The sequence below is a fragment of the Taudactylus pleione genome, unplaced genomic scaffold, assembly GCF_031769625.1.
Source record: "Taudactylus pleione unplaced genomic scaffold, aTauple2 ptg000178l, whole genome shotgun sequence".
NCBI classification, from domain to species: Eukaryota; Metazoa; Chordata; class Amphibia; order Anura; family Myobatrachidae; genus Taudactylus; species Taudactylus pleione.
Window position 1 is genome coordinate 443,354 of NW_028284580.1, and position 144,179 is coordinate 587,532.

The window sequence follows — 144,179 nt, forward strand, 5'->3', positions numbered from 1 at the left end:
TCCGGCTGGTATTATTACCAGGGCAAGAAAAAATCCAACAGAAGGAGTCACTCCAGATGTGGAGGTCAGGACATACAAAAAAACAAATAAAAAAGAAGAATTGATTTACAACTTGTCCTCACGAGAACTACCACCTTTAGCATGTCAAGTTCTTTTTAAAGGTTTATCATTTGTCCCTACCACTTCTTTTGATCTACTTTCTAGTGAATTAGATTTATACAGATTGACCAGACAATTAAAAATCAAAGAACATTTTGGTTCCAACCTCGCTAACAACATAAGCGGAGATTATGCATGTCCCATTAAAACCGAATCTGATTTTGACCCTATTTCATACAATGCATCGATCAAGAGTTTCAATAGAATGTTGGATCACGAACTTGAATCTTCCATCAAAAACAGGAAATCCCCGTAGCAACAATGTAACAAGACAAGAACGCCAAGCTTTGAAAAACATCAGTGGCAATTCTGAAATAATTATTAGAAATACCGATAAGGGAAGAGCGATTGTCGTCATGAATTTGGTTGAAAACAAATCGGAAATTTACCGACAATTAAATGATGAGAACGTTTATCGTTGGCTAGATGATAATCCTTAGAAAATGAACGGGTTTTGTGTTAATTTGATGTATATAAAATTGCTATTCAATTTTTGTTTGTTTATTCAATACTATTACCAAATATGGCAGAACCAAATAAGATCAAGACACCAAAATAGTTTTAAATATATTTATATTAAATAATCTAATTCATAAAAAACATAAACAGCATACATATTCAGGTGTACTATACACTGTAACATGCTAAAAATCTGCACAATTATATGTAGAGGTGGGTACGTTCAATATCCGGTTCTTTCCCTCAATATAGTGTTAATGGAGCAAAGTATGTCACTTTAAGATCTCACCACATTAGACTGTAAAGGTAAGGTAATTTGATTGTCTGCTCCTCCGTTTAATTATCTCCGGTTCGGGTGTATTTGGAGCCCCGTTAAGCAAGGTGTGCAAGTGGTTCTCATGGGCAATAATTTTGTCAGCCTGTGATAGCCCTTCACCACACTGCAGAGATAGCAATCTCCTGGCTTGCAGAATAGGCGAGTCTATGTCTCCGTCTTCTCTCCTCTTTAAGGTGAGTGCTGGAGATATAGGGAATGGCCGCACAAAGTCCCACCAAGTAGCAGATCTAATAAGAACAGTCCTCTGACCAGTTTCGCTCCCTCCAATGGAAGCTTTTGATAAAAATATAGACAATCTGTTTCTAATCTGGACTGGCACAGAATAGAGTTTAATGAGACAATGAGGGATATCAACTTAAAAGATGAGAACATCAAATTTACGTACCATTCCAGCAAAACGTCCATTCATTTTCTTGATGTCAAAATATCTGTTCAAGAGGGATCTATTTCAACAATGATCTATCAAAAATCGACAGATCGCAACACCTTTTTACATGCTGACAGTTGTCATCATAAACCGTTGAAGAGAGGTTTACCTTTCTCTCAGCTGTGACGGATACATCGGATCTCCAGTGATCTAGGTGAAACTAACATCCAAATGGATAAAATGATAAGGAGTTTCAATGCTCGAGGAAATGACCCTAAAGAGCTATTAAGAACAAAGCAGAAAGTTCTCTCTATACCACGGAATGACACCTTGAAACCAACTAAAATGAAAGATTCATCAAAAAATTTAATATGCGTAAATGATCTAAATTCTGAGACACTATCTGTGATCAAGACGGCTAAGTCTCTCTGGCCATTATTGAGCACCAATAAGGAGTTACCCGCCCTTAAAGATTCCAAGATAGTACCAAGCTTTAGACGTGGGAGGAATATTGGGGACTTAGTTGTCAAGAAGGATATCTCCAATCTAAAGTAGAAGGAGGATGGACATTTTCTTTCATGGAAAAATAGTTGCTATAGGTGCTTTGGTTGCACCACATGTGGGTATCTAGAGTTAGGGGATACGTTTACACATCCCCACTCTTCAAAAAAGTTTAAGATTAATCATGTTTTGAGTTGCTCCAGCAACTATGTTGTCTATTTCATTAAGTGCCCCTGCGGGTATCCGTATGTTGGAATGACATTCCGTAAATGTAAAGAAAGAATGGTGCTCCACCGTTTGGCGATCTGCCAAGCACTTGATGGCAGAGTCTGCAACCAACCAGTGGCACGCCATTTTAAAGAGAATAGGCATTAATTGCCATCCTTTAGATATAAAATCATTGATTTTGTGGTCCCCCCCCAAATATTAGGGGGGTTGATAGTGAAAAAAAGTTGCTCAAACTGGAATCCCGCTGAATTTTCAGAATGAACATGGTGCAATCCTTTGGGTTAAATGAATCCCTGCCATTGAATTGTTTTCTGTGAACAACATTATCCACATACCATTATATTGCGGTAATTGGATATTTAGGGCATCTATTGTGCTACAGAGTTTGGATGTGGCTTCGCATCTTTTCTAGTTTTTGTATTGCAGCTAATATAGTACTTAAATTTGGAAGATATTTGGATGTTGGCTTTGATCTGTTTTTAATCACTGTATTTGTATATGTGTTGGTGATGGTTTGCGCCGCTTGTTGCACAGCGTCAGGGATCCCGATGGTAACCTTCCCAGCCAGCTAGGACACATGATGTGTACCGGCACTTGATTGCAGACGCACACCATTGACATCACTGGTGGAAAACTGAATGACCCAGGGGGAGACACGAGGATGCACTGGGTGTCTCAGCTATAGCGATACTTTTTTGTCCCTGATGAAAATTCCGCTTTGAGAACTGAAACGTTGGATTAAGCAGCAGCTTGTATAGTGTAATTATTATCTGCAAGACCCCTGAGTGCTGCCAAAGATAAAGTTTTTATATATATATATATATATATATATATAAAAACATATGTCCTGACTGACTGACTGACTGGCTCACTGACTTATCAACACTCTGCCCAAACACCTTAACCTAGAAACATTCGGGTAGTATATTCCTTCCATGAAGTAGGCACCCACTAAGCAGGGATTTTTCGAAATTTACATAATAATGTTTGCTGAATTTGTCATTTAGAGACTTTTGAACTAGGGGTGCCATGAAAGAAATACTGATTCTATAGGGTGCCAAGATTTAAGAATGTTTGGGAACCACTGCTATAGAAGAAGGGAACTGGCTCTCCTTGCTTCATGTGATGACTAAAGGTAAAAACATGTTACTGGAGGGGGGTTGTTCTATCAGGCACCTATTCAACTCCACTCTGCCTACAGAGTTACCAAAGTACTGTACATCAATCACTTCTCTTATTACATTGCAATATCATCTAATTTACAAGTTGTTCATATTGCATATATATTTGGTTTAGCATGATGCCAAGTAGTCATCCATAAAGACATATGGAGAATATTTTTCTCATTAACCCCTTCCCAATCCAATAGATATATGTATATCTATCTATCTATCTATCTATCTATCTATCTATCTATCTATCTATCTATACCTATATCTATGTATATGTATGTATATCTATGGATATGTATAGTCCTACGGACACACTGTTAATTCTGCAACGTTTTCAAAATTTATGCCGTCATCAGGATGCATCCTGATGATGGAATATATTTCCGAAACTTTGATGAATTAAAAGTGTGTCCGTATGCCTTTATAAGCCCGTTTTGGAGTGCCGCTGTATTACCTGTTTACATTTATCAGAGCTGTGCAGTTATCTGTGACTTATAGTGCCTGCTATTTCTGGATTTATATATATATTGTCAAAGCTGGATGGTTGGCTGAGACCTAAATTGTAAAATCAAAATCTGCACGACGCCATTTTGCGAATGGCACCACAGCGCTATTTTGCGTTCCCCACACAGTATCAGTAATATACGGCGCTATGCTGTTATTTAGCGTTGTGCGTTTCCCATACAATAGAACATTCTTAAAAGTTCTGACAAAAACAATATGTACATTTATTACTACATATAATATGAACAGCCCCGCAAAGAACGTACCATGGTGTACTCCACAAACACGTAGACGCACAACGCATACTAGCGTCTTTTCTTAATATCCCCACACCGACACACTGCATACTTACACATAAAGGTTCCCTAGCATTAAGGTTAATATTAGAGGTTTTACTTATTATCAATTATGTTGTGAAATGCAAGTATTTGATATCTAGGGTTTAGTACATGATAAGCAGACCGTGTTTGGTGCTCTTCTAAACCACTGTTTATTTGCAGATCTCTGGTTCAATCGGCAAGGAGATTGCAACGAATTATGGATCATAGAGAGATAGGCAATGAAATGTATTCTGTAATGTAATGTTTATTAGCCAGTTTAGACTTGTTCTTTGGCGGGAAAACATACACAAAGAGCTGTTGGAGGGCTGAACCATTACTGTACAAACTGACCTATGAACTGTATCGTAACAGAAGAACCAGGAGGAAGAACCAATGGGATTATGCCAACCCGTTCTATTGTACTGCCTATCTCTGTAAGGGTATATATGCAGGCACTCTAGATCTGGTAGTTAGTCATCTCTTTCTCTCTGTTGGGGGAGGTTTCATAGTTGATGCCGGGAAATCTGGATCCAGAGCACATGTGTATGTATCGACTGTACCTTGTATATGTATAACCTTTTGGGCTAAATTGTGTTTAGATCAATGCGTGTAACTGAATGCTTTTTATATAATAATATCTTTTTGTGCTTTGCAACCACAAACAAAGTCTCAAAAGCAATTATCTCTTGTGAAACTTACAACGCTAAATAGTGACATTTGGGTACATAGATTAATAGGAATTCATAATATATATATATATATATATATTTAAATATAGACACACACACAGTAGTTTAAAGGACTTGGCATATACTAGGTCACCTCAGTCTCCACTCCTCCCTGTGCTTAGCTCCACCCCCTTTCTGGAAATCCCTTCCTACAAATCCTGCGTTTGCCCCTGTGAGTACGCCATTTAGCTGTCTTCGCTGCGGTCCTGCTCGGCAGCCCAGCTCAGCTCAGCAGCTGCCTTGGAGCTTCATTACAGTCACAGTCTTCGTGAGTATATGAAATAAAATCTTGCGAGACTGTGACTGGTCAGACCAGAGCCCAGAGTCATTTTACTCTCAGACAGTTACTTGACCTCCAGTTTCCCCAGTCCATGGTGGTGTGGTAATGTGGCCGTCAGCAGTGAGCCTCATTTTATTGATAGGGGCCCCCACACATTTGTTGCCCTGGGGCCCTCACATACCTTAATCTGGCCCTGCACATACAGAAATCTTTGGTTGCATGTTCATTGTATTTAAAATACTGAAACATTGCAGTAGAGAGGTACTGTAGGGGATATCTGACATCCAGTTCTCAGTGCTGAGTAAGGTACACATATGTCCGTAAAGTGTCAGAAATTATTCTCACAGAGCTCTACTGACTCATTGTATGAAAGAAGATAAGAACATGTCACGCTGGAAAGTTTTCCCTTCCTCTGCCCAGTTAGCAATTCACTTCGAAGTTAAAAGTGAAGTTGATGTCAATGTGCAGGGTACACATTAATAATAAGAGGTACATTTCTACCATGTATTTATACTGTAACAGTTGCCTTCTAAGGGATACAGTCAATATCCCGGCAAATGGGATGCCGGCGCTTAGAACACCGCCACTTTTAGAATCCCGGCACCGGCATCCCGCCCGCTGGCATCCCGAAGGTAAGCAGGGGGGAAAGGGAGAGGGCTAGCGTTAGGGTTAGGGGTTAGGTACTAGGGGGAAGGTTAGGGTTAAGCACAAAAGGGGGAGGGTTAGAGTGCGGTGAGGGGGAGATTAGGTTTAGGCACCAGGGAATGAGGTTTAGGGGTAGGGTGAGGGAGAGGGGAGGGTTAGGATACCTACCAACAGGTGTCGGTATCTTAACCCTGTCGGGATGCCAGTGTCTGGATATTGACCGCCAGGATCCCGAGCGCCAGCATCCTGTACCCAACCAACTTGTAAATGTTAAGTTTTAAGATGAAGAGCTTGACAATAATGGGTTAGTTGACCAATGTACAGTACCTTGTATACCTGATATGATGACTTTTACTCAATTTGTACAAATTGAAGGCTACATTAAGAATCACAAGGAAAGGGATTACGACACTAAGGAGCCTATGTATTTAGCTTTTTTTACATAAAATAATGTAGAAAGTGCAATTTCTGCATAATTTTATGTATTGTAGCTATACACCAATGGTACAATTCCAGAGATTTCACAGAAATCTCAGGCAAAGTGATAACTAGGGCTGTATATCGCAGTCACCATTATTTTCAATGTGGACTACGATCTGATCCCTGTGAACCAAACTCCAAAAAACAAAGCTTTTCAAAAGCATCTTCAGATGGTGTAAACTACTTTAAGCCTATGGAGGCTTGCGAGCAGGAGAGATCTCCCTCCCGCAACCTCTGGCCGTTGGCGGTAACTGACACTGTGCGCATTTGTAGTGTCATCTTCCCCCAAAGAAGTTTTTTACTTCTTCTTTACCTCAACCACTGTACCTGTCAGTGCCCCTTTGCCAAAAATGAAAATATCCCCTGCGATATGGATCCTTATTAATCGCAGTAATGCCGCAATTAATAATACATAGGCCCTAAGAAACAAAAGGTACAGTTATGACTTTAATAATAAACATGAGGTAAAGTGATCACTACTATACTAATATACACAGGTGAAGTGACCACTACTATACTAATATACATGAGGTACAAAACATGAAGTAAAGTGTTGACTAAGCTGAGAAAGATGCTGCAAAGTGATTACCATACTAAGAGGCATATGTATCAATGCTTGATGTGAGATAAAATTGTGATATATATATCACCAACCAATCAGCTTCTAACTTACATTTTGCAGGCTGTGTTTAAGAAATGATAGTTTGGAGCTGATTGGTTGGTGATATATATTTCACAATTTTATCTCACATCAAGCTTTGATACATATGCCCCTAAGATATATGAGGTAAAGTAATATATACACTAGACTAAGAAGAAACATGAGGTTAAGAAGTGATGACTATACTAAGAAATATTAGGTCATGTATATTCACTACACTACACATGAGGTAAAACGATAACTATACTTAGAAACCTTGGGTAAAGTGATGGCTATACTAAGAAATATGACATAAAGTAATGACTATAATAAGAACCATGCGGTAAAGGTTTAACTATAGTAAGAAATATGAATGATAACTAGAGATGTGCTGACTCTGTTTTCTGAAAACCAAACCCACCAAAACTTCCCTGATCCGATGGGAATCAGAGCGGCGGCTCGGATGTTCCACCTTTGCTCGGATTCCAAATCGAGGTAAAACGTCATCATCCCAGAGTTATTTCTTGTGGGTTTTGGATTCTATACAAGTACCTCCTGTGGTGATTCGGGCGCCATTTCATACTGACTCCAGTCTAGGCTGATGTGTCCAGTGGCTGCTGTGCTGTGTTAATCCTCTCCTCCAATGGCTGCTGCTGTGCTGTGCACACTCCATTCCTTGTGTCCAGTGGCTGCTGGTGTATTCATATACTCCTAACGATACTGAATTAGAACTAGGGGTGTGCACTGGCCACTTTTCGTGTTTTGTGTTTTGGTTTTGGATCTGGATCTTTCTTCGTGTTTTGGATCTGGATTGGTTTTGCCAAAACCACCCTTCGGTGTTTTGGGTTCTGGGTTTTGTGCTTTGGATCTGTATTTTTTTTTTAAAAAGCATAAAAACAGCTAAAATCACAGAATTTGTTGGTTTTTCTGCTCCTATGCTATTATTAACCTCAATAACCTTAATTTCCACTCATTTCCAGTCTATTCTGAACACCTCACACCTCACAATAGTGTTTTTATGTCCAAAAGGTTGCACCGAGGTAGCTGGATGACTATGCTAAGCGACACGAGTGGGCGGCAGAAACACGTGGTCCATCTAAGAGTGACACTGCAGTGGCAGACAGGATGGCAGTTTGAAAAACTAGGCCCCAAAAGGTACATAATGCAAAGACAAAAAAGAGGTGCAAGATGGAATTGTCCTTGGGCCCTCCCACCTACCCTTATGTTGTATAAACAGGACATGCACACTTTAAAAAACCAATCATTTCAGCGCCATGGTCTGCCACACGACTGTGGCTGAAATGATTGGTTCGTTTGGGCCACCACAATACAAGCTGGCAATTAATCTGTCCCTGCACAAACTGGCTCTACGGAGGCAAGATGTCATCCTCATCATCCTCATCCACCGATTCCTCACCCTCATCAGTGTTGTGTACATCCTCATCCTCACAGAGTATTACTTCGTCCCCGTTGGTATCCACAACCACAGGTCCCTCTGTACGTTCTGGAGGCTGGTCTCCCTGGAAGAGTTGATAATTCATTTTTATGAACATCATCTTCTCCACATTTTGTGGAAGCAACCTCCTACGCCTTTCGCTGACAAGGTTCCCGGCTGCACTAAACACTCTTTCGGAGTACACACTGGAGGGGGGGCAACTCCAGTAAAATAGAGCCAGTTTGTACAGGGGCTTACAAATTGCCTCTTTTTCCTGCCAGTACAGGTACGGACTGTCTGACATGCCTACTTGGATGCTGTCACCGATGTAATCCTTTAACAGACAGATGCATGCTTGTCGCTGCTGCTTTGAGGATGCAGGTGCGGCTACAGCCCACACAATTCACAAAGACAGAAAAAAAAAGAAGAATTTTTTTTTTTTGTGTAGCGCACTTTGAGGGTTACATCACCCTTTAACAGACAGACGCATGCTTGTCACTGCTGCTTTGAGGATGCAGGTGCAGCTACGGTGCATACATTTCACACACAAAGACAGAAAAAAATATTATTTTATTTTGGTTGGAGCGCACTTTGGGGGTTACACCACCCTTTAACAGACAGACGCACGCTTGTCGCTGCTGCTTTGAGGATGCAGGTGCGGCTACTGCGCATACATTTCACACACAAACACAGAAAAAAAGAAGATTATTTTATTTTGGTTGGAGCGCAATTTGGGGGTTACACCACCCTTTAACAGACAGACGCACACTTGGCACTGCTGCTTTGAGGACAGTATCATATGCAGTGACAGTAGACTTGTCAGAAATTGTTGGCACGTCCTTCAGACCAAACCGGCCCTTGACTTATGACACAGGTGCACGCTTGGCGCTGCTACTGTGTTGATACACGTACGGCTACATCGCACACAAGTCACAAACACAGAAAAAAAATTGTTTTTTATTTTTTGGAGCACTTTGGGGGCAACACCACCCTTTAACAGACTTATGGGACACAGGCGCATGCTTGGTGCTGCTCCTTTTTTGATGCATGTGCAGCTATAGTGCACACAATTCACAAAGACAGAAAAAAAATAATTTTTTATTTTTTGTGGAGCGCACTTTGAGGGTTACACCACCCTTTAACAGACAGACGCACGCTTGTCGCTGCTGCTTTGAGGATGCAGGTGCAGCTACAGCCCACACAATTCACAAAGATAGAAAAAAAAGGAAGAATTTTTTTATTGTTTGTGGAGCGCACTTTGAGGGTTACACCACCCTTTAACAGACAGACGCACGCTTGTCGCTGCTGCTTTGAGGATGCAAGTGCGGCTACAGCCCACACAATTCACAAAGACAGAAAAAAAAAGAATTTTTTATTTTGTTTGGAGTGCACTTTGGGGGTTACAGCACCCTTTAACGGACAAGCCAGCCGGCCCTTTACTTATGACAGAGGTGCATGCAGTCGCTGAATGGCAAAAGTGGCCAGAAATTTTTCGGGCCACCCAATGCGTCTCCTGCACGCCCCTGTCACTTTTCAGAAAATTCTGCACCACCAAGTTTATTGTGTGAGCAAAACATGGGACGTGCTGGAATTTGCCCAGATGTAATGCCCGCACAATATTGGTGGCGTTGTCAGATATCACAAATCCCCAGGAGAGTCTAAGTGGGGTAAGCCACTGGGCGATGATTTCCCTCAGTTTCTCTAAGAGGTTGTCGGCGGTGTGCCTCTTACTGAAACCGGTGATACACAGTGTAGCCTGCCTTGGAACGAGCTGGCATTTCTGAGATGCTGCTGCTGGTGATGCTGCTGTTGTTGCTGTGTAAGGTGATACATTTACCTAGTTGGCTGTCACAGTCATATAGGGCCTGATTCAGACCCACTCGCGAGCGGCTGTCCGCTCGCAAGTGGGTTGATGTTATGGACTGAGCATGCGCACGACGCGACGAGCGAAGGAAAGTCCTTCGCTCGTTGTGTCCGATCAAAGGGGGCGTGCTGTCAATGTTGATTGACAGCACGCCCCCTTTGGTGGGCGTGCCGGGGGCATGCCTCCCTGACGGGGGCGTTCCCACGGGAACGCCTCCCGTCAGAAGCCGGCCCACTGACATCACTAGTGATGTCAGTGGGAGTGATTTTGGCTCTGATAGAGCCAAAATCACTCCGGAGCTTGCGGTTGAAAACCTCAACCGCAGGCTCCGGCTCGCAAATTCGATGGTCGCATGGTCTCAACCATCGCGACCATCACAATGCACGCTCGTATAGCCTGTGGGTGGTGACCCACAGCTATACGAGCGTCCAGGAGGACGCTCCATGAAAATGGAGCCTGGCCCTCATTCAGAGCGTGCGCTCTGCTCAGAGCGTACGGCTCTGAATGAGGGCCATAGTCCTTAGTCTGCCCTGTTCCACTTGTCCACATGTCCGTGGTTAAGTGGACATTGGGTACAACCGCATTTTTCAGGACACTGAGGACACTTTTTCTGACGTTTCTGTACAGTCTCGGGATCGCCTGCCTAGTGAAGTGGAATCTAGACGGGATTTGGAACCGGGGACACACTACCTCCATCAATTGTCTAAATCCTACTGCACTAATGGCGGATACCGGACGCACGTCTAACACCAACATAGCAGTCAAGGCCTCAGTTATACGTTTTGCTTCAGGATGACTGCTGTCGTACTTCATCCTCCTCACTAAGGACTGTTGGAGGGTCAATTGTTTAGTAAAAGTGGTGTTCCTACTTCCTCTCTGGGATGATGAACAACTCCCAGCAGCAGCAACAGCACTAGGAGGAAGCGGTTCTTGATCTTTCCCTATTTTATTTTTATCGGAGAAAGTTTGGTCCTCCATTTATGTTATATTGATATATACGTGCGGCTAAGGCGCACACAAACACAGAAAATATTTTTTTATTTTTGTTGGAGACTAGTGCACTTTGTGGGTTACACCACCCTTTAAGAAATAAGCCAGCCGGTCCTTTACTTATGGGACACAGGCGCACGCTTGGCGCTGCTCCTTTGTTGATGCACGTGCAGCCACAGTGCACACAATTCACAAACACAGAAAATATTTTTTTATTTGGTTTAGAGTGCACTTTGGGAGTTACAGCACCCTTTAACGGTCAAGCCAGCCGGCCCTTTACTTATGACACAGGCGCACGCTTGGCGCTACTTTGTTGATGCACGTGCGGCTACTGCGCACACAATTCACAAACACAAAAATATATATATATTTTTTTTTTGGAGTGCAATTTGGGGGTTACAGCACACTTTAATGGACAAGCCAGCTGGTCCTTTACTTATGGGACACAGGCGCACACTTGGCGCTGCTCCTTTGTTGATGCACGTGCAGCCACAGTGCACAAAATTCACAAACACAGAAAATATTTTTTTATTTTCTGCTTTGTAGTGCGCTTTGGGGGTTACAGCACCCTTTAACGGTCAAGCCAGCCGGCCCTTTACTTATGACACAGGCGCACGCTTGGCACTACTTTATTGATGCACGTGCGGCTACTGCGCACACAATTCACAAACACAGAAAAAATATTTTTTTTTTTTGCACTTGGGGGGAGCACCCCTGATGGACAGAGCACCCCCTGGACAACACTACAGCACCCCTTTAGGACTGGGACACTACACAGAACTTTGGAGTGGACACAGCCCCTATGGACAACTAACTGCACAACACAGTCCAGCCAGCCCCTATGGACTTTGGAGGAGTAGACACAGCCCCTATGGACAATAGCAGCACAGCACAACACAGCCAGCCCCTATGGACTTTGGAGGAGTGGACACAGACCCTATGGACAACAGCAGCACAGCACAACACAGCAGCCCCTATGGACTTTGGAGGAGTGGACACAGCCCCTATGGACAACAGCAGCACAGCGCAGCACAGCACAGCACAACACTGCACTACACTACACTATACTGCACAGCCCAGCCAGCCCTAACTCCTACCCTCCCTCTTCACTGTCCACAGCCGAGTGAGAAAATGGCACCGACGCGGGTACCTTACATAGAATCCAAAACCCGCGAGACCTGGAAGGCGGGATGATGACGTTTTGCCATGATTTCAGATCTGAGTCAGGCGGGAAAAGTCGAGCCTGACTCGGATTGGCCTCGGATCGGGGGGGCTCGGGGGGGTTCGGATTTCAGAAATCCGAACACGCTCACCCCTAATTAGAACCTCTATACACTCCTTCCTATACCTTCTAATATCCTGCCTATACCTTCTAATATCCTGCCTATACCTTCTAAGGATGACGCTAATTTGCTTATGCAGTCATACAGTAAATAAAGACTTCAGACCTGGAATCTGTGGTTCCAAAGCACAAAGTATTATTCAAGTAAAAGTACAGTCAGTTACACGCTATTGATCCAGACACAATTCGGCGCAAAGGAATTATACAGACCCATGTACAGTATACATACGCAGCGCTTCCGGACCAGATGTTAGGCATCAGCAAGAAACCCCTCGTCAATCAGCATTCAGCACGAAGACCAAAACCCAGTGTTGGAGCACACATTTTTATACCCCCCAGAAATAGACAACACAATAGAGAAGTTTGTTGCTGATGCCATTGGTTCCCAAGGGGGATGCATCTGTTACAGAGCATTTAACAGGCTGATTCAAATAGACCCAACCCAGCCTCCAACAACTGGGGGTCTCTGGTTTCCCGCCTCATGCAACATCCTAACAGTTGTTCATATAATATACATTTTGTTGCTTGAAGTCTCTGCGGTCCATAAGTTGAGAATGCATGATGCGATCTCCACACCGATAATACCGGAATTCTGTTGAGAGAGTACGCATCAGTACAAAACCAAACACGGCTTACTTATCATGTATAAAACCTTAGTTACCAAATAATCTTTATACTAAATGAACAAACTTAAATCTTATACCTTAAAGCTTATGGAGCCTTGTATGTGGATATGTAATGTGTGAGTAGCGCTAGTTAACTTGGAGCAGATGCGTGCGCAAAAAGCTAATAAACAGCGTTTTCATATAGGATCTTATGCATTCGCTAATATGCGACTAGTTAACAGCGCAATTGTGCGTATTAATGTGTATATGAGGAATGGTGAAAGATGCAATCGCATGGTGCTAATAGTAATATCGCCTTATGTACTTAATTGTGAGTTTATCTAAAATGGGGCTTGGATGACCATTTGCAAAATGGCGTCTTGCGATCTCATTTCCAAGATGGCATCGCTATGATTCAATTTTAAACTGATCTTGTCTCAGCCAATAATCCAGCTTCGACACTCCCTGTGTCCAGTGGCTACTGTGTCCATTTTCTCCACCTACACTGGCTGCTGCTGTGCTGTGTCCACTCCTGTCCTTGTGTCCAGAGGATGCTGCTGTGTTCATCCACTCCCTCTGTCCAGTGTCAACTGTGTCCATTCTCTCCACCTACAGTGGCTGCTTCTGTGCTGTGTCCACTCCAGTCCCTGTGTCCAGTGGCTGCTGGTGTGTTCATACACACCCTGTGTCCAGTGGCTGCTGTGTCCATCCTCTCCACCTACAGTGGCTGCTGCTGTGCTGTGTCCACTCCTGTCTTTGTGTCCAGAGGCTGCTGCTGTGTTCATCCACTCCCTGTGTCCAGTGTCAGCTGTGTCCATCCTCTCCACCTACAGTGGCTGCTGCTGTGGTGTGTCCCATCCTGCCTTTGTGACCAGAGACTGCTGCTGTGTTCATCCAGTCCCTGTGTCCAGTGTCTACTGTGCTGCTGTGTCCATCCTCTCCACCTACAGTGGCTGCTGTTTTGCTGTGTCCACTTCTGCCCCATATGCAGAGGCTGCTGCTGTGTCCAGTGGCTGCTGTGTCCAGCCTCCCCACCTCCAGTGGCTGCTGCTGTGTTGTGTCCAGTCCAGTCCCCTTAGTGCTAAACACTTACTGTAATGTTAATATTGGCCGAGCTAGATTTACAGTACAGGCAGATAGCAAATCATTGTTTGTTATTTTTATAGTGCAGGAATTATTATAGTAGTCACACAGTGGTGCTGCACTGTGACTCCGTAGTCCATACCCCAGTGCGATATAAGCAGTTGTCATTTGTGGAAAAAGTAAAAAAACAATAAGTTAAAAAAATGCTTTTTTTTGTTTATACAACCTGTGTACGCTATCTCCCAGTGCGTTTTTCTTCATGTACATGTAAGCGCTGTTAGTGCACGCTGTGTCAGCTGAGCTGCATATTTAAAAAACTGGAAAAATATAATTATTTCTATTGTTGTTTGTACTACATCTGTGCGCTGTCCCCCAGTGTGTTTTGTTCATGTACATATAAGCGATGTGAATGCACGCAGTGTCAACTGAGCTGCGCATTTAAAAAGTGTAAAAAAATATATTATTTCTATTGTTGTTTGTACTGTCTGTGCACTGTCCCCCAGTGCATTTTGTTCACGTACATATAAATTATATAATTGCTGTCACTGCACACAGTGTCAACTGAGTTGCACATTTAAAAAAGTGTTATTGTTTGTAGTTGTACTACATCTGTGTTGTTTTTGATAACTTAGTAATATGGATAATGATCAAATGAGAGAAGAGCAGAAGTAGCAAGCAAATGCTAGTGCTGCAGCTGCTTCCACCAGTCATCATGAAGAACCCAATACTAGTCCTTCAATGTCATCTACTAAAGTGTCAGGGCATCTGAAATCCAAAAATCAATATGTTACAGTGGTAAAGAAAAAAACACCTCTAATAAAGAGAAAGTTTATTTCAGAAAAATATATAATTGCCAACATGCCATTCACCACATGAAGTGGCAAGGAAAGGCTCAGGCCTTCTGTCTCATAATGATGAATTAAGCCCTTCTCACTCAGAGTGTAGAAGAGGTGTAAAAAAAATGAAGACCAGGAACTTAGTGCAAGAGAAAAGTCAAACCAGTAAGCCAGTAGAACAAACTGTGTGTTCAGAAACATCACAAATTCCTGAGGAGAGTCTAAGTGTGTCCATAAGTGCAATGTGTAAGCCTGACCTTTCTGAAGTCATAGAGAAGCCTCCTTCCTCCATTTCTGCACCCTCTGCCAATGTGGGGATGAGCAGCACAAGTCAAGAAGTTACTGATCTAGATACTCAGAATGCTATGGTAGCAGTGCAACAGGGTGAGGGGGATATTTGTGTAGCTGACGCAGGTGCTAATGAGAATATTGATGATGAGGATAATGATGATGAGGATAGTCTTTGTGTAAGTGAGGCCAAGACAAAAATATACATACATACCTCCCAACATTTGAGTGGATGAGTTCAGGCCAATGCAGGGATCTGCTGAAATTAGGGGGCATGACAGGGGGAGAAGGGGGCATGGCCTTGTGGAAAATTCCATAACCGTGAGCCACGGCCCTGATTTCATCATGCTGGGGGCCCAGCGCTCCAGGAGCTTCTGGACAGCACTCAGCTACTCCCAGAGCCTCATCAGTCAGAATGTTTCCCCAACCTCCTACCCACCCAAGGGACACTGCGCCCATGGTTGGTACAGCGGGACGGTGTTTAAAAAGCTGGAGAAATAGGGACTGTTGTGAGGTATGTGTGTATATATATATATATATATATATATCAGAACATGTAAAAAGAAAATGGAGGGTGTACAGATTAATTAATTGCAAAAAGTCTTTACTATATTTTAATGCTCACGTACATAATAGTAAGGATCAGCGGGTATATTACAAACTCCTGACTCGGCATGCAACTCTAATACCTCCGGATAGTACCAGTGGGCAGATACACCGCCTGGCAAGTTCTTAATAGCAACTTGCAATCACTCGACCAAGGCTCTGCCCACTGTGAATTGCATGTGACATCATACACACACATATATAAAGACAATAGACCACTAATATTACATTATTAATCCCCACATGGTTAGTCTTTATATGTTGTAACAAAACACCTTATAATATGTAAATAAGCAATGTTTTTGTGCTAATAGATGAGTTTTATTACGAGACGTAACAGTGGTTTAAATCTCATGTCCACAGTGGATATGTATTGCAGAACCTCCAGTAGTTCATGCTATAACAGGATCAGATTTTCTCTATGGGTCTTCTCTCTGTATTCTGCGTTATTTATCAGTCCTGTAAGCTACAAGTAGAAATGTTCACGACAAATACAGTATCTCTGAGTGAGTTCAGTAGATATTACAGGAACAACATTATTTCTTATATAATTCTCTTGGCATCAACAAAGTAATCCAATTTCTTCACTCACTGCATAGAAAGTGACTGAGAAACCTGCTCTGGAGAGAGAGCTTAGAACCTGTCTGAGGTAATATCACAATGACTAGCATCACAACTGGTAACCAGGCAGCTCATCTTCATATCACCTACTCTGTTGCTGACGGTCCTGCCCCCTTGGTGTGATGTCATGACTTCATCTGGTCAGGGGGTGTGGCGACACAAGAGGCAGTGCTGACTAGTTACAGCACTGAGTACATTCGCCCCAAAAATATATTATAATGTACAAATATGTAATGTACTAACAGTATATAACAGTATATAAATAAACACCCCTTAAAACATGAATGGAATAGTAATATACAGTACATCCTTGCAAAAACATATGCACATTCTTCAATTGGAATAATGATACCTCTTTTCCACCAAAAACCCGGGTCCGACCTGGGTTTTCAAACATTGTTCCAACCCAGGTCAGACACCGTTTACACAGCACCATCAATCTGGGTTATTCTCAGGGTAGCCCTGTTCACACTGAACCCGGGTCTGCCCTGCTAAACCTGTGAGGTCATAAAAAGTGGGAGGTGACTGCTCCACAACCACCAATTAGCTCATTTTAGGCATGACCCATGTCGGATAACCTGGGTTGCGCCATTTACACTGCACCATTACCCAGGTCTATCCTGGGTCTGACCCTGGTAGCTACCTGGGATGGATTGCCAAGTCACTTGACCCGGGTTATTTTTCAGGGACCTTTTTACACTGAGCTGCGACACGTGTAGACCCAGCAAAACCCCAGGTTTTTGCTCTGGTGTAAAAGGGGTATAAGTCTAAACATAGCCAAGCCACCTCAGTCTCCCTCTTGGCACCCCTGTATCTGGTTTATCACCTTATGCACTAATGTTTGGCTATATTGGTAAGATCTTGTTATCCAGTGACCTAGCCAATTTACGTAACGAGGCCCAATTATTGCAACCATATGAAGTCCACAGGTAGCGATCATGGTAACCAGCTTGCTTAATTTTTCAGCAAAACCTAATATTTATTTATTTATTTATTTATTCACTTACACACATCATAAGTCACCCATAGTTTTATTATTCTACCATACTTAACTTAAACTTAATCAACTAAAATAACGACACTGACAATGGAATAGATTTGCAAAAAAGAGGTCGCAGCCAAATTTATTTAAATCGGATTGGAAATTGATCTGTATATTCGAGCATGGTGGCGAAAAAGCAGTGCTAACTCGGCTACAGCCCATATGAGAGTGTATTACTAAGAAGGGGGTGGAGAATCCACCACCAAATGTGAGCTGTCTTGAGTAGTACCATCCCCCCTTAATCTAGCACAGTGCTGATCCCTCCATAAGATGGAGACCTGGTCCTTCCCTAAGGCAGTAACCGACTCGCCTCTCTCAAAGGGGGGATGCTAGCTAAGTTCAGCTGCACTAAATTGAGCCGCCGAGGAGCACTGCTTTCCGCCAGCTGCGCCTCACCTGTTGGAAGAAAACATAGAAATAACACTCCAACGAACAACATCGGTCCAAGCCGATTCAATAATTGTAGGGTGGGTGGGTGGGATCACAACTGGAAAAGAGGAAGCTGACTCCTCCCAGTACGCTAATATTCTTAAACAGAGCCCGCCTAAACAGGTCCCTGATAGGCTGTCAGTTCTGAGTGATCCATTACAATAACCTATAACGAGACTGCAACCAAAGCCAGCTCTAACCAGTATTAGCACAATAAAAAACATGGTGCTTATGTCCTCTCATGCTTATGCTAGCTTTCGCGTGCTTTAACGTATTGGCAAATGTAGAATTGTCACTAAAATTGCACCACAAATAGGCAGTTTAAAGTTTTGTACATTAGCATCACAGGTTGATACTGCAGCCACTTATTGCTTTCTGCCACTGCATCACTTCCATGACTTCAATAGGGGCTGAAACTATACCAGAATGAAGGCATTATCAGACAGACAATTAAATTATAAGTGCATCAGTGATTAAGTTAAATAGTGACTCCTGTTCAAATAAATAAATAACACTGTGCACATGATTAATAAACATTTTAATTTGCCAGTGCATGGTTACATAGCCCTCAGAAAGAAGCTACCCCAACAGTGCCTGGTTCCATGCCCCGCTGAATCAGCCATGGGCCAGGCATGAGCATTTGAGCCAAATCTAGATATTTTTTACAATTTATCTATTTCGTTTTTTAGTATTGTTTAGTTTGTAGTGCTGGTCACAGTTTTTGTTATTTTTTTTGTGCTAGTCCCACATATATACAAATAGTCGCACTTCTACCCAATGTGCTCCCTATATGAGCCTGGTGTACAGTGCATCTGGAAAGTATTCACAGCGCTTCACTTTGTCCACATTTTTTTATGTTACAGCCTTATTCCAGAATGAAATAAATTAATTTTTGTCCTTAAAATTCTACACACAATACCCCATAATGACCACATGTAAAAGTTTTTTTTTAGATTATTGCAAATTTAATTTAAAAAAAAACCACTAAGAAATCACATGTACATAAGTATTCACAGCTTTTGCCATGAAGCTCAAAATTGAGCTCAGGTGCATCCTGTTTCCACTGATCATCCTTGAGATTTTCCTACAGCTTAATTGGAGTCCATCTGTGGTAAATTCAGTTGATTGGAATGATTTTGAAAGGCATACACCTGTCTATATAAGGGCCCACACCTGACAGCGCATGTCAGAGTATAAACTAAGCATGAAGTAAAAGGAATTGTATGTAGACCTCCGAGACAGGATTGTCTCGAGGCACAAATCTGGGGAAGGGTACAGAAAAATATCTGCTGCTTTGAAGGTCCCAATGAGCACAGTGGCCTCCATCATCTGTAAATGGAAGAAGTTTGGAACTACCAGGACTCTTCCTAGAGTTGTCCGGCCATCTAAACTGAGCGATTGGGGAGAAGGGCCCTAGTCAGGGAGGTGACCAAGAACCCGATGGTCACTCTGTCAGAGCTACAGCATTCCTCTGTGGAGAGAGGAGAACCTTCCAGAAGGACAACCATCTCTGCAACAATCCACTAATCAGGCCTGTATGGTAGAGTGATCACACGGAAGCCACTCCTTAGTAAAAAGCACCTGGCAGCCTGCCTGGAGTTTGCCAAAATGCACCTGAAGGACTCTCAGACCATGAGAAACAAAATTCTCTGGTCTGATGAGACAAAGATTGAACTCTTTGGCATGAATGCCAGGCGTTATGTTTGGAGGAAAACAGGCACCGCTCATCACCAGGCCAATACCATCCCTACAGTGAAGCATGGTGGTGGCAGCATCATGCTGTGGGGATGTTTTTCAGTGGCAGGAACTGGGAGACTAGTCAGGATAGAGGGAAAGATGAATGCAGCAATGTATAGAGACATCCTGGATGAAATCCTGCCCCAGAGCACTCTTGACCTCAGACTAGGGTGACGGTTCATCTTTCAGCAGGACAACGACCCTAAGCACACAGCCAAGATATCAAAGAAGTGGCTACAGGACAACTCTGTGAAAGTCCTTGAGTGGCCCAGCCAGAACCCAGACTTGAATCCAATTGAACATCTTTGGAGAGATCTGAAAATGGCTATACACCGACGCTTCCCATCCAACCTGATGGAGCTTGAGAGGTGCTGCAAAGAGGAATGGGCGAAACTGCCCAAAGATAGGTCTGCCAAGCTTGTGGCATCATATTCAAAAAGACTTGAGGCTGTAATTGCTGCCAATTGTGCATCAACAAAGTATTGAGCAAGGGCTGTGAATACTTATGTACACGTGATTTTTTAGTTTGTTTTTTTTATTAAATTTGCAAAAAAACTCAAAAAACTTTTTACAAGTAGTCATTATAGGGTATTATGTGTAGAATTTGAGGACAATAATGAATTTATTCAACTTTGGAATAAGGCTGTAACATAACAAAATGTGGAAAAAGTGAAGCGCTGTGAATACTCTCTGGATGCACTGTATATGCGAGCCTTGCCGACATGGACACATTTTGCCATGCTATTAGCTTTGCAAGCTAAGCAAAAAGCTTAGACATCGTCATCGATCGCATTATTGAAACTTGCACCAGCACTACGGCAGGTGCAGGTTCTCTGTCTGACTATGGCCTCCTATGCTTGCGACTCTGCGTCTGTGAACACAGCTACTTGTATTGACACCCCCGCAACACTCCCATAATACGCACACTGAATGGACCATTTTATTGCAGTACCAGTCACCGCCCAGGAACACTTTTCCACAACATTTCTGATACCGTCCCCCTGAATTGCAACTGCGTCTTTGTGTGTACACTCTGTTTAATGCAGGAGCCGTACCAGTCTATAAAAACATTTGCTTATGTGTAGTTGCAAATAATCACTCAAATACTTGAAGATCGCCCAGGGGCGTCTTAACACAGGAAGGGGCCCGTGGGCACTGCCAGTGCGGGGCGCCCTCCTCTCTCCCCGGTGGCCGGCAGCCGACTAACGTTGCTGTCCAGCCACCAGAGCATTAGTAGACTCCGGGCACTAGAGTGTGCCCAGAGTCTACTGCACATGCGCAGAACGCAGGAAACATGGCCGCAGCTGCCATTTCCCGTCATTCTGTAGACTCTGGGCACTAGAGTTTGCCCGGAGTCTACTGCGCTTGCGTAGAACACTGGAAAAATGGCCGCGGCGGCTATTTTCCCGTGTTCTGAGCAGCACCGACACCCGACGCGGGACCATGGACCGGTAAGTTAAAAAAAATATGGGTGCAAGGTGTGCTGTGCGGGGCCCCCCTGGACCCGGGGGCTCGTGTGCCCCGCACACACTGCCCCTATTATACAGTAGATAACCCACTGAGATCGCCATTGCGTGTGGCCCTGAATCAGGTCCATTGTGTGTAGATTACTATATCATAGTTTACCTAGGAAGCTGCAAAAGGTTGGGGTACTACCCTGGAATTTATCAGTGAACTTATCCCCCCCAAAATCAAAGGTTTTCAACACTACTCTAACAAAAACTTGTGCTGCTTATATTGGGTTTGATTAAGATGTGGACGCAGTGCCGATATGTATGCAGTTGACCAATGTTTTTTGTAGTGCGCATGCACATAAGTTGCACCATGCATGCATCCCGATTGTCTGCACACAGAGACGCATCTGTGAATACCTGTGGAGCCACATGTGATCAAGCCGTCCAGTGTTCTGGAAGCTCAGTGATTCTGCCACACCTACTCCCTGGATCTTGGCTCCACAGATATTCCCTCGGCAGCACTCTCATTGGTTCCATTGGTGTGCTGTCCTGCGCTGCAGTAGTAACAGGACAGACAGGTGTGGAGGTAGCCTAACAGCAGATGCTGATTCTATCTATTTTCTGAGAGCCATTATGCCTGCTCTCTCATTCACTGTTCATTACTTTGAATAACAGGGAACAGCAGAGACAGCAACTTATTAGTGTTCCACTCTTTTACCTATACCACTAATCTGACACAAAGCTAAACATATTATCTGCTAAGCACTATTACACTATTTAGGGGTCTATTTACTAAGCTTTGTAGGAGATAAAGTGAACAGTGATAAGGTACCAGCCAATCAGCTCCTAACTGCCATGTCACAGGCTGTGTTTGAAAAATGGCAGTTAGTAGCTGATTGGCTGGTATCTTATCACCGTTCACTTTATCTCCTTACAAAGCTTAGTAAATAGAGCCCTAAATGTGGTAAGTGTTCAATGTGTATTTTCAAATGGATGTGTATTTATTAAGCATCACAGTATATGAAATAGATCCAGATTATAGGCTATTCTCCTGGTGGGCTAAAACCTGGTAAATACAGAAAACATGCATTATCTGCTATAGATAGTGTGACACCACGAGGTGTAAATAAAGCATGAAGGCATTTGTGGTCCAGCACCCATTTCTGTGTACCCTAAATTGTCATTGTTTTGATACCTATCAGTGTAGAATTATTTATTGTTTCTATTTGTGCATGTTATGTTATAAGGTGCAGATTTATGTTAACCCCTTGAATGGCACGGTCGTATCAGATACGACCATACCAGATAGAGCTTTCCCTGACATGGTCATATCTGATACGACCAGTCAGAAATGCCCAGTGGGCGGCTTGCTGGAAGTTAACTTCCAGCAGCTGCCCATCTCAGAGGGATCTGCTGGTCCCTCTACACTTGTGGCTACCCCTCCTTTGTGTCCCGATCACCACTGGCCACAATACGTGGGGATCCGGCTCGCATTGCGGGAGTTCAGCGGCATCCATGGCAGGGTGCGGGGGTCCAGCAGGGGTGTGGGACAATCGATGGTTTGGGAACCGATGTTAAGGAAACATCGGTGGCTGTAGCCTCAAACAATCAATGGTTTCTATAGATAGTTGAACACATCGGCCACAATTGCAATTTTTATGGTATACAGTATTTTTTTTTGTAAATGTTAAAAAAATTGTGTTGAATACATCTTAAAAAAATGTTCTTGACCTAATTCAGTCATAAAAAAACCCGACAATTTCTGAATGGTTTTTGTAAAAAAAAAATCGTCAGTTAAGTGGTTAATTGTTCTACAAGTTAGAATAGATATCCTTAAATGTTGCCAGGTGGCGTGTTTTATTCAGATATGGGTTACAGCAAAGTCATTGTGTGCTGGTGCCTGGATTGGACTCCTGGGCACCTGCTCCACAGGGAGCCAACTGTCACCAACCACCATGAGGGAAGGACACACACAGACATCATTTTTCCCACCTATAACAATCTGGCTACTGCCCTTAATCTGTCCAACACTAGCTCCAACATGGTGGGAATATTTAAGGATATATAATCTATGTTTCCAACTGCATTGGTGTGTTCAGGGTTGGTGATTAGGAACTGCACTTCCATCACTTGTGTATGCTGTACCTGCAAATAAGCACATCTGTCTGGTGATTATATATCCACATGTCTGTATTGCCATCTATAGAATAAACTACTTTTTAATAACAACAATCTGCCTAGGTGATTTAAAAGAACTCACTAGGACGTGCAGTCCTCACACATAATCTTTTGTGAACTAAATGGCATGCCTATGGTACGCTGGATATATGATTGTAATTTACCCGTGACTCACAAATAAAATAGAGTATACACAAACCTGGGATATACTGAACAGATGGTTTATTTACATACACATGGCCCAATGTGGTTTACCAGCATCTAATAGGCACTCTATTTAGAATTAGACCCTCATTACAGTATATTCTTTGGTATGCTTAAACCTGGGAAGTAATGAATACATGCTCTACCTGCAACATCTGGTTTCCTGTAATTCTCTTATGATTCATAGAATGGATTATGCTATGCTTAAACCTGGGATTATTGATTTACCTATGATTCACAGGACAAAATATCATATGATCAAACATGGGTTATACTGACTACATGCTCTATTTGCAACTTATGGGGCCTGATTCAGACCCGTTCCCTATCTGCATACGCTCGCTGGATGCGTATGCAAAATTGTCAAAGTGACGCCACGGGAAGCGATCGCTCGCCAAGGCATAAGCACGCCCACCATGTCTTAGCGAGCGGCCACTTTGTGTATGCGTACGCCCAATCGCACAGGCAGAGCCGCCAACCAGCAACACGTCATCTGCAGGAAATGTATTAAAACATTGGTACATCGAGCACCATTGGATGTGAACGCAGTGCTTGAGGTAGCTTTACCCTAATGCAAGCATTGCGAGGAAATCAGTCTTAAAAAAAGGCAAGTGACGTGTACTATGACGCTGTCTGTTATTTTATGCACGCCTCTAAAACGGCGTTGAAACACTCAGGCATGCCTGCGTTCGCATCTCCAACCCCCCGTTATTAGTGTCCTGCCCCTGTTACCACCCACAAACGGCCTCTCCTGTTACTCATTACCCTGGGCTGCCTTTGCTGGGCGAGCGAGAGGGATGCGATTGCAGTGTGTAGTTCGCGCACATGCAGAACGAAATGTGTGCATGTGCGTACACAGAACATGGGGCCGCTTGCGAACACACAGTGCGAGCGAGCGGTTCTGAATAAGGCCCATGGTCCTATGTGGTTTACCTGTGATTATTGGTGACTCCACACTGCTGATTAATGTTCTTATGTATATTTATTGAACAACCTAAACTTTATAGACTCTAAGGCAGTGTTTAACTTAGATATTTTGGTTTTATTTGTGTCCATTTGATATCAAGTATCATTAGTTTATATTTTTATTGAACAAAGGCAGAATATTTGTTCATTTTGATATATAGGCCCGTATTCAATTAGCTTCGCGTACGCGATAAAGTTTTGCCTGCCGGACTTTTCACCTACATCTCGTATTTTAGACTCGGAAACTTATTGTGCGCGTACCCACGATTCGACCTACTCAATTCCAAAAGACGTGAAAACGGAGACATGCGAAGTCAGAACAGGTGAAAAGTGGTGCCAGAATCGGGGAAATCAGCATGAACCCCCCAAAAGATGCAGAAACATTGGGGATCAATGTAGTAGTGCCCGATTAGCCGTAATACAACTGTTTGGGGTACTTAAGTTCACACAAGTGCCTCTAATTAGTGTATTTGCACAAGTGGTGAAGAATGGCATAAAGCAGTATTTTTTGAAGAAAATAAGTAATCCTGTCAAATTTGGGGTACCTGAAAATGGGTGCTAGCATATTTTTGTGTCTCTAAAGTGCTGTTTTAATAATTTGCGAATTTCTACCCTCATAAAAGCACCTGCAATCCCAAAAACACTTGACCCCTTCTTAGAGCACCACCAGAACCTTATTTTGCTAGTTTGCGAACTTGTCCCCCCACTTTGTGCTTTTTTGCCCCCAAATTCAAAGTACTTTTTTGGGATGTTCCTCACTTTTTTTAGTTTTTTTTTAATGCAGTTAAACTTTGGGGGGCTGTCCCAAGGGTGCTGAGATATTTACCCACTTTGCACCCCAAAATAAAAATGTTGCACTTCTTTTCTCCTACTATTCAGAGGCAAATCTTTTTCGCCAATTACATTGCATCGACTTTCCGCGTACGCGAAAAGCGGATGGAATTGAATACAGAGATAAGTTTCCCACAGGCGTAAAGTCGCAATCGGCGATACTTTTTCGCGGATGTCGGCTTTTCGCTTCTAATTGAATATGGCCCTTAGTGTTCATTTATTGTGAGTAGGTGTTTTTCTTTTATTCTGAGTGTTCTTTCACTTCCTTTATCTTCTTATTTCCACCACATATATTTTCACTGTCTTTCACATCTCTCATATTGTCAAATTGCTCTGCATTTAGAGAATCGTTTTTATTTTACCAATAGGGCAGGGTTATAGTGAAATTGCTGTCAGTATCTGGATTACTTGAATTCCCTCAGTGTGATAACCCACTAAGGAGTTTGTTTATAATGTGTCGGGCTGTAAAACCTTACACTTCTGTTCGTGTTTCTGCCTGATAATTAATTAAAAGGGCAGTGCTTTTACTGGCCATGTCTGGCTAGTAAAAGCACTGCCCTTTTAATTATTGGGGCAGAAACACGAACAGAAGTGTCTGGTTTTACAATCTGACACTTCGTAAATAACCTACCCTCCAACATGACCCGTTCCATCAGGTACACAATGATCTGCTTCTGGACTTCCCACCTAATTATTGATTGCAGCTACCTGTGTTGAACTAGGTGATTGATGAGACAGGTGTTTCACCACAGGTGGCTGCAATCATCCAGGAGCAGAGCATTTTATACCTAATGGAATGGGTCATGTTGGAGGGTCTGAAATAAGCCAAGGTGGGAATCAACCCATGACCTCAGTGTTGTGAGGCAGTAATGCTAACCATTACACCATCTGTGCTTCATTATTACATACTAGTGACCATTAGAGAGAGTTGTAGATAGATGGAGTGGGTGGGAAGCATGTAAAGGACTGCAGGCATTTTTGTCACTGTGTATATGTCTTTATCAGTCACTAGCTAGTACCTGCAATCCAGTGCAAATAGGTTCTTGTGTATGTTTGTTAGAAGTGAACTTGAAGTGAGTTGTGTTAGAAATCAGTGTGCTCCTGCTCTGTTTCCTCACTGTGCATGCATGATGGGCTCTAAGACCCAGAGCCTCTAAGGAGGGCCATCCTCCAAACTGATGTGTTCTAGCACATATGACTGCAGCCATCTTAAGGCCCCCATACATCAGCAATCTGAAAACCACAATTGAACAATTTGAAGACTTATTGCCCGATCTCAGGATTTCCCAATCTAGCAATTTGCGCCCATACATTACAGATCTGTTTCAGTGATTTGCAAATCGATTGCAGCAAACACAGAGCTGCCAATCTTGAAAGGCCTATCCTTTTAATAGTGACGGTCTGCAAATCTGCTGATCATGTCCATACACTAGAAATCTACAGCCCCCATCATCCTCAAGGTAAGAAGACGGGTAAGTATGATACTTAGCCCAGGGATGGGAGGATTAGGTTTAGGCAGGGGCGCTGAGGGGGGGGGGGAGCGGGTACAGTTTACCCGGGCCCGGGCTTCCAGAGGGGCCCGGCGGGGGCCCGGGTCTGGCGCCGCCCCCCCTCACTTCTTCCCTCCCTCCCTCTGCAGCAGTCCAGCATGCAGCGGGAGATTGCTTGCGGCTGCTAAGTAGCAGCCACAGCAATCTCCTATGCCTGAAGGGGGGAGCGATCACACTGATCGCGCCCAACACTGGCTTTGCGCCGGGCTGAGGGGCTCACAGCGCCCCCTCCCCGGCGCGCAAACACTTTTTTTTTTCAAGGGGGCGTGGCCATGCCTTCTGAAATTAGGCCACGCCCCCTCTTTACCGGGGCCCCGCGTGGCTCTCTACGCCCCTGGGTTTAGGCACCCCTGGGGGGAGATTAGGGTTAGGCACCCCCCCAGGGAGGGTTAGAGTCAGGCTTCAGGGGGGGGTAGGGTTAGGCATCATTGGGGGGAGGTTAGGGTTAGGCACCCCCTGGGGAGGGTTAGGTGTAAGGTGCAGGATGGGGGGGTTAGGGCTAGGCACCACCGGGGAGAGGTTAGGGTAAGGCTTCCCCCGGGGAGGTTAGGGTTGGGCACCACCAAGGGAAGGTTAGGGCTAGGGGGGGAGATGGGGAGGGTTAAGGTACTTACCACCCCTGTCGGGATCCTGGATGATCGGGCTTCCACCGTCGGTATTTTAACCAGCGGCTATTCATCGCCGGGCTATCATACCGATTCCCCTGTTATCTATCAAAAAAAAAACAATACTACTGGTTAAGTAACTGTGTGTGCCTGTATAACTCTGTAGTATCAACATCTGCACATACATAATTTCCAACAAGCTGCACTTACAATTGTTTTTCATAGATGTGCTTATTCTTCTAAACTGCCATGTGTTTGTGTCGCTGCTCTTTCTCTTGGTTTAGTCAGCCAGGAACAAAAACAGATCCAAATTAGATGCTTTTAGCTGTTTTTATCCATTTTTTGAAAATCCATAACCAAAACCAAATCAAAACACGCCTATGATTTAGAAACAAAGTCAAAACATTGGGGTCTGCGCTCATCTCTGTTTTAATCAGGCCCGGTGACAAGGAGGTACAAGGGGGATACTTGTACCGAGTCATGAGATTCCAATTAGACCCTCTTGAATCCATGGAGTCCAGGTAATGTGCCTCCCTTGCCTGTGCTACTGCAGTACTCAGAAGGGAACATGCAGGAAGAGAGAGCCAGGCAATAAAGTTTTTTGGTTTTGGCGGCAAACCATGTGTGACATCATGACATTGTGCCGCTGGATGGCAGAGGAGTCGCCAAGAGGTACAGCAGGCAGCAGGAGGTACGTGTGGGCTGGAGATGGAGAGACATGTGGTGGGGGGCTGAATATGCAGAGACATAGGAGAGGTGGTTGCTGAAGATAGAGGACTGGGGAGACACGGGAAGATTTGCTGGAGAGAAACAGGAGGTGGGGCTAAGGCACACGCGGAAGGAGCTGATGCTGAGAGACACTAGAGGGGATGAAGCTTATAGAGACATAGGGGGGTGAGCCAATGGCTGACCGGCCTTTACCTTTACCTAGCCCCAAAAACATGTGTGACGGGCCCTAAGATCTCTGTTGCCGGCTCTGCCTTTTCTGTGATCTCCCAAAATATATGAGTGAAACCAGATAGAAAAGTTTTAGCTAAAATAAATGAAAATAAAACATATACAAATAACTTATAAAACATCCAGCATACAACACTTCTGTTACCAACGTTTACATCTGTAATTAAACATCAACTGATTTAATCAATATTACAAACTGGGCACAATCTTATATATATTAATGTGTGGCTTCACTTTGTATAAATGCACACTGGACATGCCATGACAAAATGGAAATAATACTTTTCTTAACAATAGCTGACATTTTTATGTAGCAGAAAATACACATGAAGATGATAAAAGGGTTCTAATCTTTCACCATTGTATAAAGCTGTAAGGCCAGGCTTGTGCACCAAGTAGTTATAGTTCTCTTACTGACCTTTGTTAGTCAGTTATTGTTCCAGCTAGATGAAAATGATGGAACATTTACTACCGATGTTAAATAATACATTTAAAATATCTAATTCTATGTGAGACAAGTTAAGTAATTACTAACAGCAATGAGCAACAACATAATATAATGATTTATCTAACATACAGAAATAGTACTGCCAGTGCTACCATAACAATTGTATGAGATAGGTAATGATAGACACCTAATGGTGGATCATGGAAGTGCAGATACAATAATGAGGCTATATTACACTAGTCTCTCTGGGTGTCTAATGTAATACTATGTACCACCTTGGCTGACATTATCCAGTATCAATACTGTAACAAACAATATACTTAATTGTTTAATTTTCTAATGTAAAAGCTCACATCAATTCGTTACATTGGCAATATTTTAAAATACAAACTGCACTAGAAATATTATATATGATCACATCCCCAACCCTTAAATACAATATTGTTATTATAAGTTTTCTTTTTTTTCTACACTGTAGGTGGTGCTACCAACATAAATCTACAACTTAACATGCAAAAAAGGACAGTTAATAAGACTGTTATAACAATGCGTGATAAAATGTTTTCAACTGTCTAAAAAGTCTCTATTTCTGTAGATTTCAGTAATGCAAATTCAGCAAAATAAAAGATACATTTTTGTGCTAAGGATATAATAAAATGTTTAAAAATAATGAGTGAGTTTGTGCTGTTGTTTGGGGGTTTTATTGCATCTCTTATTTTTTGCTTTTATCACACTGTTTGGAGTTGATTTACTGACTGAAGGTTTGTCAGAGCTGATGATACTTGGCAGCTTGTACCAATGGATTCAAAGCAGCAATGGTAATAAATACTAAAACAGGCTGAGCCTATAGAGGGAATGTAATTGTAGTGCTGGGTGATATCTGTTTCAAATACACACTTGGAATGATATATATACAAGTAACTCTTGTAGGATTAGTATAGTCTGTTCGCTTCACATCTTGCTGGCAATCTAGTTGCTTAGATATAAACAGTGAAAAAAGTAAAACATATACTGTACAAACCAAAGAAAAACACATTTCAATGTATCCACGCACCCTCTTAAAGAACCTGAGATAAAAGGTTTTAAGCCATGGATTGTCATTTGTTCCCATAGATGAATCTAAAACCGTTGTCTTAATAGGCAATTAAAGCTACATGAGTATTATCATGGTGTTAAAGCACCTCCATCTATGGCTAAGGAGGCTAGTCCAGAACAGTTACAAAGGTCACAGACAAGGTCATCTTTTGAACCGATATATTATAATCCAGAAAACAAGATGTTTCTTTGCATGTTGGATCAGGAAACGTCTGAGATTACTACAACTGTTAGCAATATGAGATGTAATTTATCAAGAGGGGAGCACCAAGCTTTGGGTGATTTATCTTCTTACACTGATATAGTTATCCATCCTGCGGACAAGGGTGGAGCTATTGTAATTCAAAACCTTAATTATAAAGAAGAAATTTCTCGTCAGCTTTCTGACAGCGATGTGTATCATTTGTTGTCCCAGGACCCTGACAAGATGTTTGTAAAGAACTTATAACTTACTTACAAACAGCAGTGGAACGAGGCGTAATTTCTCAAGCATTATGTGTGGCTTTAATTCCAACTAATCCTGTTGCTCCAGTACTTTACACAGTTCCTGAGGATCACAAAAGCATTTTTCCAACTCCGGGATGCCCAATTATTGCTGCCCGTGGGTCACTTTCTCAGATGGGGCTGGCATACTGCATTAAATAATTCTAGCATGTTATGTTTATGCTGCTTTTTTTGTAATGTGTCTTTTTCATGTATCACCTATTTCTTCATACTTACTGTATTACTCTGCATGTTTTTACTGCAGTGGTTTGTATATTCATTACTATGGTGACGGGCACTGGATGATGATGTCATTTACTTGCACATTTCTGCATTTCCGGATGCCGGCTTGACATCTCATGTTCTGAGGGCTATAAGGTAAGCTACTGTTTATTGCAACTTTGTGTCCCTGAACACAGTGGACCAGATTAAGAGTTGTATGCTAATGCTGCAGGAGGTGTCTTGTGTAAATAGACTACTTCTATGATCCGCTGCTGCATTTGAGGATGCAGCTATATAATGTTGCTGTCAGGTATACCCCAATCTCTTTGTAAGGGTTTATATAGAATACACTAATGTCTGGATTCCCTAGTGTCCGTGAATTTACTATCCCTTTTTCAAATGTATTGTGCTTTTTTGAATATCGGGAATCGTCGTCCATATGAATTACAGCCACTTTAAGCTAATATGCCTTGTTTTCAACTTCTCCAGAAAGTACTTTAAGAGAATAAATATATTAAATGACTAATTTGATCTTTATATACAGATATTTGGGAATCCCTCTGGTGTGTTTACTTAATCACTATTTTCTATTTTCTTTATCACAGTAAACTTTATTTTTAAAAAATTATTTCACTGCTGACAATTTCTACCAATAAATACATATACAACACCATGTTGATGGGGTGGTGCTAAATTCTAAAATGACACGATTCGCATAATTTTAGCACTGCCTCCTCCCTACAGAGCTGCAATTCCCAGTATTATTCCCAGTCCTGCCAACTTCACTAGGAAATGGGCGGAATGTGGGAGATTTGCCCACTCTTCCAGCAGGATTACCTGAAAGTCAGGAGTCTCCCACATTTGCTGTGTACCAAGTAGCGAGTAAAACTTCTAGCACAATCAAGTGGTGGTTACATGTAATTGCATAATAAATGTGGAGCCAGGATTGGCAGCATACAGAATGGCAGATGGATTGTGTCTGTAGAGGTTTCTTTGAACTGGGGGACGCAGTTCTTTTAGCGCCTAACTGCACCACAGCCAAAGTGTCCCTCTACCCTGTTTCTGTCTGGACCAGCTTCCTCCTTACATCCACGTGACTGCCACATGACTGATGTCACAAAAACGAAACGTTTCAATAAAATTGCCTTTCTCAAGACACTGGAAGCTCTATTTCACTTGTCACTTGGAACACAGCCCTTTAGGCTTAAATTTATTATATGTATATGCTACTGAAATATGTAATATATACATTATCTGTTGTAAATTTTTAATTCATTGGCAGGTTAGCAGAGGTCAGTTATTGGCATAAACACTTAACCCAATGTCACACTCAAGCTCACACGAGCTCATTAATCGTCTTAAGGAATGCATGTCATTATATTGTTAATAATAAAGCAGGAAAGTAGTAGGGACCTCATTCAGAGGCGGTCGTTAGATGCAAGCGGTCGCTCTGAATCAGGGCGGCCGCTTGCATCCTGAACGGCTGCCTCCTTGTCGATTGTTAAGCTGTGGGTTAACACCCACAGCTCTAACGACCAACATGGGTGATGGTCGCGATGGTCAAGACCATCGCGACCACCGGGGCTTATGACCAAACCCTGGGGTCTGGGCACTCGTAAGCCCCAGGGAGTTTCCTGCTCTGTTTGAAGTTCCCCACTGACATCAGCAATGATGTCAGTGGGGCCGCCCCCAAATGGCAAGTGTTCCGACTGGAACGCCTCCGTTTGGCCGGGCACGCCCCCGGCTCACCCAGCAAACTGGTCTGCTACGAGACCCCTAATGACGGAGCGCCCGTCGTTAGCTGGTCTCACGCATGCGCACAATAGAGCTGGCTCCGTCGTGCGCATGCACTGTGGGGCAACATCCAGTCAGTTGTGAGCTCTCAGCGCTCACGACCGGCTCTGAATGAGCTCCTATGTCCAGCCACAATGGGTTGTGCCTTAATGTCCAATGAGTAGGAATAACTGTTGACAATCAATGGTTAGATGGTTTTGCCATTGATGGCAGAGGCTAGATTGCCATGAGGTGATGTTTTATGTTTCCCCTCACATGGCACTTAGGTCTGTCCTTCTTCTCTGATTGGGAGGGAATTAGGGGGAGGAAGGGGACACCCTTCAGTTCTGGGGCTGGGGTCTTGCAGTGATTTTGATGACATTATTCAAGTTAATTGATTTCAAACAAAAGGCCATGACCTAATCTCGCCAACATACAAAGGGTAGAATTATTGACCACATGGTAATTTATGGGGAAAACAACTGGACTCACCAGAATGGAGTGGATGAGCTAAGTATTTGCTCGGCTGACATACCGGTTGTTGAATTTGTAAATAAACCTTTTAATACATTCCTGCCTATAAACCTCTAAGATTCACCTGCCTAGAACCTCTAAGACAAAATCTGCCTATAAACCTCTAAGATAAAACCTGCCTAAAACCACAAGATGTCGCTAATTAGCGCTGTGTTTGATTATACCATTAATGAAATACTGAGACAGTTGAATAGCGGTCCAATGCGCTAAAGATTATTATTCAGGTAAAAGTACAGATGTTACAACGCTGTGATCTAATAATGAGCGCAAATAAATTGTACAAACATTAGGTCATAAGGTACAGTTAATATACATGAAACGGTTATTAAAGATCAAAATACAATGAGCAATATGAGACAGAGAGACAGAGAGACACATCAAAATACAATGAGAGAGATATCAATGTCTGCTGAGAGCACATGTTCAAGATGGCTGGTGATGGTGTGTGTGTGTGTGTGTGTGTGTGTGTGTTTGTGTGTGAGGGGGGGTTAGGAATGCTTCCTGCCCTATTGTCTAAACCGCATGGTCTACAAACAAACTCCATTATGAAGCTACCTCATTGAAATCTCCCATAATGCCATAGTTAATTAAATATGCAAGCTGGATATCATATGCCAACACATCAGGCAAACACTGCACCATTTAATATTCCAACATGTACAACACAAGCTGATTCCAATATACAACAATACCATCCTACAACAGACCTCATCCAGTACCCACTAGACCGTGGGGAGGGGGAAGGGCTGAAGCACATGCTCTTCCTTTGTTTGCAAGCCTCATGATCCCTAGGCAAACTCCAATTTGAAAACTCACATTAAGTTGTAACTCTGTAAATCATACATTCATCAATGATCACAATTATAATAAAGATAATATACCTATCTGACCCATACAACACCATAACTGGGTAGAATTATAATTTCCTTTGTTCACCCCAAATGGAAGTAGCCATCTCTAATAAACTGCAGACAATATACCTATCTGACCCACACGGCAATTACTTATGACTATTCAAAGCTGTTATTAATTCAACTTCCATAATATATAACTGATACCACCCTATGATTACATTCATGAGTACACAACACATACCAAGCCTATCTCTCCCAAGCAGAGATATTGTTCAAGCACATGGGAAGGCCCTAACACAGAGCACATGGGAAGGCCCTAACACAGAGCACATGGGAAGGCCCTAACACAGCTCACCAGAGGATCTCAATCAACCAGCATCAATCATTTACAAATATTACAAAAACTCCATAATCAATCCCTTTCCTGCATGCTGATAACAGACTATTGTACCCTACAGTGTAGATGAAAAGTACAGATTAGATAACATATCATCCACTGTATGCTAACACAGACTCATGAATATCCTTAGAAAACTATAAACCACAAACCATGCTAAGCTAATAACAGATTAACACCAAAAATAGCTACAGACACCCAAATAGGCTAAATATTGCACAATTTATACTTAGCTATAACCCAGAGGAACTGAGACCCATTTTCCATTGTCTTGTGAGGGAGGGTACCTCTCTCTTCCAAAGATCTGCAAGTGTGTCTGCTGGCTTGTGTGTTCTCAGAATGTGCATGCTATGTTCCCGCCCCCTTTTACCTGTGAGGTCATCAGAAAGGGAGTATCCTTTTGTTTTCTGGAAACTACTGTTAATTAGGTTCTAGTCCCAGTTAGCTATCTCTATTGATTAGACTGGAATAACCAGTCCTTTGGACAAAAATGTAATCAAGCCTACACAATGTCATTGTTCTTTGGTAAGGGTTAGAAATCTGTTACAGGGCATTTATTGGACAATTTCAAATGGATACAAAAGGTCTCCAACCTCCCTTTGCATCCCCCACATGCAAATCTAAGCTGCTATGGCTTACAACATTTCAAATAGTTATTCTCTCTAACATTCATATTTTATAGCCGCATGTTCTGATCTTCATATTGATGTCACCGGAAGGCTGTGGAAATAGAGTAGATCAGTACTTTTCCAAACACAGTCCAATTGTCATTTACTAAGCCATAGTTACAGAAAACATTCATTTCTTTATATACTGACATTGCGTTTAAACTAGGGGTGAGCGGGTTCGGATTTCTGAAATCCGAACCCCCCCGAGCCCCCCCGATCCGAGTCCGATCCGAGTCAGGCTCGACTTTTCCCGCCTGACTCGGATCTGAAATCGAGGCAAAACGTCATCATCCCGCCTTCCGAGTCTCGCGGGTTTTGGATCCTATATAAGGTACCCGCGTCGGCGCCATTTTCTCACTCGGCTGTGGACAGTGAAGAGGGAGGGTGGGAGTTAGGGCTGTGTAGTGTAGTGTAGTGTAGTGCTGCTGTTGTCCACTACTTCAAAGTCCATAGGGGCTGGCTGTGTTGTGCTGTGCTGCTGTTGTTAATAGGGGCTGTGTCCACTACTTCAAAGTCCATAGGGGCTGGCTGGACTGTGTTGTGCAGTCAGTTCTCCATAGGGGCTGTGTCCACTCCAAAGTCCTGTGCAGTGTCCCAGTCCTAAAGGAGAGCTGTAGTGTTGTCCAGGGGGTGCTCTGTCCATCAGGGGCGCTCCCCCCAAGTGCTAAAAAAATAATATATTTTCTGTGTTTGTGAATTGTGTGCGCAGTAGCCGCACGTGCATCAACAAAGTAGTGCCAAGCGTGCGCCTGTGTCATAAGTAAAGGGCCGGCTGGCTTGACCGTTAAAGGGTGCTGTAACCCCCGAAAGTACACTCCAGTCCAAACCAAAAAAAAATTATTTTCTGTGTTTGTGAATTGTGTGCGCAGTAGCCGCACGTGCATCAACAAAGTAGTGGCAAGCGTGCGCCTGTGTCATAAGTAAAGGGCTGGCTGGCTTGACCGTTAAGGGTGCTGTAACCCCCGAAAGTACACTCCAGTCCAAACCAAAAAAAAAATTATTTTCTGTGTTTGTGAATTGTGTGCGCAGTAGCCGCACGTGCATCAACAAAGTAGTGCCAAGCGTGCGCCTGTGTCATAAGTAAAGGGCCGGCTGGCTTGACCGTTAAGGGTGCTGTAACCCCCGAAAGTACACTCCAGTCCAAACCAAAAAAAAATTATTTTCTGTGTTTGTGAATTGTGTGCGCAGTAGCCGCACGTGCATCAACAAAGTAGTGCCAAGAGTGCGCCTGTGTCATAAGTAAAGGGCCAGCTGGCTTGACCGTTAAAGGGTGCTGTAACCCACAAAGTACACTCCAGTCCAAACCAAAAAAAAAATTATTTTCTGTGTTTAGCCGCACGTATATATCAAATCGATATAACATAAATGGAGGACCAAACTTTCTCCGATAAAAATAAAATAGAGAAAGATCAAGAACCACTTCCTCCTAGTGCTGAAGCTGCTGCCACTAGTCATGACATAGACGATAACATGCCATCAACGTCGTCTGCCAAGGCCGATGCCCAATGTCATAGTAGAGGGCACATACAATCCCAAATGGCAAAGTTCAGGAAAATGACCTTGAAAAAGACATTTAAATCAGCTGAAGAGAAACGTAAACTTGCCAATATGCCATTTACGACACGGAGTGGCAAGGAACGGCTAAGGTCGATCCCTAGTATGTTCATGACTAGTGGTTCAGCTTCACATGACGATGGAAGCCCTCCTCCCACTAAAAAAATCAAAAGAGTTAAGCTGGCAAAAGCACAGCGAAGAACTGTGCTTTCTAAGAAGATATCACAAATCCCCAAGGAGAGTCCAAGTGTGGTGGTGGTTGCGATGCCTGACCTTCCCAGCACTGGACGTGAAGAGGTGGCTCTTTCCACCATTTGCACGCCCCCTGCAAGTGCTGAAAGGAACACCCACAGTCCACTTGCTGATATGCAAATTGAAGATGTCACTGTTGAAGTACAACAGGATGAGGATACTGGTGTAGCTGGCGCTGAGGAGGAAGTTGGCGAGGAGGATTCTGATGGTGATGTGGTTTGTTTAAATCAGGCTCCGGGGGAGACAGTTGTTGTCCGTGGGATGAAAAAGCCCATCACGGTCATGCCTGGGCAGAAGACCAAACATTCCACCTCTTTGGTCTGGCAATATTTCTATCCAAATCCGGACAACAACTGTCTTGCCATATGTACCATATATAAAGGTGAAATAAGTAGGGGTAGGGACGTCAACCACCTAGGAACATCCTCCCTTATACGGCACCTGCAGCGCGTTCATAAAAAGTTACTGTCAAGTTCAGAAACTTTGGCTAAGACCGTAAGCAGTCCAGGGACACCTAAATCCCGTTGTCCTGTTGTATCCAAGCGCCTGCAAACCACACCGTCAACTCCCTCCTCGTCAATTTCCTCCTTAGTCAGGATCGGAAGTAGTCCTGCAGGCCATGTCACTGGCATGACTGACTCTCCTATCCGGGATTCCTCTGGAGGATCCTGCATTGCTACGCCTACTGCTGCCGCTGCTGCTGTTGCTGCTGCTGGGAGTCGTTCATCATCCCAGAGAGGAAGTAGGAACACCACTACTTTTACTAAACAATTGACCCTCCAACAGTCCTTAGCGAGGAGGATGAAGTACGACAGCAGTCATCCTGAAGCAAAACGTATAACTGAGGCCTTGACTGCTATGTTGGTGTTAGACGTGCGTCCGGTATCCGCCATTAGTGCAGTGGGATTTAGACAATTGATGGAGGTAGTGTGTCCCCGGTTCCAAATCCCGTCTAGATTCCACTTCACTAGGCAGGCGATACCGAGACTGTACAGAAACGTCAGAAAAAGTGTCCTCAGTGTCCTGAAAAATGCCGTTGTACACAATGTCCACTTAACCACGGACATGTGGACAAGTGGAACAGGGCAGACTAAGGACTATATGACTGTGACAGCCCACTGGGTAGATGTATCACCTTACGCAGCAACAGCAGCAGCGTCACCAGTAGCAGCATCTCAGAAACGCCAGCTCGTTACAAGGCAGGCTACGCTGTGTATCACCGGTTTCAGTAAGAGGCACACCGCCGACAACCTCTTAGAGAAACTGAGGGAAATCATCGCCCAGTGGCTTACCCCACTTAGACTCTCCTGGGGATTTGTGATATCTGACAACGCCACCAATATTGTGCGGGCATTACATCTGGGCAAATTCCAGCACGTCCCATGTTTTGCTCACACAATAAACTTGGTGGTGCAGAATTTTCTGAAAAGCGACAGGGGCGTGCAGGAGACGCTTTGGGTGGCCCGAAAAATTTCTGGCCACTTTCGCCATTCAGCGACTGCGTGCCGAAGACTGGAGCGCCAGCAAACACTCTTGAACCTGCCCCGCCATCACCTGAAGCAAGAGGTTGTGACGCGGTGGAACTCAACCCTCTATATGCTTCAGAGGATGGAGGAGCAGCAAAAGGCCATACAAGCCTATACATCCACCTATGACATAGGCAAAGGAGGGGGTATGTACCTGACTCAAGCGCAGTGGAGAATGATTTCCGTGTTGTGCAAGGTTCTCCAGCCCTTCGAACTTGCCACACGTGAAGTCAGTTCAGACACAGCCAGCTTGAGTCAGGTCATTCCCCTCATCAGGCTTTTGCAGAAGCAGCTGGAGAAAGTGAAGGAGGAGCTAAGACGGAGCGATTCCGCTCGGCATGTGGGACTTGTGGATGAAGCCCTTCATTCGCTTTGCCAGGATTCCAGGGTGGTCAATCTGTTGAAATCAGACCACTACATTTTGGCCACCGTGCTTGATCCTAGGTTTAAAGCCTATGTGGTGTCTCTCTTTCCGGCCGACACAAGCCTGCAGAGGTGCAAAGACCTGCTGGTGAACACACTGTCAGCTGAAGCGGAACGTGACACGTCAACGGCTCCTTCTTCATTTTCTCCCGCAACTGGGGCTGCCAGGAAAAAACTTAGGTATCCTAAGCAACCCGCTGGCGGTGATGCAGGGCAGGCAGGACCAAGTTTGGACATCTGGTCCGGACTGAAGGACCTGGCAACAATTTCTGACATGTCTACTGTCACTGCATATGATACTGTCACCATTGACAGAATGGTGGAGGATTACATCGGTGACAGCATCCAAGTAGGCATGTCAGACAGTCCATACCTGTACTGGCAGGAAAAAGAGGCAATTTGGAGGCCCCTGTACAAGCTGGCTCTATTTTACCTGAGTTGCCCCCCCTCCAGTGTGTACTCCGAAAAGAGTGTTTAGTGCAGCCGGGAACCTTGTCAGCGAAAGGCGTAGGAGGTTGCTTCCACAGAATGTGGAGAAGATGATGTTCATCAAAATGAATTATCAGCTCTTCCAGGCAGACCAGCCTCCAGAAGGTACAGAGGGACCTGTGGTGGTGGATTCAAGTGGGGGCCCAAACTAACCAATCATTTCAGCCACAGTTGTGTGGCAGACCCTGGCGCTGAAATGATTGATTTGTTAAAGTGTGCATGTCCTGTTTATACAACATAAGGGTGGGTGGGAGGGCCCAAGGACAATTCCATCTTGCACTTCTTTTTTTTCTTTGCATTATGTACAGTTTGGGGCCTAGTTTTTCTAACTGCCATCCTGTCTGCCACTGCAGTGTCACTCCTAGATGGGTCACGTGTTTGTGCCGCCCACTCGTGTCGCTTAGCATAGTCATCCAGCTACCTCGGTGCAACCTTTTGGACATGAAAACACTATTGTGAGGTGTGAGGTGTTCAGAATAGACTGGAAATGAGTGGAAATTAAGGTTATTGAGGTTAATAATAGCATAGGAGCAGAGAAACCAACAAATTCTGTGATTTTAGCTGTTTTTATGCTTTTTAAAAAAAAAATACAGATCCAAAACACAAAACCCAGAACCCAAAACACGGAAGGGTGGTTTTGGCAAAACCAATCCAGATCCAAAACACGAAGAAAGATCCAGATCCAAAACCAAAACACAAAACACGAAAAGTGGCCGGTGCACACCCCTAGTTTAAACCAAGTAATAATTATCCTTTTTGCGTTACGGGACCATTGCTTTTAAATGTATGTATGTGGGGAAAACACCACTGCTTTTCTGTTGCTCAAATATAAGTCTGTGGTGATTTTAATGTGTTGGAAAGTTATTTTATGTATTCTGAACACTGTCGGTATGTGTTTGGGGAAGATTGTTAAAAAGCTGTTCGTGCTACTTTTAGCAACTTTGCACTGTGGTTTGTGTACTATGTATTTTTGACAAAATGGCGCTTGTGTAAGCTTTCTTTTCTAAAATGGAGTCTTGCTGCCATTCACAAGATGGTGTTGTGCAGGTTTTCCTGATTGCAAACAGATTCTGTCTTACCCAATTATCCGGTTTCGACACGGTACTGTATTATCAGGAGTAGCTATGAGATGCTGGTTCCCAAATAGGGCATTTCTAAGTAGTCTGTGGACTAGTTATTGTTAAATTAGCTGTAAAGAGATGATTGTCCAAACAATAAGAAGAGCGAGCTATACTGAGGATAATCACATCTGTGAGAGACAATATAAAAATTCTTGTTCCTACTTATTACGTTGTCCACAAAATTTCTGAAGCCACTATATAAATCATTAATAAAAAAACTACTTACCATTGAATTATAGGTACTCACAACATTCTTCATTTGATAGTCAGTACAAATTAGTCAACAACTCAGATTCAAACAGGGCTACCCACAATATACTTTGGTCATGCCCATAAACCTCCACATAGTGTTGAAATTAGGGCCTCTTACTGTGTTTGTCCAAAATAGGAAAGCACTCTGAAGTATACAGGTATAAATATTTCACATCTAGCCATGTTTATGACAACTATTTTATCAATCTTTATCAATCAATCAGCGGCGGCTGTCTGTTTGTTATAGCAGCCAGCCAATGAGAGTCAGACAGACTCTCATTGGCTGCTGCGTTGTCTACGGAGGAAGCCGGCTGGAGCTCACTCATGAGCTCCGTCTTCCGGCTCTCTCCACAGCGGGTGATGGGAGAGACATCATCCCATAGTGCAGAGCGAGAGCAGGCCCGGTGGAGTGGACTGCGACGGTCGTCGGCAGGAGCGTGGTTCAGGTAAGTTGCTTTTTTTAAATTATTTCTGTGGTTTTTGTTTCTGGCCGCAACTGGGGGCACTGTATTGTGGGGGCACGTTAGGGGAGGATGGCCGCTACTGGGGGCACTGCATTGTGGGGGCCGCTACTGGGGGCACTTTATGGGGAGGGGGATGGCCGCTACTTGGGGCACGTTATGGGGGGGATGGCCGCTACTGGGGGCACTGTATAGGGGGACTACTACTGGGGGCAATGCATAAGGGGGACTACTACTGGGGGCACTGTATAGGGGGACTACTACTGGGGGCACAGTATAGGGAGGACTACTACTGGGGGCACTGTATAGGAGGACTACTACTGGGGGCACTGTATAGGAGGACTACTACTGGAGGCAATGCATAAGGGGGACTACTACTGGGGGCACTGCTTAGGGTGGACTACTACTGGGTGCACTGCATAGAGGGGACTACTACTGGGGGCACTGCTTAGGGTGGACTACTACTGGGGGCACTGCATAGAGAGAGAGGGGACTACTACTGGGGGCACTGCATAGAGGGGACTATTACTGGGGGCACTGTATAGGAGGACTACTACTGGGGGCACTGTTTAGTGGGACTACTACTGGAGGCAATGCATAAGGGGGACTACTACTGGGGGCACTGTATAGGGGGACTACTACTGGGGGCACAGTATAGGGAGGACTACTACTGGGGGCACTGTATAGGAGGACTACTACTGGGGGCACTGTATAGGAGGACTACTACTGGAGGCAATGCATAAGGGGGACTACTACTGGGGGCACTGCTTACGGTGGACTACTACTGGGTGCACTGCATAGAGGGGACTACTACTGGGGGCACTGCTTAGGGTGGACTACTACTGGGGGCACTGCATAGAGAGAGAGAGGGGACTACTACTGGGGGCACTGCATAGAGGGGACTATTACTGGGGGCTCTGTATAGGAGGACTACTACTGGGGGCACTGTTTAGTGGGACTACTACTGGAGGCAATGCATAAGGGGGACTACTACTGGGGGCACTGTATAGGGGGACTATTACTGGGGGCACTGTATAGGGGACTACTACTGGGGGCACTGCATAGAGAGAGAGGGGACTACTACTGGGGGCACTGCATAGAGGGGACTATTACTGGGGGCACTGTATAGGAGGACTACTACTGGGGGCACTGTTTAGGGGGACTACTACTGGAGGCAATGCATAAGGGGGACTACTACTGGGGGCACTGTATAGGGGGACTATTACTGGGGGCACTGTATAGGGGGACTACTACTGGGGGCACTGTATAGGAGGTCTACTACTGGAGACAATGCATAAGGGGGACTACTACTGGGGGCACTGCAATGGGTGGACTACTACTGGGGGAGCTGCATAGAGGGGACTACTACTGGGGGCACTGTATAGGGGGACTACTACTGGGGGCACTGTATAGGGCAGTGTTGGCTAACCTTGACACTCCAGCTGTTGTGGAACTATATATCCCAGCATGCCCTGCCACAGTTTTAGCATGCCCTAACAGCAAAACTGTAACAGTGCATGCTGGGTTATGTAGTTCCATAACAGCTGGAGTGTCAAGGTTAGCCAACACTGGTATAGGAGGACTACTACTGGAGGCAATGCATAAGGGTGACTACTACTGGGGGCACTGTATAGGGGGACTACTACTGGGGGCACTGTATAGGGGGACTACCACTGGGGCACTGTATAGGAGGACTACTACTGGGGGCACTGTAAAGAGGGACTACTACTGGAGGCAATGCATAAGGGGACTAATACTGGGGGCACTGTATAGGGGGACTACTACTTGGGCACTGTATAGGAGGACTACTACTGGGGGCACTGTAAAGGGGGACTACTACTGGGGGCACTGCAAAGGGTGGACTACTACTGGGGGCACTGCATATAGGGGACTACTACTGGGGGCACTGCATAGGGTGGATTATTACTGGGGGCACTGCATACTGCCGGGGGAACTGCATAGGGGGGACTAATTTGGGGCACTTCCTGAAATTATGGAGGAGGGGGCGCCAGTCCATCACCTTGCCAGAGGCGCTCATATCCCTAGATACACCCCTGGTTAGGAGCTGATTGGCTGGTACCTTATCTAATTTCACTTTGTCTCCTAACACTGCTTAGTTAATATACCCCTCAATGTTTTAAACTTGATCAAGATTGCTGCTGAACAAATTGGATATTGCTTAAAGTGTAATAAGTCACATGACCAAAAAGAAACATATTTTATTCACCAAACAGACTCAAAAGGAAAAAAAAAACATTCCAGATGCATAAGATGGAGCTGTGACAAGAATTGGCCAAGTCTGAAAAAAAAAACCCACAAATTTCTTGTAAAACATGTTTCAGACTCCTCGGTGGCCTCTGAAAAAGAGCAAACAGAAAATTGTCATTTGTATGGGTGTAAAAGTGGAGACAATTAAGGTAAAGCGGTCTCTCATCAGTTGAGGGTCGCCGAGGCATCAAGGAGGCCCTGATGCTCCAGTGGGGTTGTGGTCATCTGTGGGTTTGTGGCCATGGCCCACTCGACATCTTCTGTACTGATAGGAATGTGTCCACTTCCTCAAATGACAAAGAGCCTGATTCAGAGCCGGACGCTCTGACCAGAGCGCTCGCTCTGAATCAGGGCCCTCCTCCATGAAAATGGAGCGGCCTCCTGGCCGCTCGCATAGCTGTGGGTGACCACCCACAGCATATGCGAGCGGCCAAAAAGATGGTCGCGATGGTCTTGACCATCATGACCATCGGACTTGCGACGGAGACCCTGCGGTAGGGTCTCCCTGCCACAAGCCCTGGAGTGATTTTGGCTCTATCAGAGCCAAAATCACTCCCACTGACATCACTAGTGATGTCAGTGGGGCCGGCTTCAGACGGTAGGCGTTCCCATGTTGTCAATCAACATCGACAGCACGCCCCCTTTGGTGCGAGACCCGGAGCGATGGAAAGCCTGTCGTTCCCCGGGTCTCGCGCATGCGCACGACGGAGCTCCCTCCGTCGTGCGCATGCGCAGTGGGGAACATCGACCCACTTGCGATCGTACTGCCGCTCGCGAGTGGGTCTGAATGACCCCCAAAGACCCTGCCCGGCCCCCCAGACAGGTCCTATTAATCTGTACACGCCCTAACCCCTCTCAATGCACCTGTTCCTGGGTAACACAAAGCCAGACTTCTAGTTTAGCTATACATTTATGAAATGCAATTCCTACGTTTAAAAAGCACAAGGGTGTTGGTAGCTAATCAGAGGGAAAAAATACACCTTTTACAGTTTATCCACAGTGATGTTTGTGGTTCAATGGGAACAGTAACCTCAGATAGGATTAGGGTTTTTAATCAAGATACACAAATAAAAATCATTTTGAATGAAGCCAAAAAGTGAGACACCAGAAAAACTCAGGTAGTACTTAGCACAATTTAATATATTCCAGGCAATGCCTGCAATACTGTGAGCTGGTAATTGAGAAATGCATGTCAGCAGAAAAACATTAGTATATTTTATGAAGCAGGGTACTGAATAGTATACAATTGCATCTTATAGGCCATAAATAAGCTGATTGGTTGGTACTTTACCTGTATTTTTAAAGCGGCAATCATTTTGAAAGCAAAACCAGTGTAGTTTTGCCTTTAAGATGATTGCCACATTAAGAATATGGGAAGACTCGCAGGAGTTCCCGCAGCAGCAGCAGATCGCACCCTATTACATAAGCATCAAAGAGTCCTTAACATCAAAGTGACAGTAAGCCTCACTGTATGGGAAGATGTACCAAGCTGTGGAGAGAGAGAACTGTCATTTTACAGGCTGTGCCAATGCTTTGATGAGTCTTTCTCTCCATACTTGGGAAGGGCAGGTAGATAACCAATCCACTTCTACATATCACTTTGTAGAATGCACATTGTAAATGATAACTATAAGCTGATTGGTTGCTATGGGCAACTTTTCCACTTGTCCTCTTTAGAAGACTTGATACATCTCCCCCTTGATGACGGCATGAACCTCTGAGACCACAATATGTGACATAAAAAATAAAACAGCTCAATAAACCAGTTAAATGTGATTGCAAATCCACAAAACCAGAGGAAACTCAATTGTGAAGGTCAAACAGAGCCCCACAACAGAGATACTAGCTTGTATACAGATCATTTGTTACTATAGGAGGAAGCAACGACATGGGTAGTGGCAGATTGCATTCTGAGAGGGGGAGAAGAGGCATTTACTTCCATGTGGAGTACAGTAAGGGGGTGCAGATGTGAGTTAAGCATGCCACATTGAGATGCATCTTTGAAATATGTATCTTACTAAGCCTACCATACGCAGATCAGCTGCGATAGCAGCGCTGGGACTGCAGATGCAACAAGGAGTTGTCTATCTCCTACATACACCTCCTTCTGCAGTAGCATTTTTTCTGAACATAATTGCACAGCCGCTTATATGTGGGTCTGCAATTCCGTCCATCTCTGAATCAGGCCCTTTGAGAATTATCTGATAAGAAGCAATCAGAGGCATAACTAGGGTCTTCGGCGCCCAGGGCAAGATGAGGAAAAGCGACCTCCCCGCCCACACGCAAACCAAACTATGGGCCTGATTCAGAGCAAGCGGCTTGATGGTTCCCTACTGCGCATGCGCTACGTCCAGCGTGCGCATATGAGAGCCCCGACGAGCGACTGAGCTTCAGTCACTGCGGGGCTCACTACAAGATGGGCGGCTGTCGATGGTGAGTGACAGCTCGCCCCGTTTTGTAGGCGGGAAAGGGGGGTGGCTGCACAAATGCATGCGTTCCCTTAGGAACACCTGGCGTTTGTGGGAGGACCTACTGACATCACTCGTGATGTCAGTAGTGGACTTCCTGCTCTATTAGAGCAGGGAGTCCACTCGGGCTAACAGCAGCCGAGACCCTACCACAGGGTCTCGTTGCAAGCTCGATGGTCGCAATAATCGCAACGGTCTCCAGCCCACTCACACAAGCTGTGGGTAGACACCCACAGCTTTGCGAGCGGACTGGAGAAAAAAAAAACACCCACAGACCCAGCGAGCGGGTCAGAATCAGGGCCTATGTGTGCTTGCCTTTAGCACGCATCAAAAAATAGGCGTGGCTACATACCGCAAGGGTCATGGCCACCGAAAATGTGGCTTGCCAACAATACCATTCTATTCCATATGCACCTTACCTATGTCTGTCTGTGTCCTTCCCTTTATTCTATGCCTCTCTGTCTTCTCCCCCTTCATTCTATACCTCTCTGTGTGTCCCTTCCCTTCCCCTTCATTCTATATCTCCCTGTATGTCTCCCCCCCCTCCCCCTCACCTTCATCCGGGAGCCGGCAGGGACAGTGAGGCCAGGCAGCAAGCTGAAGCTCAGGGAGCGTGACGCTGACATCGTGGTAATGCTCCAGGCAGCAGCCCCAACAAAGTGGGAGCTGCTGCTGCAGAATGCCGCCGAGCGCCAAGAGCCTTGCTCGGCTGCGCAATGGTGGTGGGCAGGCAGCTGTTGCTCAATAGTGGTGGGCAGACAGTGCAGGTACGATGCCTTGGCCGGTGGTGAGTCCCTCTGCTGGGCCTGCCACAGCTCCCAGTGCATGTGCCCCACTGGACCCCCGCCCTGGTTTCGCCACTGGAAGCAATGATATCTCTGTACCTCCTGTGTGCATTGGAAAGGAGAATAACAGAACTAGTATGCTGTTCAGCCTAAAGTGTTTTACTCACAGAAAACATATTATTTTACCATTAGTATTTGTCCAGTAAAATAAATGATCCAGTCCTCTTGACAATAGTATAAACTGTTGGAAGGACACATAATAGATTGTTTATTTATGGAATAGAAAACACTCAACTCAGTTCTATTTCATGTAACATTAGAATGCACAACACAGATCTGGCATTAAACCTTCTGACAAGGAACACAATATCTGGCAGCGTTTGTAGTATGTTACTCCTTACGGAGTTGCAGAAATATTATTGTTCATCTACTGTGAGTGATGCCAAACACTTCTCTGGCGAATATACTTACAGGCGTAGCTATGATAAACAGTTTATAAAGAATTCATACTACAGTACATTCAGAAGAATTCCATTTTATTCATCACAGCAGCCTATATTGGAGTATAAGTCAGGGCCTGCACAAGCCTTAGCACCCTAGGCAGAACCCTCCCTGCCACTTAGAAGTGGTGCTCCCCTGCCCTTGGCTGTTGCACCCCCATCCCGGTTGCTGCTTACCTTAGTAGGTAGGAGGTGGAGGCGGCGTCCACTCCTTCTCAGACTGGGAGCGTGATGCTCGATCTCGACACATCGTAGCCAAGTGCCGCACTCCCAGCATAACACTGACATGTAAGAGCAGCAGTCTGAAGTTTCGCCGCTGGCTGCTCCTCGTTCATGCAAAAGAAATGGTAGTTGCTCAGATCAGCTTAACTGCATAACACAGGTGCTTGTAAAGGGCGGGGTTTACTCTGAACACAGAAAAAAAAAGATTTGCCCCCCAGCACACTGCAGCAAAAACAATACTTAAATCCTACTTGATAATAGCGATTCAGAGGTATTAGTTACATACATTTGCAAATATATGAATAAGCGCCAGGCCAATCGTCAAGGCTCCTCTATACTGGCGTCCCTAGCATTAAGGGGTTCACGTCTGAGAAGCAAGGCACCCCAAAAAAATTCCAACCAAGGGCCATCCCCAGGGCATCACACGAAAAAGGGAAAAAGGTGACAGTGAAGTATAAAGAAAAGATGTGTAAGTATAAATCAATAAGTGTTAATGAAATGAGAAAGAATTAAAATTACATAAATAATATACAAACAAATAGAAAAGTGATAAAAGTATTCTATGTGAATTAAGTGGTGATGCCATGAGAAAGGCCCAGTCAGAACCCCCCCGGGGGCCCCACTCCCAAATGCTCGCCCCAAAATAATTATTGCTACATAATAGTAGCACCCACTCTGGGTCATATAATTACAATTGATGTACTGCATGATAACAGTACATATAAAAGCTGAGAGCTAACTTACCTTGGAGGTACCCCAAAAAACCTCCACATGGCACTATAAGCATCAGCACATCCTCCTAATGCAGACTGCCTTCATGCCTCTCCAAACTTGCAAACGAAATGGTAGTTGCTCAGATCAGCTTACCTGCATAACACAGGTGCTTGTAAAGGGCGGGGTTTACTCTGAACACAGAAAAAAGAGATTTGCCCCCCAGCACACTGCAGCAAAAACAATACTTAAATCCTACTTGATAATAGCGATTCAGAGGTATTAGTTACATACATTTGCAAATATATGAATAAGCGCCAGGCCAATCGTCAAGGCTCCTCTATACTGGCGTCCCTAGCATTAAGGGGTTCACGTCCGAGAAGCAAGGCACCCCAAAAAAATTCCAACCAAGGGCCATCCCCAGGGCATCACACGAAAAAGGGAAAAAGGTGATAGTGAAGTATAAAGAAAAGATGTGTAAGTATAAATCAATAAGTGTTAATGAAATGAGAAAGAATTAAAATGACATAAATAATATACAAACAAATAGAAAAGTGATAAAAGTATTCTATGTGAAGGTAAGTTAGCTCTCAGCTTTTATATGTACTGTTATCATGCAGTACATCAATTGTAATTATATGACCCAGAGTGGGTGCTACTATTATGTAGCAATAATTATTTTGGGGTGAGCGTTTGGGAGTGGGGCCCCCGGGGGGGTTCTGACTGGGCCTTTCTCATGGCATCACCACTTAATTCACATAGAATACTTTTATCACTTTTCTATTTGTTTGTATATTATTTATGTCATTTTAATTCTTTCTCATTTCATTAACACTTATTGATTTATACTTACACATCTTTTCTTTATACTTCGCTATCACCTTTTTCCCTTTTTCGTGTGATGCCCTGGGGATGGCCCTTGGTTGGAATTTTTTTGGGGTGCCTTGCTTCTCGGACGTGAACCCCTTAATGCTAGGGACGCCAGTATAGAGGAGCCTTGACGATTGGCCTGGCGCTTATTCATATATTTGCAAATGTATGTAACTAATACCTCTGAATCGCTATTATCAAGTAGGATTTAAGTATTGTTTTTGCTGCAGTGTGCTGGGGGGCAAATCTCTTTTTTTTTTTTTCTGTGCTCCTCATTCATGTCAGACACCATTATTCGTACCCTATGGCGTCTAGGTTTCAATAATGGTAGCACCAGCCCTGGCAAGAGTTTGATGTGAGTGTGGTTGCAATGACAGAACAGTCAGAAAGTACAGCCTGATCACAGGGAGAGAACCAGACAGATAGACATACTGATTATAGTCAGTGTACATATGTACACTGGGCCTGATTCACAGATGCACGCTAATGCAATTGCAGCTGCGATCTCATACGCAGCTGCTGCGTGAAAATATGCTAATGCTGCAGCCACCTGAATGAATTGAGACAACCACCGGTGGCAAGTGCGTGCAAACACACAGCGGCGTTTGCAGATCCTTCGATAATCGATCATCTGACTAACTGTATGGTTTCACAGAATGGCAGCAGGAACTGAGACTCTGGCACCAAGATTTCTACGTATGGGATCACAGTAATATGCTGATACATGCCCAAAAAATGGCCACAACACACCTACATATTTGCCGCAACTCCCCATAACCTCTCCCAAACCCCAAACAGTCCCTGAAGGACAACCATTTTGCTAAGAAATCCTCACTGGAAGCAGCGCAGTGTGACCGCAATGCATGCGCAGTCAGCCGATAATCGCTAAACTGCATATATATCAGCATTGCATCCACATCTGAATCAGGTCCACTGAATAGAGTAGTAAGCTTGGATACATTAAACTGCACCATCATTGACGGATAGCATACCTCCCAACTTTTAAAGTTGGGGAATAGCAGCAAACGTGTCACATGTTCTTGGGGGGCATGACCAGCACTTTTCTCTCAATCCCCTAACTAAAAGTAATCAAGGATTTTAGTGGTCATGTCAACATGATTTACAGTATAAAGTTTATTAAGATTTTAAAGTTATCAAAGCTTAAAAACCTGAATTTGGCCCCAAAACAAACACCTATTGGATTATGCTGAGCTTCTGGAGTGAAAATCATACTTATTGTATCATACTTGACACTTTCCTTCCTCACTTATATAATATATATTGAAAATTAGTAATAGAACTACTATATTACAAATATACAGTACAGTGACAGAACTATGGTTAGTGCGAAATATAGTGTCCAAGATACAATCATTTTGTAAAGCGGTATATTTGCTAAAGCCAATCATACTTTATGATAAACAATCTTTCAAATAAAGTGCCACCGTTCTATAAAGTAAGGAGCATAAACACTGCCTTAGCTTTAATGTGTTCTTTGTAATTATCGCGTTACATATTAGAGAGCAGAAAAACAGGATGTTAAATAATATAGAGGATATGTAACTAATACAAATGATGTACAGTATGTTTTATGATATTGAATAGAACCCTTGGATCAAGATACGTTCATGTGAGATGTAGATGGTTTTAGTTTTAGTAGATCAGAATAAAGAGGAAAATTAAGCAAAACGGGAGTTACGCTGAGTTGAACGGAATTAGCGTCTAAATTGACAGTGCAAAAATACGTCCCGGAACAAAGGTGCATTTTGCTTAGTGTGCAGAACTAACATTATCCAGCTTATGTAGAAAATGTCCCTGCTCTACTTCCAGAAGAGAATAGTCATATATATGTGCCTAGATTACGTCAAGAGGTGTGGCTTCACAGTGATCCTAGCAAATGCTACAGTACACAATTCATACACAATATAGTACATATCTGGAGTGTTATTATTTGCTGAATAAGTTACATTTACCATGTTAAAGTAATTAGAACAAGATTCAAAGACAAAAGTAAAGCATTAAGGTCAAATCAATTTAAACCTCAGTTGCTACCCCTTTAACAGATTAAAGGGCAACTTTATTGCTGCACACTGATTACAAATACGACTGTATTAATATGACTAGATCACACCAGCCAATAACTATAGGATTATCATGTGGAAGGGATTCAGACACATTCAGCCAATCAGAAGTGGTTTCTGATCATCATCATCATCATCAGTTTGGAGGCAGATTACTGGCAGGAGCTCAACACCAATCCAAACAGGCACATATGTCCCTACATTTACTGTACATGGGGCACGCTTGTCTTCTCAAGGGCCCGTTCTGCCTTCCTATGCACAAATTGCACCTCAGCTTGCAAAAGCAAGGACGCATAAGTATTGTTGGTGTGCATGCGTATGAAAACACTCAACTTGTGAGGATAAAAAGGCTCAAAGTCCATTTTCGTCCAACTGTATGTAAGCCTCATTTTGCAGATGTTGTCTTTTGGTTATCAGTAGTATATAAACATGAACACAAGTTCACTCATAGAAACATACATACACCCATATTTACAAAAAGACACACAAGCATACGTGCAGTTACAACAAGCATCAATTAGACTCTGTGATACAAGGATGGGAAGTCTCGTTGTTAATTTCCTGACACGTGTTTCTTCACATCAATTCTGTGTTTGACCTTCACTTGTTCTTCCCTTTGGAGAATTCTCATCTGTAGCTTCTCCAGAGTCCTACAGAAATACAGCATATATACCCATAATGATGTTATCATAAAGAAAACAGTTAAAACAAAAGGTTAAAATGATCATTAAGCAAATCACAATAACTTTGGGTCCTACTATTGTATACTAGCTGGGATACCCGGCGTTGCCCGGGTTGAAGACTGGACCTTGAAGTACACCTGCAGCCTTTATTTGTTTACATTGTCCTAGCCTATAACCACAGAAAAGGACCCCACTGTTTGCTAACATGCATCCAAACAGTGGCGTAACTACCATGGGTGCAAGGGGTGTGGCTGCTATGGTGCCTGAGATGCCTCTGTGGCCTGCCGCTCTGCCTGCACCCAGTCACACACAAGGTGGGCCGGTCCAGTCAGGGCTACCGATGGGGGACTGGGTGGCAGCGGTGTTGATTTGGGGCTGGCACACCAACAGGCAGACATGGAGAAACAGCGCTGCTGGTCATGAAGCAATCAGACTTGTCGGACTGGCAGCCAAATAGCAGTGGTAGCTCCTGATTGGCTGCAGGTGCGTTAGCTCCGATTGGCTCGCAATCGGCACCAGATTCAAATTGCGATGGTGCTGTCTGTCCATGTCTGCCACTGCCTGCCGGTGTGCCAGCTTTAATTAGCTGGCAGCCTGGCCCCAAATTCACACCTGCTGGCTGATGATGGCACACAGGGGGAGGCGAGAGGCTCCTGCAGGGAGGTGAGTTGCTGGGGAGGGCATAATGTGTAATGGGCATTACTGTGTGCCATAATGTTATAAGGGCATTACTTTGTGGCATAATGTGCAAGGGTGCTACTATTGTTTGGAATAATGTGTTATATGGCACACTACTACTACTATTGTGTGGAATAATGTGTTATATGGGGCACTACTACTATGTGGCAAAATCTGTAAAGGACATTACTGTGTGGTATAATGTGTAATGGGCTTTACTGTGTAATGTAAGGGGCATTACTGTGTGGCATAATGTATAAGGGACACTACTACTGCGTGGCATAATGTGTAAAAGGGAGACTACTGTGTGGCATAACAGGAATGGGCTCTGTGTGGGGGCAAATTTAGTTTTTTTTTTATCTCTGGGGGGCCCCTTTTAAGCTCTTGCTATGTGGCCCCCAAAGTTCTAGTTACGCTTTTGCATGCAAACACAAAGGGTGGACTAATATATATGTTCCCTTTAAAAATTACTAACTCTGTATTTAATATGAACTTGCATGAGTCGTAAAGTTTGCTCAGCCTATAAAATTAAAAGGATACTTTTGTAGCTTCACACAGGTTTTTGTCAGACTGTCAATTTCCACTGGAGCTAGCTTCAGAACCTGTGTAATGTAAGAGTGTCTCCATTTTTAGGGATTGTGTGACAGTGTGTGGCCCTGGCGAAGTTCAAACCTAAGCAAAAACCTAATCCTGTTCAAACTACACCACCATGCCAAAATTGGTGGAGCTAGGTCCAAAACTCTAGCCGTGAATAAAGGACAGACGGACAGACATACAGACACGGTTTCTCGCTTATTATAAAGATTTTATTTTATAAATGAGAGCCTATTTCTAAAGCAAAACATTGACTATTAATGTATCTAACAGTCCCACTTAGTTTCTTTTAAAATTCAAACTTGTCTTTAAAGGGTAAAGCCCACTTTTTGAAAATGCCCCTTTGGTTCATTCCTTCCCTATTACATGATGCCAGGAACTACCATGGGCTGATTACATTATGGTCTCCTAGCACAGGAAAGAGAACACCTTATTGCATCTTTCCCATAGTGCTTATAAGGTATGGAGGATGAAAGATCGACAAATAAAAAGTCAACAAGCTATAGATTGACACTAGATGGTCAACAGTCAATAGGTCAACAGGCACAAAAGGTCGACAGGTACAAAAGGTCAACACACAAAAGGTTGACATGGATGTAGGTCAACAAGTACAAAAAGTTGACATTGGAATGATTGACACAAAAATGGTCATCGCTTTTGTTTTTGAGGGTTAGGGTTGAGGATAGGCACTTATCAGAGGGTTAGGGTTAGGCACTTACCCCAACGTTAAGGGTTAGGTGCTTACCGGAGGGTAAGGTACTAGGAGGGATGGTTAGGGTAAGGCACTTACCCCAATGGTTAGGACTAGGCACTAGGAGGGATGGTTAAGGTTAGGCACCAAGGGGAGGGTTAGATTTAGGATAAAGATTAGGGTTTGACCATCCCCATGTCAACCTTTTGATCCTGTCGACCTTTGTACCTGTCGACCTACAGATATGCCCAGCCAATGTGTTGCGGCGAGTCTCACTACACATAGCGTGAGGCGTCCGTAATCGGAGACACGCACTGCGTACGCGAGCTCGCCTCCATAGGAATGAATGGTGCAATCGCACTGTGCACCATACCATACCGTAGTGTATGCTAGTGCGGGGAATCGCATAGCGCGATCAGCCACAATGAACCTGGACGCATCTGTACATACATGTTGACGTTTTGTGTGACAACCTTTTGTACCTGTCGACATTTTGTCTCTGTCGGCCTATTGCCTATCGACAATCTAGTGCTGACCTATTGCGTGTCAACCTTTTTACTGTCGACCTATTGATCCACACAGAGCCGGATTAACAATGGGGCGGATGGAGCTTCAGCTCCAGGCCTCCAATGAAAATAGGCCCACTGTCCACAGAATCAGCTGGAGAAAGGAAAACATTTTTTTTCCTTACACAGCCTCGAAGCAGCCGTCCAAGCCACTGTGCATTTAAACCCCAGCAGGCGGCAACATTTCCCATCCTTTGCTCCGAAAATCCCTGACTGACGGGCATAATACAAATGGCGGCGCAGTGGAAGACTTTACAAAGCCCTCCCTGCGCCGCATAGGAATCTCAGCGCCTCATCCGCACCGTGTGACGTCACGCTGCGCGACATCACCGAAGTGCTGAGACCGCCCCACTGTGCCCAAACGGACAGGCATGCCGCCAGCACAGTCTGAAAAGCTCAGCCACGCGGGCTCCTCAGACAAGGATGTTCCCCAATGACCATTACCTGACCAACTGCTGAGATCCAGCAGAGCATCAGGAACCAAGGTAGATCTGCTGGTTACTGTACATATATATATATACATCACATACATAAATATGTATAATATATATATATATATATATATATATATACACACACACACTGTACATATACTGTGTATATATATATATACTTCACCTCTATATATATATATATATATATATAAACACTGTGTATATATATATGTATTAGGGGTGAGCGGGTTCGGATTTCTGAAATCCGAACCCCACCGAGCCCCCCCGATCCGAGGCAGATCTGAGTCAGGCTCGACTTTTCCCGCCTGACTCGGATCTGAAATCGAGGCAAAACGTCATCATCCCGCCTTCCGGGTCTCGCGGGTTTTGGATCCTATATAAGGTACCCGCGTCGGCGCCATTTTCTCACTCGGCTGTGGACAGTGAAGAGGGAGGGTGGGAGTTAGGGCTGGCTGGGCTATGTAGTGTAGTGTAGTGTAGTGCAGAGTAGTGTTGTGCTGTGCTGTGCTGCGCTGTGCTGCTGTTGTCCACTACTTCAAAGTCCATAGGGGCTGGCTGTGTTGTGCTGTGCTGCTGTTGTTAATAGGGGCTGTGTCCACTACTTCAAAGTCCATAGGGGCTGGCTGGACTGTGTTGTGCAGTCAGTTCTCCATAGGGGCTGTGTCCACTCCAAAGTCCTGTGCAGTGTCCCAGTCCTAAAGGGGTGCTGTAGTGTTGTCCAGGGGGTGCTCTGTCCATCAGGGGAGCTCCCCCCAAGTGCTAAAAAAATAATATTTTTTCTGTGTTTGTGAATTGTGTGCGCAGTAGCCGCACGTGCATCAACAAAGTAGTGCCAAGCGTGCGCCTGTGTCATAAGTAAAGGGCCGGCTGGCTTGACCGTTAAAGGGTGCTGTAACCCCCAAAGTACACTCCAGTCCAAACCAAAGAAATATATATTTTCTGTGTTTGTGAATTGTGTGCGCAGTAGCCGCACGTGCATCAACAAAGTAGTGCCAAGCGTGCGCCTGTGTCATAAGTAAAGGGCCGGCTGGCTTGACCGTTAAAGGGTGCTGTAACCCCCAAAGTACACTCCAGTCCAAACCAAAAAAAAAAATAGTTTCTGTGTTTGTGAATTGTGTGCGCAGTAGCCGCACGTGCATCAACAAAGTAGTGACAAGCGTGCGCCTGTGTCATAAGTAAAGGGCCGGCTGGCTTGACCGTTAAAGGGTGCTATAACCCCCAAAGTACACTCCAGTCCAAAACAAAAAAAAATATATTTTCTGTGTTTGTGAATTGTGTGCGCAGTAGCCGCACGTGCATCAACAAAGTAGTGCCAAGCGTGCGCCTGTGTCATAAGTAAAGGGCCGGCTGGCTTGACCGTTAAAGGGTGCTGTAACCCCCAAAGTACACTCCAGTCCAAACCAAAAAAATATATATTTTCTGTGTTTGTGAATTGTGTGCGCAGTAGCCGCACGTGCATCAACAAAGTAGTGCCAAGCGTGCGCCTGTGTCATAAGTAAAGGGCCGGCTGGCTTGACCGTTAAAGGGTGCTGTAACCCCCAAAGTACACTCCAAACCAAATAACCAAATATTTTTTCTGTGTTTGTGAATTGTGTGCACAGTAGCCGCACGTGCATCAACAAAGTAGTGCCAAGCGTGCGCCTGTGTCATAAGTAAAAGGCCGGCTGGCTTGACCATTAAAGGGTGCTGTAACCCCCAAAGTACACTCCAGTCCAAACCAAAAAAATATATATTTTCTGTGTTTGTGAATTGTGTGCGCAGTAGCCGCACGTGCATCAACAAAGTAGTGCCAAGCGTGCGCCTGTGTCATAAGTAAAGGGCCGGCTGGCTTGACCGTTAAAGGGTGCTGTAACCCCCAAAGTACACTCCAGTCCAAACCAAAAAAATATATATTTTCTGTGTTTGTGTGCGCCTTAGCCGCACGTATATATCAATATAACATAAATGGAGGACCAAACTTTCTCCAATAAAAATAAAATAGGGAAAGATCAAGAACCACTTCCTCCTAGTGCTGTTGCTGCTGCTGGGAGTTGTTCATCATCCCAGAGAGGAAGTAGGAACACCACTACTTTTACTAAACAATTGACCCTCCAACAGTCCCTAGCGATGAGGATGAAGTACGACAGCAGTCATCCTGAAGCAAAACGTATAACTGAGGCCTTGACTGCTATGTTGGTGTTAGACGTGTGTCCAGTTTCCGCCATTAGTGCAGTGGGATTTAGATAATTGATGGAGGTAGTGTGTCCCCTGTTCCAAATCCCGTCTAGATTCCACCTGCATCCTCAAAGCAGCAGCGACAAGTGTGCGTCTGTCTGTTAAAGGGTGGTGTAACCCTCAAAGTGCGCTCCACAAACAATAAAAATATATATATTTTTTTCTCTTTGTGAAATGTGTGGGCTGTAGCCGCACCTGCATCCTTAAAGCAGCAGCGACAAGCGTGCGTCTGTCTGTTAAAGGGTGGTGTAACCCTGAAAGTGCGCTCCACAAACAATAAAAATATTCTTCTTTTTTTTTCTGTCTTTGTGAAATGTGTGGGCTGTAGCCGCACCTGCATCCTTAAAGCAGCAGCGACAAGCGTGCGTCTGTCTGTTAAAGGGTGGTGACACCCTCAAAGTGTGCTCCACAAACAATAAAAATATTCTTCTTTTTTTTTCTGTCTTTGTGAATTGTGTGGGCTGTAGCCGCACTTGCATCCTCAAAGCAGCAGCGACAAGCGTGCGTCTGTCTGTTAAAGGGTGGTGTAACCCTCAAAGTGCTCCAAAAAATAAAAAACTATTTTTTTTATGTGTTTGTGACTTGTGTGCGATGTAGCCTGTGTCATAAGTCAAGGGCCGGTTTGGACATCTGGTCCGGACTGAAGGATTTGCCAACAATTTCTGACAAGTCTACTGTCACTGCATATGATACTGTCCTCAAAGCAGCAGCGACAAGCGTGCGTCTGTCTGTTAAAGGGTGGTGTAACCCTCAAAGTACCTGTACTGGCAGGAAAAAGAAGCAATTTGGAGGTCCCTGTAGAAACTGGCTCTATTTTACCTGAGTTGCCCCCCCTCCAGTGTGTACTCCGAAAGAGAGTTTAGTGCAGCCGGGAACCTTGTCAGCGAAAGGCGTAGGAGGTTGCTTCCACAAAATGTGGAGAAGATGATGTTCATAAAATGAATTATCAACTCTTCCAGGGAGACCAGCCTCCAGAACGTACAGAGGGACCTGTGGTTGTGGATTCCAGCGGGGACGAATTAATACTCTGTGAGGATGAGGATGTACACAACACTGAAGAGGGTGAGGAATCGGTGGATGAGGAGGATGAGGACGACATCTTCCCTCCGTAAAGCCAGTTTGTGCAGGGACAGATTAATTGCCAGCTTGTTTTGTGGGGGCCCAAACGAACCAATCATTTCAGCCACAGTCGTGTGGCAGACCCTGGCGCTGAAATGATTGGTTTGTTACAGTGTGCATGTCCTGTTTATACAACATAAGGGTGGGTGGGAGGGCCCAAGGACAATTCCATCTTGCACCTCTTTTTTTTCTTTGAATTATGTACTGTTTGGGGCCTAGTTTTTCAAACTGCCATCCTGTCTGCCACTGCAGTTTCACGCCTAGATGGGTCACGTGTTTGTGCCGCCCACTCGTGTCGCTTAGCATAGTCATCCAGCTACCTCGGTGCAACCTTTTGGATATAAAATCACTATTGTAAGGTGTTCAGTGTTCAGAATAGACTGGAAATGAGTGGAAATTAAGGTTATTGAGGTTAATAATAGCATAGGAGCAGAAAAACCCACAAATTCTGTGATTTTAGCTGTTTTTATGCTTTTTTTTAAAAAAAAATACAGATCCAAAACACAAAACCCAGAACCCAAAACACGGAAGGGTGGTTTTGGCAAAACTAATCCAGATCCAAAACACGATGAAAGATCCAGATCCAAAACCAAAACACGAAAAGTGGCCGGTACACACCCCTAATATGTATATGTATATATATATATATATATATATATATATATATGTGGTGTTTATCTTACATCAAAGTCTATTTGAGAAGATATTACTTAGCATATGGTGCAATTGGGGAGCTCTGTTGTTAATAACATTGCATAACAATTGGTATTTAGGAGTAGCTGTATTTGGGCAACTAATAATCTAAATGTAGTTGTCACTGATCTGTGCGCTAGAACTTTTAGGGTCTGATTCAGAGATGTACGGACACCTGATGGTTTACACACATCTCTGATAATTGTGGGTCTGCACATGCACAGGACCCGTTTTGCGCAGGTGCAGAAAGGGTCATGCGTGATCACATGCAGTGACCCTTAAGCCGCAGCCCGATTGACAGGCTGTGGCATTTTGGGGGCTGCAGAGCACTCCACCCTCATATTCGGCTAGTGCCAAGGCCAGGGTCTGCGTTTTCTGGCGCAGATCTCCTGGCCCAGGTTGAGCAATTTTTGGTGGTCATGCTGATGATCGAAGCTGCCAACATTGCAATGCAGTACTTGGTTCACAGATGCTGGCAGGAGGGATCTTTTTCCTATAGACGCCTAAATATGTTAATGCCTATAGAGGCATTAACATATTTACACATCGCGCAGTGGCAAGTGTTCAGTGTCCATTACTGATTCACCCCATTATTATTTTCTGCGCACCAATAAACTTTTTTGTGTTTCCAGACTTTACTCTTTTTATCTTTATGTTTGAGTTAAGATTTTCCTTTGGGTTAATCTGAGGTTTTTTGCGTTACCTAGGGTGCATGCAGATTTTGACTGCCATACACGTTGAAATTCAAGATGAATAGCAATAGTACTGTTACTTAATCAGGGCTAGCACAGGCCAGCATGATATATCTTGATAAAGGGGATTGCAGTTCTCCTCTATACTATCAGTGCACGTTGTGACCATGCAGCCAGCATCATTTCTGATCTTATCTACATCAAGTAGTATTAAAATATGACATTTTGTACCAAAGTTATAAACACTCAGCTAAATATTCCATGTAGATGTGTTATAATTTATTATTATACATTCAAAAAAATATTGTATTCTATATCACATGCAGGAAACAGCTGGCCAGCTGTTGTGAAACATGCAGCGTTGTAGTTCTTTCTATGGCTAAAGTGCCACAGAATGCCCAAGTCTGGTCTACGTTTTATAAGTGTGATAAATATTTATATATATATATATATATATATATATATATATATATATAAAATTAGTAAAGGGACCCGGCACACATATGACAGGTCACCTCAGTCTCAGTCTGCCCCACACCCATCCCATTTCCTGTTCCACTCCATCCCTTCTCCACTCTGCCTCGTTCCACCCAACTCTCTGCTTCCCCCACCACCAATCTGTCCCGTCCTTCACCCTCTCCGTTCTCCCCCTACTCACTTTGTCCCACACCTTTACTTACCCCATTCCCGCCACCGACGGGTCTTCCCGTCTGTCAATCTCCCTAGCAGTGGGAGCCATTGGAGGGGGCGGCACGCTTCTCGATTCCCACTACCCATGCATGTTTGAGGCAGGACAGACCTATATACTGTATATGTGTGTGTCACTGTGTGTTATACTCTTAGTATAGCTATTAGTAATGTAAGGTCTCTCCTTTTATTTAGAGAGATTTTACAGTGTACATTTACAATTCATTAAGTGCCATTTTTTTTTTTTTGTGCCATAATAGGCTCACGTTAACAGTCGATGTTTCCCTTTGTTAATTTGTAAACCCTCACATTACATTACAGTTAAAAACAAAGAGAGACTGAAGTTTTTGCAGGTAGGTGCTGGTCACACCCCCTGCGGCGGAATACAATAGGCCTTTTATACATTTTAGCTCCAGGCCCATGTGGACCTTAATCTGGCACTGGATCCACACCCCTCAACAGGGCTTTTCTTTTCAGCTCTGTGGGAGAAGCATTGACAGATTCATTTTGCAAGTTCGCAGTGCGATGAGCTCCCACCAGCTCTAAACTTTAGGGGAACCTGGTGCAATATTAAACCAAAAATGTGCATGCCCTTTTAGAAACCAAATTAGATACAAAGATAAATTACTTAAAACTATAACCTTCTGTAACAAATAACTAACATGACATATAGATAAGTTAATATAACTGGGAGGGATTCAGACACATTCAGCCAATCAGAAGTGGCCACTGATCATCATCAGGATCTGAGCATAAAACTGTTTAGTTCCTTTATGTGGGAGATTGTGATGACAGATCTACTGAATAGATTTAAAAATTAATTGTCTTCTTTTCTTACAATAAATTATATTTTTAAGTTTTAATAATTATTCTATTTTTACTCTAGAATGTTTCTGCAATAAACTGTTATTCCTTGTTCGAGTGGCATTGTATTTCTGTTCTTATCATTAGTTTTCATCTTTAGTTTTCATTTTCTTTTTTCATTTTAATTGGTAACTCTATGTTTCTTTGCTTAATGTGATATTGGCACCTCAAATTATTCCTGATATACAGAAACAGTTTTGTATCTTATTCTTACGGTGGGAAACAAAATTGAAATAAACTTTCCCCATTGCAATCATTAGCACTAATCTAACACAGGACCTCTGTCTATTTGAGTCCAGCTTATCCAGCATCGATCGCCCCACCCACAGGAAACACAAGCATTTTAAACCCTAAGCTCCACCCCAGCTGTATCCTGACACAAACCTTAGTTGATTAGGGCAGGTGCTCTATTTTTCCTGTCTGGAAGGCTAACCCTGGAGTTTGCTAGACACACATAGTGCGGGGTGTAGAAGACTATTGTCAGCTGATCTGAAATTGTGATATTAATTTAGTGACACTACCAATCATACTGACTTTTGTTAAAGTGATCACAGAGTACAGTGCTGTTCTGTGAAGGAAATTTCTGAGACATGCAATTTAGCATACAAAGAAATGTATATCCAGTTTAATGAGTGGGAGTAGAGATATCTTCCATTTGCATAAACTTTTCCCATCCATCCATGCACTGGTTACTGTGAGAGACTAGATAATCTATAATATATACTAATAGGCTGCAATTTATTGTGGGAGGATTATAAAGAGATTGGAAACTATATGATATTATTTAAATGGGATGTTGAGGGTGGAAGCATGTATTGACAACAAATACAAATTTTATTGCTGTGAGCGCTGCAGCAATAGAATAGAAGTACACAATATATATGCTGTCATAGAATTTGGTCAAAAATAGAAGTGAAGAACCACATACCTATAATAATAGAAATAATATGTGAGGTGATTGAGAGTTATAAGATCAAGCCTTGGAGAAGAGGTTTCTCTCTTCGTTTACTGACTAATACCCCTATACATGCTTTAATGGAAAGTATACATTAACTCATTACATGTCAATCCTAGCAGCCAGATTTCGTATATTATATATATGTGAGAATAATTTTTGAATTGGTAGTATGTCAATATCGATATAATCAGATACATGCTGACCTATATTTAACACCAATAATAGGATATTGAGTGGATTAGGAGTGCACGCAATTTTTAACTGAGTCACTTACACTACACACACAAAAATCTTTTTAATAATTTGGCTTTTTAGACCTTGATATTATATGTATATATTATTAAAAGTTATGTTTTATGTATGTTTATTTAGTGCACCACTATGGACATCTTCTTTCTTTCCTTCTACCAGCATTTGATCTAGTAACGTGTCTGTGGTAGCACCCCCAACCTTCCGAATTGAGAGATAACAATAATTGTGGGGTTTATCTCAATATAATAAAAATATATTAGGGCATATATGGTGTCTGGTGCAACCAGAAAATTTGTTAAGTTACTCACTAAGCCACAATCAGTTTTCTCTAAAGGAACTAAATTGCACTCTGTGGGATGGGCACATTTTCTTTAAAAGGGCATTTACGTTGTTGTGTAACAAACCATGTTGAACTGTGAAGCAAAACGACTTTAGAGACAAAAACTAGCTTGCTACTGTACCGTTTCACGTAACTTGCAATTGCTTTGCATCAACTATGGTGGCCCATGGCTGGTGACCATTGTAAATTCCAACTGACTCTTTCCTTTAATAATAACTTGTGGCTCACGTACAAAACTGGATGTTCATTTCAGGCCTAGGCCATTGTTTTACTGCTGCTATCTTATCTATCTGAGGCTTGTGCTTTTGTATACGTGTGAAGAAATAGACAACATTAATGTTCCAACCATGGCTGAACTGGTCATCTGGCATGTTTGGCAAATGACCCGTGATGTGTGCCCACGTTCCTTTTTCTGTGCGCACGCACAAAGAATGCCAGGGCTGATTCTAGCCCCCAGTCCATCCCTGGCTCCAACTGACACTAAGGGGTAAATTTACTAAGAAACGAGATAGGTCGAGATGACCATCTCGACCTGATTTATTCGTTTTTTTCCTGCTTGCAAATTTACTAAAGGCAAAAGTCGGGTGAGTTAGAGAGAGATTTCTCTCATCTCACTCGTAAAACTCGGGTGAGATAGCAATCTCGGATCAAATCACCATCGGGCCAAATCGGAAGTACTTTTCACCTAAAACATACATCTCTCAAATTTACCAAGAATCGGGATGACAAGCTCGGGTGAGATAGGAGCAAGCTCTCTGACAAATTCACTTTTCAATCTCTCAACCCCCTGAGCTGCGAGATGGTCAGAAACATACACAAATCATTGTGATTTCTGTATGTTTATTTATGTAAATGATTAAAATAGGGTTCATTTTCTAAAAAAAAAAGACGTGAGGTCCCCCCCCAAAGGACTAATCAGCCCCGGACTTGCCAGTCAGTCCTGGTTCTTAAAATTACAGGGAAAAAAATGTGTAGGGTTCCACTGTAATTTAAGAACCAGCACCAGGCAGCAGGGACACTGCTGGTTTTAAATATAGGGAGAAAAAAAATGTTGTGAGGTTACCCCTATATTTACAACCAGCTCCAGGCCATTTCTAGTGGGGGACTGATACCACAGCCAGGGGTGCCCTTTTCCCAGGCCCCCAGCTGCAGCATCAGCCCTGACTGCTAGTCAGCCCAGGCCAGGGATCCCTGGGGAGTTGGGGACCCCTCTCCAGGGCACCCTTGGCCTAGACTGATAGCCCGGGACTATTCCCGACACCCTAGGGCGGTGGGTGCCAGGTTGATAGTGTTAGTGTTATAGTGATAGTGTTAGTAATGTTATAATAAAATTTTACTTTTACAGTGTATGTAGTGTTTTTTATCGTATTTGTTTTGGTTGTGGAACTACAAGTACCAGCGGACCCGTAATGCCTCGCATGCTGGTATTTGTGGTTCTCCAAATACCAGCATGTGGGGGAGGCTTGGTGGTACATGTAGTACCACAACTAAAGACAATATTTAACCATTTACACTATACACTAACACTATCAACCCGGCACCCACCGCCCTAGGGTGCCAGGGATAGCCCCGGGCTATCAGCCTAGGCCAGGGGTGCCCTGGAGAGGGGGACCCCTTTATTGGAGGGGTCCCCAACTCCCCAGGGATCCCTGGCCTGGGCTGACTAGCATTCAGGGCTGATGCCGCAGCTGGGGGGCCCGGTGAAAGGGCACCCCTGGCTGTGGCATCAGTCCCCCGCTAGAAAGGGTCTGGAGTTGCTTTTAAATATAGGGGTAACCTCACACCATTTTTTTCTCCCTATATTTAAAACCAGCTCTATCCTTGCTGCCTGGTGCTGGTTCTTAAATTACAGTGGAACTCTACACATTTTGTTCCCTGTAATTTTAAGAACCAGGACTGTCTGGAAAGTCAGAGACTAGTTAGTCTTTTGGAGGGGGATCTCACGTCCATTTTTTCTTAACAATTTGAGGCGAAAAGTCAGAGGTCGGACTTTTTGCCATCATCGCTGGTTTTTCCTGGGATAAAGTACCAGACGATATTCAATTTGGATCCGGCGAAAATGGGACCCGGCGGAAAGGTACGTATCAGGAGCAGTCCTGTCAATTTTAGGGAAATCATCCTAGCACCCCCCTAAAGATGTCCTGACATGGGGGATCACTGTAGGTACCCCCAAATAGCCCTGCTAAAGGTATGTGGGGTTTTTAAATGATCTCAATAGGCGCTATTTTGCGTCATTGAGCAAGTGATGAAGAATCCATTTTTGCTATTTTTTGGGGGGTAAATAAGTATTCCCATCAAATTTGGCGTACATGAAAATGGGTGAAAGCATAGTTCAAAGTCACTAAAATAAAGCTTTAAAGTGTACAAAAAAACGCACCTTCAGCAAGCACCTGCAATAAAAAAAAAAACATCCCCCATACTTCCAGACCCCCCCTCCAGAGGCTATTTCTTTAGTTTTTGAATTTGTACTCTAACTTTTTTTTTTTCACCCATTTACTCAAAGTGATTTTTTGGGATGTCCTTTGTGTAATTTTTTGCATTTTTTGACGCAGTCAGCATCAAGAGGGGTGTAAAAAGGGTTTAGGATGGTCCCCCGCAGGTTTGCACTCCAAAACCCCAATTCTGCATTTTTTCGGCCGGGCATCCATTGCCGATACTTTTCTGCTGGCTACAATGAGCAAACTTTTCGCACCGCCAAAAAGTCAAGGAAATTGAATACGGGGATAAATGAAATCGGCGAAAATGACATCATCGGCGAAAAAGTTTCCCCAAAAACGCCTTTTTGCTCCAAATTAAATACAAGCAACTTACACATATCTCACTGATATGTGCAGGATGCTTGCTAGGGAGAGCTGAACCGCTTGTAATTGGATGTTTGCAAATGTACCACTGAAGTTGCTATGTGCAGTCTTCTTTGCTCCTACATATATTATGAATTGCTGGGCATATTTATGTACGTTTTGTTTCTTGTACACGACAGGGCGTTGTTTCTGACGTATTAGAGAAGTTTTAAAAGTTTTATTAATGATTAATTCTGAATGCGTGTTTTGCAAACAAAATAAATGGTTCGAAAAATGGGTATTAGTGTATATGATGTATGCCTGGCATAAACCAGGCGAAAATACTATTTGTGAATGAGATAGTGTCAGCTTCGCTCATACACACAATTACAGAATGTTTAGTGAACGGAAATTGCACCTGCGTTTTCAGTACCTGTTAATCCAGCTCTGCATTAGCCTCTCTGTCTCTATAGACTGTGATATCGTTCACAGTAAAGTACAGCAGTTTGCCTGTAGATGATTCTTACCTGCACATCACTTTCCTCTCCTGTGCTTGGCAGGGACTTCTGTGTGGTATGGAATGCCTACGAATGAACATAAGGGAATCTGTAAAGCACAGGAAATGATTTAGATTACGTTAGACCAGACCATGTCCAATGGAGTTTTGAAGGCCACACAAAGCCCTCTTCCACAGTGTTTTTCTTACCTATGACTGTTCTGTCAGAATTTTAATTAAATACAACCTCTAACCTTTTAATTATTTAAAATTTTAGTTTGGAGAAGAGAAGATTTTTATGACCTCATTCAGAGTCTCTCACTAGATGCAATCGCTCGCCCCCAGCGCATGCAAATTTGTCAAAGTGACGCCACGGGAAGCGATCGCTCGCCAAGGCATAAGCACGCCCACCATGTCTTAGCGAGCGGCCAGTGTACGCCCAATCGCACAGGCAGAGCCACCCACCAGCACACGTCATCTCCAGGAAGTGTATTAAAACATTGGTAAATCGAGCACCATCAGAAGCGATCGCAGCGCTTGTGGTTGCCTTACCCTACCGCAAGCGCTGCGAGGACTTCAGTGTAAAAAACAGGCATGTGACGTGTACTATGATACTGCGTGTTAATTATGCATGCCTCTAAAACGGCGTTGAAACACTCAGGCACGCCTGCGTTCACACCTCCACTCCCCTGTTATTAGAGTCCTGCCCCTGTTACCACCCACAAACGGCCTCTCCTGTCACTCATTTCACTGGGCTGTCTTTGCTGGGTGAGCGTATACGCAAACCATCGGGCCGCTTGCGAGTGCACAGCGCTAGCGAGAGACTCTGAATGAGGTCCTTTATCTTCTACAAAATTGGCGTTATTGATCAGCCCACATTGCGACCTATGGGGGCTGCATCAGTAGTTGAAGCGCTATGAAAATTTGGGTGAATTTACTCCAGTTTTCTGTTTTGTCTATAGGGAGGAATGTTAAATATTCACCTAAAAAATCCTGCTAAAATGCTGGAGAAAAGCAGTTTTTAACTTTACTAAATAATGCCCTTACAGTGATAAATTCACCTTTTTTGCTTGCTGTATCTCTTCTGTGGATTTTGAGCGTCCCTTCACAGCATGCTTCTGCGGAGATGAAGCCTGTACAGAGAATGAAATGATATATACATGAAACAACATGCAGACATTTGTCTAAAATCTAGGTTACTTTGATAAATGCTGCTAAGTACGGTATTTCAGGCTGTTTGCTAAATACACTCCATAGCCTGTGTGATGTTTATCCCAAATGATCCAAGGTCCCTTCCAGCAGTCAGTTAGCAATCACCCATAAAGAAAAACCTGCCAACTCTCCCTGGATTTCTGTGTCTCATTTAGTCCTAGATGTCTCCAGCAGCTTCCCAGATAGTAATGGAGTATTGCTGTTAAAAAGTACTTTGAAATTAAATAGTTCTGTCTAGTTTTCCCAAATGTAACCAGCAAACATCTCTTGTTTATATGTGTAAAACATTAATAAGCTGAACTATTGCAAAATGTACTGGGTTTTTTTTTGTATTTAACAAAAGGAGATCAAGTACTATTTGCAAAAACGTACCAAAACAAAAAGTATTCCAAAGGGAAATTACTTGGAATATACAAGAGCTTGTAGAGCACAATTCTGGGCACCAAATACAGCTGGACTTACAGTAAGTACTCTTTTTTTTCATAAAATACGCATTTCTGTACTTTGTATGCATACCGTCACATGCAAATTCATCTGCACCTTACACTTATCATACCTCCTAAATGACCTGTTATGGCTACTGAAAATAGGGGGTGTGGCCTATCACCAATGGGCATGGCCTTATGGGAAATGCTGTACTCGCGAGCCACATCCCCGTTTTAGTCATGCTGGGGGCTTGCCAAGCACTCTGGGAGCTGCTGGACAGTCCCCTAACCTCATCCAGAGGCGTAATGTGTATATAGACGATGCGCGCGTCACTCATTCACCGCTGCTCAGCTATGCAGAGCAGCGGTGTGAGGGTGTTTTCCCCAACTTCCCCCCGCCCAGGGCTGCCAAGAACCAGGTTGGGCTGGTTGAAGGGGGTGTGGCCTAATAACAGGAGGTGTGGTCACTCCCCCTTTAGAAAAAAAAGACAGTTGCAGCTGGGAAGGGGGACGCTGTAAGCCCTTCAGCCTAGCGCAAATCATGAAGGGGCGCAATCAGGATGATCGCTCCCCCCACAGGTAGAGGAGACTGCCAATGTTGCTGCTATGCAGCAGCAAGCAGTCTCCCTTTGTTGGGAGGTTTGATCTCTGTAGCTCACAGGTTCTCACAAAGCGCATGTTTTCCAGATTTCCTTACAGAATCTGAAGTGAAATAATTATTAGTAATATATTAGTATATACAATTATTACTAATATAATTAGCTCCACCTGTGGATCTTTTAAAATGTGTCAATGAGTAATGAATACACCTGTGCACCTGCTGGGTTCCCTGGAAAACGTGAACTGTGTGGGGTCTGAGGACTGAGCTTCAAAACCACTGGTGTAGATCAATTGGGTGGTGGGCTGCAGTCCCATTAGAAGAACCTGACTTTTAGTGGAAGAACATTGCTGTTCAGTAGCCATAGTTGATGTAGGAGGTGATTGTGGGGCACCTCGTCTTTGAAATAAAGCAGGTGTCCTGCTCTTCCTGGGCGTGTTCTTGAGAAACATCCAATCTGGCCAAATTAAGGGGTGTGTTCTTTCTCAAGTGTCAAGGTTGTGTCATGGGCATATGCCCACCCCAGTTTGTAGTATACTCATTGGGCTGTAGCTGATCATCTGCAATACTTTCTCTGCTACCACCCAGTAGTTTTATAAATATTAAATTAGTAAAAGATATTACTTTTACAACTAAGTACATTGGGCCCAATTCAGCAAGGATCGCAAATGCAAAGCTGCACGCAGGTAGCTTTACAATTGTGATCCTTGCAATAATACAAATGCAGCAGGAGATGTATGACACCACCTGCTACATTTGCAATCCCAGCACAGCAACGGAGTTCGCAGACTGGGATGACCATTGTGACTATCGGTGGTCGATGTTCGCGATGGTGGTCGGCGCCGGGCCTCCAACCAGCTGAGTAAGCCTCATACACACAATTACAATTACCCAGACTGGCCGGTTTTCAAGCCCAGGACACTGAGATCCTGAGCTGGCCACTCCCGGAAAATGGGGCGGACACGCCCCCGTTTCCGGGAACGCCGGCAGCCCCCGCACCGGCCCTTAAATGCCTCTGCCTGTCAATCAGGCAGAGGCATACAAGGGTCTGCGTGCGATTACACAGGACCCATTCTGCCCACTAGCAGAATGGGTCCTGCGCATGCGCAGATTCCCGGGTACGATCAAATCAGGCCCATTGTTGTGTATTTAGTATGTGATAAGTGGGGAAAGTGTCATCATGTTTTAGCTTACACCTGTTAAAGACAACGTTGGCCAGTATTTGTGCGCTACATGCAAAAGCAGCCCATGCTTTCCCTGCATGCAAAAAATAAATGCCTCTACAATATTCCCATTGCAACATGGTTAGTCCAGGAGCAGAGTTGCTTCTGTTTTTTTTTCTGCTCCTAGCTCTAAGCCCTAATATAAAGGTTTGTATAAGACTGCAATGTCCTGACAAAGGTTGTGCTTCTCTATGCTAAATCGTTAATGGGAGAGTAACTGAAGTAACATCCTAGTATCCAAATGAAGTCCACATTATACAGTCACTAAGTCATACTTTCCATCTCTCCCTGATTGTCAGGGAGACTCCCTGAAATAGTAGAAATCTCCCTGACTCCCTGAAGAGTCTACCAATCTCCCTGATTGCAACTTATATAGCTGTTATAAAAGAAAATAGAGATATATACATTCAAATGGGATTATTAGTATCATTTCCCTGCATTAGTTATAAGGCACTATGGGGCATATGTATCAAACAATGTGAAATGGTCATGTTTCTTTTCGCTTTTTTTATTGTCATATTTATCATGTTTTTTTGCCAAAAATGGAAAGGTGATAAAACCCCTGAATTGTGATAATGTTCGCATTTTTGTTTTCCAATTAATGGGAAAACGACTGCATAAATAATTTTTCATGTTCCATAAAAAAATAACAACTGCGCATGCTCTGTTTCAGTGTGTGGATAGATGATATATACAGTATATTTTATATATATATATATATTTTGTGTGTGTGTATATATCTGACATAGCTCACCATAATAAAATAAACTCCATTCTTCTATGACAGCCATGTGTAGTACTTGTTAGATTGTTTGAACCTTATTTGTGGACCCATTTATAGCTAATGGTAATTTTAATGATAAAAAAGAGGACTATTTATTTATAAGAGTTATCGTTTATATTCTTTCTAAAATTGATAAAAATAATAATAATAAAAAAAAAAAAATATATATATATATATATATAAATAGATTACAAGTAATACTGATTATTTAAATGTCATAAGTTTCATCTACATAGCAATAACTAACATAGCTTATTTCAACATCAGTGGTGCTGGAATACAATTATCACCAGCCTAAGTATGTAGAAAAAAAACACGATAATTTTCACTTAAAAAAACGATAAAATGATGATACATAAGGCTCTCATTGATTTCAATTACAACAAAAATAACGATATAATAAAAAAATGAAAGCCATACTTTGAGGAGAAAAATATCGAAAAAATAGGTGAAAAACATTGATACATTTCCTCGAAACTTATCTCTAGTGAAAAATACTCGAAAACCATTTTTATCACTTTTTTAAGGCAAAAAACTGTTGATACATATCCCCCAATGATCCCTAAGACTATAAGCATTTTCTGGAAATTATCAGTGTGTTTTCTTCAACACGTTGATCTTACTGACTGCTTTCGGGCTCATTTACATTTGGATGTAAATCAATATTCATGACATGTCAGACACTCAGATGTAGCAGTACACGGCCACAAAACCGTCGTGCTTATAGGTGTTCCTTTCACAATCTCCCTGATATGCTTTTTCAAAAGTAGGCAAGTATGCACTAAATTGATATTCACAATGTCAGCATTCAAATTGTCGACACCAGAATGTTTATAATTTTTTATGTCCAGATAGTTAAAATGGTGACACCTGGAACATGAACATGGTCAGAATGTTGACACATGAAATATCGACATTGTGAAAATGTTGACATTAGCGTTAGGGTTAGGCTTACGTTTATGAGTTAGTGTAAGGGTTAGCGGTAGGGTTAGGCTTATGGTTCATACACACGGTCAGATCAGACAATGATAATGATATCGTTGTCTGATCATCCTGCATGTGCTGGATGATTGATAATCCAGCACAGCACCAACCCCCAAACGACTAAACGATCGTGGGTCCCTATAGTAACCTGATCGATATCGACCAGGTTGGACTTCATGCACGGGCGTTATCGTTATCGACCATCCATACCAGCACATCGTACATCGTTTGTGGGCTGGAAGGAGCCAAAAAATGGACGATAGTAACGATATAACGATAAACTATATCATTATCGTTTATATCGCCCTACAAAATCTGACCGTGTGTATGCACCATTAAACAGCCATTGTCAACATTCTGACCATGTCAATATTTCATCAATGACAACGTGATGAACATGTCAACATGTTCACTGTCAACATTATGACCATATCAAGGAATAAAAGTAGCACTTAAACTTCAAAAAAATACACATACAAAGCTGCTGCCAAAAGACACAGGGCCTGATTCAGAGCCGCTCGTAAGCGGCGGCTCGTTCGCTCTGAGCGATGTTCGCACAAGTGCGCATGCGTATGGGTTGTAATATAAATGCGCGAACCAGTCATTGCGGTTGGAAATTGTGTGCTCGCAAAATAGCGAGTGCCTGCTAATTTGAGTGACAGAATGAGGCGTTTGTGGGTGGTAACAGGGGAAGGTTCTTGTAAACGGGGAGTGGAGATCCGAACGCAGGCGTGCCAAACGGTCAAAACAGGCGTTTTAAGGGTGTGCATAATTAACAAAGCAGCGTCATCGACCACGTCACTTGGTTGTCTTTTAGCCTGAACTGCTCGCATGATTGCGGTAGGAAAATCCTACCACGAGCACTGCGAGCAGTTCATACGCCTGTCGATGTACTCGATTAATCTAATAAATAGCGAAGATGACGTAGGATGCGAGCGGTTTCTTAAAAAATAGCAAGTGCATGTTTCGTTCGCTCGTTCAGACATAGAGGCGTTAACAGACCGCAAAGAGCGAGCGCTCAATTTAAATATCCGGCCCCTTTTTCTGAACGAGCGAGCGCAAATAGCGTCCGGCTCTGAATCAGGCCCAGAGAGAGTATGCAACTTTCACGAAAAGAACAAATATATTGGCTTCGCAGATCAATGTTGAAGACAATCTCTCAGATCTCTTGAAAGAATATGTCTATAAAACATTATATACATTTTATTCACATATATATTCAAGGTAATAATAAAAAGGGACCTTCCATCAATACTATGCATTTATTACAATTATGAAGATAAAGTGCACATACAGAATTCAGTTTGGCTCTAAAATCCTTAACTCAGGATGTATAAACATATGTGGTATTGACTGAACTCCCCATAAGTATGGTTATACCCCTACCAGATCAAAATACCAGGTCGCACAGAGATATTGAATGCAGGCCCAACCCGGATGCAACTCTGCTCAGACCCCTTTCGGACAGGCGGCTACGTCACTGCAGACGGGTGCAGTTCTGGTGCTTGGAGAGGAGATCATCTTCAAGTGTCGGCTCTTCCTACTGTATGCTGTGAACGGGACCCAGATCGGATGACCCAGGTTACCCATTTACACTGCACCGCGACCCAAGTAGATCCCGGGTTCAACCCTTGTAACTAAATGCCATTTTTTTAAGGACCCTTTCAGACTAAAAAAAATCCAGGGTCGCTGCATGTTCGCGTGCAATAACCCGGGATTTTGCTGCTAGTCTGAAAGGGGTATTGGTATGTTTAGTCACTGTAGCGAAACCTCAATGTCCCTGTAATGCAGTTGCAGTAAATAATAGCTAAATAGCTGTAAATGAATCAGGTCTCAACAGTTAGCAGTATGGTTAGCAAGGACAGGATCCCAGTTTTGGTTAATTAATTGATTTATTAATTCATTCATTCATTAATGTCACAAGAAAATAAATGAACCCATGAAGAAAGTAATGAACCCATGAATAAAATAATGAACCCATGAACAATTTACTATTTCTGACATGTTAATACCTACAATATTTTGCATTAGATGGATCTGTGATGTCTGGGTATGGACAGGGGTGTTTTAAGAGAGGACAGGCCCAATGTACAGATTCAGTCCTCTCTCCGGTGGTCCCACGCTGAAGTAGACCACAGCACACCGCCCACCTTACACAGCTTTGCCCTGGTGACCGCGGCCCTGGCGCTCCCTTCTCTGGACCCTTCTTCAATTCTAAATCAGCGCCGGTCTGGCAGTGAGTAAATGAGAGTTCGCTGACTGGCAGCCAATCAGGGGCGGCCTCGTGGCGGCCCCTGATTGGCTGGCGGTCCGCGAACCATGATTGGCTCATGACCGGAGCCAAATTTAACCATGCAGCCACCTGGTGACTGGTGATGGGACAGTGCCAGTCCCAGCGCCAGACAGATGCCGAAGTGAAGTGCCGGTATGACATACTGTCTCATGCCAGTACCCATTATAGATACGCCCCTGGGTGTGGATTAACAGATACACAGTAAAACGGTCAACAGTGTCTAGATTCTATTTTAAATAGGATATAGCTCACCCTTTATTTCTACTTAAAGCATATACTATAGACAGGGCCGGATTAAGGTCTGTGGGGGCCCCTGGACAACAAACTTGTTGGGGCCCCTATATACCACCATTTCTTGTCACCCTAAGAACATTTCTTTCTTTCTTTGCACCTTAATGCCCCCAGTAGTAATGCCCCTCTTGCAATGCACACTGTAGTAGTGCCTCTTATGCAATGTCCCCAGTAGCAGTGCCCCCTGTAATGGTTCCCCTATGCAGTGCCCCCTGTAGTAGTTCCCCTTATGCAGTGCCCCCAGTAGTAGTCCCCCTATGCCATGCCCCCAGTAGTGCCCCTTATATAGTGCCCCCAGTAGTGGTCCCCCTATACAATGCCCCTTATATAATGCTCCCAGTAGTAGACCCCCCTATGCAGTGCCCCTTATATAGTCCCCCCAGTAGTGATCCCCCTATGCAGTGCCACTTATATAGTGCTCCCAGTAATGCCCCCTATGCAGTGCCAGTGCCCCCAGTAGTGGCCACCATATGCAGTGCTAGTGCCGCCAGTAGTGGCCCCCCTATGAAGTGCCAGTGACCCCAGTAGTGGCCACCATATTCAGTGCCAGTGAACCAAGTAGTGGCCCCCCTTTGAAGTGCCAGTGCCCCCCCATGCAGTGCCAGTACCCCCTTACATATACACAAAAATAAAAACATCACTTACCTAAATCCCCGCTCCTGCTGCAACTGCTGCTATCCGATCCTCCGGCATGCAGTCTGTGGGAGAGAAGTCATGAGGAGAGATGTCATGACGTCTCTCCCATCACCCACTGTGGAAGCCGGAAGGCAGAGCTCATGAGTGAGCTCCAGCCCGGCTCCCTTCGTGGGTGCAGCAGCCAATGAGAGTCTGTGTGACTCTCATTGGCTGCCAAAACAAACACACTGCCGCCGGGTGTCGGCGGCGGTGTGTTTGTAGCAACAACAAACACACCTCCGCCGGCACCCGATGGCAGTGTGTTTGTTTTGGGTGTAGTGTAGATCGCACTACGGCGATCCGCGCTACACTCAATTTGTGTGGGGGCCCTCTATGTGTGGGGGCCCCGGGACGACCGCCCCTGTCACCCCGCCCATAATCCGGCCCTGACTATAGACTTGTTCATTTAATACAAAGCCTAAATTCACAATCATAGAATTTGAAATGGCATCCTAAGATGTTAGCTGTTTAAAAGAAATAAATGGTCTTATAGCTTAGACCCCACTCTTCTATTTTTATTTTAAAAAATTTGAAGACTGTTTACCTTTAAGGGGTTATAGAGATACCATATTGTCCATAAACATCCTATTTTTGTGTTAGTGCTAATGAGAAGCATTTTAATGTTTAGTAGTTATATAATATCTGCATATTATTTATGACGAATAAATTTCTACCTGATACAAAAAGCTTCCCTGTCCCACTCTGAAGGGGATCAGTATGAATGACCAGCGGTAGTGAAGATCCCGACAGATAAGTATACTAACTAACCTAACCCTCTCCGCCCCCTAACCCTCCCTTAGGGGTGCCTAACCCTAACCTCCCCCCCTGTAGACTGTTGCACAGTCGGGAAGCCAGCGGTCGGCATTTCACCGTCGGCTTCCTGACTGCATCCCCTCTGAAGGAACTCTGATTTAAGAATCAGTATGGAATCACGGCTGTCGCATGACCAGCAGTTCGATTCCCGGCAGCGGCAGCCACGACAGATCAGCAGAGCCTGGCAGCGTAAGCCCGACAGCGCTGGAAATCCCGATCGTCCCTAAGGTAAGTAAAAACTAACCTAACCCCCTAACCCTAACCCTCCTTAGGGTGCCTAACCCTAACCTCCCCCCCAAGTGCCTAACACTAATTCCCCCTCTAAGTGCCTAACCCTAACCCCCCCTTCCCCGCTGCCTAAACCTAAGTCCCCCGGGGGGGGTGCCTAACCCTAACCTCCCCCCGGGGGTGCCTAACCCTAACCCCCCATTCCCCTATCCTAACCCGGGGGGGGTGCCTAACCCTGTCCCCCCCGGGAGCCCTAAACCTAACCCTCCCCCCCGCGGCTGTCCTCTCGCGGCGCCCGGCATCCCTTCGATCGGGATGCCGGGTGCCGGTCTCCCGGCGTCGGGTAAATGACAGGCGTCTAGATGTAGACGCCGGTCATTTATCCCATGCCGGGATAAAGCAGCCGGCTGTCGGTAGTAAGGCAGCCGGTTTCCAGACTGCATACCCTGATTTGGAACCGTCTATTTCGTACAGTTCAAAATCCACCTGTAATGTCTCATTGAAGGGGCCTATCTATTAGCAGATATTTTCAAAAGATGAAAGACAATAGATTTATCTTTTGAAAATTCCTTGGGCTGCTGTGACAAATATCTGTCATGTACATGACAGATTTTTTCAAACGACGAACGGCGAACGATTTTGCATGACATCATCTGGGAGAGGATTTTTTAAATGTTTCTATACATTTTCATAAAAAAATCGTTCGTCGTTTACCGCGACAGATATTTCTAATATCAGTCAATGATAAACGATAATTGACCATCATGTTGGAGAGACATAGACCAAATTTGTCGGCCCGCGGGAGTGCGCATTTTGATCGTTCAGAGCCTATCCATTAGCAGATAAATTGAACGACTGAACGATAAATCGTTCATCGTTCAAATTTATCTGCTAATGGATAGGCCCCTTAAGACCTTCTGGATGTAAGGCCTTAAATTTATGAATCCAGAGGCTTCTCTAAGGCAAAGTTTATTAAATCTATCACCACCTCATTCCGTTTTCGGTAATATTTCAGACCTATCAATGCCACAAAGTAATATTTTCTTTTGGCATTTTGCTATAACATGTCATGGAATGTAGTCGGCATCCTGGCATTCAGAATCCTGACCATCAGAATGCCAGTGGTGGGGTCCCGACGAGTCAGAATGCAAACAACTTGTAACAGTAAGTATGAGGGATTAGGGTTAGGCTGCTGGGGGAGGGCTAGGCTGCGGGTGGGGTGGTTTAGGTTTAGGATCATGGTATGGGTTAGTCTACTACTACTTAATGCGCCAGCATTTTCACTGTTGGGATCCCTCTGCTGGCATTCTGACCACAGGGAGTCTCTTTTTTGTATAATCAATGTTTATTAACAATCACAAATACAACCAGACAATGACTGCAATGAAAGATGCCATGCATTCAGTCACAATGTGAATGCATTTTTCAGAAATAACACTACAGTGGTATAATGTGTGGGTACTACAGTGTGGCATAATGTGTGGGCACTACAGTGGCATAATGTGGGGGGCACTACAGTGGCATAATGTGGGGGGCACTACAGTGGCATAATGTGGGGGGCACTACAGTGGCATAATGTGGGGGGCACTACAGTGTGGTATAAAGTAAATGTAATACACTGTGGCTTAATATGTTGGGCACTACTGTGGCATAAAGGTAATACATGTGTAGCAGTTACTCACGACTGACCAGCATTGCAAGGGTTACCGGGTGGCTCACCACTACTGTACTTCTCTGACCCCTCCATACTCACCACTACCTATCTGCACTACTCCTGATCCCTTCTTACCAAACACTATCTCACTGCACTACCTCCCTGACTCCTCAGTACTCACCAGTACCTATCTGCAGGGCCGGCGCATTATGTTGCAGCACCATAGGCAAATCTTCTGCCAACCGACCCCCCAGCCCCCTCCACTGTCAAATAGTGAAACGCCTCCTCCCAAGACAACTATGTAAAAAAAAACACTGTGCGCAATGTTTACACTTACTGACACTTGTGACTTGAGGGCCTGATTCAGAGCCGGACGCTCTGACCAGAGCGCTCGCTCTGAATCAGGGTCCTCCTACCTAAACTTGGAGCGTCCTCCTGGCCGCTCGCATAGCTGTGGGTGACCACCCACAGCTATGCGAGCGGCCAAAAAGATGGTCGCGATGGTCAAGACCATCGCTACCATCGGGCTTGCGACGAGACCCTGCGGTAGGGTCTCGGTGACCGCAAGCCCTGGAGTGATTTTGGCTCTATCAGAGCCAAAATCACTCCCACTGACATCACTAGTGATGTCAGTGGGGCCGGACCCAGACGGTAGGCGTTCCCATGGGAACACCTCCGTCTGGCAGCCACGCCCCCGGCACACCCACCAAAGGGGGCGTGCTGCCAATCAACATCGCCAGCACGCCCCCTTTGGTGCAAGACCCAGAGCGACGGCTTCCTCATTGCTAGCCGGGTCTCGCGCATGCGCACAACGGAGCAGCCTCCGTCGTGCGCATGCGCACTAGGGCACCATCGACCTGCTTGCTAGCGCTCGCAAGCGGGTCTGAATCAGGCCCTTAGTCTCTTCTCAGGCTCTTCTCAATGCGGGCGGCATCCCTGCGCTTCGTCAAGTGAAAGCAAGCCGTCAGTCCTGTCACAGCGGGCAGACACTGCGGCTGCGATGAGTGAGCCGACGGTGACCAGTGAGCAGCACTGCACACTAACAACAAAGCAGGCAGCCCCTCGTTACCAAACACTGCACTGCCTACATGACCCCCGATGCCCACCACCATCTTCCTTTCCAATAACTGACTACCATGCACAGGAGTAGATCACTGACCTCTCCCATTAACAGAGAGAGAGAGAGACAGACAGACAGACAGAGAGAGTTTTATAGTATTCTATTTATAGTATATAAAAATAGAAGGCTATAAAAAATATTCATATTATAGCTGGCCACACCCCCTCCAATGACTGCCACACCCCTTTGTGGGCCTCTATTATTGCATTCCCCATTGGCCCTTCATGCTCTAGTCCGCCACTATAAGCATATATAATACAAATTCTGTGTTACAGTTAAGACATAAAAAATATCACCAGTTATGAAAGATGAACATTATTAAGATTTGTTGGCAATAAATTTACAAGAAATGCATCTCGTCGGGGCATACCTAAATCAGCCAATTGTTGCCGTCGGCATTCAAGTTGCATTTTTATTCCCATTTTGGTTATTACCCTAAGGGGCATATTTATCAAAATCCGCATCTAGGATAGAGATGGGATATGATAAAATCGGCCAAATTCACAATGCAATATTTGAATATCGTATGCAGGGACAGAGCTTGCAAAAAAAGAATTCAATTAGCTGCGACAAAACGTAAACTTTTCCTGCTTTATTTTATCAAAACTATCACCCGTTAATTTCACCTTTCGCATGTATGCATGCTCCCGTTTTTCGCACAATTCAATTTAAAAAGTCGTCTTCCAGCATTCGCACAATAATTCTTGCAGGTTTTACATGTCTGTACCCCCAAAAAAGGCAAACTTATATTGGACAACAGTATATTTGTCTATGTTTGGGGTTCTTATATTTTGTCAAATGGCTGTTATCAGGGCTGTCTTAACAGCATTGTAGGCCACGGGCAAAGCAATGCACTGGGGCCCCTACCACCCATTCAAACATAAAAAAATATGTTGTAAAGCGAGTATCACAGACTCCATCTCCTGCTTGCAGTGCAGTTGCTGCTTTGTACTGCTGCTGTGATTAAAGTATGGGGGTTCACTGAGAGAGGGGTACCTGGGGAGAAGTGCCCCCTGTGCTCCTACCCCCTTAATCCGGCTCTGTGGCTGCGAGGCTGGGAGACATGTAGAGAAGGCTGCCTGGTAGTTCACAATCAGAGCGGCCGGGGAGCATCTTTCTCTACCAGCCTATCAGCTGCCCTATGCATAGATGACCCCATGGCTATCCCACCCCTGCTCGAAGGTCCCTAGAGTCGTGGGCAGCTGCCCAGTGTGCCCATATGTTAAGATGGCCCTGGCTGTTACAGTATATGCATTTTTTCTAAAATAGGGTAAAAATTATAGAAAGCAAGTGTTTTTTTTGCAAAATAAATGTTCTACTCATATTGGGGGAGCATAAAAATGCACTTTAAGTATATTATTGTGGAATTTTAAGCCACTTTTAAAAAAACCTTCAAAATACACTTTTAACACCCCACCTGCAAGCTTTTAAAACACCTGTCCCAATTATACTGCACCCCCATATACCTGTCTCACATCAATTAACCCACTGACCATGTCATTTTTGGCCATATTAAGCTAATTATAAAATTATTTTTACCTAATTATAAATCAAGAAGGGTGTTCAAGTTGTTCTAAACCAAGAGCCTGATTCAGCAAGGATCGCTATTGCAATGACGTACGCAGACGGATGATTATTGCGTACTGCGCATGCATCGCAGTGCGCGTGCACGAATGCTTCACTGCGATGATGGAGATCACGCAGAGCAATTGCAGAGTGATTGACAGGCAGAGAGTGTTTGGGGGTGGTGACAGGGGGTGGTTGGAGAAACACAGGTGTGCCAGTGGGTTTGAACGCCGTTGCAGTGGTGTGCATAAATTAGCTTCTGTGACGGCATACGCAGCTTGAGTGCTCACTGTGTACAGGAAAGTTAGCAATTTATAAGTGACCTGCCCTAACTGTGCGAGAGGCTATGATGTACTTCGATGTCACCGATGTTTTGGATGGATTGCAAGGTGTTACGGACGTGCGAGAGGGGAAGTGGGCGTCTGCATGTTGTCGGTGCGAGTGCTTTGTGATTGCAATTACTACCATACTATTCCAGCAGAACTGCATGCGCGACTGCAGATGTGACCGCATCAGCGATCCTTGCTGAATCAGGAGCCAAGTCCCGTCACTTTCCCCAACTTTTCACCTGTTTAGGAGGTGGTGAAAAGAATTTTGCGTTAAAGTATATGAAGAATTATCGTGCATTAACTTGTGGGCTAATTGAATAGGGTGACATTTTTTTCACCCGAAATTCACTTTTACGTACTTTAACGTGCGAAAACCAGTTATTGGGGCTGATTAAATTTCCCCCTTAGTGTTAATAAATGCATTGTCTCTAAAAAAACTGGGTGCTATCAGATTGCCAAGGTTTTTAGCTTTCTTGATGACAACCTTAACGTCCCCCTAAAGTTCTTGCCTCAATAATGGATCAGTAAATAGGATCTTCTGATTATTTTGACAAACTTTTTTTTATCTTAGAAGATAAATTATTATATCTACAGTAGATATGGATTTGACCAGTACTTAAAGTGGTCCTAGAGAAGTGTTGGAACTCACCCCCCTCAGCTTTTTTTTTTTTTATTAAAAAGGGCCAAAAAACTGGGTGTGATCTTAAAAGAAAGGGCGTTGTCACATAATAGTACTCACATTATGCCACACAGTAGCACAATCTTGATTCACCCCTGCTTCACATTACACCAGATAGTAGTGTCCCTTATTCATGTATGACACACAACAGTGCCCCTTTTAAACAATGCCCACATTTGCGCCCCTTATGCATATTGCCCACAGTAGTATTGCCCCTAATACACATAATGCCCACAGTAGCAGTGCCCCTTATGCATGCCCACAGTAGTGGTAGTGACCCTTATGCAGTGCCCCCAGTAGTGGTGTCCCTTATGCAGTGGCCCCAGTAATGGTGCCCCACAATCAGTGCCCCCAGTAGTGGTGCCCCTTATGCAGTGCCCCCAGGAGTGGTGCCCCCTGTAGTAATGCCCCCTGTAGAAGTAATGCCCCCTTTAGTAGTGCCCCCTGTAGTAGTGCCCCTATATTAATGCCCTCAGTAGTAGCGCCCCCAATAGTAATGCTCCCCGAGTAAATGTCCCTAGTAGTAGTGCCCCCAATAGTAATGTCCCTGAGTAAATGCCCCCAATAGTAATGCCCCCAGGAGTAGTGCCCCCAATAGTAATGCTCCCCAGTAAATGTCCCCAATAGTAATGCCCCCGAGTAAATGCCCCCAGACTCCAGAAGTTATGCCCCCAATATAAAGCCGCTTACACAAAAAAAAACAATACTTACCTTAAGCGCCACTCCTGCGTCCACTACCTCCGGTCCGCCTGGCTGCTCCGCTTAAATATGGGAGAGACGTCATGTGCCAGTTGGGGGAGCCGGAAGCTGGAGCTTAAGAGTGAGCTCTAGCCTCCGGCGGGTGCTGTGGGGAGGGAGCCGGGCGTCCGCTGGTAACAAAATCTCAGCGGGCGCCCGGCAAATGGAACCTCCTTTCGGCGCCGGGCTGAGATGGGTCTGAGGAGGCGGAACTGGTTCCGTCTCCAAATAGAAGTGCCAGAATGCAGTTCCGCTCTGTTCCAGCCCACTTTAACCCCTGGATATGACTTCATTCACAATTGATTTTTGTTTATTATCTTTATTTCTGTGTGTCTAGCTGTTGTCTGTCTAAACTAGAATTTTTTTTTGTATGACTGCAACAGTAATGTTTCAGGATATTCTTTCTACCTAAATGATTCAAGCTGAATTTCTGAATAATGTTTCAATTGTGTTTTGTCTGTACAATTCCTATATGTACGGTGTATTTGCCCTGCTGGAACATCTTCTAAGTAAAATTTTTTGCTAGTGAATAAAAATGAATACAATTATTGCCATATACCAGGGACATAACTAGGTATTTGAAGGCACCTACAGTGTACTCAGTGTGCCCCTGAATTCTCTTGCAAATTTGGGAGAGGGGGGGCTAGCTGGCCCCATTGCCCCCTCCCTCCCCCTATATCGGTACCTATTGGCCAAATGTATTCGACTGTCTGTAGATTATAAATGTATAGGAATTTTCCAAAGAAGAGACAGCAGGTACAGTATAGGGGCTGATCTGAGACGTATACAAAGCTGTTGTAGTGGCAGGCAGCCGCTGTAGCCTATTTTATTACTTTACGCTAATGTCATTATCCATTCAATGTATTCGGAGGACTGTGCGTGTGCAAGAAGAAAGCCGTACCGTCCAGTGATTTTATGCCAGCCGCTTCCTAGTGAAGTGAGCAAAATGGGGAGAATTTTCCTGGAAATCTGCGGTCCACGAGTAGGGGCGGAGCCAAATTATGCAATTCTATGAAAATCACATCATTTGGTCCTGCCCCTATTTAAATTTGTGGGATCTGCAACATTTTACCATGAGGGGGCGGGTCCTAATGGTGCGAATAGATTGGCCCTGCCCCCCATCTCCTCCCCAGGCTTCTCCCGGAGAAGAAAAGAAGAAAGTAGGCAAGTATGCATGCAGGAGATGAAGGGGCCTATTTATTAAATAATATTGGCGGGTATGGTGAATATCCCGCATATACTAAGTATTCCCCAAATGTTCAATAGAGGGACCACTTGCCGACATTCAGCTCCCTCCTTATGGGAGGGAGCTGAATGCCTGTATGCAGCGGGGGGCATGGCAGGGCACTGATACTGTATTGGGGGCCAGGGGCGGGGCAACGTGATAGCGTCATCGTGGCCATGAGACTTGCCTGCCTTTCCGGGGGGCCGGAAGCCACACTCGATATACGGGAGGCTCCCAGCCAAATATCTCTAATAGTAACCCCTATGGGAGCTGCACAGCTGGTAGATTTACCAAGCTCCAGAATGCAATGTAATCTGTAGGTTGGCCCCTGCAGCTTGCGCCATCTGAAGATGGTTTTGTGCTTCTGTAGCCTATGGGCTACACTTTGCAAAATGTACAGGGAAGAGGCTTCCAAAAAGAACCCCCCGGAAAAGGCTGCCACGCATGTGTGGTCTGTAGACAGTCTCTTCACCCTGAGCACATGGCAGTGACGGAGCCCCTATCCCTGCTGGTGCTATTTTACACATTCCTACGCTATCATTGCATCCTGCAATGCGACCATGGGTGCTAATATCGCGCCAAGATCGAGTTGCAGATGCAATTATGAGCAAATGGGTCTCTATATGTTTTATGAGGCAAATTCTATTTCTGACTACATTTCGTACTTATTACTAAAAAAAATATTTTTACATATACCATAATACTCAGTGTAATACACATTATGAAAATGTAGCTAAAATAGAAATTCAAGTAATATACTGTATCAAGGAAAGAAAAATGAATAATTTTTATACAATATATTTATATAGCATAGAGCAGAAGTGGTTACGTTGGATATTGCTATTTTATACAGTACAGTCTGTATTCAGCCCAATACTGGGTGTGTCCCATTGTTACAGTTTGCAGATCACCAAGTTGCCGTTATTATTATGATTTGTTATTCTGCTGATCTGAATCTTGAATAATAAATGAGCAAACACAAAAGCAGAGTTCCTGCTGTAATTTCATTAATGACATATGAACAATACTAATGACTGCAATTATCAACTCAGCAACCAGGCAAATGTCAGTTTCTATCTGCCAGTTTTCAGTTTAGGATAAATGGTTTATTGTTTAAGAGATAAAACATCTGAAGTGTGTACAGTAATTATTAGCCTATTAAACATACTTGCAAAAAGTTAAAATCCCAATCTCCTCTTACAAACATAAAGAATATTATTTGCTTACGAATTGTGCAAGTGTACAGAAATCCATGACTGACAAGCAATCAGATACATAATTGTCTAGATCCATCATAAGATAATTGCTGATTGGTTGCTATAGGTTATAAACCAATTTAGTCCAGCAGATGTAGAAGATTACAGTTTGAAGACTGGGAACACAAATACATTCAGTATATGGACAAATGCAATGGCCTCTGAACGCAGGCACCTAAGAGTTTTTGGTGATTTAGCAACTAGATTTAAAACAATAATAATTTAACAATCAAAACCATTATGGCTTTGCATTTTATATTATTGCCACTTTAAATCTAGTGGCTAAATTGCAGAAAACGTGCAGGTGCCCAAATGGGGATCAGGTCACATGGTCGACAGTTACCATGTTGACATTCATAATGTCGCCACCACAATGTTCACATTAGAATGACGACATGGTTCAACACGTCAACCGGCACCATGTCAACATCCTCAGATTGTCGGCATGTTCACAATGTTGACATCTAAAATATGGTCATGTAAAATGTTCACATTCTCAGAACGTCAACAGATAGGTTTAGGCGCTGCCAGGAGGATTAGGGTTAGGCTGCAGGAGGGGGGTTAAGGTTAGGCACTAAGGGGAGCGGTAGGTATTAAGGTTAGAGATAGGGGTAAAATAATCAACGGAACACCGCTCCATCAGACGTCTCCGCCGGAATATGATACTGGAGACACCGCTGCCGCCGAGGACTGGGGTAAGTGACTGCAGGGCCATCATGGATGTTAGGTCCACATTCTATCATGTGGACATGCCATCCATGCAGACATGGTCAGTCTTGGCATGTTGCAGGTCGACATTTCAAACATGTTGACATTCTCATGTCAACCTGATGCATGTCGACATGAGAACTGTCGACTTAACATACCACAGCCCCTATAATGTGATAAGCTGATAGAAGTCCAGCCAAATACAGCCAAAGGTTATAGGGTACCGACTGCTACTAATTATATTAATCTTACTGTAGGTGCATTAGTAATACCTGTTGTTGGTAGAAATGTTCTAGGTAAGGATGTTCAGTGGAACAAACAATTGGCACATACTAGTGCATACCTTATGTTACTTCAGTGTCCTGTTTAGTAGTTACTACTGGTCATGGACGCTCTGTGTGTATACACATGTACCCTCCCCAGCACCACGCCTGGCTGAGTTTCTAGTTATAGAATTGACAGATGTATATAAAAATAAAAACACACAGAATATACAGTCATTAAATATTTAAATCAAATTAGCTCAAGAATCAGCTGGAATTTAATTCTTTCATTAAAGCTCATTAGCCTTAGAATTATGCAGAGATGATGATTCTCTGTAAGGGATTACTGTATGTAAAACCTCTTTAGCATTCTGCCAACGTATAATAAATGCGAAGATGTGGACTCCATTATTACTGGAATAATAACTGTGACCTATCTCACCTTTGGATCCATTTCCTAGCCGACAGTCTCACCACGGAGGCAATGATGTGACCAGCGTGACTTTTCTTGTCCAGACAAGGACCTTTTCCTTTCACTAAAAAGAAACAGAAAAAAATAAAACCAGATTTAATTGCAATGACACTTTGCAATGGATTCTATATTTCCTGTTAAATAACAGTAATAGAAATAAGTAATTATTAATAATAATAGTGTTAGTCATTTTGCGACAGATAGTGATAGTTGATTTCCGTGTAGAAATTAGTATTTTATAACTGAAAACTAGTAAACCATACAAAACTAAGATTTCCATAAAATCCCATTGCAGATACCGTAGGTGTGTTAAAAAAAATCATTGCTCTCACTTTCAGTGATCAAATAGACAGCTCAACATTTGTACCTAGGACAAGACACCAAAACATATGTGTTTTGGGGACTCCATCCCATTTTGCAAGATCCCACAATGTTACATACTCTCCTGGAAATCTGATATCCAGTTTGCCTTTCGTCATCACATAATAGGTAGAATGCACTTTGCAGGTAGATAATTGATTAATTTAGAGCAGTGGTTCTCGAACTCGGTCCTCAGGACACCACACAGTTTACATTTTCCAGGTCACCCAGCAGGTTCACAGGTGTATTCATTACTTACTGACACATTTTAAAAGATCCACAAGTGGAGCTAATTATTTCCCTTGTGATTCTGTGTGAGGAGACCTGGAAAACATGTACTGCTTGGGGTCCTGTGGACCGAGTTTGAGAACCTGTGGTTTAGAGAAAGAAAGTGGAAGAGGTCCGACTGAGGAGTCTGGGCAAGCGACTTTGCTGAAGTGGTGCAAGAAGACTAGGCCACTGAGTACTCACTGTGTGAAGCACTGAGGACTGCAACTGGGTCCCGGTGGTGTCAAGGAACGAAAGGCGGTGTGCAGTTCAGCCTGGCAGCGATGTGCCCACAAAGGACCAGTGAAGGCTGACAGAGTACTAAAGGACCCCATACACTGTGCGATTTGTAAACGATCCAATGTCGTTTGCAATCTCTCCCTGGAACTCTCCCCGGCAGCTGAAGGGAACGATGTGCAGCAAAAGCTGCGCGATGTAACCCCAATCTAACATTCACGATAGATTGTGTGCGATATGACAGATGATCTGGGAGATCCGTGCTACATGCATCTTTATGTCAATGACACAGATGCATAGCATGGATCAGGGAGATCCGTGCTACATGCATCTGTGTAACTGACACAGATGCACGGATGCGATCAGTGAGACCCGTCTGTGCTGCTGTGTATTTCAGTGACACAGATGTATGCACGGACCAGGGAGATCCGTGCTACATGCATCTGTGTCATTGACACCAAGCCCGTAACTAGGGGTGTGCGAGCAGTGCGGCCGCACAGAGTGCATCGCTCGGTGGGCGGCATTGCCTCTCACCCACAGCTCCTGCATCTGGCTAGCAGGGTGCCTGCAATGGCACCCTGCTGCCAGAATCTCTGCAGCAGTGCCGCCTGGAGCATCCTTAGGATGCACCAGACTTTCACAATGCTTCCCTTACTGCACCCCGGAGCATCCTGAGGATGTTCTGGGCATTGCTGTAATTACCCAGTTCCGGCGCTGGGTGCAGACCATGCCCATCCACATGATGTCATGCGGAGGGGGCGTGGCCTGCACCAGGCGCCGTGAACACTAGCTACACCACTGATTGTCACAAAAGCACAGACAGGATCAGTGAGACCAGTTTGTGCTGCTGTGGTTAAAAAAAAAAACGATTCCTTTGTAAAAAAAAAAAAAAAAAGGAAAGTAAAGGCGTGCCCCTCCCCCCAAAGAACAACTAGCCCCGGGCTTTTAGTGAACCAGTGCTGGTTGTGCAAAATACAGGGGACAAACGATGTAAGGGTCCCCTGTATTTAAGCACAACCAGCACTGGGCTAGTCAGAACCACCTCTGGTTGCCAAAATACGGGGGACAACCAGTACTAGGCTCTGTTTCTGGGGGAAAGAAATAGGTAGGGTCTCTCTGTATTATCCAGAACAAGCATCAGACTTTTTCTAGTGGGGGGCTAATGCCACAGCCAGGGGAGCCCTTTCACTGGGTCCCCCAGCTGAACCATTAACCCTGACCGCTAGTCAGCCCAGGCCGGGATCCCTGGGGTGCACACATACGGAATTATGTCATTAAAATCATGGAAGATAGGTCGATATCTCCTTTGAGGTTTTGGATCTGGATTTAGTTTTGCAAAAGCACACTTGCATGTTTTGGTTTTGGATCTGGAATTTAAAAAAAAATACAAAAACAGCTAAAAATCACATAATTTGGGCCTGTTTTTGTTCCTATAGTATTATCAACCTTAAGAACAATAATTGTCAGGCATTTCCAGGCTTTTTTAACCACCTCACAGCTGACAATATTGTTTTCACGGGATGTAGTTATGAAAACTGCTGCCGCCTGTCTCGATCCTGAAGCTGGAATCCCGGCCAGGGAGTTAAGATAGGCATCGAAATACTGACACTCATCTTAATGCCGACGCTGGAATCCAGGAGGACGCGTGCCCGAACAAAGGTAAGCCGGTTCACCCTTAGTGTTAGCGGCGGGGGGGAAGGGTTAGGTTTAGGTAAGTTAACGGTGTTAGCGTTAGGTTTTGGGGGAAGGTTAGGGTTAGGCACACCTAGGAGGGAGGGTTAGGGTCAGGCACCACTAGGGGGGTTAAAGTTAGGCACTAAAGGGGGAGGGTTAGGTGTAGGCACTAAGGGGGGAACTTAGATTTAGGCACTAATGGGGAGGCTTAGGGTGTGGGGAGGGTTAGGGTTAGGCTACAAGGGAGGGTTATGGGGAGAAGGGGGGAGGGTAAATATACTTACCCGACCTCTGTTGGGATACCAACCATCGGGATGCCTCTGTCAGTATTGTGACAGGAGGCATCCTGACAGCCGGCATTACATTCCCTTTCCGTTTTCACTACCAATATAGGCTAAAGGCTGCAGTGAGCTGGCTGGCTAAAGTAAGCGAAACAGTGGCACAAACGCATGGCAGTTTAAAAAATATAGGAAATATTGCCACACAGCAGTGGCAGACAGGATGGCAGCTTAATAAACTATAATAATGTCAGTCGGCAATGCCCCAAATTGTGCAAAATGTAAAGAAAAGAGGTGCAAGATGGAATTGTCCTTGGGCCCTCCCAACCATTCTTATGTGGGATATTACAAAGTACATGCACGGTTTAACAAACCAAACATTTTAGCGACAAGGACTGACACTTTTGTGGCTCAAGTCCTTGGTTTGTTTGGGCCCCCACAAAATAATTTTTTGGAAGGACGACCTCCAATCATTAAGGAGGAAGTTCATGATGAGGGTGTTGGTGGTGAGATTTCATGTGCTGGTCCAAACTGCTGGTAGCTGATACTGGACTGCTTGTTATTCATTTACAAATTATTATAATTTTGTTAAAAAAAAAGTGTATGAACTCGCCTCAAATGACGTAACAGGGAAGAGGTGCCTAAATGGTTAACGTCCATACCTCTACTAACTTTGGCTTCACAATTGGTACAGATGCCTTTACAACTGTTGTCAGGATTTCAGTTAAAATAATTCCATACCCAAGACGTGGCTTTTCTGGTCTTATGCCCAGGCATGACAGTGGCTTTTCTCTCATGAGCTAGAACTGCTGCCACTGGTGGTTAATTTACACACACAACATCCTCATCATCAAGATCCTCATTAGTGTCAGATAGGACACAAATTTCCCCCCTCATCCTCCTTTTGCACTTCCTTCACACTGTCATCCTCAGTTTCTATTATTTCACCATTTAATACTAGCACAGCCATCATAGCATCAGTGATCCACTGTGCAACTAGGTGACAGCTGTTTTACTTGCTTCCTCTATCAAAGTATTGTTTAACAGTCAATTGTTTTTTAAAATTACTACTAGTAGTAGTCTTCTTGGTCCCTTTCTGGGGTGAAGATTCACCCACAGCAGCAGCAGGCTTAGCACTCAAGGATTCTTCTGAGGAATACTGGATAAGGGGGGAGTCACCTAGCCTTATCCTGCATGCAGAACTACCTCCAATCATTAGTGAGGATATTGATGATGAAGGTGTTGGCAGTGGAGATTGCAGGTGCTGGGATCTAGCTGAGGGAAGGGAGCTAACTGATGCTGGCCTGTCTTTTGTTATTTTTTTATCACCAGTTTCTGATTTTCCCAAAAATGTTCCATGAACTCACTGCAAATGACATAACAGGGAAGAGGTTCCTTGATGGTTAAGGTCCCTACTCTGGCTTTACAATTGGTACAGATGGCTTGACAATTGTTGTCCGATTTGGATACAAATGATTTCACACAAAAGAAGTAGATTTTTGTGTCTTATGCCCAGACATGACAATGGGGTTTTCCTTATCATGGGCTACAACTGTTTCCACTGGTGTCTGATTTATTCAAACAACATCCTCGTCAACAACATCCTCATCATCAATATCCTATTAGTGTCAGCTACACAAATATCTTCCTCATCCTGATGAACATCCACAGAGGCATCCTCAATTTCTATGTCAGCATACTTGTGCTGCTCATCCCCACATTTGCAGAGGACGCACAAGTGGAGAAAGGAAGCTCCTCTTCAAGTACAGTATTGGAAAGGTGAGGCTCGCACAAGGCACCCGCCAACACACTTAGACTCTCCTCAGGGATTTGTGACATTTCTGAGCACGCAGTTGGTTCCTGTGTCTTAATGATTTACATTTTTATGAGATGTCTACTGGGAGAAAGGCTTACATCACAATCAGAGGCAGAATCACTAGTCAAAAATAAAGGCCAAAGCCTTAGGCTTTCCTTGCCGCTTTGTGTGGTGAAAGGCATATTGCCAATTTTATGTCTCTGCAGCTATCTTTCCTTTTGATGTTTTTTTCTTTACCAATGTAAAATATTGGTTCTTTGATTTTACTCGCCCTGACTCAAGCCCTGTATGCCCTGGGCATCGGCTTTAGTAGATGACGTAGACGGACTAGTACCGTCATGACTGGTGGCACTGGCAGCAGCTTCAGCACTAGTATGTGGTTCCTGCTCTCCTCTCAACTGAACGTTCTCCATGTCAACAAACACAAACGAAGTGGAGTACAGCACACACATCAATTTGTACCAATTTTAAATATTACACTGCGGTATCAATGACCTACAGCATTACCATATTGTTATGAATATTACAATGTGGTAGTACTGATCAACAGTGTCACTATACTTGTATGAATAACATTACACTGCGCTACCACTTACAGTGTCAGAATACTTGCACAAAATTGTTGTACCACTTACAGTGTCACAATACGTGTTTGAATATTACACTGCAGTTCCATCTACAGTATCACAAAATGTGAATGAATATTACACTGCGGTTAAACTTACAGTGTCACAATACTTGGATGAAATTGGAGTACCACTTACAGTGTCACAATATGTGCATGAATAATACACTGTGGTCTGGGCACCCTTGGCTGGTCAGAGCACCCCTGGAGGGCACAGCAGCCATTTGATGGATGGACAGAGCACCCCTGGAGGACACAGCAGCCTCTTGATAGATGGACAGACAAAGCACTCCTGGAGGACACAGCAGCCTCTTGATGGATGGACAGAGTACCCCTGGAGGACACAGCAGCCCCTTGATGGATGGACAGACAAAGCACCCCCGGAGGACACAGCAGACCCTTGATGGATGGACAGAGCACTCCTGGAGGACACACACGTCTGTTCAGTACACTCTCCACAGCCAAAGTGAAAATAGCACTGACGATTGGGATTGATGAAGTTTTGCCTTGCTTAGAATCTGAATCAGGTGGGAAAACCCGAGCCAGACTTGGATCCCAACTCGGATCGTGACGTTCCAGTGGATCCAGTTCTCAGAGAAGTGGACCCGCTCATCTCCAACACACACACACATGTATATATATATATATATATATATAAATATATATTAGTTGTACATAGCTATTAATTGTAGAGCGACCGGCTAGTTGATAATAACTATAAATTGTGTGACTGAAAACCACGTAAAAACATATATGTATATAAATAAATAAATAGATAAATTATAAAGTGACAGTGCAAAAATGTGCAAATATTACACAATTGTGGTTTAACCTATTTCATATATAGGTATAAACACATACCATCAAGCCCAAGGAGATAGTATATATAAAAAACTAACTCAGTGCAATAGTATATAGAAAAAGTGCAACCAGTGAAAGTTAAAAAACAATTTAATAGTTATAAAGGACAATATTTGTTTAAAAGACAAGATAATTCATAAAACATACACAACAGGGGGATTTGGGATTATGTACAAAAAAATTAGCTATATAAATAGGTAAAGCAGCTTATCTGAGGTAGCAGCTTAATAGTTCATGTGGCAGGTATGGCAACAGCAGGCTCCAACGCGTTTTGTCAGTTCAAGACTTCATCAAGGGAGTGGTGCTGTATTGTGGGGTCTGCGTTTTTATACCCCCTTACAAAGGACTAAACGAAGAGCAATCAACATCCGGTACCCACCCCTTTCAATATATGGGCAGGACAAAAAAAAGAGAGTAATTACTAGGGAAATCCCATGTATTTATATATATATATATAAGCATAATCGCTTGTATCCTGAATCAAAAATAATAAAGAACGGTGTTCAAAACGGCATTATCTGGCTCTTCCGCCCATAGTTGGCTAGTCCGTATATCCTTCCGCCCGGACTAGTGATGTCACGTCCGCCTTGAGATGGTGCTAATGATGTCAGTGGCTGGAAGGTGTTCCACGCCGATACCCGGAAGTTGTTTTCCGCGGTGATTCATCTCTCTATGGTTTCAGCTGTGAGTCCTCCTGTTCCGATTCTACATACTTCCGCCCACCGCCCATACTGTTACAGCCACGGAGTATAGGACCCTCACTGAGCAGGACTACTGAGCGCTTGTGCGCATGCGTAGTGAATCCGATCTGGGGATAACAAATAAAGCAATGAAAGTATCTTTTAATATTGGTTTTATATTTATCTAGTCAGCCTCTTAGTATTTATTTGGGACCATTTAGGAATGTATATGAACACAGGGTGATCTATTTCCCTAAAAATGATTACAAAGTTCTGTCTCAAAATAAGTGTCTTTTAGCACAAAACTTCTCCATAACCAATCCTTATTCCAGCATAATCTTTATACATTCAGTTTAAAAATTATTTTCTAGTGTACATCCATTCAGGAGTTTTTCTTTTCATTTAATTTTCTTAATATGAGTCTTATGCTTAAACACTGTAGGTTCCTCTGTATCAAATATTTTCCAAAATACTACTGTCAAGTAGTCCTTCTTCCCAGGGAACTACTTGACAGCAGTAGTCCTTCTTTCCAGGAGATAATTAACAAATACTGCACCCAGTATTCTCTGCAGGTCTCCCATCCAGGTACTGACCAGGCCCAACTCTGCTTAGCTTCCAAGGTCGGTTGAGATTGGGCGTAACCAGAGTGGAATGACAGTATATGTATAGTGTATCCATAGCCCCTCCATCCTCTTTGTCCATCCTGGTTGCTTAAAAAATCTTTTATAGTTTATTTGAAAGTCCGTGACTTGATTATGTAGATCCAGATGATCTTATTCTGGGGACAAATATCCCCCTGGATGAATTCTAGTGCTTCTTCTTCCTTGAATGCATTTGCATCTACTGTACCCAATATTCCCAGGAGGTCACCCTTCCAAGTACTAGCTGGGCCCAACTATGTAGGGTTGGCACCCCTGGCTTCTGTGAATTGGTATAACAGTAGATATTGATACATGGACTATGTTGTCTTCTTCTTGTGCAGTGTTTTATAAGAACGGGACTATTTCATAGCTTTCATTGAAGCCAACAGGAGATAAAGTGTTTAGTTCATAAATCCAGTACATTTCTCTCCTGGACAATAAATTACTTAAATCTCCTCCTCTCTGCCCCAACGTCACATGTTCAATAGCTTTGTATGTAAAATCTTCTGGATTTGAGTTGTGTTTGATAGAGAAATGTTTTGAAATGACATGTCCTTCTACTTTATTTTTTATGTTTCTGATGTGCTCTTGTATTCTTATTTTCAAATTTCCTTTTGTTTTACCTACATATTTGCACCCACATGTACATTCTAAGAGATTTATTACTGAAGTCGAATTGCAGTTCATGAATTCTTTAATCTTGTATTCCTTGTTTTTTTTGGAATTCTGAAACATTTTCCTTTGGGGATGATGAAATCTGCAAATATTGCAATGTCCGCACTTAAAACTGCCAACACATTTCGGGATCATATTCTTTTTCGTATCTATTGTTCTTAACATGCTTGGAGCCAACAGATCTTTTAGGTTTTTTGATTTCCTGTAAACTATTTGGGGTTTGGGCTGTAATATATCCTTTAAAACAGGATCCATCTGTAGAATATGCCAGTGTTTTTCTAATGCCTTCTTAATGGTTTTCTCTTGTCCATTAAAAGTTATTATAAATGGAACCATATCTTTGTCACATTGTACTTTTTGCTTATATTCCAAAAGGTGTTTGCGATCCAATTCTTTAGTTTTACTTACTGCCTCTTTCAACAGTTTCTCTGGATAGTTTTTTTCTCTAAATCTCTCAGTGTAAAGTTCTATTTGTTGATTACATATTTCTGTGTTGCTACAATTCCTTTTAATCCTGTGGAATTGAGAATATGGAATGTTCAGTTTCCATTTACTATGGTGACAACTGTTAAAATGCAGATAACTATTAGTGTCTACGCCTTTTATATAGTTTTTTGTAGTGATCATATCACCTTCTCCAGTTAAAATAAGATCTAAAATTCAATACTAACTGGATTAAAATTCAACGTAAATTTAAGATTCATGTTATTATTCTCCACATGTGATAAAAACTGATTAAAAACGTCTTCTGGTCCTTCCCAGATTATTAAAATATCATCAATATACCTTTTATAAAATATAATATTATTAAAAAAGGATTGTTGTTATATATATAATTCTTCTCCCAACACCCCATAAACAGGTTTGCGAAACTGGGTGCAAATGTGGTACTCAAAGCTGTCCCACAGATCTGATGATAAAATTGATCTAAAAATTTTAAATAGTTATGATTCAGTACAAAACACATAAGATCACATAAAAATTATTTTTACCTAAGATTCATAAATCACTATCCGAACCACCAGGAAGACCTATTGTGGCAGGCATTGGATCACTTACATCTCACCTGTCAGAGTATGTAGACATTTTTCTACAAAAATACGTGAAAGAGCTACAATCATACTTGAAGGATACTACGAATGTCTTACAGTGTATAGGAGAGCTGAAATGGAAAGAAACATACAATTGGGTTACAATTGATGTTCAGTCTCTCTACACATGTATTGAGCATACAAAATGAGTCATTGCATCAAGATGTTTTTTAGAGTTAGATTATTCAATCAGTATTTTACACAAAGAATTTTTATGTGATCTTATGTGTTTTATATTGAATCATAACTATTTTAAATTTTTAGATCAATTTTATTGACAGATCTGTGGGACAGCTATGGGTACCACATTTGCACCCAGTTTCGCAAACCTGTTTAAGGGGTGTTGGGAGAAGAATTATATATATAACAACAATCCTTTTTTTAATAATATCATATTTTATAAAAGGTATATTGATGATATTTTAATAATCTGCGAAGGACCAGAAGACATTTTTTAATCAGTTTTTATCACATGTGGAGAATAATAACATGAATCTTAAATTTACATCGAATTTTAATCCAGTTAGTATTGAATTTTTAAATCTTATTTTAACTGGAGAAGATGATATGATCACTACAAAAAACTGTATAAAAGGCGTAGACAGTAATAGTTATCTGCATTTTAAAAGTTGTGACCATAGTAAATGGAAACTGAACATTCCATATTCTCAATTCCACGGGATTAAAAGGAATTGTAGCGACACAGAAATATGTAATCAACAAATAGAACTTTACACTGAGAGATTTAGAGAAAAAAACTATCCAGAGAAACTGCTGAAAGAGGCAGTAAGTAAAATTAAAGAACTGGATCGCAAACACCTTTTGGAATATAAGCAAAAAGTACAACGTGACAAAGATATGGTTCCATTTATAACAACTTTTAATGGACAAGAGAAAACCATTAAGAAGGCATTAGAAAAACACTGGCATATTCTCCAGATGGATCCTGTTTTGAAGGATATATTACAGCCCAAACCCCAAATAGTTTACAGGAAATCAAAAAACCTAAAAGATCTGTTGGCTCCAAGCATGTTAAGAACAATAGATACGAAAAAGAATATGATCCCGAAATGTGTTGGCAGTTTTAAGTGCGGACATTGCAATATTTGCAGATTTCATCATCCCCAAAGGTAAACGTTTCAGAATTCCGGAAAAAAAAAGGAATACAAGATTAAAGAATTCATGAACTACAATTCGACTTCAGTAATATATCTCTTAGGATGCACATGTGGGTGCAAATATGTAGGTAAAACAAAAAGAAATTTGAAAATAAGAATACAAAAGCACATCAGAAACATAAAAAATAAAGTAGAAGGACTTGTCATTTCAAAACATTGCTCTATCAAACACAACTCAAATCCAGAAAATTTTACATACAAAGCTATTGAACATGTGACGTTGGAGCAGAGAGGAGGAGACTTAAGTAATTTATTGTCCAGGAGAGAAATGTACTGGATTTATGAACTAAACACTTTATCTCCTGTCAGCTTCAATGAAAGCTATGAAATAGCCCCGTTCTTATAAAACACTGCACAAGAAGAAGACAACATAGTCCATGTATCAATATCTACTGTTATACCAATTCACAGAAGCCAGGGGTGCCAACCCTACATAGTTGGGCCCAACTAGTACTTGGAAGGGTGACCTCCTGGGAATATTGGGTACAGTAGATGCAAATACATTCGAGGAAGAAGAAGCACTAGAATTCATCCAGGGGGATATTTGTCCCTAGAATAAGATCATCTGGATCTACATAATCAAGTCACGGACTTTCAAATAAACTATAAAAGATTTTTTAAGCAACCAGGATGGACAAAGAGGATGGAGGCGCTATGGATACACTATACATATACTGTCATTCCACTCTGGTTACGCCCAATCTCAACCGACCTTGGAAGCTAAGCAGAGTTGGGCCTGGTCAGTACCTGGATGGGAGACCTGCAGAGAATACTGGGTGCAGTATTTGTTAATCATCTCCTGGAAAGAAGTATATGCCAATTGTCCCCTGTCAAGAAGGACTACTTGACAGTAGTATTTTGGAAAATATTTGATACAGAGGAACCTACAGTGTTTAAACAGACTCATATTAAGAAAATTTAATTAAAAGAAGAACTTCTGAATGGAAGTACACTAGAAAATAATTTTTAAACTGAATGTATAAAGATTATGCTGGAATAAGGATTGGTTATGGAGAAGTTTTGTGCTAAAAGACACTTATTTTGAGACAGAACTTTGTAATAATTTTTAGGGAAATAGATCACCCTGTGTTCATATACATTCCTAAATGGTCCCAAATAAATACTAAGAGGCTGACTAGATAAATATAAAACCAATATTAAAATATACTTTCATTGCTTTATTTGTTATCCCCAGATCGGATTCACTACGCATGCGCAAACAAGCGCTCAGTGAGGGTCCTATACTCCGTGGCTGTAACAGTATGGGCGGAAGTATGTGGAATCTGAACAGGAGGACTCGTGGCTGAAACCATAGAGAGATGAATCACTGCGGAAAACAACTTCCGGGTATCGGCGTGGAACACCTTCCGGGCACTGGCATCATTAACACCATCTCAAGGCGGACGTGACATCACTAGTCCGGGCGGAAAGATATATGGACTAGTCAACTATGGGCAGAAGAGCCGGATAATGCCGTTTTGAACACCGTTCTGTATTATTTTTGATTCAAGATACAAGCGATTATGCTTATATATATATAAATACATGGGATTACCCTAGTAATTACTCTCTTTTTTTTTCCTGCCCATATATTGAAAGGGGTGGGTACCGGATGTTGATTGCTCCTCATTTAGTCCTTTGTAAGGGGGTATAAAAACGCAGACCCCACAATACAGCACCACTCCCTTGATGAAGTCTTGAACTGACGAAACGCGTTGGTGCCTGCTGTTGCCATACCTGCCACATGAACTATTAAGCTGCTAACTCAGATAAACTGCTTTACCTATTTATATAGCTCATTTTTTCTACCTAATCCCGAATCCCCCTGTTGTGTATGTTTTATGAATTATCTTGTCTTTTAAACAAATATTGTCTTTTATAACTATTAAATTATTTTTTAACTTTCACTGGTTGCACTTTTTCTAAATAATATTGCACTGAGTTAGTTTTTTATATATACTATCTCCTTGCACTTGATGGTATGTGTTTATACCTATATATGAAATAGGTTAAACCACAATTGTGTAATATTTGCACATTTTTGCACTGTCACTTTATAATTTATCTATTTATTTATTTATATATATACATATATGTTTTTACGTGGTTTTCAGTCACACAATTTATAGTTATAATCAACTAGCCGGTCGCTCTACAATTAATAGCTATGTACAACTATCTTTAATGTTAGTAAACTTACCATTACTAACTACTTATTAACAGAGAGGTGACGCCTATATTTGATAGGCCAGTGGGCAGCTGTTGAAATTTTGTATCTGTTTGAAAATAAGGGGTACATTAATTATTGGCACTTGTCTTACCTATTTTCTTTATATATATATATATATATATATATATAGTATATACTGTACAAAGGGTAAAATAAGTATTGAACACATCAACATATTTCTCAGTCAGTAAATACATTTGTAATGGGGATATTGTAATGAAGTTTTCACCAAATGTCAGCAACAACCCATGCAATGCACACATGCGAAGAAATCAAACCATAGATGTCCATGAATTAAGTTATGTGTAATAATGTGGAATGACACAGGGAAAAAGTATTGAACACATGCAGAAAGGGATGTACAAAGAGGCATGGAAAGCCAAGACACCAGCTGAAATATATCAATAATTAGAAAGCAATATAAGCTGGTTCAGTCCCAACTGATGGCCTATAAAAAGGTGTCTCATTACCAAGGTTTCACACAAGAAACATCTTATGATGAGTAAAAGCAAGAGCTCTCTCAAGACCTTTGCAACTTTATTGTTGCAAAACATACTGATGGCATTGGTTACAGAAGGATTTCTAAAGTTCTGAGTGTTCCAGTGAGCACTGTTGGGGTCATAATCCGGAAATGGAAAGATCATAATTTCACCATAAACCGGCCACGACCAGGTGCTCCTCGCAAGATTTCTGACAGAGTGAAAAAAATTATCAGAAGAGTTGTCCAAGAGCCAAGGACCACTTGGAGAGCTTCAGAAAGACCTGGAATTAGCACGTACAATTGTTAAAAAAAACAAAACAATAAGTAATGCACTCAACCGTCATGGCCTATATGCACGCTCACCACGCAAGACTCCATTCCTGAAGAAAAAGCATGTTGAAGCTTGTCTAAAGTTTGCTGCACAACATTTGGACAATCCTGTGAAATACTGGGAGAATATAGTCTGGTCAGATGAGACCAAAATGTAACTCTTTGGATGCCATAATACACACCATGTTTGGAGGAGAAATGGCACTGCACATCACCCCATACCAACAGTGAAGTTTGGAGGTGGGAACATCATGGTAAGGGGCTGTTTTTCAGCATACGGTACTGGCATAATTCATGTGTTTGAAGGAAGTATGAATGGAAAAATGTACCGAGACATTCTTGATAAAAATCTGCTGCCATCTACCAGGGTGGACATTTCAGCAAGACATTGATCCCAAACACACAGCCAAGGACACTCTCAATTGGTTTCAGAGAAAGAAAATAAAGCTGCTAGAATGGCCCAGCCAATCACCTGACTTGAATCCAATTGAAAATCTATGGAAATAACTAAAGATCAGAGAACCTGAATCAGCTTTGGGAATAGAGTGAGAATTAGCACTTAACTGTGTACCTGGACAAACCATGTTGCAATGCAAGGGGTGTAAATACATAAATTTTTTTGCATGTTGTGTAAATACTGGCTACTTTTGTATGTAGACCACAAATACTGCACAGCTTTATTACTACACTGCACTTAAGTTGTCAGTTTGGACACCTCCCTCCCAAATCTAAATCTCTCTGCACATTTTAAATCTGCTCCACCTGCAGTGCAATATGGTTTCACCAAGATGGTCAGTAAAGTGCTAAATCTCACTCTATTTCCAAAGCTGAATCAGGCCCAGAGTTCATAGAAGAGGCCCATGGAACCTTCAAGATTTGAAGCAATGCAAGTTTCTCCATACAGGAGGCGTCATTACCAACAAAGGCTTTTGTACAAAGTAATAAATACATTTCAGTAAGCGTGTTCAATACTTTTTTCCTGTGTCATTTCACATTATTACACATAACTGAATTTATGGACATTGATTTCTTTGCATGTGCGGATTGCATGGGTTGTTGCTGACATTTGGTGAAAATTTCATCACAATAGCTCCATTATAAATATATTTACTGAGAAAAGTGTTGATGTGTTCAATACTTATTTTACCCGCTGTATATATATAAATGTAATATACTGCTGGTAATAAGGTTCGTTGCTAAATTGGGCCTCAAATCTCCAAAATCCCTTAAGCTGGGCATCCACTTTACAATTTTCTGTCAGATATCTGTCCAATCTGGCTGGTTGGAATGAAAACCTGGTAATGTATGGGAGCAAATGACAGTCGATCATATGGATTTAAACACTGGAAAACGGACAAAGAACAATTGTTCAAATTGGTTAAATTCGTGTGGTTTTAACCAATTTGTCTGAACGACCATTTCTGTCTGTTTTCCAGTGTTTGTGAGCAAATGGTCGATTGTCATTTGCTCCCATACATTACCAGGTTTTCATTTCAACCAGCCAGATTGGACAGATCAGGTTAACATACACTATATAAGTGGTTCTCAACTCCAGTTCTCAAGCACCCCCAAGAGGTCATGTTTTGTGGATGTCTGTAATCATGCACAGGTGAGTTAATCGGTTTGCTGGGTCAGTAATTATCCCACCTGCTTCCATAGAGCTAAATCCTCAAAACATGACCTGTTGTGGATATTTGAGGGTTGGAGTTGAGAACTACTGCACTATTTAGAGTTATATGGCTGCATTGTATGCTAATGCCATTGCAGCGCAAATTTGTAAAGAGCTACTATGCGAAAATATGCAAATGTCGCAGATGGAGAGGGATGTACTAAGACACCCACCTGCGGCTTTGCAAATCCAAGCATCTGCGTATAAATAAGCAGCATCGGACGATTATCATCTTCTGGGTAACCCCTATTGTCATGCAGAATGGCTGCAGGAACTGAGACTTTGGAGCCATTTTTATTGCATATGGGATCGCAGACGCAGGATGCGACATGCCCCTGAAATGGTCGCGATACACCTGCGTTCGTTGCAGCGGCTCCACATTACCTCCCCCAAACACTTCCTGACTGTCATTGACGCTGCAAGTAAATAGTCACAGAGAGTGACTATAGTAATATTCCATGACACATAAAATGTTATGTTAATTTGCAGTATATAGGTGAATATGATTCCAATTGGTCAATTTTCTTATTTTCTTTGGCCTATACTGATACACACACACAACCAATATGTGTGAATGGCTAGTGCTCGGTGGTGAAGATGGGCCCATAACTATGCTATCTTTGGCCTCGAAATGGCTTCTGCTATGTGTCATCAAGTAGCTTAAAATCATCCACAGACGTGATTTGCAATTCTTTGCTGTTGTCCAATAGTCAATAATGCTAAGTGGCTTAGAATGGATAGAGAATCTAAGCCTGATACCCACAGATGTTTATTTTATACTTAAAATGCTTTGATGTCCATTTGGTAATAGAATTGTTCCTACCATTTGGAGATCAGATTTCTCCAAGGCGTTTGCCTACAGTAATTAGAGAAAAAATAACAGGGGAAGTTTTGTTCCAAAAACCAGAAGGCTATACTAATAAATATGGCAATCTGTATTATTATTATTACTTTAGATAGAATGGTTAAAAATTGTAATAAACACTACTTTGATCTTTGCTGAAATATCAAGTCACTCCAGGCTCACTATGCTGTCAGGATAATTATGATTGCTGTTATTTTATTATACCATTAACCGCACATTTGTTACAAATAATCTATTTAAAATCCGGTAAAGATTTCATCAAAACAAAAAAAATTTTTTTTCCAAAATGTCCTCCTCTGAAAACCTCTAAAGAAAATCACAGGCTTGCACTGAGTTGTTACATTATTCATTACATCAGCCAGAGATGCGTACTTGTCTTACATGTCTGTGTTTTTTTTAACCAAGACAAGGCTGTGGGCATGAAATTCAGATGTTTCCACAGAGAATGTATTCCTTAGCATTCATCAGCATCTCAGCTTTAACCTTGTTCGACTTCTGAATGTTAAATCTGGCATTTGATAGCTACATATTCAGAGGGAGTGTATTTAATTCTAGCCAAAGTGTGACATTGCAGTGTGCCAGCTCTACTCAGAGACTACTTAACTTCCATACACACTATGGGGTATATTTACTAAAGTTTGGGTATGTAGAGTGGAGGTGTTGCCCATAGCAGCCAATCATATTCTACTTAACATTTTTCTAGCATCTTCTAGATTAAGGGTGGGCAATAAGCAGCCCCCCAGATGTTGTAAAACTACACATCGCAGCGTGCCCTGCCACATTTTTGCTATTTGGTCATACTAAAACTGTTGCAAGGCATGCTGGGATTTGTAGTTCAACAACAGCTGGAGGGTCGCTTATTGCCCACCCCTGTTCTAGAAGATAATAGCTAGAATCTGATTTGTTGCTATGGGCAATATCTCCACTTCTAAAAACCTGCACTTTAGTAAACATACCCCTGTGAACCTAAAGCTGAGCATGTCAACATGCAGCATGTCGACATTCTCATGTTGACTTGATGAATGTCGACATGATAACTGTCAACCAATCGTACCAAACCCCAATCATATGTATCTGCAATCTTGCCAACCTTATCCTCATCCCCAATTTACCTCTCTTCTGCTCTCTCTGAAATGCCAGCTCTGCCTGCAGTAAACTGACCTACAATCACAATCTTTCACCTCCAAACTCCCTCAACCTTCTTGCCCTCATTGAAAGGGTTCAGTTTGTGTGATCGACATTCAGAAGGAGGGCAGCATGATGTCAAACCCAGCATGCCATGCTACTAATTCAATTTGAAGCATTTTTGTAACCGTGTCAGCTTAAAATGTTTGCTGCAGATTGCATTAGTAATGTTGGCATGCTCCCTTCCGATTGTCGACCTTGTGAACATCGATAATGTAACTACATCCCCACTAAAGCCTGGCAATCCTTATCCTAAACAACTTCTCCTGCAGCTTTTTCAGACAAGGAGACTGACAATTCAAAGGTGTGGGCTTCCTCATCGCTGATGGTAATCTCAATATCCTTACTCATAAACCCAATGACGTTGTCACTATCAAACTTCTCTTCTTCTTCTTTTCTTTCCCTGGCCTCTCCCAGTAGGCTATCTACACCACCCACTTCCATGATCTTGTCTTCTCCAAACTCTGTGCTAGCTCCAACTTCTCCAATTAAACCTTCCCAGTCTCTGACAACAACCTCCTTTCCTTCAGCCTCTCCTCATCTCCTACACAACTCCAATTCCCACTAAGCACACACACTTAGCATAATTTTGATGTTCTTGACCCTGCCATATTTTCCTTCACATTTCAAGCACTCTCTTTCTCTCTCTCCTAACACTGCTCTGTCATGCCACAATCTAATTGTTTTTCTGTATGTCTGCACTCTCATCTAAGCCCTCCTCTCAACCACCTGTGTAACCAATCACAAACTTTGTCAATCTTAAAACATCAGCATTCTAAGTAGGACCGTTACTTGCAGTGTCACTCAACACTGAACATGACTGGAGGAAGTCATGGCCTTGTGTCATCTTATTGCACATCTACCTGCCCCCTTGATCCCATTCTCTCTCATCTTCTCTGGTCCCTCTGCCTCATTGCCTGCCAGCACATAGCACATCTCTTCTCTTTCCCATTGATATCTAGCCCTTAACCTTGCTCTCTTGCTCTTGTCCCATCCATACTCAAAAAAACCTCATGGCTTTCTCTCTGTCTACTGCACAATGTATCTTCCCTCATTCACTTATAAATTAATTGAGTGGCTTGTCTATGATCCCTTACAAGCTTCCCATTCTTTCACTCCATCCTTGACCGACTCCAATCTCGCTTCCATTCCATTTACTAAAGTGACTAATGATATTTGTCTGCCAAGTCTAATGGTCATTTTTACTTGCTCATGTTCCTGGAACAATCTTCAGCTTTCAACACCCTCTTCTGCACACCACTCACTCCATAGGTCTTTGTGGCCCAATTGCCTCCTGGTCTCCATCAGCTCCTTCTCTGGAGTACCTCCAGCACCCCTTCCTATAGCTATTGGGGTCTCATTAGGTTCTGTCATCCACTCTTCTCACTTGACACTTCTTACCTTAGTGAACTAATCATATCTTTTGGTCTCCTCTGTACTGACGATACCAAAATCTACCTCTCTATCCCAAATCTCTCCCATTCTCTCCTCTCCTTTATCCAGCTGTATTTAATGATTTATGTCCCAATGCTAAAGGTCAATATGACAAAAAGTATAGATGTGTCCACATACATCTAGCCTCCTTGCGTGTTAAACATCCCTTCTAGTCACGCCATGCTGTGGCGTGACTCGTTAGCATTAAGCATCTTTTCGTGCAACTTTTTATCTTCAAATGCATCTTATTCACACAGCGGCACAAATAGAATGCACAAGCAGCTTCTGCTGATTAAAATAATATGCGCATGCCTATGTTCTCTGCATTTGCAGGTGTATATACATATACATGCAAAATGCAACATTAGTGTCACAGCCTCTGACACATTAAACTAGCATTTTGCATGTAGATACAGTCGCACACAGAACATAGGCATGCCTGTATGGCATGGACACATCTGTAAGCATATTATTATTATATTACCTCCATGTAGAGTCTTGAATCCTCTCTCTATGTCTCTCTCTCTTTCTCTGTGGTTTACTCTATGCTCTTCTATTTCCCTTTTGTTTGCAGCTTTGGTGTCATCCTTGACTCCATGCTCTTTTCCCACATCCAGTCTCTCTCCCAAGCCAATTGCGTCTAGCTTTGGAACATTTCCAGCATTAAACCCTTCCTGACCTGGATGTTACCAAAGCTTTTATACACTGCACTCTATGATTATTTTCTACATTTTCCTGTCTGCCTTCCCTCTCACTCGTCTCTACCCAATTAAAACCATCCCCAATGTCACAGATTGATTTTCTGCCACTCTGATGCTGCCTCTTAACCCTGCTATATTCTTCCATGGCTCACCATTCCTTACAGGATCCAATTTAAACTATTTATGTCTATTCTCCCTCACCCATACCTCCCACCCCTCTCGATCTCTGACTTCATCTCACTCTACTCTCCGTCCCATCCTCTTTGCTCTGCCATTGACCAGCGCCTAACTTTCATCTGATATCCACATAACGCTGCTGCCTCCAAGACTTCTCCCACGCTGCTCCAAACCTACGGAATACATTCCTACATATAATCAGACTCCAATTATTTAATTACTACTTTAAATTGCATCTATTCATCAAAGCCTATCAGTGTTCTACATTACTCAAATATCTGTGGTCCAACCTCCCGCTTCCAACATACTCATTTTGCCCCTCCATATTAGATTGTGCACTTTTATGTGTTGGGTTCTCCCATATCCTGGCTCCTTGTCTGCCCAATTTGCCCAACTGTGCATCCTTATACTGTACCTCGATGTTTGCACTTTTCTGTCATGCAAATGGATGGTGCATTACCCATTCTCCGCTAGCTCAGATGTGGTGCAAAATCCTTTTGTGAAGAGGAAATGACCCCCCCCCTCTCCCTATAAAGCAAGGAAATACCTTAAAAGAATGCAGACTCCATCCCTTTCATTTAGTTTAAATGCATTTGGTATGGAATGCCGGCTGCCGCATGACCGTATAAAAGTATAAACTATTCTATTCCAACCCCCTAACCCTAACCCTCCTTAGGGGTGCCTAACCCTAACCTCCCACCCAAGTGCCTAACCCTAACCTCCCCCCTCTAAGTGCCTATCCCTAACCCCCCCTGCCCCGCTGCCTAAACCTAAATCCCAGGGGGGGTGCCTATCCCTAAGACCCAGGGGGGGGGTGGCTAACCCTAACCCTCCCTCCCCCTAGCCTAACCCTCCCGGGGGGGTGCCTAACCCTAAATTCCCCCCGGGTGGCCTAAACCTAACCCTCCCCCCCCTGCGGCTGTCCACTTGCGGCGCCCGGCATCCCTTCGAACGGGATGCCGGGCGCCGGTGTGCCGGCATCGGGAAAATGACAGGCGTCTGGATTATAGACGCCTGTCATTTAACCCTAGTCGGGATTAAGGATTCTAGATGCAATCCCGGCCGCCGGCATCTTAAACGTATACTGTAGGTTTTTTTAAATTTTTATAGTTTTAAAACACCTAAGTTCTCAGACATGTCCAGGCATTCTTTCCTGTACAAAACCACAAGAAGTTACTATACTGATGTATAAACAATGCAATTATGGACACTATATGGTGTTTTTGCATGAATGATTTCCAGTGATCTGCTCACATACAATGTGCAACTTCCTGCTGTTATTATTGGGCCTATTCTGATGGTTTTCGCACAACTCAGATAGGTGCATGGGCATTATCTGTACTGTGCATGTGCCAATCACTGACTGCGACGGCAACTGCTGTGTGTACTGCGTCCATCTCTGTATCAGGCCCATATTCATGGGGAGGTTACATCAGTCTGTTAGAGCATTTACAAAACACAAAAGCCCCATTGAATTTCTATTTTATGTAGGCAACTCTCTCAGGGCACTTACGAAACACAAACAGGGTTATGTAATAGGTTCCGAGATGACGTAAACAGCGTGATTTCAGTGAGTTCGCCATGCTAAATTTAAAGTGACATGCCATTGCATCATACGTGCCTACATTCCACCTCCCTGACTGGAGGGGGGAGGCGGGGCCTGTGGTGTCATTAGGCCCCACCCACTCACGGGAATGCAGCGATTTGTGGGTCAATTGTGAGAGAGCGGGACAAATATGACATGATTTGCATAGAAACACATCATGTTGGCCTGCCCTCTTCCGTTTACTCGCGATTCGCAGCATTATACTCCCCATAGTGCCCACTGCGTTAGGAAGTGGGCAGGATGCATAAGGACTGCCTACTCTTCTGGGGGTGCAGGAGACTGCTCGCAAATTTGGGTGTCTCCCGCAACTTCCGGGAGAGTAGGCAAGTATGAGTTACATGGCAAGACCAGCCTTATAACCAGGGCCGGATTAAGGAGAGGGCGACAGGGGCGGTTATCCTGGGGCCCCCACACACAGAGGGGCCCCCACCACGAGAGCATGCGGGGGGGGTTTCTGAGTACCTAGAAACCCCCCCTGATGACCGATTCCCCCTACTACCTTTGCCGATATTGGGGGCGGAGCCAACATGACAATCCCCAGGGCCTTACTGAGGTGAGCAGCAGCTGCTTAGAATGTAATTGTACTATATGTGTATATGTATATATATGTGTTATTGTATATACAGTACTATATATGTGTTAGTGTGTGTATGCGTGTATATATGTGTATGTGTCATTGTATATACAGCATGTGTTAGTGTGTGTATACTGTGTATGTATTAGTGTGTATGAATGTGTTAATGTGTATATATATGCTAGTGTGTGTATACTGTTTATATATATATATATGTTAGTGTGTATGTGTGTGTATACTGTATATGTGTGTGTTAGTGTGTACATTATATAAAATATATATGTTTGCTACATATGTATTATAGGTGTGTGCGGGTGTTTAACGTGTGGTGGGGAAGGGGGGTAGGCTCCATGTGGCTTGGTGGGGGCCCCCACTAGCCTTAATCCTTCCCTGTTTATAACTGACAGCTGAACTTGCCGAAATCACGCTGCTTCTGTAATCTCGTAACCTATTACATATCTCCCTAAAGCACCTTTAGACTTGACTCAATTTATTTATGTACAGTACACGCAAGATACATGCCAGGGTGCATATGTTTCCAGAGCAAATTCAGCTCATTGCAAAGCAGCATCAACAATAAAGTGGTGTAGAGGCCATATTTGTTTAGGGGTGTTCCTTGATATGCAGTGGGGTGAACAGCCATTCCATATGGAAGAGGACTTTTGCACCAGCTCAGATCTATCAGAGACCAGGTCTTGTCCTATACTTTTAAAGGGACCAGCTTTGCACCTCTATGTTGTACATTCCCATAAAAGCACATTTCCAGGTTAACTCAGAGAATGAATATAAAACATTTCACACACATCCAATGGTTATCTATAATGAAGAATGTCCTCATAGTTCCTCATTCTCATGAACATTGAGGTATGATGGTGCAGACGTTTACAGGGTGTATCAGGCATGTGCTTTGTAAATGACGTGATTAGCTACCATGTTCATATGATGCCACTATATAGAGGTGGTACTGTACATTGTAATTAGCTCATCTACTGCACCTTGAGAGCCATGCAACATGTTATAAAAATTTTGGGTCTTGGCCTCGATTTCACATCCCCTTTAGAAAAGGGTTAGAATATGTGCTGTAAATTATAGGAAATTGTATTATACAGTATACTATACTGAAACAGTCTCTTTTATGCTGTTGTTATAATGAATTCTATGACAATTTCTTAATTTTGAATGCTGAATTTATCTTCAGACACAAACCCGCCTTTAGGTAATAGACATAATGAAAACTGTCATAAAATTCTTTACATTGAAGAACCATCTATATTATAGTATTTTGCTCATTTTAAAGTTTGTTTATTTTTTATATGTAAAAAGTAAAAAACATACTATTTTACATTTCATTAACATGGACGTGTCACTTAGAAATTCCCATCTCACTTTGAAAGCGGAATGAGGCAGGATCTTACAGATTATTAATTGATGCTTTGTTCTTTGACTTCGACCAAATACAAATAACAGCAACAATGCCAGCCGTTCTATAATAAATGGGATGCTTGTATTAGATTGAGATGAGATGCTTGCTTTGCTAATTTATTGGGAAGAAAAAGTCTTAAGAGACTCAAACAGAGCTGTGCAGGAAAAACAGTAGTTGAAAAGATGGACATACATAAAACATACAAACCAGAATAAATATAATACAATTTACCTTTAGATACATTATAGTGGTTTTCTATAAATAACATTGTACTACCGTATCTGATTCTTCTCATTATTCAAAAAGAATGAAAAGGAAATTGGAACTCTACAAATACCCAAAGAGACAATAAACTCTAATCCCAGCTCAGATGTATAAATAAATATCTGTTTTCTTGGTTAAATTGTAGTGTGCTTTCCCTGATTATCTGCATCATGTTAGAACCCTGCAGCATCCTTACCTGTCACTGAGCTCTTCCTAAGATTTCCTGTTGGTTCTGCATTCTTGCTGCAGATTCCTATGCACACAGCTAGCAGAAAGCACAGGCAGGTTCTCAGATGTCACATGTGTTCTCAAGCCAACCAACAGAATGGGCTTTACTATTATTAACACCTGCATTGCTGGAAGAGCCATTACACATTGTCAGACAATACATTTCAATTATTTTTATTTATAGGAAAAACATCTAGAATTGAAGGTAGTGTTATCAGTAAATGCATAAAGCTTTTTGCAATTGCATTTGTGACACTTGCAGATTGTTCCTAGCTACACAAATGTTGCAGTCGACTCACCTATAAACTGTATTTGTTTGAATTCAGGCTGCATGCTGATAAGAACCATTCATAAAACCTCTACTACATTATTATATATTATTTTCATTATTTACAGGAAGCATTGCATAATTACATATAATTACCGCCCAGTTAGTCAGCCATTACTTATAGCACTAAGTGAATGGAACTTCATACATGTTAGGCACTAGATGGGCCATATGAAACATCAATAATTTAAAAGGCAAAACCAACTGGGCATTCGTTTTAAATTATAGCCGATTTAAAAATATGGGCTAACTTGTTTTTGCATCTTGCAGGCTATAACATAAGGCGCTATGGCCTGACTGAGAGTTAGGAGCAAATCAAAAATGAGCAAAATAGAAGCAATTTGCTCCAGATACAAACCATATTGCAACGCAATGCTTTCTTTTTTTTACATACAGGGAAAATACTGGCTGCTTTTGTTATTTTCTTTACAAATGATGGGCAGCTTTTGATGTTTTGAATTTAGCTATACACACCTTTCCAACTATACATCTCTCTGCAGTGTAACATGGTTTTGCCAAGGTGCTAATTGCTCCTTTTTTTATTTGTTCCTAATGCTGGGCATATACGGCCAGATAAAATGCCTGTCAGACCGACAGACATTTTATCTGGCAGCCTGTAAGCCCGCAGATGTTGGAACACAGGAAATGTCTGTCTGCCGGCCGCGGCTTGGCATACACTGCCCGAAGCGGCCGACATTTTAACTCACAAATATTGCATCGGATGGGCATGGTTGTCGTTTCGGCATGCCCAACCAAGTGAACTTTAACCCACGGTTGCCTGCACACACTCTACATTTATCGGGAGTCGATCCGCAGATATCGGGCGGATCGCCCCAATAATGGTAGCATGTGTGCCCAGCTTAACTCTTACTTGCTGACCTTAGTAAACTCCTCCTGGAAAGGAGATGCTGCTGACCTCTTTGTTGGGCAGGCTCTAGACCAGTGTTTCCCAACCTCGGTTCTCAAGGCACAATACAGTCCAGGTTTTATTGATATCCATGCTTGAGCACAGATGGTTAAATCAAAATAACTATGGTACTAATTTACATGTGCTCAAGAATGGCTATCCTTAAAACCTGGACTGTTATTGTGCCTTGAGGACCATGGTTGGAAACCACTGCTCTAGATGTTGTTAGGCCACACGACTTTCACAGCAAAATGCTGCTCTTTGCCTCTCCACGTTGAGGGGGCCGAATAAATGTTGCAATTTGTGTCATTATAGCTTCGCTTCTCTGTATGGAAAGGCGGCTGACCGGCTAAAATCGGGATGGTTGGGAGGTATGGATCAGGCAGCCTCCGGACAGCACTTTCCTGAGGATTCCCAGATGGGTGATAACCCTAGCCGCATAAGGCTGGGCTCCACCTTTGAGGTGTAACAGGAGATCGCTTCATGTGGCTGCACGGCTCACCCGCCCTTTTAAATGGCCTGTTAGGGGTTTCTTATATCTTTTTTTTCAATGGTGATTTGGTCACAGCAACTACTGCTGCCTTGCCCAGAGATAAATAGGGAAAGATTCCAGATGATGTTCCCTGTACTATCCTGACTCGTAATGTCTCGCATGCGCAGGAAAACTGGCAGGGGAAGAACCAACAGTGTAAATTTCCGCCAGTGCTACATATATTGTTTACCTCTTGACTTTTTTTATATCATGACTCCATTTATTTTAAGCCTAGGTCTGTTAAAATAGATCTCCATGTTTTGAAGGTTCTAACGATATCGGATCAGAACCTCTATATACCCCTGCCTGTACCTTCTAAAATCCTTCTTATAAACCTCTAAGGATGACGCTAATTTGTGTACGCAGTCATACAGTAAATAAAGACTTAGACCTGGAATCTGTGGTTCCAAGGCACAAGTGTTATTCAAGTAAAAGTTCAGACAGTTACACGCAATTGATCCAGACACAATTTAGGCGCAAAAGAAAATTATACGGACCCAAGTACAGTATACATAAGCAGCGCTTCCGGACCCGAAGATAGGCATCAGCAAGAGACCCCTCGTCATACAGCATTCAGCACGAAGACTAAGAACCAGCGTTTGAGCACACATATTTATACCCCCCCAGAATAAACAGGACAATAGAGAAGTTTGTTGCTGATGTCATTGGTTCCCAGGTGAGAAGCATCTGTTACAGGGCATTTAACAGGCTGGTTCAAATAGACTCTCCCTGCCTCTAACAGCTGGGGATCTTTCCCTTCCTGTCCCCTGCAACATCCTAACAGTTGTTCATGAAATATACATTTTGTTGCTTGTAGGCTCTGCGATCCATAACTCGAGAATGCATGATGCGATCTCCCCACCGATAACACCGGAATACTATAAAAAGAGTATGCATCAGTACAAAACCAAACACGACTTGTTTACCATGTATAATACCTTAGTTATCAAATATCTTTATTTCTCAGCATTTAAACTAACTGAAGCAACTTAAATCATACACTTTAAAGCTTATTAAACCTTATGTGTGAATATGTAATGTGTGAGTATTCGGGGTTTGATATAAGGACGCTAGTTAACTTGGGGCAGATGCGTGCGCATAAAGCTAATAAAACATCGGTTTCATACAAAGTCCTATGCATTCGCTAATATGCGACTAGTTAACAGCGCAATTGTGTGTATTAGTGTGTGTATGAGGAATGGTGAAAGATGCAATCGCATGGTGCTAATAGTATTATCGCCACATGTACTAAAATGTGAGTTTATCTAAAATGGCGCTTAGGCGGCCATTCGCAAAATGGCGTCTTGCGATCTCATTTTCAAGATGGCGTCTTGCGGCCAGTCGCAAGATGGCATCGCCGCGATTAAATTTTAAACTGAACTTGTCTCAGCCAATTATTCAGCTTCGATAGTCCACCCTTTGATAGCAAACAACATGCTATCACAATCTGCTATTAGAATTCAATTTAGGCTTACATTTACCTATTATTTAGTGTTATTATGGGATGGCACAAGGTGGTTCTTAATCCATCAATAATGTGTCTCTGGGTGGGGACATAAAACTACTATTATACGCACACCGCGGATCTTGGAAGATCATGTGAAAGGTGTGGGAATGCACCAGTCTTATAAAAGCAGTCTTGAAGGGGAATTGAGACCCTACATTATCTGAGGTGTTCTATAAATAACATTTCAATAATACATTCTATGCATGTCTAAATATAATACATCAAACGATAGTATTTCCTAGTTCAGGGTTGTAATGCAGTTCTATATTTACCTCAGTATACATATTGTCATTACTGACCACCATCATAGTTTCATTCGTACGTTTTACTCTGTTTTTACATTTTCCACAGTTCAACACAATTAGGAACACACCGGACGCATATTCCAATTATTATGATGACAATCAGTATAAGGATTAAGAATTTGCCTATGCTGGCGATCACTTCCTGGACCCACTCCCCTAGACCTGAGAACCATTTCACTGGGTTTAGCCATGAAACCCATCCTTCTATCTTCTCCCCTACTTCAGTCACTGAAGCGTTATGGTTCTTACGAAACTCCCATTTTAGCTGCAGAATTTCATCCTTCTTTCGGTCTATCACCTCCTTGGGGTCGCTGGTATTATTGGTGACATAGGTGCAACATTTTACTCCAAATTGGGTGGCTAATGTTACGCAATACCCTCCAGTAACAGCAGTTAAATAATTCAGCACTAGCCTGTGTTGCACTAAATCTTTCTTGTACGCTTGCAATTCTCTCCCTGTATACCTGAATGTGTCATCGTACATCTCGGTGATATTATCTATCAATTTAGCAAGTTCCTGGATATATCTAAAATTTAATGTACCCCGAGCGATCCTGGTGGGGTCCGATGCGACTAGAACTTGAAAGCCAGTTGTCTCACTGATTAACTGAGTGGCTTTATGTACGTCACCAGGTACCATATTTCTTTTGCCTCTGTGTTCATATTGTGTATGAAGATAGGGTGACGGTGTGTTTTTATGTATACCCAGCATTTCAACATGTGTGAGGGTCATAACTTCTGGGACTACTTTTCCCAGGTAACACAAACCTTTGGAACTCGGGGAGAGCCATTTATACGCTTTTCTTCCACAGATGAAATATACATTATCAGGGAGAACATAAGGAATGGTATGCATCATTATCATTAAGCACATTTCTTTTGCAAACAATCCTATTTCTGGTTCTTCCATCTGGTACATGCAAGTTTCTGGCTGTATTATTTTAGCACAATAACCATTTGGCACCTTACCAATAATTTCTTTGGTGGAACTCAATGTATACCGAAACCTAAAATGTTTCCCACAAGACTTAATGGAGCGTAACAGATCATGGTTTATGGACTCATCATCAGCTCTTTGTGAGAAGGTCATCGTCTGATTATTCCCCGTCACTTCCCAACTCCCGGGTTTATTGGGGTTGGTTATGTTTAAACACAAAAGTGATCTATCTACTTGGAATTGATAGAGTTTGAAATGAGGTGGTTTGGATGAGAGGAATTTTCCATCCAATGTTTTCCTTTTTTGCAATTCTAAAATTTCCATGATATTCAGCGGAAATGGCACCAACCCTACATTATGCTGTCCCTGTGGCACATGTGAACACACCCAGCAATCAGTTTGATTTAACACTTTGCCTACCATACTATGATAATCCTCTAAAGGATACCCACCCCAGTACATGCTATATTTAATTTGGCACCATTGGATTCTCATCAACTAGGGACCCACAAAGCTCACAAATACAGGAATCTTCAGACGATAAACCTCCACACCTTCCCCGAGTATCCGGAATGACAGCTCTCTTAACAATAACAGTACTAAGATTGGTGAGACACTCCCATGATTGGCATTGCACTCCTCCTGACTCCACTCCATCAGCCTTGCCATCATCTCCCATTTCCTCAATCGGTCTCCCATCACAGACACTGGATATCCCCGAATTGACCAGGATTGTGAACACTCTAAAAGAGAATATGAAAATGAACACAGCAGGCCTGTCCATTGTCACAACAAGATCTGCAAATTTCTCTCAGTTCAGGTATCTCACTACAACCTGTTCAATCCTCCTGGAACAAGCTCACGAGCGACAGGTCCACACTCTCAGCCTTATCTCCGGCTTGTTTCTCCACTGCTTGATTGACCTTTTTGCAGTGAGTGGAATGGACCCAGTTATCTCTCTCGGCCACCTTCAAAGATGTAGTACTTGTCAGCAGCACCTGGTATGGACCCTCCCAACGATCAGTCAAACAACCCGAACGCAAGAAATTTCTGATCATAACATATTCTCCTGGTTCAACATCATGACAGTTAGCTTCAGGCATATCATTAGACAACAATTTCAGTTTCTGCTGTTGTTACTTTAACTGCTTACTCATTGATATAATATACTTTACAGTTACCTCATTGTTACCCTTCAGGTCTTCCTGTGGACTTAAAATCAAATGAGGTTGTCTACCGAACAATATTTCAAATGGGGACAGATTCAGAGGAGGTCTAGGAGTGGTCCTTATGCTATGTAGGACCAAAGGTAACTCTTCTGGCCATCCTAATCCAGTCTCTGTCATGATTTTACTTAGCTTATTTTTAATAGTCCCGTTCATCCTCTATACCTTGGCACTGGTTTGCGGTCGGTAGGGGGTATGATGTCGGCTATTAATACCCATCAGCATACACATATTTTGAAAAACATCACCTGTGAAATGGGTACCACTATCACTCTCAATGATTTTATGGATACCGTACCTGCATACAAATTCCTGAACTATTTTCTTGGCAGTAAACGCAGCAGTATTAGTGGCCACTGGGTAGGCCTCAACCCAGTTAGAAAATACGTCTGTGCACACTAATACATACTTAAGGTTCCTGCAGGGTGGTAATTGGATGAAATCAATTTGTATCACCTGGAAAGGTCCATCAGTCGGTGGAATATGGGACGGTTCGGTAGGGATCGCTTTTCCTATGTTCTTTCTCAAGCAGGTCAGACAGGACATTGCTATCTTTTCTGCTTGTGAAGAAAAATCTGGTGCGCACCAGTATGCCCTCACCAACTTGCACATACCCTGTTTACCCAGATGAGTCAGACCATGTGCTGCCTCAGCCAGGCTGGGGTAATATGCCTTTGGGGCTACTGGCTTACCATGTCCGTCCCTCCAGAGCCCAGAGGACTCTTGCCCACATCCCTTGGATTTCCAAATGGATTTTTCCTGAATTGAACACAAATTTTGCATCTCAATTAATTTCAGCATATCAATAGTTTGAAATGACATTATTGTTTCAGTTGGAGAAAATTTTTTTAACCCTGCTGCCCATTTTGCAGCTTCATCAGCTCTGTTGCCCAGTGACACCGGGTCATCCTCACGTGTGGGCTTTGCATTTAATTACTGCCACTGCTTTGGGTAGTTGGATTGCTGCTAAAAGATATTTTATGTGTTGGGAATGTGCAACTGGTGTGCCTGCTGCTGTCATAAAATTTCTCAGACGCCATAGAGCCCCAAAATCGTGCACCACCCCGAACGCGTACCTCGAGTCAGTGTAAATGTTAGCAGATTTGCCTGCTGCCAGTTCACATGCTCTAGTCAGTGCTACTTACTCTGCCACCTGGGCTGAGTGAGGAGGACCGAGAGGTTTAGCTTCTATGATGTCTGTGTCATTTACAACAGCATAACCTGTACATAATTCACCTGTGTCTTTTTGTCTATGACAACTCCCATCCATATAAAAAGTTACATCCATATTCTCTAAAGGTGTGTCATGTATGTCAGGTCTAGCAGTAAAGGTCTGATTCAGATATGTCATACAATCGTGCGTATCATTATGTCTGCTGAACTCACCTCCTGCCAGCAACTCCTCTCCTTCCACCCTTTGTACATCATGTTGTACATATGGTAGGTATGTTGCTGAATTCAGCGTACTGCAATGTTTAACAGTAATATTTGCAGGAGTGATTAGAGCTAGTTCCCATTTGGTGAACCTAGCCGAGGAGACGTGTCTGGTTTGAGCTGAGTTCAACAGAGCAGATACAGCATGGGGAGTGCAGACAATCATATCATGGCCCAATACTACGTCCTCACTTTTACTCACCAATAGAGCGGTAGCTGCTACACTTCTCAAACAGGTGGGGAGTGATCTTGCCACAGTGTCCAATTGGGCACTGTAGTATGCTACGGGCCTACGAGCATCACCATGTTTTTGTATTATTTTAGCACAATAACCATTTGGCACCTTACCAATAATTTCTTTGGTGGAACTCAATGTATACCGAAACCTAAAATGTTTCCCACAAGACTTAATGGAGCGTAACAGATCATGGTTTATGGACTCATTATCAGCTCTTTGTGAGAAGGTCATCGTCTGATTATTCCCCGTCACTTCCCAACTCCCGGGTTTATTGGGGTTGGTTATGTTTAAACACAAAAGTGATCTATCTACTTGGAATTGATAGAGTTTCAAATATTTTACTCTGGATTGGCACGGCTGTAGTTTGTCCTTAGCCACCTTGTGTCCTGTTTGTGAGAGATGAAGTAACAAAAGTTTAGTATCATTCAAACATGACATAAACGAGTCAGAACATAGCAATAAATCGTCCACATATTGAATAAGAACAGATCCATTGGCAGGTTGAAAAGATTGTAAATAGTCGTGCAATGCCTGGGAGAAGATACTGGGGCTGTCTATGAAACCTTGGGGTAATCGTGTCCATGTGTATTGTAAACCTCTGTATGTAAATGCGAATAGATACTGACAGTCAGGATGGAGAGGCACAGAGAAGAAAGCAGAACAGAGGTCAATGACAGTGAAATGGGTTGCATTTGGTGGGATTTGCATCAAAATGACAGCTGGATTCGGCACTACAGGGAATTGGCTCTCTACTACCTTATTAACACCTCTAAGGTCTTGTACCAGCCTATAACCCCTCCCACCACTCTTCTTTACCGGAAAGATCGGACTATTGGCTACACTAGCTGTACGAACTAAAATTCCCTGTTGCAATAATCGCTCAATTATTGGAAAAAACCCTAATTCTACCTCCTGCTTTAGTGGGTACTGGGAAGTTTTGGAGCTTGCCTTCCGCTTTTTAAATTTACCATTACTGGGCTTACGTTTGCCATTAATTCAGTGTCCTGTCCATCCTTAGTCCAAAGGGAATCTGGACTTAGGGACAACATTTAATTTATCTGAGATGGATTTTAATTTAAACTTGTAGAGTGATACATTATCCTTTGGGGAGTGTTCAATATATCCCGCACCTCGTGTACAACTCTTTCTGGGATATCCAAAAATACACCATCAGGGATGCAATATATAACACATCCCATCTTACATAACAAGTCTCTGCCCAGTAGGTTAGTAGGAGCTGCAGCAGCCAGGAGAAAAGAATGCCTGGTATGCAACGGCCCAATAGTAACCTCTGTGGACTTTGTTAAAGGATAATGTTCCACTTTACCTGTTACACCCATTGTTGGTACTGTCTCGTTGGTCACCTGCAAATTAACGGGAGATTTTATCACTGACCTGGTCGCCCCTGTGTCTACAAGAAAAGGATATTCAGTACCCGCTAAATCAACCATCATGACCGGTTCTTCCCTAGTACTTCCCGTTAACCTGACTATCTGTAGACTACAGGTATGACCTGACCCCTAGCGTTGGCTACCATTCTCCAATAAAGCATTTACAGCTACAATTGGAGCTGGTGCCTGCTGAACAGTTGCTGGCCTCTGTGCATATCCCCTATGGGGATATCCAGGTCTTCCCTGATGTGGGATCGCTACTCTTTTTACTGTACAGTTTCTACTTAATTGTCCTGTTTGTTTACAGTTAAAACATGTTCGTGTATCGGGTGTAGACGTGTTGTTGTGAGGTTTGCGCAGAGGGTAAAGGTGGTGGATATGGGTAAGGATAGGGAGGGTAAGGGTATTCTGGGGGATAAGAAGTTGGTGGGTAGTCTGGGACCTGTGGTTGCATTGGGTTAGTGGGATAGAGTTGTGTTTGTTGTTGTGTGGGGTTAGTGAGAGCACATACTTGTTCAGAAGTGAGTGTGTGTGCAAGTGCAAGTGTGTCTATTGGCTGTGATGTTACCGTCATTCCCTCCAGAGCTTGTATACTGACAGCCATTAGTTTTTTGCTCTGGGCTTCTCTCTTCTTGGAGATGTTTTTATCATGTTCAATGGCGGTTTCTATGAGGGTATCTATTGTGAGTCCCCGCCAGCCAGGCTGTGAGGTCTGAACCCGAGTTTTTAAACTCTCTTTCAGACCGTCCACAAGTACCGTAACTATCATTCCCCTGTCGTGAGTGCTATCTTTAATATCCTCTATCCCAGTGTACTGGGTGATAGCCTGCAGAGCCCGATCGCAATAATCTTCTGCAGTTTCACTCTCCTTCTGCTTAATGGTGAAAATTTTGTTCCAGTTAACTACAACTGGAAAATGTATACCCAATTAAGTTACAATGCGGGAAATGTTACCTTGATTTACTTGGTCTGTTAAGGGAACGTCAGCATCCAATACACAATCCGTGATAAATTTTGTCACGTCAGTATTGCGTGGCAGACAGGCCCTTAACACCACACGCCAATCTTTATTAGTGGGTTCATGTGAACTACCCAAATTTCTCAAAAATCTTTGACATTTGGCTAATTCCTTTTTGGGATCGGGGAAATCATTTATGATGGAATTTAGTTCTGCTCTTGTCCAAGGACAATGCATTACTACTTCCCTCGTGGGCACTATACCGTTTGCATCTGCATTTCCATTCGGAACAGTTATTGTCGGAATGGGATGCAGACCGGTAGTGCTGCTACCTTTGACCTGATTACCTGGCTGGGGGTTTAGTCTGCTGCTGCTATGTATGGTATGAACAACTTCCTCTACGGGTGCAGAGGGCATTAACACTTCCCTTGCTGTTACCGATGGAGATGGAGGCACCACTCGTGATTGTGGTGATGCAGCATCTATCATCTGTACAGCATGGGAAATGGCAGACATTACAATAGGCTCATCATCCGTATCATGAACATTTTCTTTATAGTTGCTTAAGAGAGGGTACAAGTTGCTTGTTACATTTTTATGGGTATTTTTGGTAACTGTACTTGCACCTCCATCCACATAAGGTGGGGGAGGTGAGCGTGAACTGCTGGCAATACTCTCCACGACGCTACCTTGCTGCACATGCGCACCATTTTGCAGCTCGCCTATATTGCAATTTAGCGTCGCGGATGTATTTTCTGGCAATGTGCTCACGACGCTAGTTTGCGTCGTTTGAACATTTTTAAGCCACGCATCCCCTTCATGCTGCCACAGTTTTGAACATTCAAAATACTTAACCTTTTTCTCTCGGGAGCACATCAAACTGATGTGATCCCGGACATTGTCTAACACATTTTTATCAAAACTACCAATTCTGGGAAAGGGTCTAACACTCTTCCTCGTCATATTAAACCATAAATCACAATACCTTATTGCATAAGTACCGTACTTAGTATGCATGATACGACAGGCCGATCCGATCGGCGCCTCCATTAGTGGCACATCATTGTCTAACATCTCGACTGTTTGCGTGGCTCCCGTTCTGAGACAACTCCTACGCTTTCAATAAAGATTTAAACTGGTGAAAGACAATCAAGATACTTTTACTTACCTGTGGACGATTTAAGTCGGCGGCGCCCACACACCTGGATAAGATTTAGTAAGGCAACTTCCACACCTGGATAAGATTTAAAAAAGGCAACTTCCACACCCGGATAAGATTTAGTAAGGCAACTTCCACACCTATGAGAGTTTATATGTCGGCTACTCTCACGCACCTCTCTACAACAAAGACAACATGTACACCTGCTACTGTGTATAGAACGGTAAAGGTGCTTACCGAGCGGCTAGACTAACCCTTGCACCTAGCCCTCAAGGATCATACGATACCCTTAACTTTGTTCAACAAATATTCACTGTTACACACTTTTTTCCTGCGCAGAAAAATACACGTTAACCCAGATATTGGTAATAGAAAAAAATGTAAACCTCAATGGCTTTGTTCAAACACGTGGCAGCACAACCGGAAGTACATATACGCTATTGTGCGACCAGTCGCATACACAATAATGCGACTACCACACAACCGTATATTGACTTTTTAACTGCGTACGCAAAAGTGCGTCTTTGCTATGCGCAAACCTGCGACCTAGCCCTGTACTCAGTACTGCGACACCCCTTTAAACATAAGGTTCTATCAACAGAGGAAAACAAACTTATTCCTCTCTTGTCCCTGGATTCTAGTCAGCTTCCTTGATTCACATGGAGACACATAGCGATCTTTCAGCACAAAGCGGTTGCAGGCAAACCCTGCATGTGGCCACTCCACCCTTTGCTGAAATATCGATAGCCATATGTACCGTGTGAGCAGGTAAGTGACTTCACTACGAGCCCCCAACTAAGGATATCGGATAACACTTTAAAGCTTATTAAACCTTATGTGTGAATATGTAATGTGTGAGTATTCGGGGTTTGATATAAGGACGCTAGTTAACTTGGGGCAGTGACGTGTGCACATAAAGCTAATAAAACAGCGGTTTCATACAAAGTCGTATGCATTCGCTAATATGCGACTAGTTAACAGCGCAATTGTGTGTATTAATGTGTGTATGAGAAATGGTGAAAGATGCAATCGCATGGTATTAGATGCAATCGCTAATAGTATTATCGCCACATGTACTAAAATGTGAGTTTATCTAAAATGGCGCTTAGGCGGCCATTTGCAAAATGGCGTCTTGCGATCTCATTTTCAAGATGGCGTCTTTTGGCCAGTTGCAAGATGGCGTCGCCACGATTAAATTTTAAACTGAACTTGTCTCAGCCAATTATTCAGCTTCGACAGTTCTTGCTCCCATGTCACACACCACATTGAAATAGATTTTTAAATATTTCTACCAGCCCCAGGAAATATCCAGCTGGCTCTTTATCAAAATCACTGCAGACACTTCGTCATCTTTACCTCAGCCTTTTCCAGTGTCATTACTGTTGTCTCTGTACTTGTCATGTGACCTGTCAAGCTCATAGAGTAGCCCATAAACAGGGAGTCACATGAAGAAATGCATTAATGTACTCTTATACTGTATATATGAGAATTAATATTGGGCAAACTTTTAAGAATATCAGAATTAAGTAGAACAGCAAACAGCTCCAATGTAGAACCCATAACAACCAAAATAATGAATTTATTATTCTGCCTGATCAATACTTTTCTAATGTTCAGATCTACGGTATATATGGACAAGTTTCAACAAAATATAAATTTAGTATACTGTATATTATAAATAAAAGTATAAACAAATTAATTAAAAATATATATGCATTCATATAATAGTTAAGATTCATCCCATTTTATTTTTAAAGGGAAATACAGAAGATATTTTTATTTAATTAAATTTCATTTGTATTGTACTTCATTTTGTAAATGTCTATATTCAATTGTATTTTATATGTTACAGTATATGTGATGTCCGCATTTATTAATAACACTGCTCAGACACTAATCTATTTTGTGAATATGACACTTCATTACAGTATTATATTGTGGGTCCTTCGTCTGCGCAAATTCCCAAACATCATGAATCTGCGTTCAGCAGTGCACGCTACTGAATCAGTCCCACAGTATGATTACTTCACCAGGCGTTACTTCCCGGCACATCTATATTACTGATGCATAGCTCCAGATGCAACCAACCCAATAGACCATTGTATGGCACTGAGATTAGTGGTGGGTACACATAATCTGAGCCTAGGCTAGTTTTAGGGCCTAGGACTGCCAAAGAGGCATGGCCAGACCCTTTAAGAGGGCCCAGAGAAACCCAAATTAAGAGGCCCCCACCCCCTCTTTCTTTAAAAGAAAACAAAAACATTTAATATGTATTTTAAATTGATTTTTTATGCTTAATTTTATTAAAATTTACAAATAAAATAATGTATACATATACTGATGTACTGGATTATTGGAGATTTCAAATTAGAAGTCCTTTACTAGTTTTTTGTTTTTTTTCCAGCACCCCAAATCATTTCTCCCACTACTCTAATTTATCCTAGCACCTCAATTGCCCCCCCCCCAGATTTACCTTAATTCTACCCCAACAATCACACAGGCACACTTACCCTATTTCTACCCCAACAATCACACACACACTCCCTCACTCCTTCTCCTCATGATGCGACAGCCCTGCGGGAGCCGGAAGGGGCTGGTTGGCTGGTACTTTATCTCCGTCCACTTTATCTCCATCCAAGGCTTGGTAAATAGACTCATGAGCAACTTATAAAAACATTGCAGTGAGCGCCCAGCAAATGGACTTTGCAGCGGTGGCCTCTTCTTCCCCAAGGACAGCCTGAGCTCTGCGCTAGGGCACATGCCGCACCGCTCTAATTAGGGCCCTGTTCCCTAATTTATGCTATTTACCTCTGTTCACATAAAAATTGATAATTTTAAAATATATTAATAAAAACAAAACCTGTTGAATCTATACAAGCATGAGCATTGTAATAATAAAAATGTATGCAATGAACTTACCTGACACGCCAATTCTGCAATTCCACGAGTAAACGTTGAACATCAAACAGTCTAGTTCCATAATTCTAAACAAACTATTCCCTCACGAAGTTGCGAGTCACTCACACCGGCATATCTCAAGGACAAGTGACGTTTTCATGATTCTGTGTGGATAGATGCATCATGCACAGAGAAGGCAATAAGTGCATGTGCCGCTGCATGTTACGCCAATTAACATGTTTAGGCACATTTTATACAGACACAGACCCACGGACCCTGAGGGTTAATATTTTAACACAGTGCTAATTGGAATTATTATTTGCATGCTGAACATTTACTATTTGCATTTAATTTGGAGGATTATATGATCTGGAGATTGAAAAATTACAGGCAACGCTCTTTTCTTTTTTCATATACAACTTGAACTTTTTTTAAATCTAAAGATGATTCGATGCCTATTGCTCTAAATGAATACATGACATCATAAATTTGTTTTTTTCTGTTATATTAAAATTGTTTCTCAATTTTCCGTGTGCTATATTGTATGCATAATCACTAATGTGATCATTGAATTATCCCGGTGATTTTTTTTTACTAGATTTCATGTTAATGTTGTAATTAATAAATATCTCTGATAAGAGCTCCTAGTATTTCCTTTTGTTTCTAACATTAATCGCAGTATACAATATCCTCAATAAGATATATTAATCCTCAATAAGGGCTCTATTTACTACAATCCGCATATTGAATGCAGATTATAGTGTGATATTGCCTGAATTCGCATTGCGAATTCAGGCAATATCACAGGGATTTACTACAAATCCCTTGCAGGGACAGAGCTTGCGATAAAGCTCTGTCCCTGCGAATCCCCTTCGGAGCCTTATCACGTTATTTTCGCAAAAAATACCGTGACAAAGTGCCCGCACATGCGCTGACCGGCCGCCACTGCTACCACCTCCGGCGCTAAGCCCCACCCCCCGTGCTAAGCCCTGCAGCCCGCTATCGCGGACCCCCCCGCGGCTCCCCACTCCCTTAATTACATTTACCTGCATGATCTGGGCCTCCGGTGATGTTCTCCATGCCTCCGGTCAGGTGATCTACCATACTGCACTGGGACCCGATCACCTGATGACCGGGCAGCAGTGCACTATGGAAGACCAGCTGACCGGAAGGGAGTCATCACCGGAGGCCCGATCACCGGTACCTGGAGTCAGGTAAGTCAATTTTGTTTTTTACCAATTTTTTTTTTTTTTTTAGCAGTGATCAGCTTGCGGTCTGTTTAGACCACACAGCTGATTACTGGGACTGACTCCCGGCTCTGCTCTCCACGTTAGAGCAGGGCAGGAGTCCGGTAACCGGGGGAGACCCTGGATAATGCCACCTCCAGGTGGCGTTATTATCACAGGGCTTTCCCCAATATTTTTTTACAATTTATTTTTAGTAACTTTGGCCAGATCACATTTCCCATTACAATTATGGGAAATGCGATCTGCTTACTAAAAATAAGTGATACTTAGGGGTTGGATAGAATTTTACGAATTCTACTCCAGTTGCCCTGTAATAACTATAGGTGATACTAAAATAATGTGAAAAGGGTGTTTTAGTCAAAATAATGTTAATAAATAGAGCCCTAAGAAACATACTTCATATAGCGCTAATACAGAGCAAATTAGTTTTGATAAGTTTAGGAACTTCAATACAGCCCTGGTAATGAATACTGTGATTAGTATTAACCTTCATTCTGAACACTGAAGAAGTATAGGAGAATACCCCATCCCCAACTCTTATTTTGACAGTAGATCTTTTTTAAAGGTATCAAACAGGTCACGTTTTCCAGGTCAACTAGCAGGTGCACAGGTGGGGATGTAGATATGTTACCGGCGTCCGGAATCCCGGGCGCCAGAATCCCAACATGGAAAGCCCGATTTGGGATTAAACACCTAACTTTAGCCCGACGTCGAAATCCTGACAGCTGGCATCTCGAACGAAGGTAAGCGGGGGCAGGTTAGCGTTAGTCGCGCGTGGGGGGGGGGGAATTAGGTTTAGGGACCCCGGGGGAGATTAGGGTTAGGTACCCCCTGGGGAGGGTTAGGCTACGGGAGGGGGGGTTAGAGTTAGGCAACACCAGGGGGAGGTTAAGGTTAGGCACCCCCAGGGGAGGGTTAGGTTTAGAGTGGGTGAATGGGGGGGCTAGGGTAAGGCACCACCCGGGGGGAGGTTAGGTTTAGGCATCACTAAGGGAGGGTTAGGGGGGACAGGGGAGTGTTAGGGTACTTACCAGCCCTGATCGGGATGTAGAGGGTTCGGTCTTCCGGCGTCTGTATTTCATCCGGCGGCTAATCAGCTGCCAGCATTACATACTGATTCTGCACAGGTGTACTCATTACTCACTGACACATTGTAAAAGAGCCACAGGTGGAGCTAATTATTCAACTTGGGATTCTGTGAGGAGACCTGGAAAACATGCATTGTTTGGGTTCTGAGGACCGAGTTTTAGAACCTTTGCTTTAAAGCAGAGGTTTCCAAACTCAGCCATGATAACCACATTTTAAAGATATCCATGCTTGAGTCTAGATGGTTAAATCAAATTTACCGAGGTACTAACTATGTCACCTATGCTCAAGCATGGACTGTAATAGTGGAGTTTTAGAACCTTTGCTTTAAAGGAACGTTCTTTTTATTTTTTCTCCAGTAATCTGTTTTAGTTCAGTACCAATTTATTTTGTATCTGTTGACCACAGATATATTTTTAGCTTATAAATCTGTTAGAAGCAACAGAATAGTGTTGGCTCATTGGTTTTATCATGTTTAAAGCAATTGCACTTTGGAATATCTCCTAGAAATAGAGAAGTATGGAGACAAAATAACATGCAATCAAGTGGAAATAAAGATAACGCTGCCAGAAAGTTTGTAATTCAAGAAATTATACATTTTGGACCAAAAACAACTTAAAAGAGTTAGAATAAACAAAATCAGGAGTTTGTGAAAATGTAAGTAATTTTGAATCCCTCTGCCTCCAGTGTTATATACAGTACTGTCACATCATTCACACCAATATACAATTATACATACAGGAAGCCAATCTTTTCAGACTTAAAAAAGATAAACACAGATAATCATTTATTTGTGCATGAGGCAGCAACAAATATTGAATTAACCATACATTGGTTTTCTTCTAACTATGGGAAGGACTGTAGACATTGATAGCTCTCAAAATTGACCATTTGTAGGGGCAGATGTATCAAACCTTATAAAGACTAAGGGCAGAATTTTTCCCGGCAGGTTGCAGGTACATATTTAAAACGGCACAAGGAATCAGTGTAAAGCCCGGCGTGCTTTACACTGACTCAGAGTGCCGTTTAAAATATTCACCTGCAAGCCGCCGGGAAGCAGTGGCTTAGAGAAGCCGCTGCTTCGTAAATTCTGCCCGAAAGGTGAATACATTGTCCTTAGTAACCTTCTAGGAGCTGATTGGTTGCTATAGACCACATCTCCACTTTTTCTTTTTAGACGTTTGATACATCTCCCCCCCTAGTGTGATAATGCCAGGGATGGATTGCCATAGGCCTCCATGGAGTGAAGAGTGGCCCCCATTATGTCACTGGGCTACCTAGGCATTATTTTATACTTTTTTACCACACTTTTGAAATACTTAAGTTGCCCATACATGGGGCGATTTGTATCAGATCCGATCTCGCATACGATTCTGTACGATTTGTATTTAGAAAAGGTACGATTGTACAAACGACCATACGATCCGATGTATTAAGATGTGTCACATCGTACTGTTCCTTTGAAATCTTTCGGCAAAACCATCTGATCTACAATGCCGATACACGGTAATCGTGTCTGAAAAACTACTTCACACGATTGGTCGTTACGATCAGTCGAAAACGGCCAAATCTTGTAAAAAATCGACCGTATGCACATCTGAGACAACTTTTTAAACTCCTTGGGGAAGCCCACTATATGACTGAGAATGCCATGCATGGATGGACATGAACAGAAGCTGCACAAATATTGGTATACTTGCCGACATTCTGGCTGCCCCCTCCGGGTGGGAGCAGCCAAGTCAGCAAAGTGAGAATGTAGTGAGGGGGCGTGGAACAGCAGAGGTGGACGGTGCGGGGGGGGCGTGCCGGCACCCAGGACATCCCCCTCCATACAATGCAGGTATTAATGGCATTATAAAGTGGGGGGCAGGATAACGATGATGCAATACAGCACAGATTGCGTCATCTGCCCCCTGGACCACCTACTTGTGCTCAGTAAGTGGGCGGCTGCGAGGGGCTCTGTGGGTGCGATGCGGGAGGGTAGCAGATACTTGCGGTTTTTGGAGAGCGTCCCGGTCATTCCGGGTCAGTAGGCAATAATGAATATTGGGGGTTCTCATAGCACCCACAGAGCTGGCTCCTATGCAGATTTTTCTTAGCAAATATATGGAAAAATCATATCTACTGCTATTTTGCTCTTGGAAATAACTTTATATTCCAGTCTTTCATTACAAAGATAAGTGATCAATCATTTGATGCAGTAACATGTAATTAAAGCACAGATAGGGAAGGGAACCTGATCAACAAGGGCAGCTGTCTACCTTTCAAAAGGACAGCACATTACCTTTTATCTAAGTAATATATAACATGAATACATTTAATCAAATACAAAGTCACATATCTGTTAGGCATTTTAAATAAGCATTACAAGCAATGACAAACATCTGACAATAAACCAGGGAGGACCTGGCAGCCACAAGTGAAGGCTCGGTGGGCTGCAGGAGGCCCTAGGACCATGGGATGCTCATATATATACAGTATATGTAGACTCAAACAGACAGCAGCACTCCAGGGACTTGAGAAAGAAATAACAGTCACAACGTACGACCAGGTACACCAACGTTTCAGATGTTTACTACATCTTTTATCCTTGATGAAAGATGTAGTAAACATCTGAAAAATCGGTGTACCTGGTCGTACGTTGTGACCGTTAATTCTTTCTCAAGTCCCAGGAGTGCTGTCGCCTGTTTGAGTCTACATGTGAAGGGTCAGTTCTGGGCTTCTTGGAGTGTGCGCCTGGGCCAATTAATAATTTAATTGTTTCTCTTTGGAGTGTCGTCCGCTGTCACTATTTGTATAACTATATATATATATATATATATATATATATATATATACATATATATATAGTCCTGCTCGGACCGACACTCACCCGACAAATTTCAGCAACTCCGGTACCCTCAGGGTAGGTATCAAATACACGAGCAGTACAAACAGGCAGCGGAACTCGGAGATTTGAGAGACGTAAAAAATGTATTAAATACACATATTATGACACGCATCTGTCCCTTTTTCAAAGTATAATATGCTTATATACTGCTCGTGTATATGTATATATATATATATATATTTATATATATATATAATTTCCCTGATCATGGCGTTTCTTGATGGATTTAACATAAAAACTACACTAAAATATTTTTTTGACATTAACAATTATTTGCTAATAAAGTACATTTGCCTTGTCATGTCAGGGTTTACAAACAAACAAATGTTATTTTCTGAAAAAACAGAAAACAGGGTATGATCCATGTGGGTACAGCACAGAATATGTACTGCTCTGACCATGGAGGGCTAGTTGCGTACATCTGACGGTGGTGCATGTAGCATAGCTTGTGTGTTTGAGGAGTAAAGTAAGGGACTGGAGGACAACTTACTGCTGCCTAGAATCACAGCCACTCTCTTTGCATGCACATTGTTTAAATGTATTATTATTATTATTATTATTATTATTATTATTATTATTATTAACATAGATTTGCAAGATAACACAGTAGTCTGAAGCTTTGTAGAGTAGGGAAAAACCAGAGACCTATAAGACAGGAACATACAAGGTAGACATGATAAATGCAGACATGAAAACAATGGGCAGATACAGTAGGAATCTGCTCATGAGATAGCTTACATGTTAATGGGAAGAGGATACAGCTGAAAAATAGGAGTGAGAGTTGTAGAAAGGGGAGACTGGGACAGTTGTGGGGTGCAGTAGTGTGGGTAACGTAGTTGGCGTAGAATGAACTTGTAGAAGGAGATGGGTTTTCAGAAAGTTTTAAAAAATTGAAGACTGTGAGACAGTCTGATTAGACATGGTGGGGAATACCATAAGTAGGTAGCAGCACAGAAGTCTTGCAGGAGGTAATTAAAGGTGGTTACCAGAGAAGAGGCTCAGGTAAGGGAGCCAGAGGGAAAGTATTCTGATAGCAGATTTGTGATATGTGAAGAGGTGGTTTTGTTGGTAAGGGTTATTCATTTAAATGATATTCTATAGGACATGAGGAGCCAGTGTAGGGACTTCCAAAGTGCTTCCGCAGATGTGGAGTGATACAAAAAGGAAAATCAGTCTTGTTGCAGCATTTCGGATGGACTGAAGCTGAAATAGATGGGTGAGGGGGCTGCCACCTAGAGGGTGGGATACAGCCACATGAGAAATGCAGTCAAACCCCGAAAATGTGGGTTTGATTGCATTTCTCATATGCACCGAGCCTCGGAATACGATGCACTCCGGGGCTTGGATGCGGTGGGTAACATCAGAAAGCTTTTGTTGCTTTTTTGCTTCGATCCCAACACCAAGAGTGAACTCTGACATGCTATTAAAACTATTTTCATTATATGCGTTTCCAGCCACAAAAACCAACCAGCAAAACTAATGATTTTCACAGATGTTAGCTAACAAAAGACATGTGAGTGAGCATAATAGGCATGTGGATGTGAGTGAGCATAAAAGGCATGTGAGTGAGCATAATAGGCATGTGAGTGAGCATAAAAAGCATGTGACTGAGCATAATAGGCACGTGAGTGAGCATAAAAGGCATGTGAGTGAGCATAACAGGCATGTGAGTGAGCATAATAGGCATGTGAGTGAGCATAATAGGCATGTGAGTGAGGATAATAGGCTTGTGAGTGAGCATAAAAGGCATGTGAGTGAGCATAATAGGCATGTGAGTGAGCATAATAGGCATGTGGATGTGAGTGAGCATAAAAGGCATGTGAGTGAGCATAATAGGCATGTAAGTGAGCATAATAGGCATGTGAGTGAGCATAATAGGCATGTGGATGTGAGTGAGCATAAAAGGCATGTGAGTGAGCGTAATAGGCATGTGAGTGAGCATAAAAGGCATGTGACTGAGCATAATAGGCATGTGAGTGAGGATAATAGGCTTGTGAGTGAGCATAAAAGGCATGTGAGTGAGCATAATAGGCATGCGAGTGAGCATAAAAGGCATGTGAGTGAGCATAATAGGCATGTGAGTGAGCATAAAAGGCATGTGAGTGAGCATAATAGGCATGTGAGTGAGCATAAAAGGCATGTGAGTGAGCATAATAGGCATGTTAGTGAGTATAAAAGGCATGTGAGTGAGCATGCACCTAAGTATGGGCCTGATATGAATGATGTTCAGGAATCTGCGCAGGCGCCTGACCCGTACTGCGCATGTGCAGTATGGGTTCTACGTGTTCGTGTGCCATTTGTGAGTGGGAGGTGGCAAGGACGGCCTCCCGTCGCCGTTGGGGGGGAGGGAAGAGACCAGGATCTCCGTCGGCTGATGGAGATTTCCTGGCCTCTTTGGGCCTGATTCAGACCCACTCGCAAGCGGCTGTCCGCTCGCAAGTGGGTCGATGTTCTGCACTGAGCATGCGCACGACGGAGGGAGCTCCGTCGTGCGCATGCGCCAGACGCGACGAGCGAAGGAAAGTCCTTCGCTCGTTGTGTCTGATCAAAAGGGGCGTGCTGTCGATGTTGATTGACAGCACGCCCCCTTTGATGGGCGTGCCGGGGGGCGTGCCTCCCTGACGGGGGCGTTCCTAAGGGAACGCCTACCGTCAGAAGCTGGCCCACTGACATCACTAGTGATGTCAGTGGGAGTGATTTTGGATCTGATAGAGCCAAAATCACTCCGGGCCTTGCGGTTGAAAACCTCAACCGCAGGCTCCGGCTCGCAGTTTCGATGGTCGCGATGGTCAAGACCATCGCGGCCATCAAACTGCACGCTCGTATAGGCTGTGGGTGGTGACCCACAGCTATACGAGTGTCCAGGAGGACGCTCCATAGTAATGGAGGACGGCCCTCATTCAGAGCGTGCGCTCTGCTCAGAGCGTACGGCTCTGAATGAGGGCCTTTGTCTCATCTGCGGCGGCCGGCTTGCGTCACCCCATGGGTCACTTAGCCGGCCAATGTTCTTGCAGATTACCTGATGCTGCGTTGTACAATGCAGCTTGGATAAGTAATGCATGCAGGAGGCGTGATGCCCCCTGCTGCATTACCATAATTGCAAGGATGGAATTGCAAAACTGTTTGCGTTCCATACCAAGCTTAATCAGGCCCTATGTACGCACAGTAGATTATTTTGTTTAGGATTCTTGCAGTGCATGTTACTGCCTGGATGGTTCTGTCAGTCTCATACTGGCAGATTCATGTGTGTGTTGTCAGCTGTCCTATAAAGGGAAGAATCATTTCTGTTTGTTGTGAGCAATGAAATTATTCATATTAGCCAGAACAAGGCTTCCCACTATGGAGTCTATTAAACCATCACAAAGCTCATTAATCCAAACATTGTCATTTCCTAAGGGAAGTGATTCCAGAACTCTATTACTTTCATTTCACAAACTCCATCACTGAGCTATAGTAGAATCCCATGTAATTTAAGGCACGTGTCTCACTTGTTGCAGATCTCTGTACAGAATGATAAATGTCATTCTTTTTTGAATTGTCTGGTGATGGAAAGCTATTGTCTTATGATGGCTCCACTGAAATAGATGGGTTTTATGTCTGACACATCTGCGCTAGCTATAATGATGATTCATATGGTATATAGCCTGCACCACAATTCATCTACACACTGTTTATTCTTTGCAACCTATAAAATATATATATATATATATATATATATATATGTATATACATAATTACATGAATGACTGAGGTTGATTTTACACAATTTAGGGGTATATATTTATTTAAAGGTCGATTTTAATCGATTTTGTGTTTCTGGGGCTAAATCACACATTTACAAACAGACAATTTTTTATTTAGTTTTTTAAGTATTAGTAAATGTGTGACAGAAACAAAACATCAATGTTGATCGATTTTGAATCGATTAAAATCAACCTTTAGTAAATATGTGGGTCATTCAGACCCGGTCGTTAGCGCCGATGCGCTCGGACCGGGTCGATGGCTCCCCACAGAGCATGCGCACGACGGCGCCGGTGCCGTCGTGCGCATGCGTGAGACCCGCTACGACCGACAGCGCCGGTCATAGCGGGTCTCGATCCAAAGGGGGCGAGCTGTCGATGTTGATTGACAGCTCGCCCCGTTTGGAAGGCGGGCCGGGGGGGTGGCAGCCCAAACGGGGGCCTTCACATGGGAACGCCTACCATTTGGGGGCGGCCCCACTGACATCACTAGTGATGTCAGTGGAGAGCTTCCGGCTCAGACAGAGCCGAAAGCTCTCCGGGGTTTACGACAAGGGAGACCCTACCCTAGGGTCTCGTCGTAAGCCCCGATGGTCGCGATGGTCTTGACCATCGCGATCATCACCTTAGGCAGTCGTAAGGCTGTGGGTGTTAACCCACAGCCTTACCACCGCAAAGGAGGACGTCTTGAAAATTCAAGAGGTCCTCCCCTCATTCAGACCGACCGCATGCTCTGTGCGACGGCTCTGAATGAGGTCCTATATCCCTTAGACTCATAGGCCGCGATTCAATTGAGCGTGCTGTTAAGTTGGAGAATGCTGGTTCTCGCGACTTAACCTGGGCAATTAGTCGTGAGAACCGGCATTCCCTGACTAAAGTGCTGGCCATGTGGCTGTTAGCGCCACGCTAGGCTGGCAAACAGCCTCGCCAGGGGCGGATTGGGCTGCCGGGACACCAGGTCGGTTCCCGCTGGGCCAGTCCCCGCAGTGGCCGGTGGCCACCCAGCACTTACCCATGCCAGCTGCCGCGATCAGAGCTCAACTCTGATCGGGCAGCTCTACAGCTTTTGGTCTTCTATGCGCTACTGCTAGAAAAAAAAAAAAAGGCTGACGGGGAGCCGCTTGCCATGCCCAGCCGCAGCAGCTCCTCCCACAAGCCTTTGGGGAGCCTGTCAGTCACCACTGCCCCTCTGCAGTCTGCGGTCCAGCCCGACTCCTCACCTCCAGGTCAGCATCCTGCACGGTGACGCCGAGGCCCAAGACAAGCAAGTAGCAGCTGGGCATACAAACTGAGGAGCTCCAAGTAAGTGGCGGCGGTGGTATGGGAGCAAGGCTGAAACACCCACTGGGGCTGGGGGGGGGAAAGAGGCTGACATACTGGGCTGGGGGGGAGGCTGTGGCTGGGACACACGCTTGGGCTGTGGGGGAAAGAGGCTGACACGCTGGGACACATGCTGGCCTGGGGCGGGATAATGAGGATGACACACTCTGGGGCTGGGACACACTGGGGCTGGGGGAGAAAGAGGCTGACACACTTGGGCTGGGGGGAGGAAGAGGCTAACACATGCTGGAGCTGGGGGGGATGAGGATGACACACACTGGGGCTGGGGAATAGGGTTGAGAGACACATACACTGGGGCTGGGGGGAATGAGGCTACACGCATTGGGGCTGAGAAACACACTGTGGCTGGGGGTGAATGAGGCTGACACACTGGGGCTGGGGAATGGTGTTGAGACACACACGGGGGCTGGTGAATGGGGTTAAGACACACTGTGGGATATGAGGCTGACACACACTGGGGCTGGGGGATATGAGGCTGACACACACTGGGGTTGGGGGATATGAGGCTGACACACACTGGGGCTGGGGGATGTGAAGCTGACACACTGGAGCTGGAGGGAATGAGGCTGACACACACTGGGGCTGGAGGGAATGAGGCTGACACACACTGGGGCTGGAGGGAATGGGGCTGAGACACACTGGAGCTGGGGAAATGAGGCTGAGAGCTACAGGTGGGCCAGTAGATGGAGAGACACATGGAGGCCTGGAGAGACATATGAGGTCCTGGAGACAGACAAGGGGTCCTGGAGATGGAGAGACATGGAGCCCTGGAGATGAAGAGACACAGGGAGCCTGGAGAACCACATGGGGCATGAGGATGGAGAGATGTAAGAGGGTCTGGAGTAACACGGGGGCCTGGAGAGACACATACATTTTTGATCAGGGAAATTCACATTTGCCCTGCACAAAAACTTCTGTTACTATACATTATCTGGTTATGGTGATGACATTGGTTATATTTCTACATAAACAGGCATCTTCCAGACAGTGTGATCTACATGAATAGTGAATACCAGCTGAAGACGCTGCTCAGTGAGGCTCAGATAAACCACCATATAGGTAAGAAAAGACTTCCAAACTGACTGGCCTGTACCTAGGACCTGATTCAAAGCCGGACGCTCTGACAGAGTGCTCGCTCTGAATCAGGGCCGGCCTATTTTTTTTTTAGAACGGCCTCCTGGCCGTTCGCATAGCTGTGACCACCCACAGCTATAGCAAGCGGCCAGGAAGATGGTCATGATGGTCAAGACCATCGCGACCATCGGGCTTGTGACGAGACCCTTGTGGTAGGGTCTCGTTGCCGCAAGCCCCAGATAGATTTCGGCTCAAACAGAGCCGAAATCTCTCCCACTGTCATCACTCGTGATGTCAGTGGGGCCGCCCCCAAATGGAGGCGTTCACATGGGAACGCCTCTGTTTGGGCAGCCACTCCCCCGGCCCGCCCACGAAAGGGGGCGTGCTGTCACTCAACATTGACAGCACGCCCCCTTTGGTACGAGACCCGGAGCGACGGATTGCCCGTCGCTATCCGGGTCTCGCACATGCGCACGACAGAGCCGGCTCCGTCGTGCGCATGCGCTCTGGGCCACCATCGACCCAGTTGCAAGCGCTCAGCGCTTGCGACCGGGTCTGAATCAGGCCCCTAGTGCAGAGGGATGGACGGTGTATCATTCTGTTGCCGACCCTGCTCCCCTCAGCGGCTTGCAAAAGCACCTACAGGCCCTAAAAGGAGGGAGTATACTGCCCTCATCAACAGACCCACCCCCTCAACAGACCTGCCCCGATAAGGGCTGCTTCCAGAATTTTTCCGGGCTGGTTTTCCATCCCAATCGGCCCCTGAGCTGGTACTTTTGTCAGATTTCTCCTCTCATCCCCAGGGGGGTGCGAGAAGAAGTTATTTAGTCATGCTGAATTGAATAGTTCCGGATGCTCCCTCCAGGGCCGGCAACAGATATCATGGGGTCCTGTACACACATTTTTTTTAGGGGCCCCCCATCTCTGATTCCTTGGCACAGGTACGGGGGGGGGGTTTGCAGTAACAGGTTGATTTTAAGGCTTATATCAACTAGGGGTGAGCGGGTTCGGATTTCTGAAATCCGAACCCCCCCGAGCCCCCCCGATCCGAGTCCGATCCGAGTCAGGCTCGACTTTTCCCGCCTGACTCGGATCTGAAATCGAGGCAAAACGTCATCATCCCGCCTTCCGAGTCTCACGGGTTTTGGATCCTATATAAGGTACCCGCGTCGGCGCCATTTTCTCACTCGGCTGTGGACAGTGAAGAGGGAGGGTGGGAGTTAGGGCTGTGTAGTGTAGTGTAGTGTAGTGCTGCTGTTGTCCACTACTTCAAAGTCCATAGGGGCTGGCTGTGTTGTGCTGTGCTGCTGTTGTTAATAGGGGCTGTGTCCACTACTTCAAAGTCCATAGGGGCTGGCTGGACTGTGTTGTGCAGTCAGTTCTCCATAGGGGCTGTGTCCACTCCAAAGTCCTGTGCAGTGTCCCAGTCCTAAAGGAGTGCTGTAGTGTTGTCCAGGGGGTGCTCTGTCCATCAGGGGTGCTCCCCCCAAGTGCTAAAAAAATAATGTATTTTCTGTGTTTGTGAATTGTGTGCGCAGTAGCCGCACGTGCATCAACAAAGTAGTGCCAAGCGTGCGCCTGTGTCATAAGTAAAGGGCCGGCTGGCTTGACCGTTAAAGGGTGCTGTAACCCCCGAAAGTACACTCCAGTCCAAACCAAAAAAAAATTATTTTCTGTGTTTGTGAATTGTGTGCGCAGTAGCCGCACGTGCATCAACAAAGTAGTGCCAAGCGTGCGCCTGTGTCATAAGTAAAGGGCCGGCTGGCTTGACCGTTAAGGGTGCTGTAACCCCCGAAAGTACACTCCAGTCCAAACCAAAAAAAAAATTATTTTCTGTGTTTGTGAATTGTGTGCGCAGTAGCCGCACGTGCATCAACAAAGTAGTGCCAAGCGTGCGCCTGTGTCATAAGTAAAGGGCCGGCTGGCTTGACCGTTAAGGGTGCTGTAACCCCCGAAAGTACACTCCAGTCCAAACCAAAAAAAAAATTATTTTCTGTGTTTGTGAATTGTGTGCGCAGTAGCCGCACGTGCATCAACAAAGTAGTGCCAAGCGTGCGCCTGTGTCATAAGTAAAGGGCCGGCTGGCTTGACCGTTAAGGGTGCTGTAACCCCCGAAAGTACACTCCAGTCCAAACCAAAAAAAAAATTATTTTCTGTGTTTGTGAATTGTGTGCGCAGTAGCCGCACGTGCATCAACAAAGTAGTGCCAAGCGTGCGCCTGTGTCATAAGTAAAGGGCCGGCTGGCTTGACCGTTAAGGGTGCTGTAACCCCCGAAAGTACACTCCAGTCCAAACCAAAAAAAAAATTATTTTCTGTGTTTGTGAATTGTGTGCGCAGTAGCCGCACGTGCATCAACAAAGTAGTGCCAAGCGTGCGCCTGTGTCATAAGTAAAGGGCCGGCTGGCTTGACCGTTAAGGGTGCTGTAACCCCCGAAAGTACACTCCAGTCCAAACCTAAAAAAAAATTATTTTCTGTGTTTGTGAATTGTGTGCGCAGTAGCCGCACGTGCATCAACAAAGTAGTGCCAAGCGTGCGCCTGTGTCATAAGTAAAGGGCCGGCTGGCTTGACCGTTAAAGGGTGCTGTAACCCCCGAAAGTACACTCCAGTCCAAACCAAAAAAAAATTATTTTCTGTGTTTGTGAATTGTGTGCGCAGTAGCCGCACGTGCATCAACAAAGTAGTGCCAAGCGTGCGCCTGTGTCATAAGTAAAGGGCCGGCTGGCTTGACCGTTAAGGGTGCTGTAACCCCCGAAAGTACACTCCAGTCCAAACCTAAAAAAAAAATATTTTCTGTGTTTGTGAAGTGTGTGCGCAGTAGCCGCACGTGCATCAACAAAGTAGTGCCAAGCGTGCGCCTGTGTCATAAGTAAAGGGCCGGCTGGCTTGACCGTTAAGGGTGCTGTAACCCCCGAAAGTACACTCCAGTCCAAACCAAAAAAAAAATTATTTTCTGTGTTTGTGAATTGTGTGCGCAGTAGCCGCACGTGCATCAACAAAGTAGTGCCAAGCGTGCGCCTGTGTCATAAGTAAAGGGCCAGCTGGCTTGACCGTTAAGGGTGCTGTAACCCCCGAAAGTACACTCCAGTCCAAACCAAAAAAAAAATTATTTTCTGTGTTTGTGAATTGTGTGCGCAGTAGCCGCACGTGCATCAACAAAGTAGTGCCAAGCGTGCACCTGTGTCATAAGTAAAGGGCCGGCTGGCTTGACCGTTAAAGGGTGCTGTAACCCCCGAAAGTACACTCCAGTCCAAACCAAAAAAAAATTATTTTCTGTGTTTGTGAATTGTGTGCGCAGTAGCCGCACGTGCATCAACAAAGTAGTGCCAAGCGTGCGCCTGTGTCATAAGTAAAGGGCCAGCTGGCTTGACCGTTAAGGGTGCTGTAACCCCCGAAAGTACACTCCAGTCCAAACCAAAAAAAAAAAATATTTTCTGTGTTTGTGAATTGTGTGCGCAGTAGCCGCACGTGCATCAACAAAGTAGTGCCAAGTGTGCGCCTGTGTCATAAGTAAAGGGCCGGCTGGCTTGACCGTTAAGGGTGCTGTAACCCCCGAAAGTACACTCCAGTCCAAACCAAAAAAAAAATTATTTTCTGTGTTTGTGAATTGTGTGCACTGTGGCTGCACGTGCATCAACAAAGGAGCAGCGCCAAGCGTGCGCCTGTGTCCCATAAGTAAAGAGCCGGCTGGCTCATTTCTTAAAGGGTGGTGTAACCCACAAAGTGCACTACTCTCCAGCAAAAATAAAATAATATTTTCTGTGTTTGTGTGCGCTGTAGCCGCACGTATATATATCAATATAACATAAATGGAGGACCAAACTTTCTCCAATAAAAATAAAATAGGGAAAGATCAAGAACCTCTTCCTCCTAGTGCTGTTGCTGCTGCTGGGAGTTGTTCATCATCCCAGAGAGGAAGTAGGAACATCACTACTTTTACTAAACAATTGACCCTCCAACAGTCCCTAGCGATGAGGATGAAGTACGACAGCAGTCATCCTGAAGCAAAACGTATAACTGAGGCCTTGACTGCTATGTTGGTGTTAGACGTGCGTCCGGTATCCGACATTAGTGCAGTGGGATTTAGACAATTGATGGAGGTAGTGTGTCCTCGGTTCCAAATCCCGTCTAGATTCCACCTGCATCCTCAAAGCAGCAGCGACAAGCGTGCGTCTGTCTGTTAAAGGGTGGTGACACCCTCAAAGTGTGCTACACAAACAATTAAAATATTGTTCTTTTTTCTGTCTTTGTGAATTGTGTGGGCTGTAGCCGCACCTGCATCCTTAAAGCAGTAGCGACAAGCGTGCGTCTGTCTGTTAAAGGGTGGTGACACCCTCAAAGTGTGCTACACAAACAATTAAAATATTGTTCTTTTTTCTGTCTTTGTGAATTGTGTGGGCTGTAGCCGCACCTGCATCCTTAAAGCAGCAGCGACAAGCGTGTGTCTGTCTGTTAAAGGGTGGTGACACCCTCAAAGTGTGCTACACAAACAATTAAAATATTGTTCTTTTTTTTTTGGTCTTTGTGAAATGTGTGGGATGTAGCCGCACCTGCATCCTTAAAGCAGCAGCGACAAGCGTGCGTCTGTCTGTTAAAGGGTGGTGACACCCTCAAAGTGTTCTACACAAACAATTAAAATATTGTTCTTTTTTTTTCGGTCTTTGTGAAATGTGTGGGCTGTAGCCGCACCTGCATCCTTAAAACAGCAGCGACAAGCGTGCGTCTGTCTGTTAAAGGGTGGTGTAACTCTCAAAGTGTTCCAAAAAATAAAAAACTATTTTTTTAATGTGTTTTTGACTTGTGTGCGATGTAGCCACACTTGCATCCTCAAAGCAGCAGCGACAAGCGTGCGTCTGTCTGTTAAAGGGTGGTGACACCCTCAAAGTGTGCTACACAAACAATTAAAATATTGTTCTTTTTTTTTGGTCTTTGTGAAATGTGTGGGCTGTAGCCGCACCTGCATCCTTAAAGCAGCAGCGACAAGCGTGCGTCTGTCTGTTAAAGGGTGGTGACACCCTCAAAGTGTTCTACACAAACAATTAAAATATTGTTCTTTTTTTTTCGGTCTTTGTGAAATGTGTGGGCTGTAGCCGCACCTGCATCCTTAAAGCAGCAGCGACAAGCGTGCGTCTGTCTGTTAAAGGGTGGTGTAACTCTCAAAGTGTTCCAAAAAATAAAAAACTATTTTTTTAATGTGTTTGTGACTTCGGTGCGATGTAGCCACACTTGCATCCTCAAAGCAGCAGCGACAAGCGTGCGTCTGTCTGTTAAAGGGTGGTGACACCCTCAAAGTGTGCTACAGAAACAATTAAAATATTGTTCTTTTTTTTTCTGTCTATGTGAATTGTGTGGGCTGTAGCCGCACCTGCATCCTTAAAGCAGCAGCGACCAGCGTGCGTCTGTCTGTTAAAGGGTGGTGTAACCCTCAAAGTGTGCTCCACAAACAATAAAAATATTCTTTTTTTTTTTCTGTCTTTGTGAATTGTGTGGGCTGTAGCCGCACTTGAATCCTCAAAGCAGCAGCGACAAGCGTGCGTCTGTCTGTTAAAGGATTACATCGGTGACAGCATCCAAGTAGGCATGTCAGACAGTCCGTACCTGTACTGGCAGGAAAAAGAAGCAATTTGGAGGTCCCTGTACAAACTGGCTCTATTTTACCTGAGTTGCCCCCCCTCCAGTGTGTACTCCGAAAGATTGTTTAGTGCAGCCGGGAACCTTGTCAGCGAAAGGCGTAGGAGGTTGCTTCCACAAAATGTGGAGAAGATGATGTTCATAAAATGAATTATCAACTCTTCCAGGGAGACCAGCCTCCAGAACGTACAGAGGGACCTGTGGTTCCAGCAGGGATGAATTAATACTCTGTGAGGATGAGGATGTACACACTGAAGAGGGTGAGGAATCGGTGGATGAGGAGGATGAGGATGACATCTTGCCTCCGTAGAGCCAGTTTGTGCAGGGACACATTAATTGCCAGCTTGTTTTGTGGGGGCCCAAACGAACCAATCATTTCAGCCACAGTTGTGTGGCAGACCCTGGCGCTGAAATGATTGATTTGTTAAAGTGTGCATGTCCTGTTTATACAACATAAGGGTGGGTGGGAGGGCCCAAGGACAATTCCATCTTGCACTTCTTTTTTTTCTTTGCATTATGTACAGTTTGGGGCCTAGTTTTTCTAACTGCCATCCTGTCTGCCACTGCAGTGTCACTCCTAGATGGGTCACGTGTTTGTGCTGCCCACTCGTGTCGCTTAGCATAGTCATCCAGCTACCTCGGTGCAACCTTTTGGACATGAAAACACTATTGTGAGGTGTGAGGTGTTCAGAATAGACTGGAAATGAGTGGAAATTAAGGTTATTGAGGTTAATAATAGCATAGGAGCAGAGAAACCAACAAATTCTGTGATTTTAGCTGTTTTTATGCTTTTTTTAAAAAAAATACAGATCCAAAACACAAAACCCAGAACCCAAAACACGGAAGGGTGGTTTTGGCAAAACCAATCCAGATCCAAAACACGAAGAAAGATCCAGATCCAAAACCAAAACACAAAACACGAAAAGTGGCCGGTGCACACCCCTAATATCAACTCTCTTGTTACTTATACATCTGGATGTGTGTTTTCTTTTATTATAGCAGAGACATTGATATAACAAGTAGGGTTTTTTTGTTCTTCTTGAGAAAATGTAATTACTGCCTCTAATAGGTGCCAAAAGTCGATAATAAAAACGTGTGTAGGTCTCTGTGTATTATTTTGGGAGGAATAGTGAAGGGTACGAACAAAGAAGTTTATGTTTATCACAGGACACAAGCACTGAGGACTAGACAGATCATGAGAAAGAGAAAAAAAACAAAGAAAACAAACAAAACACAACTGACCTTTCACCTACTTCTTCTGCAGAGACGCTATACAGCATACTTGCTGACAATCAGCTCCAGCCTTCCGGGAGGGAGCTGATTGTTGGCTAACAGCGGGGGGCGGGGCCGGTCAGGTTGTTTCTCATTGGGGGTGGAGCCGGGGGCGGGGCCGCATGATCGTGTCATCGTGGCTCCGCCCCCTCTTCACAATGCCGTTATTTTCGGTGTTGTGAAGCAGGGGGCGGGGCCACGATGACGCGATTCAGCGCAAATCGCGTCACCGGCCCCCCCTGCTGTGGGGGTTTCTAGTTGTTTCAGGGGGGAGGTAGGGAGGGTCAGAGACTTCCAGGAGGCTTGCCTGCCTTTCCGGGGGGCCGGGAGTGGCACCCGAAAATCGGGAGGCTCCAGGCCAAATCGGGAGGGTAGGCAAGCCTGGCTATACAGTAGGGAACTTCTCCTGGCCAACGCAGCAAAGCCAGAGCCCGCATTCCTGGCTGCATCCAGGAAGTGGCTTTTGCGCCAGGGCCGGTCACTAGAGTGTGACGTCAGGCCCCCGGCAACAGCAGTGTGAGAGAGTAGGTAAGGGGACCGGAGGGGAAAGAGGGGAGGAGATGCAAGGGGAGGAGGGCGGTCAGACCACCTCCTCATTCTGTGCTAAGGCCCACGGCAGTGTACTATAATGAGTCAGTCTGACTCATTTTTAGTACTACTGTCGGTGCCGCTGCTGGCACCATCATTACCGCGGACCCCGACCTGCACCACCGGACATTCCACGACTGATGCAGTGTGCGCTGCAGGCATGTTCGGGCACCGTCTGCCTGTGATGGACCATGCAGTGGCGGGGCCCGAACATGCCTGCGGTGCGCCCTGCATCACTGCAGCAGTAGAGCAGGTTTGTCTGTGGGCCCCTCCTAGAATCTTGGGGCCCGGTATGGCTAGTACCCCCCCTGTCGCCAGGCCTGGCTCCCTCCCAGGGGTATTCATCGTCGCTTTTAATTGAATTGCGGCCATAGTTTGTATTTGTTTTTCTCTGTCTAACAGTGTTATTATGTTTTATTATTTTTTTGAATATAAAATGCCATTCTGGAGGTGGTACAGAAAGGAAAAAGACACGTATACAACATCATAATATTTTCATCTACAAATTTGTACAATACGTCATGTTTTAATTTAAAAAGCATGCTTGAAAATCTCAGTACATCTTCATTATAGATAGAGATGTGCGGTTCGGTCTTACTGAAAACTGAACACTCCCGAACTTTGGGGTTCCGTATTGAATGGAGACCCGGCTCGGATTACTTTTGGGGTTCCTAGTTGAACCAAGTCCTGGCTCGGGTCTACTGTGCTTCAGAACTCAGATTTAAAAAAAAAAAAACAATCTCGGCTTTTGGAATGTGGGTCCAAATTACATGATTTTAGCTGTTTTTATCAATTTCAAGGGAATACTAAAGCAAAACCGAATTCAAACTAAAACTCTTGAGGGTGGTTTTGCAAAAACAATAACATTTGAGTGTGGCTTTGCCAAAACCAAAACACAGGGGACTGAGCACATCGCTGATTATGGACTAGAATAATCATGAATCAATTTATTGGAGATTAATGGAGGGTAATGGCGCATACGTCAGATTTCCCTTGTCGATTTGAACAATAACGACAATATATCGTTATCGTTCAAATTGACCAGTTTCTGGCCCCTTCAAATGACCAAACGATGGTCGATGCATAGGCACAGATGGTCGATATCGACCATCGCCCGTGCATGCAGGCCAACCTGTTCAATATCGACCAGGTTAGCTTGTCGATTGTTGATTGCAGGGTCGTTATAGTAGTTGGGGGGTTGATGCATGTGTTGGATGTTTGATATCGAACATCCAACACATGCAGGACGATCAGATAATGATCGTTATCTGATCGTCACCAAGTCTGACCGTGTGTACCCTCCATAACAACAACAACAAGTTACCATCTTACTTGGTGCGCAGGTACATGATTTCCTATTAATCACCCTCCATAACAAGCAGAGTCAGACTTGACCAATATGGTTCCGTAGGCAAGATTTTAGCTGGTCCTGGCCTGACAGCTGTAGGCGGAAGGGAAGTGTTACAGGAGCGGTGATAGTCATGCACACAACATTCTCTTTACCATTCCAAAGGTAATTAAGGTTAATGATTTGACTCATGATCGAAATACATGTGAGGAGTAGAAGGCTGGAAGGGGAGCCACGGAAAACAGGTCTTAAGTTTCTGATCCAAGTGGAGGAGGAAGTGTCTCAATAACCCTTGCAAGTTACCAATACAGATAATTCAACTATCATCTATGTCAGTAGGTGGTCAAAAAGCCTGTCTGTGACTATCAAATTCACCGGTTTTTATTTGTAGTTTTTCTGTGTAAGAAGGATTTTCAATGTTGTCCCAGTCTAGGAGGGAATTCCATAACTTCTGATCTATATTCATGGAGACATCCAGCCGTTTAAATATAATAACATACAGTATATAACAACTTCTTTAAAAATATTGTTAAGGAGGGAGGATTAGGATGCATCCATTGCTGTAAAAATGCACTTTAACAACTGCTGAGAGTATAAGATAAGCTTTCTGCTCCTTTTGTATGCTATGCCTTTGTGAGTATGCCATGAACTGCCCACTCTGGTGAAAGTGGAAAAAAGTTTAGTATTTCACCTGTACCAAACATTTTTGATTGCAGGACAACACCACGGACAGTCGCGCCCTGTGCAGGACGGGTGATTGAAGCCCCTTACTCACGACTGAAATGGGAGCATGGCCTAATTACCATAGGTCACATCCTCTAAATGCCACATGGCACGCCCCCTGTTAACATCAGGCTGGTGGAAAGTCAAGCACTACGTCATAGCTGGGCTGCCCCCAGCTCTCTTCCGGCCCATGGCATCCATTCCTTTTCTCCAGAGCCGGCACCGCCGCAAAGCTGTGGTGGTGGAGGTGCCCAACCTCCCGACTGCCCACGGGACACTTCGTCCCACAGGTGGAACAGCGGGGCAGTGGTCGAAAAATGGGACTGTCCCACTGAAATTGGGAATGGCTGGGAGGGGTGCACCCTCTATGGAGTGGTGCCCCTGTTCGAACTGCATTGGTCGAACATGCCTCGAGCTGGCCTACAAAGAGACCTATAGTTTAGCAGCTAAAGGGATATAATTTTGCTTATTTTGAAATAGATTACATCTAATCTGTTATTCCAATCCCAGATGGATAAGAATTGTTTTGCTTATGTAATGTTGAGTCTGAAGGAAGGCTAAAGTATGTAGATGTATATGTTCTAGTTTATGACTTGCTTGGGCATATGATACTGGTTTCTAGGAGTTAGAATAAGTAAGGGGTCTAAAATCATCAAACCTCAATTTGCTTT

The 144,179-nt window shown here is 43.6% G+C and overlaps 1 long non-coding RNA gene and 2 pseudogenes across 1 annotated transcript; 1 reads left to right on the plus strand and 2 right to left on the minus strand.

The window, feature by feature from the left end:
• Positions 1-50,183: 50,183 nt before the first annotated feature.
• LOC148520009 (uncharacterized) lies at positions 50,184-108,786 on the minus strand. Its single transcript, XR_015878877.1, has 5 exons — positions 108,717-108,786; positions 85,169-85,262; positions 66,724-66,795; positions 65,694-65,750; positions 50,184-51,550 (listed from the first exon to the last, which is right to left on the minus strand). It is a non-coding gene; the product is annotated as an uncharacterized LOC148520009 (long non-coding RNA).
• On the minus strand, positions 92,541-92,659 carry LOC148520010 (5S ribosomal RNA; annotated as a pseudogene).
• Positions 96,251-96,369, plus strand: LOC148520011 (5S ribosomal RNA; annotated as a pseudogene).
• Positions 108,787-144,179: the final 35,393 nt, after the last annotated feature.